Genomic DNA, 142,141 nt, shown 5'->3' on the forward strand with positions numbered 1-142,141 from the left:
GGCTAAGTAGTGCTGATGAGATTTGCTCAGGTTTAAAAGGCCTTTGGCCTTATCCGTCAGCACTTGCTTCTGAAAGCACTGAAGTTTCACGGCGTGTGGCGGTCATGACTAACCGAATACCCTTAGCGCCATTCGCAATATACAAGATAAACTCGAGCGGTGGCGTTTGCCCCGATGCTTGAAGTGGTTAGCAGGGTTCGTCCATGGAGAGAGTAAGACAGCGAGAGAGAGAGAGGGAGAGAGAGAGAGGAGAGATAAAGAGGGAGAGGGAGAGGGAGAGGGAGAGAGATCACATATATTATGTACATCATGTGAATATGTCTAGATGCGCGCCGTTTGAAGGTGCCCCTGTGACGCCATACAAACGTGTCAGGACGCAATCAAACCATGACGTAGTGAAAAACTTATTCACTACATCATTAAATTGTGTGTACATACATTTATATTTATAGATATATTTATATATATATATATATATATGTATATATATATACATATATATATATATATATACACTTAAAATGCTGCTACAAGTCTTGTCAAATAGTTAGTACTTTTATTAGTCATATTGCATATCGTATTTCTCGTTTCACTAGTTAACACATCTTTCATTCGCTTAGTTTGCTACTCTAGCTGCCAGTTATAACTATGTGATGAGGAATAAGGCTATCAGCACTGTCTCATGACGTTTTTTTATGACACCGTGCCTTGCCTGGACATCATGTCATACGACTGCACAGAGGTGCAGAGAGATTCTAGTCCCTTTAGCCACCACATGATCGTCATCTGATGGCAAACAATCAAATTCCTCAGACGTTGTAATCAACAGAGCCGCCGAATGTGCTCTTCTGCTTCACTACTGTAGGCGCAGCGAGGCTGATGCTTCGTCGCTGATGCACATGTAGCTAACCGCACACATTAAACAAAACAATGGGCAATGAAGGCGTTCCGCCAGAGCGATAGGAAAATCAATTGTTTTTGCGTTAAGCAATTCAATATGTGTTGCACCCAAACTAACCCACGTAGCGTAAAGGGGGATAATTTGAGCCCGTTGGTAAGCTGATCAAATCCATACATCTTCAGTTCCAGGACTCCATTGTTTCCGAGCGGCTGCCTGGTGGTACGTTTGATAAGCTCGGCCTTACCTGTTTTGACGCGAACGGCGGCGGACGGGTGACGAGTGTACTCTGAACATTAATATGATTTTTAGCCCATTTATGTCGATATTTCCGCGAATGTGTGCTGTGTTCCATTGACTTTGGTATTGAAGATATCATTCGTTTGCTGACTCACATGTATTTGGCCATGTCTGCTGCTGAAATCGTCTTAGATTTCGCGCGGCTGAGCTTCAGAGTAAATCGTGAGTCATGCTGTTTTATTTGTCATGTAGTGGGCCAGCTTGTTCCAACACAGATGTGGGTAAGATAATCATGGACAACTTAACCCACTACAGAGGCGGCACACCAGAGCCTGCGTGTCTTGCTCGTGCCAGCGCCTTCAACAAGCACATGGCGAAAACAATTTTTTTTTTAACTTGGGAGAGGCATGGGAGAGCACACATTTTCGCCGGAGGACAGTTATAACGCTGATGGGACGGGCGTAATCACAGTGCAGACGCCAAAAGTAGTAGTGGTGAAAACGGGATCGAGGTAGGTGGGCTCCGTCACTTCCACGGAAAGAGGAGAGCTGAGCACACTGGTTTTATTCAGCCACCGCCGTCGGGAATTCTGTCCCATCACTGATCATGTCCCCTGGAGTGAACTTCAAGAACCACTTCCTGCGAGGCGTACCTACCGACACTGTAGGATGTGCAACGAAGGGGATGGGTAAACGAGGATATATTCCTCAAGTACCTCAACCAGGGGCGCAGCCAGAACATTGGCAAGGGGGGCACAGGGTCGACAAAGGGCCCCTGAAAAAGTTAGTAAAAGTTAGTAGTTAGTAAAGTAGTGAAGTAGTAGTAAAAGTAGTTAGTAAAAGCCCCCCCAAGTCAGATATGGCCCATTTGTTTTTGAGAGCACGTTTTTGTCTGATCACACACACACACACACACACACACACACACACACACACACACACACACACACACACACACACACACACACACACACACACAACACACACACACACACACACACACACACACACACACACACACACACACACACACACACACACACACACACACACACACACACACACACACACACACACACACACACACACACACACACACACACACACACACACACACACACACACACACACACACACACACACACACACACACACACACACACACACACACACACACACATATATATATATATATATATATATATATATATATATATAAGAGATCATCTTACTGATAAGAGATTATCGTAACGACTTTTGAGATCACACCCATATGGGTGCGGGTCCTTTCTGTGACCTTAATGTGACTTAATGCCAGCCCTTCAGGCCCTTCAGTCACCCCATCGGGCCCTTGATCTTTGGTCTCGAAAGACCCTTCCGCCCCTCTTCGGGCCGCCTCAAAAGCCGCTCCAACTCGGGTTCATTTTCCGCCGCAGGACCCCTGCCCGGCACTGAGGCCCCTGACCGACACAGGAGCCCCTCATTATGTCAGACTCCGAACATTGAAAATTGCGGACCCCGGCCTCCTTTCTGCTTGGGAAATGGGTCTCAAGGGCTTAGAAGGACATGGAGCCGATTGTTCGGTGTTCGTGGTCTCTGACCGACTTACGAAGCCGCATTGTCTCAAGGGTCCCTAAAACGGTGCAAGGGAACCTCTGACTGATATTTCAGGTCACGACCCTACGGACCACGATTATTTTTATGACCTACAGCCAGTCCCCCAAGCCCTTATGTTCTCCAACCGGGCCCTTGATCGTCTGCTCCGGTGGGGCCGCCTGGGCCCCTATTGGGGCCTCATAGAACACTTCTCCTGGTCGGCTCGGGCCCTTGCGAGCATGGGGCCCTCTATTAGGCGCTGTAGGCCTCTGACAGATACATGGCCCCAGGCCGGTGTAAATCATTGGTCCCGGCTTTATAGCTGATTGGGAAGTGGGTCCTACCGGTACGGAACCGACTTTGTGGTACGATGGTTCCTAACCGACAGATAGGCTAATATCGGCTTAGGGGGTCCCTGATTGGCGCAAAGAGCCCCCTGAACGGTATTTGAGGGTCCGTCTTTGCCAGGCGGGGCCCCCTTAATAAGACTCCAACCAACCCCCTATGCCTTTAGACCCTGCAATTGGGCCCTCGATCGTCGGACCGGGTGGGCCCTCTATGCTCTGCGGGCCTCCTCGAACACTGCCTCTGGCCGACTCGGGCCCCTTGATAACACAGATCTCCTGTCGGGAGCTGTGGGGCCCAAGCAATGTAAATCGCTGGCCCCAGCTTTGTCCCTGCTTGAGAAATGGCCCTTAGGTCCATGCCGTTACGCAACCGCCTGTGCGTTACTAGTGGTGCCTGGCCGAACTATAGGCCAGAAATATAGGCCTCAGTGGGCCCCTGATCAGCGCACAAAGCCCTCTGGCTGGAATTGGGGTGCCCGGCGCTGCGGACCGGGCCCCTGAATGAGACATCCGACTGGTTTTCAGGCCCTTTGGGCCCCCAAATCGGGCCCTCAATCGTAGGTTTCGAGGAGCTTGAAGGGCGCTCGGAACCTGTGCCCCCTCCCCCTGCCTGTGCTAATGACTTCACCAAATTTGAAAAATTCGCTCGGTGTTCGGCAGAGTAACACGTCCTCCTCATCCTGGACAGCCACGCCTCTCACGTCTTACTTTGGACAATTGAGCTCCCGCAGGAAGCGGGCGCCACAGGCGCAAGACCAGGCAACGTCCTGCAAGGTGTGGGAACCTCCGTTGCATGACCATGTAGCACCCTGCAGGGAGCGGGCGCCTCCGGTACAGGACCATGTAGCACCCTTCAACAGACTGAGCAGGGGTCCGCTAGAGCCGTGCTCAACGCACCAGTCACCTGCGTTGCAGTGGAAGCCATATTACCCATATCAAGGGTTCCACCACGAAAGAGTGGAACACCAATCGTAATCGTAAGTCGTAATCGTAAGCGAAGATGATCGATGGTACTGACGTGGACTCCCAAAAAGCAACGACTCCACCAAGAAAACAAAAACAAAGAAAAAAATGAGAGCAAGCCGCAATGCGGGAAAACAAGGGACAAGGCCGAAAAGCGAAGCGGAAGTCGACGAAGACGTCTTTCAACCATGAAAGTGATGAAGATGAGGATGTGCATAACATGTCATCGTGTAAAGGCCAGGACAATCGATGCCTTCTCATAGATGACAAATTCTGCCGACCTGGCCACACTACGAGGAATATATTACCCCACCCACGGGGCCAGATGTACAGTCAGACGCAGCCATGGAAAGCTAGAATTTGCGTTCATTATATAGAAAGTTACACGTATCACTGCTATCCTGACATTTGCGTGAAATTTTACATTTTCATCGTGTATAGTCAAAAGCTGAAACATTTCCACTGATATTATCACAGGCCATCAAAATGCAAAAAATGACTAACCACACGTTACTTTACTCTACAGAGCCAGCCGGTGACATGCCATCTAGGTCACCTTTTCTATATACACAAAAAGCGTTATGCATCATAAACACCAGGTGTCTCGAAGAGAACTATGCCACCAGTGCCATACTACTACTTTCAGTTATAGCAAAAGGTATATTTTTCAACAAAGATATTCTAGTGACTTTGGTATGAACTGCTCTCTTCATTATATTTGTCGGATTTGCGTGGAGCATTTCTACTGCTCTGCATGTTAAGCCAATCAAATATCATAGCGATAAAATGTGTCGTGTTGATTCAGGGTCCGTGATACTACATGCTCATAATGGTGGTCCGTCGGCTTTATCACATCCTAATGCGCTTGACGAAATCGTTCGCAGGTTTACGCACTGAACGATGGAGGTCGCTCAAATCTCCTATCTTTGTTGCCGCCGGGCTCTCCGGGACTATCTGCGGCTGTCTTCATAGACATGGTTCTCCAGGTAACCTCACAGAAATAAGCCCGGATGCGACAGATCAGGGGATGAGCCACCCGTTCCAGGTCCAGTCGGCGAATGACCACGTTGTCACCGAAGTCATCCTGAAGAACATGAACTCGCTCAATGTACCTATATCCTCCGTCCAGCGGCCCATAAATGCGCTCAGGACGGTTACCCGTATACAAGGGAACGAAAATACGAGTCTGAAAATCAAACGGATATCATTTAGAGCTCTTAAAGGACACCAAGTCGGCAAGGACAACACCATGTGAATTCATTCATCAAGCTCGACATATATTCAGATTCACGTCCAGATCGATATTTGCCCGAGAGAAGACCTTTGATCAGTCGAAAAAAAAACCTGCACGGAGATGCAACGCGACCCCCTGGCCGCATCGATAACAAGTAAGACTGATACGTAACTTCTCATAAGTCTTGCTCCTAAGGCCGATTGACGGCATTGTAGTGGGCCTATGGTCATCATTTAAAAAGACTCGTTCAAATTTCGAGGATCTTGTGTAAATATAGATACTGACCTCAACACGACGAGCGGAATAAATGCCACAGCCAGACCTGTTACAGGACCAATAGCTGGACAAAGCTGGGAACGGCGGTCTGAATATGAATCTGAATATGTTGCAAACTTATGTATGTAAAACGTATGTCGAGTGGTAGCACTTCTTGGCAGAATACTGGATCAGCCCCTGGTTCAGTGGCAGGGGCAGATACCTACGCGTATACTCACCGCTGCCGCGTGATGCGTGTGCTGTGCATGCCGATGAAAAATGATAAGCTTAAATATAAACGGAACAGCGCACATATTATTCATTGCGTGCAATGTGCTATTTTCACGAGGATCCACGCAGCAACAAGCTTATGCTGAACCGCAGGGTTGCCTCAATCTCGCTGAAGAAAACACTTTCACCACGCCACGACACGGCGCCACGTTCCGAGTTCTTATTAAGCTTTGAATTGTATTTTGTGGTTCGCCATAACATACCAATTTTATAAGTGACCTGCAGAATTATATCTGCAGAAATAGTGAGCTTTGTGGCTGACATAATAAATTGCTTTGAGTTTTGGACCGTAGTCAAGAGTGTACACTGAGTTTGGTGGATGTAAATCCGCCTGATTTACATCCTTCCGTGGAAAATATCTTGATTTTGTGCGTATAAACGTTAAGTTTAATCCCACCGAAATTATGGGGGCGTTACACCCATTCTGACAGCCCAAGGGGACGCGTCTATCTCACCTCCCCGTCCTGTTGATGCGCCTGTTATACCCCCGTCGCAGGGGCAGGCGCAAAAAGTACTTTGTCCTTCTCACTTTTGTCCCCATTTGGTAGTATACCGACTGCGACGAGGGGTGCGCACCGCTGCAAAACCGGCATTTTCGCACGACACCGTCCCGACCCTACACAGCTGTCTCAGCGGATTTGGGCGTGCGGGTGGAGGGAGTATCTTCGTCATTGTTCAAGTCGAATGCACTCGCTGTTGGGCGGCGTGAGTAGGGATTTTGTTGTGTGCATTGGTGAGTAGTGGTTTTGCATTTTGCTCGTGAATTTGCGTCGACTTTTATGCCGATGGACCCTGCTCCGTGTATTCAGAGAGTGAAGACTGGAGCACTTTGGCTCTTCCTGCTTCAGTGCATTGCCTGAGCCTAATATTTATTTTTGCAAGTACTGCAGGGACCAGCGCCAAGCCCAAGCATCTGCGCTCATTTAGCAGTCTATCTCTTGCATTTTGGCCTTCAGCATAACCGTTGTAGGCCTTTGTGTCATACCATTGGGTGCACTGTATGGAATAAGCCATCTTCCTTTAAAAGTGATTTTGCTTCAAAAGATTTGCTCAAATACGACTTTGGTTTTGCTGATCTGACTGATAGTTCACATGCAGGAAGGTTTGAAATGTATAGGTATGACTGCATATGCAATAAAGGGTGCTGTCAAAATATCACATCCCTAGTATGTGACTGACTGGATTAGGTTATCCATTCATTCAGGCAACATACCTTGTCCCACCAGGTTTGCTCTCAAACACAAATTTTCCATGTTTTCCTATTAGAAAAACACATTTTAAGTCAGGCCATCCCCAGATTGTAGTTTGATTCCCCCAATCACAACTGCAATGGATCAGGTTTGCTTTCTCTCAGCAGAATAGTTGAGTAGAAGCTCGGTCAAGTGATTGCGCATTCCCAGTGTGACAGATCTGATACGTTATGGGAATGCCTTACATCTAGCCTTTTATGGTATCATTAATTTTCATGCCATGAAATATAAAATATGACTATTATTGGCAAGAAAGTAATGTTTCTTACTCTCCTGAACATGTACCTAAAATAATAAACACACCGCCCATCAGGCTGATTGTTCACCAATCACGAGTTTTTGTAATTTCTAGTCAACTTAAAATGTGTCACAATGCAACCAATCATGTCATTTCCTGACAGATAGAAATCACCTATTAATTGAAACAGGCCTCCTAGCTATGGCCTTCACAAACATGCTTAAGCTGTCCTTTATTATAATGGATTTTATGTGTGCTGGATATCCAATTCAGACAGGTATAAAAATATCCACTGATTGCTTCAGAAAGGTCACAAGAGGTAACTTTTTAATGGACATTTCAGTGGATCTTCAAGTCAAAGCCCTAAGATTGGCATCCACACCATGTGCAACACTGCTTATGGTACTGATTGGAAGCACTGATCAGTGCATATGTTAGCACTGATTCATCATGTTGAATCCAGCTGCAGAGATTTAATGGCTGGCATTCCTGTGACTCAGATGGTAAGCTTCGGGCTGGCCTGACTCATTGTTTTTTGGGGTTCCTGGACTGTGTAGGGCAAACTAAGTGCTTTGTCAACCAAGGTATGTTGGAGAAATGCTGACATCTGGCATGAGAGAACCAGGCAAGGTATGATGGATCAGGTTTGCATGGAATGGTTGGATCATATCATGGCATGGCACACAAAGGTACCTAAGCATCAGTTGTACTGTGTGGCAGAAGAGGGCCTTTGGTAAAAGTTATGTTAAACTGGAATGACTAAAACTCACTGGCTGTCTCAGAATGCAAAACTTGACTTAGAATGTGCTATAAACACAAACCATCCTTGTGAGACATATATTAGTAATTCCTTAAGCATTTACTGGGTGTGTTTTAATCTGGATCAACATGTTTTGTCACTCAGATAGTATGGAAGTATATGGTTGACAGTGCTATGCAATGTATAACACATGATAATTGTGTTATGCACAATTACATGCCATGCCAAATACCAGTAACTTCAAACTTATACCAATGGGCTCTTGTAATCAATCTGTATGTGCAAACAAATGATGGTGCTGTATTGAGATATTGTTTTTAGGTTTGAATCCCTGCTAACATAATTATTTTTTACAGGTACACTTAAAAACCTAATCCACTGGTAAAGGACTCACAAAATGTAAGTAGAATGATGTTGCATTGGTTTTCTGTGACTGATATAATGCATTTGTATGTAGCTGTTGAGTGTTTGTTCTTTCACAACCCAATGCACATGTTCATTTATTGTAGAAAACTGGCATTAATATGAAATCCTTGCATACTGTTTTTGTATATGCTCACCCTGTGACTACAGTTGCTGCAAACTTTGTGCATTGGTGTGGTACCAGGTATTGCAAAACATTCGTTGCTTGGGGCTAGTTGGAAATGACGTGTTTGTTGGGATGTGTACATGAAAAGGAAAGTGGAAATCGTAAACATGCAGATAAAAATTCCCCATATTATGGCAGTTTACAAGGACTGCTTTTTGCAAATGATGCAGAGTGAAGATTTGCACATCTGGCTCTGATGGCTGGCATGAATTTTGTGATATCATTTGGTGCTTTGATAAGTGGGCAACCCGTGGGTATTTCCCCTCGGAAGTGGTGTCAGTTGCATGGGTGCACGGAATATGTGGTACGGTAACAACACTGAGGACACATTTTCCCCATGTACGAAGTCTAAGCTGCTGATGAGACACTGGCAGCACGTGCATGGTTTTAAACGGTTCATGCGTTAATATGGACCGGTTTAAGTATGGCCGCGTTGGACCTGCGGTCAGCACATTTGTCAGCCCCAACCACGGCCCATTATTTGCCCTACGTCCGGCCACGAGACCACAAAGTCACGTGGTCTATGACGTCACGCGCCGGCTGACGATACCGGGGCCGCGTTCGATCTGCCGTCAGCGTGTTTGTCAGCTGGAATGCGTGACGTCATGCATGCTGACGGAGCACTCGATGTATGGACCGATGGGAAAGTTTTTAAACTTCACTTTCCTTTCTTCCTTTACCCTTCACTTCAGACCAGACACCAGCTCTTGCTTACCGTGCGACCATGACACACTGGCTATAAAGTGTTGTTTGAAAGTATGGCTCGTGGTGCGGAGTTACCATCATCTATCCCAGCTGTAAGTTGAATGCTTCCTCCCATTTCCAATTTGTTTCAGTTTCTTTCCCTTCATTTTAAGTGGTCACCTACACTGCTATAATTTTACTGCAACCACACACCACACGAATATCACTGTGATGCACCATTGCATGGTTGCTCTTCGCAGCGTAATTCCCTCCATATCTATCTTCGTCGCATTTCCCCAAAATTAGAGACAAGTGCCCCCACCCCACCTAACGTGCCCGCCAACGCAACGCAAGAGCAAGGGCGCCTTCGATCTGTCGTCAGTACGTTTGTCAGCACCAATCACGGCCCTGTATTCGCCCTGCGTCACGTGGCGGGACCAGGGGGGTGTCGTCCGTATCGTTTAGCATTATCAAAAAGTGGCAACATCGAGCTTGCGTGGGAATAGAGGTGATTTGGAAGCAAAGCCTACATGACGTGTATACCATATTTGATGACGTCAGTGGCACGGAAGCCTCTCAGTTAGCCAGCTGACTGCTACACAACCCATTAGTTTGAATGGTGAGTATGTTTTGGGGGCGTGCGGCTGGCGCTTCCCGGTTGGATTCTGAATGAATGGTCCATGGTTTTGTCATGCAAACACAATTCTGGAGGGGAAATTGAATATCGGAACAGTTTAACCTCATCGGAATTTTGCATTCTTCCGTGGGGTGTACATAACTAGGGGTTAAACGTCATGCGGCGTTTCTAGCGCATCGCGTATCGCAGTTGTTTGGCGCTTCATGTCGGAGGTTTGCGATCAGTTGCCATGACTACGTCTTGCACGAGAGATCTCTTGTGCAGTTTGTCTTGTACGATTGGTAGCATTTAAAATGCTCGGTCTGTGAATATTTTATTATGCATATGCGTACAACCCTTAGGTAGAAAACACTTGACTGTAGCATCATAAGGCCAATAACACAGGGTTTTACTGTACTTACCTTACTGTACTCACATCACTGTGATAAGAGGAGTGGGAGCTATTACAAATCAGTATTGCAAATGGTCATATAATCATACCTATAGACAGAGCAAATTATGCAAATTGAGCTGTTCAAATCTGTCACCAGGCACAAAAGGCACAGACAAGCCTAAGGCTACCTAGCGACAAGCCGGCCTTGGGACAAGCTTGGTCATGGAATACAGCACACCACAAACGCCTGACATATAACCCCGAGTTATATCATCATACATGCAAAAATCGTACATTTTGATAAGGCTTAACTATTCCAGGACTCGCTATTCATTCCAGAAATGTGTGCCAGTAGCGAAATGACGGATAACTTCTTCTCAGTCCAACGGGGAACCGCCAGCCGCACGCCACCAAAACATACCCACGATTCAAACTAATGGGTTGTGTAGCAGTCCGCTGACTAGCTAAGAGGCCTCCGTGCCACTGACGTCATCCAATATGGCATACTTGACGTCATGCAGGCTTTGCTTCCAAACTATCTCTATTCTCGCGCAAGCTCGATGTTGACACTTTTTTGGACCGGACGGTTCTACCTCGTTAGATAGCCTTGGGCGTGACCATAAAGTCACATGGTCTGCGACGCCACGCGCCGGCTGACGATGATTGCAGGATTTTTTTTTGTCAGCCCGTCAGCATGGAGGCAAAGCGCCACCAGATTAAAAAATCACTCTGACCGAAGCGAGAGTTTGATTTAGTAGCTCTTGCTTGAGCGAAGGCTGCGTTCGATCTGTCGTCAGTACGGTTGTCAGTGTGGTTGTCCGCCCGTCAGCACGGAGAGAAGCGCTACCATGTCAGAAAATCACGGAAGCGGTAGTTTAATTTGGTAACTTTTGCGGTGGCGAGTACGTTAGGTGGGGTGGGAGCACTAGTCTCTTATTTGAGGGAAATGCAACGTAACATAGATAAGGAGCAATTGCAATGCCAAAAGCAGCCATGAAAATGTGATTGACAGCGGTTGGTGTGGTGTGTGGTTGCGTTGTCTAGTAAATTAAAAGTGCTACAAGTAAACATCTAAAATGAGAGGGAAGAAATTGAAATGAACTAGAAATTGGAAGAAGCACTCAACATACGGATGGGATAGATGATGGTAATACCGGAACAGAAACCATACTTCCAAACACCACTTTATACGTAGTGTAGGTAGTGTGTCATGGTTGGCGGTAAGCCAGAGTTAGTAGAGTTAGAGTTAGTCTGAAGTAAAAGGTAAATGAAGGAAGAAAAGTGAAGTTAAGAGACTTTCCCGTCAGCCCACACATCGAACGCCCCGGCAGCAAGCGTGACGTCACGCATTCAGCTGACAATGGTACTGACGACAGATCGAACGAGGCCCAAGACAAACTACCGCTTCTGTCATAGTAATTTTTTAATGTGGTGATGTAATGCTTTCTGTAATGCTTTCTGGTAATGCTTTCTGTCCATGCTGACGGGCTGACAAAAACCTTGCGTCATCACCAACCGGCGTATGACGTCACATGCCACGTGACTTTGTGGTCACGTGGCGTGACGTAGGATCAATCCTGGGTCGTGATTGATGCTATCGATCGTGCTGACGACAGATTAAACGCGGCCCAGGATTTTTTGGCCCCGTTCGATCTGTCGTCAGCGCGATTGTCAGCTAGAATGCGTGACGTCATGCGTGCTGAGGATGCGTTCGATTCGTGGGCTGACGGGAAAGTTGTTTACCATACTTTCCCTTTTCCTTTACCTTTTGTTTCAGACTGCACACTAACTCTGGCTTACCGCTGACGCACTACGTACAAAGTGGTGTTTGGAAGTGGGACTTTTGCTCGGGTATTACCACCATCTCTCCCATCCATATATGGAGTGTTTATTCCCATTTCCAATTAATTTCAATTTCTTTCCTCTCATTTTAAATGTTTTCTTATAACGCTATTAATTTGCTGGGCAACACAATCATATACCACACCAGTCAGTCGCTCACCTTTTCATGGCTACACTTGACATTTGAATTCCCTCCTTATTTATCTCACATCGCATTCTCTCCCAAATATGGCTACATTTGGCAAAATAATGCGCATAAGTGCCTCCACCTTACCTAACGTAATTACCGACGCAAGAGCTAGCAAATCAAACTCGCTTCAGAGTGATGTTTTAATCTGGTAGCGCTTCTTCTCCATGCTGACGGGCTAACAAAAATCCTTGGATCATCGTCAGCCGGCGCGTGACTTGACAGGCCACGTGACTTTATGGTCACGTGGCGTGACGTAGGGCGAATATTGGGCCGTAATTGATGCTGACAAACGTGCTGACGACAGATCGAACTTGGCCGCCGTCAGCCTGTCAGCATGGGGAGAAAGCACTGCCAGATTGAAAATCATTCTGACAAGGAAGTGGGAGTTTGATTTGGTAGCTCTTGCGTCAGCGAGTGCGTAAGGTGGAGTGCGCGTTTTGGGCTCTTGTCTCTAACTGGGAGGGGGCTGGGAGGGGAATGCGACGTAAGATAGATGAGGAGGGAATTGAAATGTCAAATGCAGCTATGGAAAGGTGAGTGACAGTTATCGCCATGATGTGCAGCTGCGTTCCCCAGTAAATCAGTAGCGTTAATTAAACACTTAAAATGAGGGGGAATAAGTTGAAATGTTTTCGGAATGGGAAAAAGCACTGAACATACGGAAGGGATGGATGATGGTAATACCGGAACAGAAGCCACACTTCCAAACACCGCTTAATAGGTAGTATGTCATGGTCGGCAGTAAGCCAGGGTGTGTGGTGTGAAGTAAAAAGTAAAGGAAGAAGGGAAAGGAAAGTCAAAAAACTTTCCCGCGGCCCACACATCGAACGCTCCGTCAGCACACGTGGCGTTATACATTCCAGCTGACAATCAAGCTGACGACGGATCGAACGGGGCCTATATGAAATACCAGTGACGTATGCGGAATGTTGCAGTTGCGGGGCGACAGCTGAATTCTTCCTGAAAAAGCGATGTAGTGCGCCGGGGGCGCGCGCAGCTTCCTGCACGGCGTAAAAGCACATAGAATGTTTCCACTTCTACTAACTTTACATGGCTACATCCATTCATATTGAACTGTATTTTTTCACAATCGTATCAACGCATGTGAAAAATTTATAAAGGGACACCTTCCCGATTCGTTGCCCCACCTCAGCACGCCCCCGTAGAAAGCAATGGGGTCCCTGTGCGGCCTCATCACTCGCCTCTTTTCTCCCGCCCATAGCTCGGAATGGCCAGTGTTGGCCGGAAGATTTCTAGTTCCGACCGAACAAAACAGTCGGTCGTGTTGAAAACGAAGCAGTTGTCGAATGCGAATATATTTACAGTCCAGAACGCTATTCACACATTGGGTAAAGGTGACAATCATGCTAACCCAGCATGACAACGCTGGTAACGTCGGTAACGACAAAGGGTGAGAGTGTTGCGTGCCTCACAGTAGCAACGCATAAATGGAAATGGAAAATCTGCTTTCCCTTAAACACGGGTATGCCATGACGGGTAAACACGGGTCCTCAAGTGCTGCATTTTGGCGCATATGCACCCATACCGTGCGTCTCGTCCTACCACTGTGGACGGCGCGTGTGTGGCGAGCTGCACTCCTGTTTATACGGCCTGCGTGCGCACTGGGTACGGGACTGTCGTGTGGAGCGCGCGGCGCGCCTCTGTCACGCGCAGTGACGCGGTTAGTGACAGTTATAAATCTTTTCAACCAACCAGAATATTCGGTGTGGTTAGCGGCGTCAAAATTGATGTCGAGCTACTGTTCAGCCGCATTTCGACACATTGCTGATACTATTCAGCCGCATTTCGTCACATTCCTGATACTGTTCAGCCGCATTTCGTCACATTCCTGATCTCCTCAGGAAACAATCCTAGCTACGGCTTCTTGACGATCCCCTCATCAGGACGAGCCAGCATGGGCAGGAGGAAGACCTCCGGGTGAGCCCAGTAGCCATTCCGCTGGATAATTGGCCGAACTGTGCGTTGGGCCGACAGAGCCAAGTTTGTTAACAGCTAGACGCCACGGAATGGACTTTTGGAGGCGTTCTTACATCACGGGTGACTTTTAACATTGAACCAGATCGGCATAGGCTCGCTCATAATAGATTTCACATGTGTCTGTTTGGTTCAAAGTGAAGTGTCGCCGATATAGAAAAAACGGCTCCAAAATGTTCCCCCGCGGCGCCCAGCCACTCAGGCATCTGGCTTTGTCGGTCCAACGCATGGTCAGATCAGTGGCCCTGCTGGACTGAATGCTGTGGCTACTGGGCCCATCCAGGAGCCATTCTTCTGGCTATGCTCGCAGATCAGGACAAGAAGTTCGTCAAGAAGCCGTGGCTGCGACTGCGCACTGCACAGGCCGGGAGTGTGACGAGGTGCGGCCGTACCAGTTGTCTGACATCAACTTAGGCGCCAACATCTGCACCGATCTTACGATCGGTCAAAAAAATGTCATAACCGAGCCGCCGCTGATATCCTCATTGACCTTGACATCCGTCAGCTGAGATTCCCAGTGACCGTGAAACCCGTCAGCGTACACCAGGTGTAGCGCGCTATGATTCTTTTAATTTTACTTCACTTTGCTTTTAAAGTTTTTAAACTGGGGCTGAATTGAGGGATAAATAACATCAAAGCCCACGAAGCGGTCGCCCAGTAGCCTTAATATCCACTCCGCTGTGAGCTCAGTTATGCTACTGCTCCACACCAAATTATTTCTCTATGACTCGAGTCACGGAAGCTTTGTGCCAGAAGTTCTCCACGCAACGCTCGGTTGTATTGTCATTTCACATCGCGTTCGGTGCGGACTGTAGGCCTGGCGGGCCTGCTGTGAGACGCTGCGGCAGCGTCTGACCGCCGGTCACTCGAGGTCACACACCGACCGCTAAGATCTGCTTGTCGAGAGGCCAGCTGGCCACGTGGAGTGGTCTTCCCCTGGACCTGTATGTGCTGCACTCCCGTCTCCCTGCATGTGACCCGATAGTGCTGAGGTTACGAGGATAGGGGAGGGGGAGGCGCAGGAAGTCTGCGTTGCCCTTGAATTCGCTAGGGGCGGTCCAGACACCCTTTTGCGGAGGAGACTGCGGCCGGGCGGCGTCCGCTCTAGCTATCGATTACCAGCCGGCTAGTTGGTGTTGCTGCCGCCAGGCGGCCGTGTGATCAATTGGCCGCTGGCCGCGGTCGCCGCGCCGGCCGGCCGTCTGTGCGTGGGTGCGTGCGTGGCGCGACGCCGGCCTGCAGAGGTAAGCGACAGCATGGCAGGGTCAGCGCCGCCGGGGGCCGGCCCCTGGTGGACGGGGCAGTCGTCCCGGACCTGGCCGCCGAGCCGGGCGGCCGGTGCGGTCTGGCGTGGCCCGGTCACCGGCCCGGGGGTGACGCCCGGCTCCGGCTCCGGCTCCGGCTCCGGCTCCGGCTCCGGCTCCGGCTCCGGCTCCGGTTCCGGTTCCGGCTCCGGTTCCGGTTCCGGCTCCAGCTCCAGCTCCAGCTGCCATGTGCCGGCGGGCGGCACACACCGACATATGTGCCGTAAAGGACCGCCGACGGCACCGCTTTGCCCTCGCTCCCATCCGGGGGGCGGCTCTGTCCTCTTCCTGGGGAGTGCTGAGGGCTCACCGGTCAGCCGCGGCTTTTGCCACAGCCCGGGGAGCGCTGAGTGCTGACCGGCCAGCCGCGGCTCTGGCCTCAGCCCGGGGAGTGCTGACCGGCCAGCCGCGGCTCTGGCCTCAGCCCGGGGAGTGCTGACCGGCCAGCTGCGGCTCTGGCCTCAGCCCGGGGGGTGCTGACCGGCCAGCCGCGGCTCTGGCCTCAGCCCGGGGAGTGGTGACCGGTCAGCCGCGGCTCTGGCCCGATCTTAGCCTCTTCGACGGGTCGGCTGTGTCCATGGCGTTAATCTGGAGCAGTGCCGACCGGGCGGGTGTCACTCGTGTTGTCTAACACTGATCGGCCTGGTTCTTTGATTCGGTGAGACTGCGTGTCCCTCTGTTATGTTCGACCTGACGTACTAATTTGTTTCCGGTCTCTCAGAATGTTTTGAATTTAGGAGCTATGACACCGGCATATTGCCCGTAAGTGAAAACAGACCTGACTGATATTTGATAACCATATAGTTTGATGGGGTGTATGTCGTGGTCGCGTGCGCCGGGGCTGGCGGGTGTGTCCGTCATAGTACACCGCTGCGGGTGAAATCTACCTCCTTACCCTTTCAAGACGGTCGTAGCGCCATCGTAGGACGTGCTTACCGGGGCACCATCTCATCTCACATCCCTGTCGCCGCCGCCTCAGCTGGAATGTAATAGAGGGGCCACCGGACTTCAATTTCGACAGTTACGTCCTGGCAGCAGGGCAGACGGCCAGTTTGAGAAAATAATGAAAGCAAAGCTGCACCTGGTTGACCTGGCTGCGATCTTCCACGCTGACGGCTCGCGCCAGTTGATTGACCTCGGTTGGCCAGCGCCAGCGTGGAGCTGAGCTGGCGCCGCGGCCTCAGCTGACCAGCGCCAGCGTGGAGCTGAGCTGGCGCCGCGGCCTCAGCTGGCCAGCGCCAGCGTGGAGCTGAGCCGACGCCGCGGCCTCGGCTGACCAGCGGCAGCGTGGAGCTGAGCTGGCGCCGCGGCCTCAGCTGACCAGCGGCAGCGTGGAGCTGAGCTGGCGCCGCGGCCTCAGCTGACCAGCAGCAGCGTGGAGCTGAGCTGGCGCCGCGGCCTCAGCTGACCAGTGGCAGCGTAGAGCTGAGCCGACGCCGCGGCCTCAGCTGACCAGCGGCAGCGTGGAGCTGAGCTGGCGCCGCGGCCTCAGGCTGAACAGCGGCAGCGTGGAGCTGAGCTGGCGCCGCGGCCTCAGCTGACCAGCGGGAGCGTGGAGCTGAACCGACGCCGCAGCCTCGGCTGACCAGCGGCAGCGTGGAGCTGAGCTGGCGCCGCGGCCTCGGCTGAACAGCGGTAACCCATAGGATCAGCCGCTTCCGACGCTCTGCTTTGACTCAGCTGCGCTGGCTCATAAGTCATGGGTGCACGTAGCAACGCTGTATGGAGAACGGCGGATATGACTGTGTCGTGCATACACGTACCGAGCGCGGGCGCGGCCGAGCGGGGAGCCCCGGTCCCGGACGGTGCGGCCGGCGCGGCCGAGCGGGGGGCCCCGGTCCCGGACGGTGCGGCCGGCGCGGCCGAGCGGGGGCCCCGGTCCCGGACGGTGCGGCCCGGATTGGTCCCGGACTGAGGACGTATCGAGCGGGGGCCGGCGCTCGGCGGCGGCCGGGTCGCCGCATCGTGTTTGCTCACGTCCGGTCCGGCACGGGGCGGCTACCGGCGGCTGGAACGCTGTAAGCTCGCGGCACAACGGGCCACGGCGCGACGCGGCCCTGCCAGACCTGTGTGCACCTGTGTGGATTTTGCGGAGCGTCGCAACGCCTGGACCAGGTCAGACCAAAGCAGACGAAACCAGAATGCGCCGAACCTAATTTGTGACGGGTTTGCTCACCTAATGTGGAATCCTCGGCGCCTGAGGTCTCTCCTCCGGTCGCGGGAAAGACCGGGTGGGTGACCGGGTCCAGGGGGTCGGGGTCGACGCTGCCCGGGCAGCGACACAGGGCCAGTCTGTTTACCTTAGTCCACCGAGCGAACGGCGGCAGCACGATATGTGGACCGTGTCCGATGTCCGTGCTTGTCTTGGCTCGTTCGACACACAGTGTCAGCACGAGTTGTGGACCGTTGTAGGCACAAGAAGCCGGCAGGATCAAACGGCTGATTCCTTTTTGAAGCGAGTGTCTGGGAGCGTCTGATCTAGGGGTCACATCACTCGACATCATCCGATTCCCTGTCCGCCTAGCATTCGCTAATTGCAGAGGCTTGGCATGGGCTGTTTTGCGACTTCACATTTGATTTGCAGTGCTACGGCGTACACTGGCCGGCTGGGCGCCAGGCTGCTGGTTCTCTGTATAGACGGTACAAGATCGGAGTGTTTGGTTGGTAGACGCCGCGGGAGTGGAGGTGTTTTGCTTTCTCCCATGCGTGGTCGGTTATGTTTTGTCTCCAAAATTTGATCCGCGCGGTCCGAACTTTTTGATTGGAGGACTGATGGGATAAGAGCCCCCACTAAGCGTTGCTGGTAGGACCGTGGTGGTCTTGGCTTTAGGGTGCTCAGCTCTCGACGTAACGGTGTCGAGTTCGAGTCCTCGCCATGCCTTCACCGCATCCCACGTGGTATATCCAATGAATGCATCCCGTCTTCAGATGCCCCTGACAGTCGGTGAGACGCAAGGCCCCAGCCGTTATTGTTAAGCATTACTGGCTGCGTGAGTCTTGACCCCGCCATCCGATCGTGGAATCCCAGATAAGCGACGAAATATTGTCGCGGAAGTCTTACTTGCCGTAATGCTCGGTACTGTTCGTGCTGTCCTCTGACGTCACCCGACCTTTTAGCACGGCAGCGGCCGCCGGCCGTAGGCCACCCCAGTCAGAGACACGTGGAACAGAGGTTGTCTCACGTTGGTCATGTCACAGCTGGGAACGCGCTGTAAAACGCTTTTCGTGCGGCGGCAAGACATGGGCTCGTAATTTCGTGGGGATCTCTGTACTTTTTCCGTCCGTGGCCTTGTTCAACATCGCACCATCATTTATTTCTGAGACGTAAACAAATAATTACTGTCATCTAACGAAGAGAAAGGGTCTTTTTTCGGTATGCTGGATATCTTATACTTATTTCGTGAGCTGTTTTTTTCAGCAAGAAACCCTAAATTTTCATCACGAGTACCGGCGCCCACATAACGCCGTCCACCGCTCCACAAATAGCCAGCAGACTGTTTTCAAGCGTGTCCCTATGCAGCAACACCAGATGGCTTACCGGCAAGGATTGAGACGGCTTCTCTGTTCTTGTGTCCGGCCACCCCGGGATTTAACATCGGGTAGGGGTCCCTGACGCCCGTCCCGAGTGCCGCCCCTCCCCCGGTGACCCCTCTGCAAGGAAGCCCGGCGCGGGTCCGCTGTCACCCGCGGCGAGCGGGCCGGGGTGAAGGGATGTCACCTCCCGGGAGGGTCGTCGGCGGCCTTCCGCCGCCGTAACGGCTGCCGCCGGGCGGCGCTCTCAGCTGGCCGGCGGCGGCGTCCAATCGGCCCGGGCCCGTCACGGCCAGACGCCAGATGAGACAGTGCTGGGAGAGCGCCGCCGCCGCCGGCGGCGGCCGGCGACACGCCACACAGGCCGCTAGCTGGTGGCGGCACACATGGGAAGCACAACCGTTCGGCAGAGCATCGGAACGGGGAGACTGCAACGCGTGATGTCTCCTCCCCGCTTCAGCTGCCAGCGCAGCTTTGTGCTGTCACGCCGCTCATTGGTGACACGGCTCAACTGACCAGCGCGGAGAAGTCGGGTCCCACCTCAGAACCAGCATTCCGCCGCCTCTCGTAATCGCAATTTCGGCTGGTTTCCACTGCGCGCGTCGAATTTTCTTACCAAAAAACGCGATGATGTGGCTGCTGGCACCGCTGGTGCGGAGCCTGGCGCCGCACTGTTGTCGCCCGCTAGTCGTGTGCTGTGCGTGTCGGGAGCCACGGCGACGGCGACGCGACGGCCGGACGCGCCCGGCTCACTTGTGGGGCGTCTGGCGGACGGTGCGGCCGCCCCTGCCGTGGCCCAGTCCCCGGCGTGGTGTGAGGAGGCCGGACCGCCCTGCCGTGGCCCAGTCCCCGTCGTGTTGTGAGGAGGCCGGGCCGCCCTGCCGTGGCCCAGTTCCCGGCGTGTTGTGAGGAGGCCGGACCGCCCTCCCATGGCCCAGTCCCCGGCGTGTTGTGAGGAGGCCGGACCGCCCTGCCGTGGCCCAGTCCCCGGCGTGTTGTGAGGAGGCCGGGCCGCCCTGCCGTGGCCCAGTCCCCGGCGTGTTGTGAGGAGGCCGGGCCGCCCTGCCGTGGCCCAGTCCCCGGCGTGTTGTGAGGAGGCCGGGCCGCCCTCCCGTGGCCCAGTCCCCGGCGTGTTGTGGGGAGATCGGGCCGCCCTGCCGTGGCCCAGTCCCCGGCGTGTTGTGAGGAGGCCGGGCCGCCCTGCCGTGGCCCAGTCCCCGGCGTGTTGTGAGGAGGCCGGGCCGCCCTGCCGTGGCCCAGTCCCCGGCGTGTTGTGAGCAAGCCCCGGTGACGGCGCGCCGCCATGGGACGGGCGGGCCGACGTCGCACCTGGGTTCGGCTGTCGGTGGCAGAGCGGGGCTACAGCTACATACCGCTGCGGTCGGTGCGCTCCCAGAGCGCGCAGGCAGACGTCTCGTGGTCCGCGGCCGGACAGGTGGGCTGGCAGGCGTCGCTCGCTGTAGTCCAACATCACACGCTACTGGCCAACTGCGTATGTTTGCTGCCGTTCGTGCTGGCTGGTGTGTGTCTGACACAGACGTACACTAGCCGACATGGACCGCGGCAGACGTGAAGGCTTGGCCCTCTTAGCCTGGTGGCTGTCTCACAGCCCTGTAAACTGCCGGGACGAGCGGCTGGTCGACCCGAAGGACATTGTTACGGTTCGTTTTGCTGGAATTATTTAGGCTAGCGATTCCTGATCCAGTGCCTAAAGAATGACTGATTCATGTCGTAAATGACACGTCTTCAACATTCAAGGCAGTGTTCGAGGGAGTCAGTGGGCTCACTACAGTTGCTTTTCTGACACGTCTGGTCTGACAGCGTCTTTGCGTCATAAAGGTGTTCCATTACGTAATCAGGCGATGACATGTTTGGGGGCATATTTACTAAATAGGGACTTGTCGTCTAGAGGAGTCATTAGCACTTAAAGGCAAATCAGCTGTAGAAATGAGCTTATTTCATCATATCTGATGCTGGCATCAATATCTTCAAATGTGGGACATTCCCTTCAAGCCTCATTATTTCGCGTATGCCATTGCCCGCCTGCTGAACCGCATGGCCGGTTTTGAGAAGGAACGCCATCCTTTGCGGGAGGAGATTACTCTGTTCCTGGAGGCTGACGCGATCACCAGAGTTACGGCTTCTCGTCACAGAGCCGCATTGGAAGTTTTATCTGGAGGGCCACTTCCAGCCGGCGGTGGAGAATAACTTTTGGAGATATCGGGCACGGAGAGACCACCTTTTGTTAGGCGGTCGGGTGGTCGCCCAGGGCTGGCCTCCGGTATCGTGAGTCTCCGGGGCCCGTCTTTCCTGGCATGGTGCGCTGCGGCCACGCCGGCGTATGTCGCCGTCAGCTGTCGCCACACATGTCGTCCCGTTCGACGGGCTAAGCTTATCTATGTCCCACCTCGCCGGAGCGCTAAGGCTTGGCTGTGAAGTTATGCTCTTGCGCTGCATTGGCCTGGGCATAGGAGCTGGAGCCCGCGGTCCAGTGGCTTTGAGCTCGCGTCGCGGGATTTGCTCGTGGTCTGGCGCGACCGGTATGGACTAGTCTGAATCCGGCAACACCGGTATGGACTAAACTGAATCTGGTAACGCCGGTGTGGACCAGTCTGCATCTGGCACCAGCGGGAAAGGTCAGCCGGACGCCGACGGCCCCGTCGTTACGTTATACGGTGCGGTAAGTCTCCCACATTGCCGTCTGACTAAAAGGCCGGGGTTGAAGTCATTGCTGCATTACGTGGCCAGCCCCTAAAAGGCCGGGGGTGAAGTCATCGAATCATGCATAGCGTGGTCAGCCCCTTTAATCAGAACTGCTTGCGCAGTATATACATGCGGGCCACGCAGGTTCGCGCGCTGTCACACTGCCAAGCGCAGCATATGAATACTTAACTTCCATATCTGTGCCTTATATAGATCCTTAGTATATTAATATCAATATATTAATAGCCCGCTGTTTCTCGGACTCTTCCCATTTTACATGAAGCCATCGCAAGGTAAAGCTAAACTTGCCTGTTTCGGGAAACGTGCTTGCAGAGGCTCATGTAAAACTTGTGCGAGTGCAGCTGGCTTTGACGAAACCAGGTAACGATTTGATGATTGGCGAGCTTGTGACTTACGGAACATGCTCAGCGAAACATATTTTCTGAGCGCAGTTGTCCGCGCAAATGCTTGAACGCGAGCTTTGAAGCAATAAGGTGGCGCTTTTTAACCGGTGGTGCGCTGCTCTCGAAGTGAGCTTCTTCTAACTGCGTTCTCTGCCTGCCAGCTAAACCCTTTCCGGCAGTAGCCAGTCGCTATGCCGTACCTTAACTTGGTTTAGACCCTAATTCCCGACCCAGTTCCAAGTAACCCGATTTATGGAGGCGCGCACGCAGAACCTGCTGTTTCGGATATTGTGGAGAAATGCGTCGCACAGTTTCTGTGCGATGCCTGATACTGTACTTGCCCATGCTTGAATTTATCCTGGGTTGTTAACTTTGGAGACGAACGACCTTCTCCTGTCAGGCGTTTCCGCCTGTTTGCACGCCGTTCGGCGGAGTACTTTGATCTTACTGCTCGGAGGGAGTAATCCATTTAAGTTCCGCCGTGCGCAGATAACTTCAGTTGGCAGGCGTTCGGCGTATCTGGCGCGGCGCAGAGCTGCAGAGTCAGGCGCAGCTGGCAGCTCGACGGGACGCTGCTCGCTCGCCGCCGGCGCTCGCCGCCCGCCGCCGCCCGTGGCGGCCGGGGCTGATGGCTGGTCTCAGGGCCGGGGCTGATGGCTGGTCCTGCAGGGTCGGGGCTGATCGGCGGTCCGGCGGGGCCGGGCTGGTGAGTGATCCTGCAAGGTCGGTGATGTGCGCTCCCACAGGGTCGGGGCTGATGGGCGGTCCCGCGGGATCGGGACATCGGGACTGGTGGGCGGTCCCGCAGGGTTGGGGTGTCGGTGGGCGGGCGGCTCGGCGTCCCTCATTGCAGCTGCCGCTGCCGTCCTGTCCTACGCCCCTACAAAAGCCCTTACCATGAATGAATCGTCTGCAGCCTTTGATGGCTGTTATTTTGATCAATTGGTGTTCAAATGAGGCTAATTGCCCATAGGCACCGGACCCCGTCTGGCTTCGACGTGGCCACCCTTCATAAAACTGAGTCTTAAACGTCGTGTCTGGCACCGCTTCCGCATTACCCACATCTCGCCGTGAGTTATAAGGCTACACAGTGATGATGGTGAGCCTGTGGAGAGGACCGCCCGCTGAATGGACACCAGACGGCCGGTGACAGCGCCGTCCTGGGCTGAGGGGACACCAGACGGCCGGTGACAGCGCCGTCCTGGGCTGAGGGGACACCAGACGGCCGGTGGCAGCGCCGTCCTGGGCTGAGGGGACACCAGACGGCCGGTGACAGCGCCGTCCTGGGCTGAGGGGACACCAGACGGCCGGTGACAGCGCCGTCCTGGGCTGAGGGGACACCAGACGGCCGGTGACAGTGCCGTCCTGGGCTGAGGGGACACCAGACTGCCGGTGACAGCGCCGTCCGGCGCTGAGGGGACACCAGACGGCCGGTGACAGCGCCGTCCGGGGCTGAGGGGACACCAGATGGCCGGTGACAGCGCCGTCCTGGGCTGAGGGGACACCAGACGGCCGGTGACAGCGCCGTCCTGGGCTGAGGGGACACCAGACGGCCGGTGGCAGCGCCGTCCGTGGCCGAGGGACACCAGACGGCCAGTTGCAGCGCCGTCGGGGGCTGAGGGGACACCAGACGGCCGGTGACAGCGCCTTCCAGGGCTGAGGGGACACCAGACGGCCGGTGGCAGCGCCGTCCTGGGCTGAGGGGACACCAGACGGCCAGTGACAGCGCCTTCCAGGGCTGAGGGGACACCAGACGGCCGGTGGCAGCGCCGTCCTGGGCTGAGGGGACACCAGACGGCCAGCGACAGCGCCTTCCAGGGCTGAGGGGACACCAGACGGCCGGTGGCAGCGCCGTCCTGGGCTGTGGGGACACCAGACGGCCAGTGACAGCGCCTTCCAGGGCTGAGGGGACACCAGACGGCCGGTGGCAGCGCTGTCCTGGGCTGAGGGGACACCAGACGGCCAGTGACAGCACCTTCCAGGGCTGAGGGGACACCAGACGGCCAGTGGCAGCGCCGTCCTGGGCTGAGGGGACACCAGACGGCCAGTGACAGCGCTTTCCAGGGCTGAGGGGACACCAGACGGCCACTTGCAGCGCCGTCCGGCGCTTACCCCAGATCCGGCCATTGACTAGTCAGGGCAAGACCGCAAGTGCTTATTTTCACCTGCTGTTTCCGTTTTACAAAGAGTTATCACAAGGTAAAGCTAAATGAGTCCATGTTGGCTCTCCTGCCTGCAGAGGCTAATGTAAAAATTGTGTAAATGCAGCTGGCTTCGACGAAACCAGCTATCAATTGGTGAGCTTATAATGATGACGAGACAAGTCCAGGCAGACCAGACCAGACCAGACCAGACCAAACCGCATCCAAGTCTGCTCTATTCTGGGCCACGGCCCGAGAGTGCTTCTCGGATCTGCTCTGGTCCGAGCCCGCCGCCCGAGAGGGTTACTGGGATCTGCTCTGGTCCAAGCCCACCGCGCAAAATAGTTACTCGGATATGGTTTGGACCGGGCCCGCCGCCCGAGAGTGTTACTCGGATAGGGTCTGGTGCGAGCCCACCGCGCGAAATAACTACTCGGATATGGTCTGGTCCGAGCCCACCGCGCGAAATAACTACTCGAATATGGTCTGGTCCAAGCCCGCCCCCCGAGAGGGTTACTCGGATGTGGTATGGTCCGAGCCCGCCGCCCGAGAGGGTTACTCGGATATGGTCTGGTCCGAGCCTACCGCGCGAAATAACTACTCGGATATGGTCTGGTCCGAGCCCGCCGCCCGAGAGGGTTACTCGGATGTGGTATGGTCCGAGCCTACCGCGCGAAATAACCACTCGGGTATAGTCTGGTCTGAGCCCGCTGCCCGAGAGGGTTACTCGGATCTGCTCCGGTCCGAGCCCACCGCGCGAAATAATTGCTCGGGTATGGTTTAGTCCGAGCCCGCCACCCGAGAGGGTTACGCGGATGTGGTCTGGTCTGGTGCTAGCTGGCTTCCCGGAGGGTCCGTGGATGATGTGTGTGATGCTGCGATGTGAGCGCTCATGGAAAGCTCTATGGAAAGCCCCAGTCATCCTTGTTGAAGTGTCATTTTCCAAGTTTTGTGAGGTCCTCATTTTAAGTTGTATTTAGTGTGAGTGTTTGTAAGCTGCAAAGTCACAGGGCTGGTTTTATGAATCTAGCGATGAAATATTGATGACACGTTCTTTTCAAGATTGGACATATCTCTGACGTTTCACGTCAGACAAATTGCTGCGTAGGCTGCCATTTTTCACTTCATCCCTTACATAGGTCGTCATTTACCCTGAAACGCCGGGAGCATCCGCGCGATGCGGAGTGTCCGCCGCCCTTCGCGCTGGCGCGTGGGCCTGACCTGGCTGGTGCTGGCCGGCCGGCCGAGTTCCATTTCAGCCCCGACCGAGTGACGACCCGCCGGCTGCCGGTCGTTAACCGCCCCCCTCCCCCTCCCCCTCCCCCCGGTCGGCTGCGACACCGCTGGACGGCTGGCCCCCGCGGCATTCAGCCGGCCAGCGGCGGCGTCGCTGGCGTCAGACTTCGGAGCGGAATCCGCTGTGCACTGCTCCGTTTCTGGCTGCAGTCGGGGCTAGCGGGAGCAGCGACAAGGCAGCCTGCCGTCGCTGTAAAGCTGCTGACAGCTGGGTTACCAAGGGCGCCGCTACCGCGTCTTGACTTGGCTGTTTCGCTGTCAGCTGCAGTGTGTGCCACAGATCATGTCCTGGAGGGACTCCCATGGCGGCAGGACGCTGTGTGGTCCCCTCGCTGCCACATTTCGGCCGTCGCACCGTGGCCCCTTCGGTCCCCACCTCTCAGCTGCCGTACCGTGGCCTCTGCGGCGCTCCGCCGTCCTGGCCGCCGCCTGTCGTACGGCGGCTTTTAGCCCTGCCAGTGGCGCCACCTGGCGTCCGCTGCGCCGCTGCGCACCGGCCGCCGATGGCGGTCATCCCTTCACACACTGACTTAGACACTGCATGCCATTAGCGTGTTTTCGCTGGGTAGAAGCGCGTCCGTGTCGTGCTGATTTGAGTGGGAACGGGTCGAGGCGTACCTAGCACAAAGCGGTGGTGGTCCGTGATTCTGAGCGCCGCATGGTATTTCGTGAACCGCTCCCAACGTTTTAGGCCACTTGCCGCTATTGCTCGCCGGCCCACTGCATCGGTGTCGTGTACCGTTCTTTCACCGTACCGTACTTTCATCGGTCCGTTTCGAAAGCGGAGACTCCGAAAGCTGGATCTACGGAAGTTTGAATGCTTGCCAATTATGGTTGACGCAAAACCAAAGACGTGCTCGCAAAAAGGCATAACAAATGTCCAGAAAATAGATATCCAGCAAAGCGCACCTGAGCTATTCGCAATCTGACCTTATCGACGTCCGTTCATGGCCGTGCAGTAGTAGAACGTATCGCCCTTACCGTCATAGCAGTCCGTTTGGTAGCTGCGGGCCGTCGCTCCGCGCGTGCCCAGCGGCTCGGCGCCCTGCTGCAGGTGCTGAGCTTGTCACACCGGGCTGGCGTCGTGCGCCTGATGACGAGTCTCCAGCTACGTCTCGGCCTGCGGTGGCGGTTTGGTGGTGTGCGCCTTATGCCCGGTGGTGGGCGCGCACGGTTTCTCGGTTTTCGTATGCAGGCGGCAACGGCAGTCCCTAAATCCGTGGGATCTGCGGCTTTAGAGCGCCGACTCCCCGAGGAATATTTCGGCCGACGGCGGGGCGCGTGCGCCAAGGAGCGGCAGTTCCGCAACGAAAGCTAATTAAGGCTATGTTCTCTTGGCTAATCGCTGAAATCGGATGGAGCGTGTAATTGAATTAGTTCGTCTAATTGGCCGAGGTGTCGGACGGTGTCGAGCGTCAGCATATTTCCGGGATGGTGGCCGTGCGCAGTGGCACGTCTCTGGCCGACCAGCGACCGTGGTCGGGCCGCTTCCATCTCGTCCCGGGTGTCGACCGCCGGCCGCGGGCGTCTGGCGACGACTCGCGGGCGCTGCTGCCTCCTGTGGGTCAGCGTACGGTGACCTCTAAGCTGGCCCAACACTCTGCCGCTCTCTGGGGCTGGTCGAGCGAAGTGACGGGCCTATGAAGGCGACACGGAAGCCGGCGGCCCCGATCTGGACCGTCGCCCCCCTCCCGCGATGGTGACTGTGTCGACCCCGGGGGCGCCGCGGTTGGACTGCGCGCCCCGCCCGGCCGGCCGCCCTGCACCGGTCGATGGACCGAACAGCAGGCCGGCGTAATTAGATGTCCGATGGTGTTATGTATTGTTGGCGGCCGTCGGCGGCCGCGACGCATATTGCGCGCCAGTGCGCGGCTGGCGCGGGGCTTGTCAGATGGACGCGGTTGGAGCCGGGCTCATCGCTCGTCGCCCACCGCTTACCGCTCGCCGTTCGTCTCGTGCCGGCCGCGGCGGTCTCGTATCCGGGGAAGATGTGACCGGCCGGTGATCTGACATCACACCGGGCCGCTGCTGTGATCGCCGTCTCCTGTGGCTGTTGACGCCGCGTGCCTCGCCGGTTGGCCCAGTGACCGGCCGCCGACACGGTCGCGTGCTCGAGACCGGCCGCGTCCTTCGCGCCAGGGATTCCTGACGTCGGTCGTCGGTCTGTGTGGAGCGCTCTGGTGGTGCTCTCTGTTAGTTATTTGTAAAAGCGTCTCCGCTTGCGCTTTGCCCTTTTCTTTGCGCTTTGATGGTGCGCTATCTGATTTGGCCGGTATCAGCCGTAGTTTTTCACACCATCTGCACATTCATTATCCGCCTCATATCCGTAGAATACAGGCGCGTGTGTAGCACGCTGCATCCCGCCTTTCTTCGCTGTCAGGCGCCTTGTCCGTCAGCCTTGGCCAGCTGGTTCAGAATACATCGCTGATTATGACGTGCACGACTGTGCTGTTGCGCGCCCACTGCCGCCCGGTAATGAGGGCGTCCCGCGTGACTTATTACCGCCGGCAGCGTGGGCAGGACCCGAGCGCGCCGCTGGCGTCGTGTGTGGAACTGCAGGCGCGGCGCCAGCGGGTAACCTCGCGACCCAGCCGCGGTAGGGAACCCGACGGAGATTATGCAAACGGACGCTGTGGCTTTGTAGCGAGGGGCGGTCCGGGCGATCGCTCCGCGTGATGGTCCTGAGTCAGCTGACGGGCGTGCGGCTCCGGCGGCGGCTGGGATGGCCGGCGCTCGGCCGTCCGGCTGGGGCTGGGGTGGCCGGCGCTCGGCCGTCCGGCTGGGGCTGGGGTGGCCGGCGCTCGGCCGTCCGGTTGGGGCTGCGGTGGCCGGCGCTCGGCCGTCCGGTTGGGGCTGGGGTGGCCGGCGCTCGGCCGTCCGGCTGGGGCTGTGGTGGCCGGCGCTCGGCCGTCCGGCGAGGCTGGCGTGGCCGGCGCTCGGCCGTGCGGTGGGGCTGGAGCAGCCGGCGCTCGGCCGTCCGGCTGGGACTGTGATGGCCGGCGCTCGGCTGTCCGGCGAGGCTGGCGTAGCCGGCGTTCGGCCGTGCGGTGGGGCTGGAGCAGCCGGCGCTCGGTCGTCCGGCCCGAGCCGGTGGGGCTGTGGAGGACGCCGTTTGTGCCAGTTGAGCCTCGGCTGAATTATTGACGGCCGTTTGGTGAGACTGCCACCGCCCGGACGGCCGATCGCTGACTGCTCTGTCGGCTGACGTCACGGCGCTGGGGCCGATGGTGCGTGGTAACACGTGCTGACAGCGCATGCCCTGGGCCGACGGCGCACGCGCTGCTCCACGCATGCTGCGGCACAGTGACCGACCGCCAGTACCGCAACTCATTGTGCCCGCTCTCCAGTTAGAACGGTTAATGAGGGATACGGCAGGCGGGAATTTTTATCACGGGGATGGACCGGAGATTTGACGTAGTCTGAAACCCGGCCGGTCTTTGAACCCCGGCCGGAAGTTTTCAACCCACAGGCACATATCCTAAGAAGTTGTGTGGTTAAAATTTCGAGACGTTTGCTTGCAGGCTGTGAGAACAGGCGTATTTCTCCTGAAACACTGCAGTGGTTCCCTATTTGAGCTTATATATTGTTAATGGTGGAGGAGTCAACGGACAGCCGTGGCGGCAGAGGTGCGAGCTGGTGTGCGTGCGTATGCCGCCAGTCAGTGCGCGCTCGAATGTAGACTGTGGGTCCGCCGATTTGTTGACGTTTTAAATAATGTATGTCGGATTTCAACACTAGGAGTATATAAGGGCATGCAACCGACTGCATGGGTAGGTGAATGTACCGTCTACAGGTCACTCAGGCAGCCCAACGCTGTCCGGCTGACAGCATCGCCAGCAGCCGACCGGAGGGCGGCCGGTGCCGCCTGCTAGCGATCCGATTGTCCGGGCCTCACACCTCGTCTGCAGCTCGCTGCTCGCCTCGTCTGCAACTCGCTGCTCGCCTCGTCCGCAGCTCGCTGCTCGCGTTGGGTGCCTGGAGTGTAGTGGTTAACGCGTCTACGTTAACCACTGCGCGTCTGGGAAACCAGGGGTACGGGGTTCGATTCCCCGCGGTGCCCACCCTTCCTGCCATGATAAGAGGCCGGCGACGCCATATAGCCTTAGCAGCTGAGTGCGTCGTAAAGCCCCAACGACACACACACACACACACACACACGCAGCTCGCTGCTCGCCTCGTCGGCACTCGCTGCTCGCCTGGTCTGCAGCTCGCAGCTCGCAGCTCGCCTCGTCTGCACCTCGGAGCTCCCCTCGTGTGAAGCTCGCTGGTCGCCCGTCCGCAGCTCGCTCGCGTCACACCACATGAGGCATCCTACTGGGGAGATAGGACGTCGAGCTGTCTCCAATTAATCGGGGATCGTATTAGTAGTTAAATTGACCTTGTTGTGCATAACGCCCTTTAGTCCCGTGACCAAGTTGGTGAATATGGAGGGTGAGGGATGGTGGTATGAATCCCCTGAAAATATTTGCATAATTACATTCATGTGTGCCACTCGGTAATCGCTCTACTTGCCTGCCATCGGACTCAATCACATTATTTCCGTCTTGAAAATGGGCTTTTTATCACCTCTGATTCGCCTCTTTGCGTTCTCACTGTTCATAAGTTTTCTGATTGTTCCACTGATGGGATTTGATCATTAAAATCGTTCCACACTTCCTCCTTACCGTGCTGGTTCAAAGCTTGAAAATACACCTGCTGATGGTTTCTTTCGTCTGTAACCGCCCAATTTTGAAACCATAGTTTCACCCTGAAACAACATTGGCATCATAAAGCTATCTCGCTCAGTAAGCGCATAGCCATCTACAATCCAGTTCCTGTGCGAAGCATCATTAATTTTCAACCTTCGCTTCCGAACCTTGGCACCGACTTGGTTACATTCAGTCGCCTGTCACGGCATTGCCGAATGTTTCGGCAAAGCTAGTAACTCACTTATGCTTGGAACCTTCCACAAAACTATACATGACTGGTCCATGGTGCGGCTTTGGCCGGCACCGGCCACCGCCCTTTATCCGTGGCAGCCAGCAGTTTGTTCGACCGCCCTTGTCTCGGGCGGCCGCGGCCGGCGTTCTGGTCACCGCAGTCTGGCCGTGGTCTCGGCTCGGCTGCTGATGGACGGTGGGTCGCAGTACGGCGACCGGTGCAGCGGCGGTGGCCGCCCGACCGTGGCCGGCGCTCGGCCGCGGCCTGCGCTGACGCCACCGAGCCGGCGAAGCCGTACGCCGCGGTGGCGCAGAACTGTGCTGTCCCGCGGCGACAGCTTTTCGTCATCCCTCCTCTCTCGCCGGGACCGGCCGGTCAGCTAGGGCGCGGATATTCGGGCCGGCCGTATAAAGCCCGCCGCCGCTGCCGGGCTCACGGCCGGGTTACCGGCGTTGCCACGGCGCGCTGCCGCCCGCCGGGCTGCCGTCGCCCGCAATCCACCAGGCTGCTGCTCCTCCTGAGGCCGGGCCCCGGACACTGCGCCGGCGGCCCGCCCCGCGCCACCGGCCTGCTCCGGGTGCGTGACCTGACGCACCGCGAGCGCGCTGCGGTGTCGGGTGGTGGCGGCCCGGTTACGGCGTGGCTATCGATTGCCATGCGGGGCCGGCAGCGGCCGCCACCTGGGCGTGTTGTGCCACCGGCGGCCGTTGCCCCGGTGACGCCGGCCGCTCCAGACTCCGGCGTGCACAGGCGCGCTCGCCGCGCCTCGTTCGCCGCCGCGTCGGCACGCGCGCCAGGCCGGCACCGGTGGGGCTTCCTGTGACCTCGGCACGGCCGCTACGTGAGCGGTGCTGGCGGCTGGGATGGCGTACGGCGGCCGCTGTCGACTCCGGTTCCGGCGGTAGCCGCCGGGGCCGCCGCTCGCTCGCCGCTCGCCGGCCGCCCCGCACCGCGGCCAGGGCTGGCCGCCGTGCCTGGACGTCGGCAGAGTTGGCTCGCTGGCGGACGCCGACGTCTGCTGCCGATGGGTGCCGCTGTGGGGCGACATATGTCAGCCACGCTCACGGAAGTGTGGGCATTTGTGATGAATCTAGCCGGAAATTAAAGGATTACGTTGACGGGAATGGGCATCAGCATTTCTGATTGAGTGTCTGTCGTATCCGGTAGTTGAAATGTTCTACATCAACCAGTGGTCTGCGCGGCAGTTTCTGCTGGAGTCGTTCGTAATCGGCACGCAGTCGTGCGCGATTCGGGCATCTGGTGACGTGATGCATTGTGCATGGTGGCCGCGGTTTTTCGGGAAGTATCCCGTTTTTGTGTTTACGTTACATACATTTTCAGCAGGAAATGCTATTCATGTTTTATGCCAGTGTTCCCAACGAGGTAGCGTCGCTGGCTACCCCCCTGCCAAGCTCACCAGCACGGCTTCTCCACCCCTCTGCAGGGGTGGCGTGCGGTACCGCGCATGCCGCTGTGGAGGCCCTCCCTGACCGATGCGTGCTGTTTGTCCGCCAGGGCGAGATATGCGGGCGGGCCGCGCGCCAGCCGGGATGTCGCAGCATGGCTGACCTGCTCAGCTACGGCGACGACGACATCAGTCGGCTGTTCCCCAAGTGTCGCGTCCAGGGCCGCCCGGCGTCCGGCTGGCCCGACGATGTGAACGCCAACCGCGACCTGATCGACCTGACCGAGTCGCCGCGCGCCGCCGCCACTCGCCGCCGGCCCGACCGCAACGGCAACGCCACTGCCATGGACGAGCTGCCCGGCGAAGACTCGGACTCGCGCGCCGGCCGGCCGGGCGCGCGCGACTCGCGCATCGAGCTGGCCGGCGGCCGCGAGCTGTTCTGCCAGAGCCGCAGCAGGCCGGGCAAGCGGCGCCCGGCGGCGGGCGGCCGAGGCGAGCGACGCCCGCCGGCCGGCCCGCCGCCGGCAGAGCCGGCCGGCGCGCTCCACCTGGCCATCCTCGGCTTCCAGCCGATCCGCGAGACGGCACTGGTCGGCATGGCCGGCGATGGTCTCTCAGTGGGAGAGACGCCCGTCCAGGGCCGCGTCGTGTTCGACGACATTGACTGCGCCCCGGCGCCGGCGCCGCCGCGTCAGCAGAACGGCCGAGCCTCTGGCGGCCCGGCCGAGGACGCCGTAGTCGGCTGCGAGGCCGCGCGCGTGATCGGCGCCGTGCCGATCGCCGAGTACGAGGGCTCGCCGCGCCGGTATGGGCCGCGGCCCGGCCAGCGGCCCGGCTTCCCGCAGCGCGTCCGCCACGGCGAGCCGGACCCGGAGCCGGCCGCCGCCGGCTGGCCCGAGCGCCGGGTGGTGGAGGAGGCCGAGCCGGCCGCGCCGCGGCGCCAGTACTTCTGGCCGGCGGAGGTGCGCCAGCTGACGCAGGGCGAGGGGCCGGCGCCGGCCGGCTTCGCGGAGGAGCCGGCGCTGGACGCGCTGCCGCCTCTGGACGGCGTGGCAGCCACGCGCGCCGCGAACTTTGCGCCGCCGCCGGCCGAGCCGGACGCCTGTGAAAGCGCGGCGTCGGCGGCCGCGTGCGCGCTGTCGCTGGACGGAGCGGCGGCCGGTGGCGAGCCGAGCCGGAACTTCACGCTGTCGCCAGAGACGACCGAGTGCGACTCTGGCGAGGTCGAGTCGGAGCTGTCGGAGGGTAGCCTGCCGTCGAGCGGCCGCGTCTGCCCGGCCATGCCCGTGCTGGAGGACGGCCTGTCGGACGGCGAGCGCACCGCGTCCGAGGACGAGGACGAGCCGCCGCCTCCACCTCCGCCGCCGCCCCCGCCTCCGCCGCCTCCCCCGTCCCCGCCCCCGCCTCCGCCGCCGCTGATGCCGCCGGTCGACGCCACAGCTGCGCTCATCCGGCACCACCTCAGTCAGCTGGAGGCAGAAAGGAGAGCTCCTCCGCCTCCGCCGCCGCCGCCGTCACCGCCGGCACTACCACCGCCGCCGCCGCCACCACCACGTTCGCCACCTCCCCCTCCGCCTTCTCCACCTCCTCCGCCTCCACCTCCTCCGCCTCCACCTCCTCCTCCACCTCCGCCTCCGCCTCCACCTCCACCTCCACCGCCACCGACATGCCGCTGCCGCCGCTGCCGGCGTCGGCAAAACACCGACAGGCCAGCATCACCCCGACGCGACAGAGAGGAGCTGGAGCATCGCAGCAGCAGCGCAGCAGCAGCTAGCACGCAGCTAGCATCAGCAGCAGCACAGCAGCAGCAGCAGCAGCACAACGACAAGCAACAACAACAGGCAAACACACAACACAACGAGACCAAAACACACAACACAGCAACAACAACACAACAACCAGCAGCAGCAGCAGCAGCAGGCAAGCCAGCAAGCAGCAGCAGCAGCAGCAGCAGCCGAGCAGCAGCCGCAGCAGCAGCAGGAGAACAGCAGCAGCAGCAGCAGCAGCAGCAGCAGCAGCAGCAGCAGCAGCAGCAGCAGCAGCAGCAGCAGCAGCAGCAGCAGCAGCAGCAGCAGCAGCAGCAGCAGCAGCAGCAGCAGCAGCAAAGGGCCCGTTACGGCAGTGGCGGTCTGGATCTTCGGTCGCTGGACCCGCTTGGTAGGTAACACGGCTGCGCTCAGATGCGACGCAGCAGTCTGTATCGTGTGACGGTCGCGGCTACCTGCTTTGGTGAAGCGTGCCCCGTCGTGTGCTGATGCTAGTCGGCGAGACTTGTGCTTCGGGACACGTCATTTAGATCGATCATTTGTGTGAAATTCATGTAAAGCTATGCTGAAATCCGATCAGGTGTTGATTTCAGTAAATCGGTGCTGTAAACATCTTTGGGTGTATCGTGAGATGGCTGTTGGTTTGAAATTCTCCCACCGAACTGCGGCGGTCGATTCAACGTCTCGCAACGCGAATCCAAGGGACGCCGTGAATGTTCAGGGCGGATGGGACCGTGACTTGCACTGCGTTAGCATGCACTGATTGCTGGTTCCTGATCGAACTGGGTGTGTGACAGCCAATGCGACGAGTAGAAGCCAGCACACATTGCCATTGCGTTGGCAACGGCTCGGGCGCCGCGCGCCGCAGGCCCTTGCTCTGCGCGGCAGCTCCCCTCGCAGGCCAGCTGGACACTGCTCCACCTCAGCCTGTTGTTTCTATTTTCCTGTTGCTGCGCCGTTATTGTCAACGGTGGCTGAATCCCGATCGCGGCTGGCGGCCCAAGTCGGCCCCTTATTCTCCAGTTATGTATTCCGTAAACACGCCGACAGAATTTGGCCGCCGGCCGCGCCGCCTTTTCATCTCGCATTGTGCCTCTGTTTGTTTTTGATTGGCCGTCGTGCTCGAGGGCGGCCAATTGGGGCGCGCCGGAGATGAAGTTTGCGCAGCGGGCGCCGAGTGCGGCCGGGCCGGGCCTGCCGGCGGTGGCTGCTCATCCCCAGGGGTCCGCCGCCGCCGCCGCGCCCGGCCATTGTGCGGCCGACGAGGGACGCCGCCCCTCTGCAGCCGGCGTATCGGCGCTCCCGCCGACCGCCTCCGCCTCATCTACTGATGGCCCAGCGATCAGCGCCAACCGGGCGACATGGCTCCGTGGAACGCCCCGCTCCGTTGCCACATGGCGTCGGGGATCGCCCCTCTCCGTCGCCTCATGGCGCCGTGGGTCGTCCTGCTTCGTCGCCACACGGTGCCGTGGATCGCCCCGCTCCGTTGCCACACGGTGCCGTGGAACGCCCCGCTCCGCTGCCGCACGGTGTCGTGGAACGCCCCGCTCCGTTGCCACATGGTGCCGTGGAACGCCCCGCTCCGTTGCCACATGGTGCCGTGGAACGCCCCGCTTCCGTTGCCACATGGCGCTGTGGAGCGCGCGGCTGGTCGGGCTCCGTTCCAGCCAGGTGGTCTTGTTTATGATCGGACACCTGGACATCAAGCTAGTTGTGTGGCACGCCTGTTCTGGACGGCTGATGCGGCGGCGGGCAGCGTCACCGCCTCTGTCATTGGTTGGGGCGCTGCCGGGGCTAGCCTCGCGGCCGCGTGTCTGCCCGGTCACCGGGAGCGCCGGCGGGCTCGTGTCGTGCGTCAGACCGGCTGTGAGTCCTGCTCCGTTCGGCCCGACCCGTGCTTCTGGTCAGGGCTGCGGCCGTCTTTGCGGGCCAGCTCGCCCTCCGACGGACGTCGCCCTGGAGGTCGCCGGGGCAGTGGCCGCGCCGGCCAACCGCGCCTGGATCGTGACCTGCCAGCCGGAGCTCGTGCCGGCCGTAACTGTCCAATACATGCGCTCCCGTCTCCCTGGAGGCGTCAGCGGTGTAAGTTCGGCAATGTGCGCCGCAGAGTTGCCCGAATGGGTAGTTTCAAGACGACGCTTTGCGGTGTTTGGCAGTTCCATTTCAGTGTGGAGTTGTTTATTGCACTCCAAACGCGCGAGATATTTGCAATGTTGTGTGGTACGAGTGTCGTTTTATGGTAACAGATGTCATCAAGTAACCTGCTGTATAACATAAACATTCGGTAAAACAGATAATGAGGAACAAACTATATTGTTAAGAACAATGTGGACTTATGCTACATAGAGGAAGTATGGCGTGGCTTTTATCTGGCACTATTTTGTGTCCTATTTCGTAGGTCAATTTCCGCCTGATATAAACTAGTCATTTATTGGCATTTTCCCCCAGCAGTGGCATTATTGTCTTCACCTCCGAGCCGTGTCTGACGTCTGCCCGTCGCTCAGAGCTGTGACCGTGGCCCGTGTTCGACAGGCTCGGCCGGCTGCTCGCCGCCGCCGCCGGCGCCGCGCGCCACTGGCTCGCCGCCGGTCGGGCCGCCGGCCGCCTCTCCGGCGCACGCGGCGGCGCCGGAGTCGGTGCAGGCCGCCATCCAGGACATCCGACAGGCTATCCGACGGACGCGCGCGCTGCCCGTCAGAACGTCACCGGCGGCCGAGGAGGAGGCCGCCAGGCAGGAGCGCCCCGTCTGGATACCCAGGTGACGTAGTGGTCCGGCCCGTCTGGATACCCAGGTGACCGGTGGTCCGGCCCGTCTGGATACACAGGTGACACCGTGGTCCGGCCCGTCTGGATGCCCAGGTGACACAGTGGTCCTACCCGTCTGGATACCTAGATGACACAGAGGCCCGGCCCGTCTGGATACCGAGATGACACAGTGGCCCGGCCTGTCTGTATACCCAGGTGACACGGTGGTTCGGTCTGTTTGGATACCCAGGTGACAAAGTGGCCCGGCGGATACCCAGGTGACCATGGTCCGGCCCGTCTGGATACCCAGGTGACACGGTGTTGACCCAGTGATCGGGCCCACCTGGATCATTAAATAACCCAGCGATCTGGCCCATCTGGACAATCAGTGGACCTGGTGGTCTGGCCCATCTGACTGCCCAGGTATCGTATTGATCTGGCCCGTCAGAATGCCCAGCTAGTCTGTTGATATAACCGGAAAGTAACGGAGCAAGCGTCGGCCAGCCGTCGCTACAGCATCTGAGCGGTGCTGAAAAGGCCATATCCAGGTGGCGCTGAGATCAGCTCCGTCACCGGAGGGGCACCGATCTCCGCCTGGGACTGACAGCCGCCAACTGTCCATGTCTGCATGACATGACAGACGCGCCAGCCCTGCGGAGATACGCGGACACATGCCGGACGGTCGCGGCCTGCGGCAGCCTGACGGATCCGCCTCAGTCAGCCGGGAATGAAGGCTGCTGCCTGCAGTGCTGGTGTCTCGTTAGGCTTGATGCGTCCTCATTGCTGTTAAAGATGGCGTGTGTTGGGGTATCCGCCATCCTCGAGACCTTGGACAGACCTGATTTTACCTGAGCTTGAGGCGATGCTGGAGACGCAGCGGCGACCTCCTCATGCGGCGCCTTTGATGTTGGGCGCCATCATGGATCACATCGATTGGAAAGCTTTATTGGCTCTATAATGATGCTATTCATGGCTTCACGAGGTCGTAGAGCGTAATAGGGTGATATATCTGACTTGTGTTGGATGCTCCGGTACGAACGATGAGGCGAAGATTTGATTTATGCACGGGCCGATAGGTGGCAGTGTCAGTGCGCGTCCGCTGTTCATTTTCGGCTGCATCGATGAAAGTAACCGCGGATGACACCTTTAATTATGGATGCTGAGTGGGGCGTGCCCAGTTAAGCGCATCTCTCTGCACGAGAACCGGTCTAATTTTCGTAGTGAGCTCCAATTTTACGTTCTCCTGAAACTGGCTCAAATATCTGATGGACTAATATGTCAAGCTGGGTTGCAACGCTAAGGCAGGTTTTATTTGTACAGTTTTCTCTCTGTACTAGATGTTTCCTCCTGCCGCGCCTTGTCCACAGCCAGGAATTTGGTATGCCCCAGCTTCCCATAAAAGTACCCTTCGTCATACTGATGTCGACGTGCCAAGCACGTGCATGCCCATGGGTGTGGCCGTTCATCCGGAGATGGGATCCCAGGACCTCCGTGCCACTCGTTATCATGTCTGTCTAGGGTGCAGGCTGGTCTAGAGACACACCACCCTTGTGTCTGCTACGATGCGATCTGTGCAGGAGCTGTTTAGTGCCTGGGAGAGGGCAGACAGCCAAAACGAAAGGATGCATCATTGTACATACCTTATAAACATTGAACAGGGACCGGTCCTTTGGCACCGATTATTCTAACTCGTTCATTGCGACGTGTATTGCCGAACCTAGTAGCGGTGAGTGGCTCACGGCGAATAGTAAAGCAAGCATGCCAGAGGGAGGTGTGCTTTAGGTATTAAAGCATACCAGAGGGAGGTGTGCTTTAGGTATTATAATGCCAGAGGGAGGTGTGCTTTAGGTATTGTAGCATGCCAGAGGGAGGTGTGCTTTAGGTATTATAATGCTAGAGGGAGGTGTGCTTTAGGTATTGTAATGCCAGAGGGAGGTGTGCTTTAGGTATTATAGCATGCCAGAGGGAGGTGTGCTTTAGGTATTATAATGCCAGAGGGAGGTGTGCTTTAGGTATTATAGCATGCCAGAGGGAGGTGTGCTTTAGGTATTATAATGCCAGAGGGAGGTGTGCTTTAGGTATTATAATGACAGAGGGAGGTGTGCTTTAGGTATTATAATGTGCACGTTCACGGCGATGAGGAGTTTACGCGATGCCGTAGGAAAGTCATAAGTTTGAGCTGTCGATACAACTTTTGCGCATATTTCGTCATGAAAAAGGGGTCTGAATAACAACACAAAATCTCCGGATGACCGGTTCTCTGCGATCACTTTCACTTAACGCTTCTGGTTGACTTCACTGTTTGTGAACAAGAACCATTTGGTCATTCGGTCCTCGCTCCAAACGGCATTGACTCGAACAGTGCCGTTACAGTGTTGGAAGTCATGACAACCTCTGCACACGAACTCTGCACACTGCGCATTCGTGTCTGCGCGCGGACACTGGATTCACTGATGGCACTCGTGCCCCACCATGGCGGCCCCCCGCAGCTCTGCCTCGTGCGTCCGTGGCCGACTGGTCTGCGCTGTCCTCGCGTGTGTATAGCTGACGTCCCGTCACCACCCGGTCCGCAGACGCTCCGGCTACCAGAAGCTGTCAACGCAGTGTGACGACCCGCCGCCGGCGCCGCGCCACGAGAACGGTCAGTCCCGCCTCCCGCCCGCCGGTGGTGACCTAGCCCCGGTCACCGGGAGGGTCGGCCTCATTCGGGCCGTGGCCGGGGTCACTCCTGATGTGCGGTCAGCTGTCTGGCCTGCTGCTGGCAGACCGGCCGCTGGCGTAAGCCCGCCGGCAGGGGCTGTGTGGGGAGGCCGTTGCTGGCCGGTGGTGGGGTCTGCGTGTCAGGCTGACGTGCAATGCTTCGGAGCGGCGGCGCGCCGTGCAAGGTATGGCTGGGGGACAGTCGAAGCAGGTGGATGGCCTGGAGGTGCCGGGACTGCGCACAGTTATGGAGAGCTATGGGCGGCAACCATCGAGGCAGGTTGTTGGCCTGGAGGTGCCGGGACTGCGCACAGTTATGGGGAGCTATGGGCGGCAACCATCGAGGCAGGTGGTTGGCCTGGAGGTGCCGGGACTGCGCACAGGTGTGGGGAGCTATGGGCGACAACCATCGAGGTAGGTGGTTGGCCTGGGGGTGCCGGGACTGCGCACAGTTATGGAGAGCTATGGGCGGCAACCATCGAAGCAGGTGGTTGGCCTGGAGGTGCCGGGACTACGCACAGTTATGGAGAGCTGTGGGCGAGGCTACGCGTTTCGTCTCCTCGCCTGCACCCTGGGACTGAAGCCGTGTTCTGTGATTCGGTCCGCTGCCTGCCGGGAGACCGCGGTGCGTGAGGCAGCTCTCATCGATTGGGCTGAGAATTAGCGACGTGGACAGCGACCGCAGCCACACGCGCCGTGAGGAAATTGACTGGTTATTTATACTGAAGCTACTCGTCATGGCCCGGCTTCTCCCCATCGCTCAGCGTCGCGTCCGCCCGCAGCGAGCTGGTGTCGCGGCTTGTCGGTGCGGCGGCCGGACTCCCCCCCCCCCCCCCCGAAAGATTGATCCCGGTCTCACGGGGCCGGCCGCCCGCCGTCACCATATTGGCTGCGCCGTCCTGATTTCATTTGTCATGTGACCATCTCCGGTCGGATTCGCGGCCGAGCCGCATCGCTCCTCGGGGAGGATGTGTGGGGGGCAGGGAAAATTTCCCATCTCGGATGTCCCGGCAGCGTATGGGGTGGTACGGTGCGCCACTATTACAGCCCAGGATGGCTATAGAAAGCTTCACCAAGGCTAAATGTCAGCTATACATCGGACGCGATGGGACTAAAAACGGAGAGGCGCGGCGTTTTCATCAGCAGATGCTCCTAAGAGACCGTTGTTTGACCCATGCGCATTAATTGCAACCCCCCAGGGATGCCTGCTCAAGCGAAGGCGTGTTGTTTGTTTCTTTAAAAATTACATTGGCTCAGAGTACACCTGATAACAAGCGGATTTAGTTCACTTGCCTTATGTTACGCTTTATTGTCGGTGACAGGTATTTGTACAGCGATTTTTAATCCTCATTGATCAGAACACTGAGCGAGTGAAATAAGAACAGGTAGTCTGGCGTATTGGTTGATCGATGCTGGTGTACTTCAGCCCCACTAGTGTGCCACCTACCTGATGTTTCTTTTGTTCTTAACAAGACCCGGGACTAAATGGAAGGCTAAGTTTTGCTGCGTTTTTTCCGTTTTCGACATCCATCGTGTGCTGGGCAATAACAAGAGCGATGTTGCATGCAGGCGTTCATAACAATTGCGGAAACATGTTCCCGCCCGACACCATTCGCCCGCGCCGTGCCCGTTGCTCATGCTTTCCATCGAAACACTCCTGGAGAGGTCTGAACGGATCAAAAGTGTGCTTGAAGCGGTTGATGCGAATGCGTGTATCCACATGGTAGCCAAAGACGAACGTTCGCTCGATTCCGCCCGTGTTTTTACCGTCCGGCACCCATTGTTGACCAGGAGGCTGCCTTCTACTCTCCCTCATATTCCCCTCCCTCCCTCTCCCGCTCTCTCATTAACCAGGCCGAGCGGGCAGACAAAAGGGCGTCGTGAACTCGGACAGGAAGCGGGGTCACTTCCGGTCAAGACGGGGGGGGGGGGGGAGGCGGTAGTCTCCATTGGAGGCGCGGCGGGGTACGAAGTGGCCACGAGAAGCTGCCGAGGGCGCGGCGATCGCGGCCAGCGCCCCGGAACCGGCAGCATATCCGCATCACGCCTGCCTGAGACGCCCGACACCGAACACGCTACAGTGGCGAGGCCGAGGTCGCGGAGCCGGAGCCGGAGCCGGAGCCGGCCGACCGCCGCCTCTCCTCTGTCTGTGCCGGGACGCGGGACGGTCCGGAGGCCCTGCGGTCCGACCACCGTCTTCGCTCTGTCTGTGCCGGGACGCGGAGCGGTCCGGAAGTCCTGCAGTCCGGACGCCATCCTCTGGTTGTCCAGGCGAGTACTGTGGGCAGCCAGAGAGGCACACGGCCCCACCCGGGAGGACAGCCGTAGTGGCGGCGGCGCCGGTGTCGGGGCGGCGGCCGTCCCTCGCGGAGCGCCGGCGCAGCGCGTGGGCAGCGCCAGTGGCTGGTGCCATCGCCGGGGCCGGCCGACCCTCTCCGTTCGATGCCGGCGAGGAGACGTCGCCGGCTGCCAGTGAGGCAGGGCCAGGCTGCGTGCGAGGCAAGGCCGGGCCGACCGCACCGACAGCCAACATGATCTACGGCCTGTACATCCGGTACGACCCCGTGTCGGACGGTAGGTACCGGCTCGGCGGTGGGGCTGCCGGTCGTGGCGTGCCTTTCTGGAATAAAGGCGCGCTAATTGCTGGGTAAGCTCTTGTCCAGGACGGGAGGAAGTGATTGTAAGAATGGTGATGAAGTTGGGTCCGTCGCTGAGGGGCTTCTCCACATCCGTACTAGCACCAAACGTTTCGCGTTATTCTGCCCTGCGGTATGTGTTCTAATAATGTGTTGGAACTCTGTTTACCGGAAAAAGGCTTGCATTCTTTGTCCTAAACAAAGACTTTCGGGCAACACGTTTCCCCATATTCAAGACATTAGCGTTAAGACATCGTGTTAAAACAAACTGAGCTATGCCACCCTGAACTATGTAGCTTAGGCTTCTTGGCGCTTTCCGTGTTATTTTTTCGTTTCGCGCCACCCTTGGGGATCATGGCCCATTGTGCTGTACCTTGAAACCGTTCATTAAAGTTCAGGTTTGTATGGCTTGTAGAATAATCAGCCGCCTTTATTGGCACTGCCCCTGCACGCGCGAAGCAGATTGACGTCATTGTAACGGCTATTCCTCGACAGAACGCTATCGAAATCGCTTATCATTCCATTTGCCGTTGTGTTCAACGTCGGGCCAATTACCGGGCGGCTGGTGCTGGTCCGTGGCGGTAAGCGCGGCGGCGGCCGTGTCATCGCCTGCTGTCGGAGCCAGCCGCTGGCCAGGCTTCACGTGCCACCGGGGCGGCGCAGCGCTGCTGCCGGCTTGAACGGGCGGCCGGCGCGAAGGACATGGTCACCGTTTGGTCAGCTGGAGTTGTTTAGGCTGGCGCCGCCCTGTTAAGTGTCTGAAAATAAGGTAGGGTTCATATTGCACGTGACATATCCCCATCTTGTGTCCTTGATTTGGCCTTTATTTTTGTTGTTCATTCTCTGTGGCAGATGAGACTGTTTGCTGCCCAAATTGCTAAAGCATTCTAAACATGCCACATTGTCATTACTTTGCTCGGCAGATCGCTAAAGGTGATACGTTCGCAGGCTTGCGCAAGTTTCCCTGCCCGATTTTCTGAAAGGCGAGTTGCAAGTCGTTTTCGCCTTCGACAGCTGCTGACCTCTGGTGGCCCGGACCGCCACACTCAGGCTGGCGGCCGGCGTTTCTGTTTGATATACATTGGGGGTGCCTGCCGGTGTCCCAGGGCCAGGATTAAAGGCCCCGTATTATCTCTCCGGCACATGACTTCTGGCACTGGAGCGACCGGCGGATCAGACCGGGCGTCGGGGAGGCCGGCTGATCAGGCTGGGTGTCGGAGAGGCCGGTGGATCAGGCCGGACGCCGGAGGGGCTGGTGGATCAGGCCGGGCGCCGGAGAGGCCGGCGGATCAGGCCGGGCGTCGAAGAGGCCGGTGGATCAGGCCGGGCGTCGAAGAGGCCGGCGGATCAGGCCGGGCGTCGGAGAGGCCGGCGGATCAGGCCGGGCGTCGGAGAGGCCGGTGGATCAGGCCGGGCGTCGGAGAGGCCGGAGCATCAGGCCGGACGCCGGGGAGGCCGGCGGGTCGTACCGGGCGCCGGGGAGGCCGGCGGGTCATACCGGGCGCCGGGGAGGCCGGCGGGTCATACCGGGCGCCGGGGAGGCCGGCGGGTCATACCGGACGCCGGGGAGGCTAGGCCTCGCCAGCCGCCCAGCAGCGGATTCACCGCTGATTGGCTCAACAGGCGTGAGGGGCCCTACACCGATACTGCCGAATGGCTCCCCGTGAACGGGCCGGCGGGCCCGTCCAGGCCCGCCCGGCTGGCCTGGACGTTTTCGGTCGCTGCGTGAGCCAACGAGCTGGGTCAGGACTGCTTAACGGCTGTGCTTCAACTGGTACCCCGTTCAATACTGCTCATACCTTCCGTGCTTCCGATGTGGGAAAATTTGTCGGAGTCAGTGCCGCTGAAACCTTCGTGTGAGTGAATCAGCTGAGTCAGCGCCGCTTACAGTCTCCCCGGGAGCGCAGCCGGCGCCATGTGCTGTCAGTTTCTCGTGGGGGCGTTATTGAGGACCAATACCGCTGACACTCGCGATATGGGAGAACTATCATCTGTGAGACTGGGCTTCGATCGTGGCGTCTGGTGCTGCCGGCGGGGTGAGAACGGCGCCCAGTGACTGAGCTGCGAGAACAGCTCCCCATCCGCAACATAGGCACTGAGGTCGTTGCGGCAGATGCCTGTGACGCGTGATGTCAGGTATCTGCGCCACGATCGGGCGGAAACTGTGAGCTTGTAGCTGTTTGTGTGTGACATGCGATGTTACTGGTGTGCGTGTGGAAGACTACCATTGATTAGCTTCTAGGAAGGCATGCTGCCAGTGAAGAACTGTCCTCATATTTGTATGTGTGTGAGTGCGTCGGTGTGCGTGCGTGCGTGCGTGCGTGCGTGCACACGCGTGTGTGTGCGTACGTGCATGTGTGTGTGTGTGTGTGTGCGCGTGTGCGTGCGTGCGTGCGTGCGTGTGTGCGTGCTTGCGTGCGTGCGTGCGTGCGTGCGTCCCCTGGTGTGACGGCGTCTGACGCGGCCGCCGCCCGTCCGCAGAGGAGGCGGACACGGATCAGGAGACGGACCGACTGCTGGGCCAGCAGCGCACGGTCGGCGCCGACCCGGCTGGCCTGGACAAGGTGCGTACAGAGCCGCGGCCGCCCTCCCACGGCTCAGCGGCGCTCCGGTGCCATGTGAACCCCGCTTCGGTTAGCTCTCTCCGCTCTCCTCGTACTTTTGTGTCGGCCGGAAATAATACAGGGATTCTTTTCGTGTGGATCTTGGAAACACACCAAGTTAAACTTAAATTTGACCTAAACAGATAGGTTCTTCTCCCATATTCACTTAAACACGCATTTCTTTGCGCGCGTAATCCCTCCGTAGGACTGCCTGCAGTTCACCAGTCGATATGGTTTACTTGTGGCGCACCATTTTTCCGACCTTTTCATTTCGGCCCGAATGGCAATACTCGCCGTGGGTAATTTGTCAGAAGTTGGACGGCCGTCCCCAGCGGGCGGGGAAGCTCACCGGCTCTGCTGCGAAGCCGGGGCCTGCCAGCCGGGCGGCGGTGGCGCTGTTTTTGTGCCGCGCTGTGTAATGGCCGGCGGGTCTGATTGGACGGCTGTCGGGACGGCCGGGAGCCATCGGGGAACCTGCCGGCCGTGCGGGGCCGGGGTCCCGCCGGGGCCCCGCGGCCTCCGTCCCGGCTCAGACGGCAGGCCCGGCTGAGTCCGCCGCGTGCGTTGCAGGCCGTTGTCGGCGCCGGGCGCGGCGAACCCGCGCGTGTGAGTAGTGTGAGCGCGAGTGGTGCGGGGCGGTGGAGGCAGGCCCGCGTGAGCGCGGTGCCGTTCGCTGGCCGGCCGCAGGTGTCGCGCCGGCGGACAGGTGGCCGGCTCCCAGCGGCGGCGCCAGTGTGCGCCGCCCGGCCGCCGGCGCAGCATGGGGCTCGGCGAGCCGCCGGCGCGCCGGCCCGCGGTGAGTGCTGGCCCGCGCTGGCCTGTGCTGGCCCGCCCGGCCGGCGGTGGCGGCCACGCTCGGTGTCCGGCCGGCTCGGTGGGGGTCTGTCGTGCCAGGGGCGGGGTTTTCCGGCTGGTGTTGGTGATCAGGAGTCTCCTGGCTGTAATCGTTTGGGTGGCCGAGTTCGGCGTGCGTGTTTGGTTTGTATGGCTGCTGCTGTCCGGTGGCGGGTGGAGCCCACGCGGGGCGGCGCTGCCGCGTGCGGCCCGTGCCAGCCGTGACGCGACGGCTGCTCGGCGGCCGTGCGTGTTCATAATGGCCGTATCGTCAGCTGTCCCGCCAGCCGATGGTAAATCCGACGCGCAGTCCAGAGACGTCGTGACAGACGGCCGCAGAGGCGACGCCGTGACAGACAGCCGCGGAGGAGACGCCGTGACAGACAGCCGCGGAGGAGACGCCGTGACAGACAGCCGCGGAAGAGACGTGGTGACAGACAGCCGCGGAGGCGACGCCGTGACAGACAGCCGCGGAGGCGACGCCGTGACAGACAGCCGCGGAGGCAGCGCCGTGACAGACAGCCGCGGAGGCGACGCCGTGACAGACAGCCGCGGAGGCGACGCCGTGACAGACAGCCGCAGAGGCGATGCCGTGACAGACAGCCGCGGAGGAGACGCCGTGACAGACAGCCGCGGAGGCGACGCCGTGACAGACAACCGCAGAGGCGATGCCGTGACAGACAGTCGCGGAGGAGACGCCGTGACAGACAGCCGCGGAGGAGACGCCGTGACAGACGGCCGCGGAGGCGACGCCGTGACAGACAGCCGCGGAAGAGACGCCGTGACAGACAGCCGCGGAGGCGGCGCCGTGACAGACAGCCGCGGAGGCGGCGCCGTGACAGACAGCCGCGGAGGTGGCGCCGTGACAGACAGCCGCGGAAGAGACGCCGTGACAGACGGCCGCGGAGGCGACGCCGTGACAGACGGCCGCGGAGGCGGCGCCGTGACAGACGGCCGCGGAGGCGGCGCCGTGACAGACGGCCGCGGAGGCGGCGCCGTGACAGACAGCCGCGGAGGCGGCGCCGTGACAGACAGGCGCGGAAGAGACGCCGTGACAGACGGCCGCGGAGACGACGCCGTGACAGACAGCCGCGGAGGAGACGCCGTGACAGACAGCCGCGGAGGCGACGCCGTGACAGACAGCCGCGGAGGCGACGCCGTGACAGACAGCCGCGGAGGCGACGCCGTGACAGACAGCCGCGGAGGCGACGCCGTGACAGACAGCCGCGGAGGAGACGCCGTGACAGACGGCCGCGAAGGCGGCGCCGTGACAGACGGCCGCGGAAGAGACGCCGTGACAGACGGCCGCGGAAGAGACGCCGTGACAGACAGCCGCGGAGGCGACGCCGTGACAGACGGCCGCGGAGGCGACGCCGTGACAGACGGCCGCGGAAGAGACGCCGTGACAGACAGCCGCGGAGGCGACGCCGTGACGGACGGCCGCGGAAGAGACGCCGTGTGCGGCGGGCTCCAAATCGGAGGGCTATCGTCTGTAAAGCAGATGTGTACGGCTTGTTTGCACCCAGCCGAGAACCGTCGGCACGTTTGTGCGTGATTGCGGCTGGTGGGTAGAATCACGTTACTCGCGGAGGAGTGACTCGGCCGTGTTTGATGCCGGGGCTCCATTAATCGTGCTCAGTCGTGCCTGTCATTGACTTTCACTGCGGTCTGGGTGGCGGGAGTTGAACCCGGACAGGCAATCCGCGACCATGCTGCTAAAAAACAGGTCTGAGTCAGGCAGCTTGCCTCCTGCAAGTCTGTGACAGGAGGGGATGGCTGACGCCCTGGCTCAAGAACAGTGTATAAAGTCTCTCCTTAAGCTGAGTATCGAGGTACGTGACGCCACCACTCTCAGCGTGGCGCAAGGCTCAGTCGCGGGGCGCACGTCTGCAGCGGCTCCAGGGCCACGTGAGGCAAGGCTCCAGGGCCACGTGATGCTCGGCTCCAGGGCCACGTGACGCTCGGCTCCAGGGCCACTCAGGGCGCTCGGCTCCAGGGCCACGTGACGCTCGGCTCCAGAGCCACTCAGGGCGCTCGGCTCAGGGCCACGTGAGCTCGGCCAGCCACGTGACGCTCGGCTCCAGAGCCACGTGACGCTCGGCTCCAGAGCCACGTGACGCCGGCTCCAGGGCCACGGACGCTCGGCTCCAGGGCCACGTGACGCTCGGCTCCAGGGCCACTCGGCGCTCGGCTCCAGAGCCACGTGACGCTCGGCTCCAGAGCCACGTGACGCTCGGCTCCAGGGCCACGTGACGCTCGGCTCCAGGGCCACGTGACGCTCGGCTCCAGAGCCACGTGACGCTCGGCTCCAGGGCCACGTGACGCTCGGCTCCAGAGCCACGTGACGCTCGGCTCCAGAGCCACGTGACGCCCGGCTCCAGAGCCACGTGACGCTCGGCTCCAGGGCCACGTGACGCTCGGCTCCAGAGCCACTCAGGGCGCTCGGCTCCAGGGCCACGTGACGCTCGGCTCCAGAGCCACGTGACGCTCGGCTCCAGAGCCACGTGACGCTCGGCTCCAGGGCCACGTGACGCTCGGCTCCAGGGCCACGTGACGCTCGCTCCAGAGCCACTCGGCGCTCGGCTCCAGGGCCACGTGACGCTCGGTCCAGGCCACGTGACGCTGGCTCCAGGGCCACGTGACGCTCGGCTCCAGGGCCACGGCGCTCGGCTCCAGGGCCACGTGACGCTCGGCTCCAGGGCCACGTGACGCTCGGCTCCAGGGCCACGTGACGCTCGGCTCCAGGGCCTCGCGGCGCTCGGCTCCAGGGCCACGTGACGCTCGGCTCCAGGGCCACGTGACGCTTGGCTCCAGGGCCACGTGACGCTTGGCTCCAGAGCCACGTGACGCTTGGCTCCAGGGCCACGTGACGCCCGGCTCCAGGCCCACGTGACGCTCGGTTCCAGAGCCACGTGACGCTCGGCTCCAGGGCCACGTGACGCTTGGCTCCAGAGCCACGTGACGCTTGGCTCCAGGGCCACTCAGGGCGCTCGGCTCCAGGCCCACGTGACGCTCGGTTCCAGAGCCACTCAGGACGCTCAGTGTTGGGGACTGTGCTCGGCTATTGCCGGCAGAGTTGTGCCGCGTGCGTGCGGGAGCTATGCGGGCAGTGCGCCGTGTTGTGTGGCGCCTCGCTGACGGTGTCGATCGATGCCCGCTGTCAGCCGGTGCTGTTGGCCTGTTTGCGCGCGGTGATCCACAGCCGGTCCGAGTGAGGGCCGCACGCGTCACCCCCGCGCCGTACATGCGGGCCGAACTGCGTGGCGCGGCTCCACTGTCAGAGGCGTCACCCCCCAGACCGTGTCCCGCCTATCGCGCAGGCACCCTGACCTCCCCAGGGACCTCCTCCCCACTGACTTCCCCAGGGACCTCCTCCCCACTGACCGCCTCAGCGACCACCTCCCCATTGACAGCCCCAGGGACCTCCATCCCACTGATCTTCCCAGAGACCTCCTCCCCACTGACCTCCCCGGGAACCTCCTCCCTATTGACCTCCCAAGGGACAAGGGACTATTGACCTCCCCACTGATCTTCCCAGGGACCTCCTCCGCACTGACATCCCTGGGGACCTCCCCCCACCGACCTCCCTAGGGACCTCCTCCCCACTGACGGCCGGAGGGACCGTCCACCCCTCCGCAGTGCAGGAGGGGCGGCCGCTGACCGACGCCGGCATGCCGTTCGCACGCAGAGCTGGCGGAAGTCGCGGCCGCGCATCCCCAAGTCCCACACGACGGGCGAGCTGGCTCCCGCATCACCGAGCGTGGCCGACGCTCGGCTGAAGGTGACGCCCCCCCCCCCCCGTACTCTCACTCCCCCGCTCTCGCTGTGTGTATGTGCCCCCTCCCCCCCCCCACTCCCGCATGGTACCGCCCTGCATGGTACCTTATCACTGCCACCGTGTACTCCAGCGCTGGGCTGGACACGGATGTTACCCCCCCCCCCCTCCCCCCCCCCACCCGCCGCCATCACCGCCAACCGTACACTTCAGCGCTGTGATGAACACGGATGTCACCCCCCCCCCCTCCTCCCACCCCACCCGCCGCCATCACCGCCGGCCGCGTACTCCAGCGCTGTGATGAACACGGATGTCACCCCCCCCCCCCCCCTCCTCCCACCCCACCCGCCGCCATCACCGCCGGCCGCGTACTCCAGCGCTGTGCTGGACTCGGATGTCACCCCCCCCCCCCTCCTCCCACCCCACCCGCCGCCATCACCGCCGGCCGCGTACTCCAGCGCTGTGCTGGACTCGGATGATGACACAGCACCGCCGAGCACGTCTGCATGCCATGCCGTGCACGCCGGCTTTGCCGCTCGCTCGGGAGGACGCGTCGGTGTTCCGCCTGCAGGTGGCGGCGCTCATGGCGTGCATGGTCTTGCCGCTGGAACCCACCCGTTAGGAGCAGACCCGCTGTATGGACCTGTTTCTGTTTGGACCGCGGGCAGCTGTCGCAGCCGGTCTGACGGCGTGTGCTGCGTTCTCTGTCGTCGCGCTCTCCGTCCCGCGCTATGGCATGCAGTTGCAGTGTTGTGGTCGTGTAGCGTCCCGTCACGGTGGCCGCTGCTCGCCTAGCGGCTGCAGTGTGATCTTCTTTGCAAGCTTTTTTTATACATAACATCGTCAACCGAACGGCCACCCAGCTCTTTGTGTAGGGGTTGCCACTGGCAACTGAGAACCACAAACGAGTGACGGCCCTAAAACCCCACTCAGCGTCGCGAGGGATGGTACTCGTTACGCCCGTCACAGCAATGAAGTGACCATGTCCTGGCTGTGCTGTGCCGCCCACTGATCGTGCGTCCGTCTTCCAGGAGAGAGATGCCGTCAGAAAGAGGGGCAAGTCGAAGGAAGGTACGTGAAGATGCCTGGCGGCCTGGGCCTACCCGACTGCGTATGTCTGGAATTTATTGCCGCCGTTCTGTTGACAGACGTTAGACCATATCGTCGAGAGGTGTGCAGCCCGAACCTCTCGCGTTGGGTACTGTGAAAGGCTAGGGAATGGTGGTCAGTGCTGGTTTATTCGAACATGTTATTTCCAGATGTTCAGTTATGATCAGTATCTTTTGTTTAGAACGAATTTTATGCTCACGTCTGCGAACCCGAAGCTGGTTAAGCGCAATGATAATGTTGACTTGTGTGCCGGGCGAAGGAACAGGCATCACGCCACCGCCGTCAGGCGCCCAAACTAACGACAACTGTACCGTCTGACTCTGGGGCAAGATTGCATTGTGGTACTGAATGATTTTACGCTTGTTTGGACTGTTTTGAAAACTTAATATCTTGTTTTGTCGGCCGTAAGGGTGCGGAGCGAATGGCTTGCGTAGGAGTTCGATTATGGATTTGATGTATGTGTTATAGTGCGGTTGTAGGCATGAATTCTGCGTGCTTCTTGCCCCCCTAAGTCAGTTAAGCATTCCAAATAATCACGTTATTGTTTCGTGTAGCTTCACAGGTGTGCGCACCAGATGCGTTAACCGCTCAAAATTACGCGTAAGCATTAACGCAATGTATAAAATATAATAACGCCATACGTAATAACGCGACGGTACATCTGACACTTGATAACGCACACTGTAAATGCATAACGCTGGCTGTCGTTCTCTGCTGCCGCGGGGTCCGTTCGGCCTTCCTTTACGCTGCTGGTAAGTGACGACGAGGTGGTCCCTTTTTGTCTCCTTTTTGTCTCCGTATTATACGGCGGCACGATACGCCAGGAGCCAACCAAGCTCCGAATGACCCCGAATAGAAGGTCTTGGTTCTAGATGCAGGATAAGAGAAACGCTGCCAATGAAGCCCGCAATGGTTTACAACGCGGCGCTGGTGAATGTCTTGGGTCAATAAGCATGTCGTCACAAACTGTCGAGAGCATCTGCCATCCTCCTCAAAAGCCATCAGCTACTTGTGCACCATCTGCAATCAACGAACACCGGAGCTGGCACGACACCCCAGAGTGTGACCACTTAGCCTGTGCTGTCGCCTCGACCCCCCAGCCTGCCGCGCCCCGGCCAGCGTATTTACAGCCCAGTCTGACCCCGTCGCCAAGCCCTGGCCAGCGTGTCTACAGCCCAGTCTGACCCCGTCGCCATGCCCCGGCCAGCGTGTCTACAGCCCAGTCTGGCCCCGTCGCCACGCCCCGGCCAGCGTGTCTACAGCCCAGTCTGACCCCGTCGCCACGCCCCGGCCAGCGTGTCTACAGCCCAGAATGACCCCGTCGCCAAGCCCTGGTCAGCGTGTCTACAGCCCAGTCTGACCCCGTGCCGCGCCGCAGTGTACATCCACGAACCGGCAGTACTGATCGAGGGCGTGCTGTTCCGGGCGCGCTACCTCGGCTCCACGCAGCTCGTCTGCGACGGCCAGCCCACCAAGGCGACGCGAATGCTGCAGGCCGAGGAGGCCGTCTCCCGCATCAAGGTGGGCAGACCGGGCTGCCGGCGCGTGCGCGCGCACGGCCACTCCTCGCTGCCCGCCGCTCCTTCCCTCTCTGTGCGGCGCCGGCCCGCTCCGCCGGCTGCCGTGTGCCTGCTATGTGCTGGACCCGCGCTCTTCGCCGTGCTGAGGGGTCGCTGCTGAGGACCAGACCAGGGGCGGGACGAAGAAGGGGGGGGGGGGGGGAATCGAGCAGACCGGCGGCGGTGGAACGACGCTCGCGCGCCGGCCGGCCTCAGCCGTCCCGCGTCGGCGCAGGTGTTCGTCGCCGTCACGGCGGCCCGGCGGACGGACTGAGTCATCGACTCACATTTCCGGCAGCCTGGTGTACACGGCGCGACTGGGGAGGGCCCCTCTTCTTTGGGTTCTCCGCGTGCCGCCGCCGACTGCATGCCCCCGCACCGCTTCCACTGTCTGGGAGGACGTTGAGGCGTAGGCAATGGCTTGTGTGCGGCCGGATGGCTTGCCGGACGCATGGTGTGGGTTTGCACCGCCCCAGTCGTCGCTTGGGAGCCGTGGCGGGCCGCAACCCGACCGGCCACCACCGGCCCTCTGCCATTTCAAGGGCCTCGCAGTTGAATCACGGCTCATCGGACGCTGGCTGATTGGCCCCGGCAGCCGTCTGCTAGCCTCCGCCACCGAACAAATGCCGGGGTTCTGCCGCCCCGGTGCGTCACCGATCACAGCGGCGGGGCAGGGCAGGGGTGGCCGGGCGGGAACGCCGCCCCGCCCCGCCGGCCTGGCAGATCTTTGCTGGGGGACTTGATCGGGGCAGGGGCGAACACTGACAGGCAGATGACCTGTAGCGCGTGGTCTGCGCCTCAGGCCCGGCGAAAGGGATCTGACGCGGAAGGGGCGCCACTACTTGCTTCCAAACCGCGTGAACACTGGCACCACTGCCTTGGCTTGGTGGCGTGGACGCTAGCACCACTTGCTTGGCGTGGTGGCGTGGACGCTGGCACCATTTGCTTGGCGTGGTGGCGTGGACGCCGGCACCGCCTGCTTGGTGTGGTGGCGCGGACGCTGGCACCACTTGCTTGGCGTGGTGGCGTGGACGGTGGCACCTCTCGCTTGGCGTGATGGCGTGAAATGTGAACGCTGACATCAGCTGTCGAGATGGGAGGCTGGCGGTGGCGGCCCCGGCAGCGCTGGAGTGGGTGTTGTCGGCGGCCGCTGGTCGTGGACGGACCGGGGCCGGCGCCCTCGGCTGCTGCGCTGGCTTGGCGCCTGGACGGCCGCTTGCTGTTGGTCTGCTGCACTCTGCTCGGGCCGTGCCTGCTTGCCAACTTCGTTACACCCTCCCAGCCCTCTGCCGTCCGCCCCCGCCCCCGATCCTCGCCCCAGAGCCCCACCTGCGCTTGCGTCGGTGCCTGCCCGCTCTTCGGTTAGCTGACGTCACGGCATTTCAAATCGCTTGCATGGTTGTCTCGCCGGCACTGAGGCGGCAGCGACCGCCCGTCAGTCGCTCTAGTGCAGACGTTACGCTGGCCACTGCGTGCAACAGCACGCCGCGCCGGTGTGATTTTTCTTTCCGGTGGGTCACAGTGTGAGCGGTTGTGCAGAATAGCCGTGCGGGCCTTGTACTCGTGACCTGAGAATTTCAGGTCTCTGTAGTGTCTCCCTTGTAACAATACTTGATCATTTCTTGCTATGCCTGACGGCGTTTGCGTTGAGCTTGCCTAATAAGCGTCGTGAGAGTATCTGGCTGTGTCAAGCCGGCCGTTGGTTTTGCTTCACGCCAAACATAACGGGCGTCCATGACGTCGTATTTGTTCGGAGACTCCAGCCGTGTCGTTTACCAGTCTCTGTAGTGCGGCACGCGGCGAGCCGTCGAGCAATGTGTGCTGGCCGACGCGCGTGGCGGCACACCGACCGGCCGTGTCTGCCGCAGACGGCCGACGCCGAGACGCAGTCGCTGCCCTCGCTATCCTCGTCCTCGCCGCGCCTGCGTCCGCCCATCGCCTCCCTCTCCTGCGACATGGCGGCCGCGCTGGCCGGCGGCCGGCGCGTGCCTTCGCCGCCGCCTTCGCCGCCGCCGCCGCCGCCGCCGCCGGCCGCGCACTCGACGCCGGTGACGCCGGCCACACCGCCGTCGCCGGCGCCCGGGCGCGGACGGCGGCCGGCCGGCGGCGCCGCCTCCCCGGCCGGCAGCCTGCCGTCGCCGGCCGGGCGCCAACTCTCGGTGCGCTGTTCGCCGCCGGCCGGCCGGCCCGGATCGCCGCTCTACCAGGAGCTGGAGCCGGGCCGAGCCGTCTCGCCGCCGGCGGCGCCCGGCTCCCTCTTCCACCTGCGCTACCTGGGCGCCATGGAGCTGGACGAGCGGCCCGGCGACAGGCGCCGCCGCCGCCCCAAGAAGGACATGGTCCAGGAGGCCATCGCCAAGATCCGGGTAAGGCGGTCTCGCCGGCCGGCAGAGCGGACTGACGCGCCGATCCGCCGGCGGAGCGCCCCCTGGCGGAGCGCGGCGGCGGCTCGGCCGGGGCTGCCCTCCGTCAGCGGGCAGCCGCACCAGGCGGCCTCCTCCGCTGGAAGGGCCGGGGGGCCGGCTGGAGCGCTCAGTCCACGCGGCTGGACGCGCCCGGTGGCGCCGGGGCACCGGCGCCGATTGGCGGCTCACGCCCACGTGATCGCTGGGGCCGTACCAGCCCAATGTCACGTGCTCTGTATGATGAGACGGGCAGCCGTCGTTCGGCGGCCAGTCCGGTGCCCTTCGGCTCTGTGGTTTTGGCTGGCGGCAGGCATGCAGTGTCGCAAATTTATGACGGGCTGCTGATGACCTGGGGCGGGATCGAGCACCGGCCATCAATTCTTCTGTGGAGCTTCTCCAGGTTATCACGCCCTCGTAATGGGATTTGGAATCGCTCCATTCAACGCAACGGGGGGTCGCCACTTCGTGTTTTTGTTGTAGCTGAGTTTAAGGTGATGAAATATCTCGGAGAGCAGGTTGTGGGCCCCGAGAACTTCCCATAGAATATCTGATGGATCTGTCGCGCGATATGGATGAACCCCATAGGTTATGGGTGACGCTGGTGAATATCAATCCCTGGACGGACAGCGATGGTGGGGGAAGCTCATACATTTCGAAAAGAGCTCATAGCACTTCGCTTCAGAACGCCACTCGATAAGTCTTGCTTTGGGCCCCAGTAACAGTGGGATTGAAGGACTTGCATTTCATTCTAGGGTGTTCAGCCTACTTTGTGTAGCGAGGTGAGGCGCTAGGCCTTGCCACTTTGGAAATACTGAGTCCGGTATAGATAATTTTGCACGTGTCGCGTTGCAGTGTTAACCGCCTCGTTTTCTCCATGTTCGGAAATATTTGTCAACCCCCGCCGTCATGTTCTCATCCTTAGCACTAGTAGTTTCCCCGTAGATCATGAAGGTGCTTATCTGCTCTTTTGCGCTTGAGTCATCTTTGTGTCCCACTACCGCAGCACTATAAAGGACCGCCGATCTTCTACTTATGGACCTTATCATGACGTTCGCTTTCCTTTTGGGACGCAGCCAAGGCTTGTCGTAGGCGAAACGTGATGCTCGGTTGTGACTAGCCGGCTTCCCGTGAACGCCAGTATTTCCGAAAGGCTTGATGAAAGCGAGCTTTACCTCACTACAGTCATGCCTGTGTGCCAGTGACAGAATGTTCCATTGTGGTAGACATTTGCCCATGGTTTTTCGATTCGTTTCCTCAAAAAGCACTGATCCTCGTGCAGTAACTCATGCACTCGTGGCGCAGCTTAGCGAAACGTTGCCAGAGTAAGTGCTAGTATTTGTAGGTATGGTTGAATACAGGTGACTGATCTGGTGATGGGGCTGCTCGGGGATTAAATGTTGGTCTTGGTAGCTTGAAGGGTACTGGCGGTAGTCTCGAACGAAGTGATACCGACAGCGCACTACCACTGAAAGCCGCTGAAAGTCCCGTTCTCTACCGCGTGTGTTGGCTACCGGTGAGTGTGTGTCAGCCACCGGCCAGCGTGTGTCGGCCACCGGCCAGGGTGCCGCTGTCGGTCTCTAACGGTGCTCGTTTGTGTCTCGTCCCGGCTGCGTCTGCAGGCGCTGGTAAGTCCTCCGTCTTCAGCGGCGTGCGTCGCTGCCGGGTGGTCGGCGCGGGCTCGGCAGCGGCGGCCCGCTAGTGGCGTGTCGTCCGGCTTCTTCTGCACGAGCGGCACTGAGACGACGCTTTCCCGCACGCACACCTTGTGTGGTCCCTGTTGTACTGGTGCTCCGTTACGTCGTGTGACGGAAATATCCGTCACTTCGCCGTGAACAATGCCTGTTTTTCGGGACGGTAGTTTCCCGACTGTTAATGTCCTGAAGTGTCGGCAATGAGAACATTGCCCCTGTCATTTAGAAGAGCATGCAGCCTTCGCCTACGAGTCGCTTACACCTATAGCCGAGATTCCGTTGCATCTTAGAACTCAATCTGCTTGCCTCTCAACCGGACAGCGTGTGAGTGTGCTGCGCGAGTGTTAGCAGACGTCACCCGGACGGCGCCTCGCTCGACCCCCGGTACGATTGCGCCACGCCGCGCGACACGTATGCCGCGGGTCCGGCGTACACGAGCTCTTCCTCTACGTGCACGTCGCGTGTGCGCCCCGTCCGCGGCACAGTGTGACCTGCACCACGTGACCGCACCACACCAGCCGCCGGCTGTTGCGGCCGGACCGGCGGCGCGGTGCCGGGCCGTGACTGGCGCCGGTTGGCGGCGACCGCCGAGGACCGCTGCCAGGACCGATGCCACGCTCGCTCCGACCGCCGTGGCGGCACGGGGCGCACTTGCCAGCCGGGGCCGCTGGACTGTGGGGAGGGGGGGGGGGGGACGGCGGTGGCGGCGAGTCTCCGCGACCTGAGCGCGGGGCGGCGCCACCGGTGTGGACCGGGGCGGCCGCTCTCTGACCGGCGCCACCGGTGTGGACCGGGGCGGCCGCTCTCTGACCGGCGCCACCAGTGTGGACCGGGGCGGCCGCTCTCTGACCGGCGCCACCGGTGTGGACCGGGGCGGCCGCTCTCTGACCGCGCCGCCGGTGACCGCTCTCTGACCGCGCCGCCGGTGACCGCTCTCTGACCGGCGCCACCGGTGTGGACCGGGGCGGCCGCTCTCTGACCGCGCCGCCGGTGACCGCTCTCTGACCGTGCCGCCGGTGACCGCTCTCTGACCGGCGCCACCGGTGTGGACCGGGGCGGCCGCTCTCTGACCGCGCCGCCGGTGACCGCTCTCTGACCGGCGCCACCGGTGTGGACCGGGGCGGCCGCTCTCTGACCGCGCCGCCGGTGACCGCTCTCTGACCGTGCCGCCGGTGACCGCTCTCTGACCGGCGCCACCGGTGTGGACCGGGGCGGCCGCTCTCTGACCGCGCCGCCGGTGACCGCTCTCTGACCGGCGCCACCGGTGTGGACCGGGGCGGCCGCTCTCTGACCGTGCCGCCGGTGACCGCTCTCTGACCGGCGCCGCCAGTGTGGACCGGGCCGGCCGCTCTCTGACCGCGCCGCCCTCTTCAGGTCCCGGACGGCGAGACTCAGCCCAGCACGGACGTCGACCTCTTCATATCAACTGAGAAGATCATGGTGCTCAACACGGACCTCAAGGTTAGCCGGCCGGCCGGGGGTCAACTGCGACCCCAAGGTCACGTGACGCTGTCACCCGTCTTTCAGCACTTTCAGCCGTGCGCCGAACAGATGTCGTCATCGCGCATGGGAACACCACCTCATCTTACTGCTTTGTGTAATGTGATGTTTTCTGCTCATCAGCTGCCACTTTTGTTGCAGATTTCAGAGCTCAGGTCAGATCGTTGTTTTGCAGCGGCTCAAGTCCGTCGGTCGGAGACGGCGTTCAGTTTTCGCACGGTATGAAAACGTCTCATTTTGCATTGCGCATATTAGATCGAATCATGTCTTCCTGGGCGTCCCCGGAAGCAGCACACCCAGCCAGTCGACGCCTTCCTGGAATATGGCACGGTGGTACCTACCTGTCATGAGTGCTGTAAGGGCGTAGCAGCTTCGGCCGCCTCGCGCGTGGCGTGGACCGACTGTCTGTGCCGGTGACGGGAGGACCCGCGCCCGGCTTCGTGGACCAGCGCCATGGAGACCGATCCCGGCGGGACGGCGAGCCATCCGAGCACTCAGCCCATGGAGTGCAGCCAAGCCTCCCTGACCGTCGCAAGTACCGCCGGCCTGCCGGCGACCTTACTGCCAGCTCGGAGCATCCCCGACCCGGCGGTCACACCTGCCGGCCGGAGTGGGGCACCGGCGGCCGGAGTCGGACGCTGGCGGCAAGTGGGACGCCAGCGGCCGGAGTGGAACGCCGGCGGTTGGAGTGGGACGCCGATGGCCGGAGTGCGGCACCGGTGGCCGGAGTGGGACGTCGGCGGCCGGAGTGGGGCACCAGCGGTCGGAGTGGGACGCTGCCGGCCAGAGTGGGACGCCGGCGGCCGGAGTGGGACGCTGCCGGCCGGAGTGGGGCACCGGTGGTCGGGGTCGGACGCTGGCGGCGAGTGGGACGCCAGCGGCCAGAGTAGAACGCCGGCGGCCGGAGTCGGACGCCGGCGGCCGGGGTGGGACGCTGCCGGCCGGAGTGGGACGCTGGCGGCGGGCCGTCAGCGGTGTCACATCGCACCGCCGGGCAGTGTTCGCGTTTTGGTCGCGTCGCCGGTGAGACCGCGAGCCATGGCCAGTTTTCGTCCTCCTGCGAACTTCTCGGGCTGATGGCGGCTGCCCCCGGGTTCTCTCCCGAGGGCATCACCTTGTGATCTCCCGGTGGGCAGGACCGCCCCGGCCGACGCTGGCTGCGCCATCCTTGAGCCCAAGCGAGTGTCACTCTGTCATGTCACCGATAAGAGCCGGGTCGGCCAAAAATAGCGGCGTCGGCGGCGCTGCCTCGGCGCAAGATTGGACTGGATCGGACCGGCGGCCGCTCCCGGCTGAGTTACGTCCACGAGATGTCACTATATTGGAGCGCGGCCCGGCCGGCCCGGCTGGGCGTGAGTCATCCCCCGACCTCGGAGCCATCAGCCGGCCATCCCCGGCACCCGATCATCGACGACCAGTGGCGCCCGCGTCCATTGAAATTCACCAGTATGACCGGGCGCAGTGCCTCGGCCAGAATGGAGGTCGGCGTCAGGACGGCCCGTTACCCCCCTCCCCCCATCGGCGGAACGGGCGCTCCTTCCCCTCGCAATGTGGCTGAGCGGTCCGGCCGAGAGGGTACTGGGCTGGAGCTGGCGCGCCGGTGCTGGTGACGGCGGGTGCTGAGGCGGGCCCGCTTCCTCCGGCAGGAGATCATGATGGACCACGCGCTGCGGACCATCTCGTACATCGCCGACATCGGCGAGCTGGTGGTGCTGATGGCGCGGCGCCGCGTCACGGCCGACATCACCAGCGAGCCGCACACCCTGCCCAAGATGATCTGCCACGTGTTCGAGAGTGACGAGGTGAGGCCCCGCCCGAGATGATCCGCCACGTGTTCGAGTAACGAGGTGAGACCCCTCCCGAAATTATCTGCCACGTGTTCGCGAGCGACGAGGTGAGGCCCTGCCCGAAATTATTTGTCATGTGCTTGAGGGGCGAGGCGAGACGCCACCGCCTGATGCTCAGTCGATAGTGAACACACGCAGGGAGGTATGGAGGGGGACCCGGTGCGGTCCCAGGTCGGTGGTCCAGCCAGTGGCACGTGTCGTGTGTGGCACGCGCTTGGTCCCCTTACGGAGCCATGGCGTGTCAGGGATGGACCCGGCGCTAGGCGATGTAATTTACGGCGCGCCAGAGCGCTCCATCGTGCGCAATGCGTGCTGGCATACCCTACAATTTATGCGGACTCAGGACCTGTACCAGCGCCGGTAACTCCGTCCGTGACTGTGGCGATGGTCGTTCGGGTGCTCATGAATGACCGTATGGCTCACCGCGGCGGGCGACGCGTCTCGTGTCCGCGCTGCTGCGCTAATTTGAGGCGGGCCTGATCGAGAGCCAGTCGTAAACTGGCCGGAGATGTGCTCCAGGGCCGGAAGCTGGGCGACTGCGCGCCGCCTACGGTGACATTTCGCCGCATTTGCAGGCGCAATTCATCGCTCAGTCGATCGGGCAGGCCTTCCAGGTAGCTTACATGGAGTTCCTCAAGGCGAACGGCATTGAGGACCACAGTTTCGTGAAAGAGATGGATTATCAGGAGGTTCTTAACTCACAAGAAATATTTGGAGAGGAGCTGAAAATGTTTGCGAAAAAAGAGTTGCAGAAAGAGGTGAGACTTCACAAGACTGTATCATACGTTTTTCTCGAGGCGGTGCTAGGCTTGGAGCGATGCCGCAACACAGGTCTTGACATTCAGCTGAGTAAGTTTTAACGTGATGAATAAAATGGTGCGCTTTAATTCTGCAGGAGCGGTGCGATATACAGTCTGCCTTCTACGATACCGATATTTCGAATGTTGCTGCTGTATGGTGTTGGTACGATACAAGATTCGGAGATGGCCGTGCCGTGCGCCACCGCCGCGACCCGTGACGTCACGTTATGCTGAGGCGCCGGTCGCTCCCGCCGCCAGGTGGTGGTGCCCAAGCAGAAGGGCGAGATCCTGGGCGTGGTGATCGTCGAGTCGGGCTGGGGCTCGCTGGTCCCGACGGTGGTGATCGCCAACCTGGCGCCGGCCGGCGCCGCCGCCCGCTGCGGCCTACTCAACATTGGCGACCAGATCATTGCCATCAACGGCGTCAGCCTGGTGGGCCTGCCACTGGCCAGCTGCCAGACCTACGTCAAGAACGCCAAGCAGGCGACCGTGGTGAAGCTGACGGTGGTGCCGTGCCCGCCGGTGGTGGAGGTGCGCATCCGGCGGCCCGACACCAAGTACCAGCTGGGCTTCAGCGTGCAGAACGGCGTCATCTGCAGCCTGCTGCGCGGCGGCATTGCCGAGCGCGGGGGCGTGCGCGTCGGGCACCGCATAATCGAGATCAACAGCCAGAGCGTGGTGGCCGTGCCGCATGAGCGGATCGTCAGCCTGCTGGCCACCTCCGTCGGCGAGGTGAGGAGTCCGACGGCAGAGGGCCCCACTGGGCGGCCGTGTCGGTGGTGCGCCGCGTGTGCAGGCGGCGGAGGTTGAATGCGCCCTTGGGCAAGTGTGTACTGAAGTGTATGCATCTCAGTCCAAGTGCTTGTCACCGGTTGACCACTATGCCGACACAGCGCTCCGTTCAGTTAGACGCGGGTTGGTGAACTCACCGAAATGTCGCTCCAGTACTGCACGTATACACCGAAAGTTCGGGGCGCACGCGCGTAAGTCGGTCTCGCGGGATTGTCAAGCTTTACGATACCACCTCATGACCTGTCGATTCCGAGGTTCGTGAACTGACCTGTCTCGGTGCCTGTTCCAGATCCACATGAAAACCATGCCAACATCGCTGTTTCGGCTGTTGACGGGCCAAGAGTCACCCGTGTACATCTGAGCGCGTCTTCGTACGTTCCTACGCGCCGCTAGTCAGCCGTCGGACTTGCGCCTCGTATATCATGGGCCGTTGCGTGTGTCGGCCCGTTGCGGGCGCGACCGGCGGCCGGCGGGTTGGCCGGGTTGTGATAGCGCCGGCGGCCGCCCGGCGCGCGCCAGGTGCCATACCGGACCGGGCCGCCGCCCCGCGCTGCGACCGTCCGGCGCGCACCAGGTGCCATACCAGGCCAGGCCGGGCTGCCGCCCTCCCCGCTCCGTGCCGCGGCCGCCGTCGGCCGGCGCCGGCAGGGACGCGGCTGCGGCCGGACCCCCGCCGGCCGTTTATTTTGTGTGATCAGCTTATGGGAAGTGTTGTGAATACTCGTCGCGGCGCGGACGTCGGCGTTCAATGCTGGCGACCGGGCGACGCCTCGCCGCGTCAGCCAGTATCGATGCGGGCAAAGTAAATACATTGGAAGTGAAAGTACAAGGCGTTGTACTTTGTTATGTCTGGGCTTGGAAGCACGAAGTCATCGATTTAGCAACGCTCGTTGAGGCTTCGCCGACGGCGACAGCATGGCGGAGATCAGTCTCGTAACCTGGCGCCGGGCCTGTTACAGCACCAGATGGCGCTGAGGCCGCGGTAGGTGTCATGGTATTCGGTGCCATGCGCCGCGAAAGGTGGGGCGCCCGTGTGACAACACTGATGTGTAACACACGACATAGTCCACAGAACACCCAACATCCAACAGAATTCCAGGCATCTTGAATCTTGGAAAAAAGTCCGGTTGACCAAGCGCCCAAACCACCCAAGCATGGACAATTTGTATGTTGCCATATTCGGCAAGCGGCTTCGTTTGTGACAGGCCGCTCAAGTCTTCCCTGGACACGGTACTGTCCGTGCCACACACTGCGCTGGCGTATCATTCGGTGAAAGATGGGATAAACTGTTATATCAAAGCGGGGGCTGACGCAGGAAGTTCTGTTCGATGACGACAGATGTAGCTCGAGGCGCGCCGCGGCGGGCCTTTGGTCCTCGGCGGGCGAACGGCATCGGCTCGGTGCCTGTTGTCGGGTCCGCTCGAACAGTCATTGCGCGGCTGACTGTCTCGTAGCACCGCTCAGACACCACAGCGCCATCTCGTGACCATCCCAGGTACCAATATTTGCCAGTCACGGCCGCACGATGGATGGCTTCAGCACGGACAGTTCGTCGCCGATCCATTTCCTGGCTCGATGCAACCGAAATAGGAGACGTCGACAATCTTCGCCCTAGCACCAACACCACCATGCAGCAGGCATCCTGATATAACGTTAGGACGCAATCGACACAGGTCGCCGAAAAACAACACAACCCACGTCAATAATAGGTCTCAGCGCGCCAACGGCAGAACACCTGGCATGGTCACTGCTTGCACCAAGAACTGCTTGATGCATGGGATGCCAAAACAGCATCTACCCTGCTGTACAGGCGACCACATGCCTCATTTGCTACTCGCAGAAGGGCCACACCTGCGTGTCCGGACGCACGCCGTACCAAACCGCATACATCTGGGCTCCACTACAGGGGACGCGCCCCCAGCTTCACCAGGAACACGCGGACAAACGTCGTGAGGAACGGAACGGTTTCAAGATCTCCATGACCTCGCTCGCCGCCACTACAGAGGTCCGCCGAGAGCTACGTCAGATCCCGACAGAGACCCACTGGAAATTGATTCAGACTACGACAGAGGCCTGCCGAGAGCTACTTCGGATCCTGACAGAGACCCACCGGGAACTGCCTCAGACCCCGACAGAGGCCCGCCGAGAGCTACTTCAGACCCCGACAGAGGCCCGCCCAGAGCTACTTCAGAACCCGACAGAGGCCCGCCCAGAGCTACTTCAGACCCCGACGGAAGTCTGCCGAAAGCTACTTCAGACCCCGACGGAAGCCTGCCGGGAGCTGCTTCAGACCCCGACAGAGGCCTGCCGAGAGCTGTTTCAGACCACGACAGAGGCCAGCCGAGAACTATTTCGAGCTCCGACAGAGGCCTGCCTGGTGCGGCAACCACCCACCGGACGCTCATCTCTGCCGCCCACACAAACGCCGCCTGGTGACAACCGTGTATTTACTGTCCCTCAGGCATGGAGTGAATGATGTCGGAATCACCGGCGTCGGTAATCGTCATACCGCAGACACGGAAGTATTTGCCGCAGGCTGTGCCCAGCTCGATGTTGTTGCCGTTGTAGTGATGCACGCCCGTCTTCGCCAACATGGCGTAGTACTCGATCTCGGATTTCCTGCCAACGCACGGCTGGGTGAAAACAAGCAATGCCATCAATCTTTCCAAGGGGACGAAGCAGACCGAATTCGCGAGCGGTGTGCATGAACCAAAGTGCATCCACTGCTAATCAGGCATGGGGCGAAGACAGGCGTCTGACTTCGAAGCTGGAGCTGAAGCCGACGAGCCCATCAAGCCCAGTCATGGCCGAGCCTTCACATGCCCCCCCCCCCCCCCCAAGCCGAAGCCCGTGGCTTTGAGGTTTGAAACTGCAAAAACGAAGTCGCAGTCGGCGGCCTCCTTTGAAGACGCGAGACCGAACCCGAAGCCAGCGGCCTCCCACCTGATAATATTGTCGGCGTTGGGTGCAAACTGAGGAAACGGTACGCAAGACCCCAATGAGGTGCACGTTATTTTCCCGCATCGAAACCATTTTCATGCCTGTAGTGCTAGCATTACGGACATATTTTTGTGGGCCGATCGTCCCCCGTCGTGTGCTAGCACGCACATTACGCCTCAGTTGTCTCCATCCGTCTTCACTTGCTAACAGGTCCTAAGAATGGCTAACTGGTTTAGGCTTTCTACAACGCATGACCGGCAGCCTCGAAGATTGTGGTTTATTGGGCTCACAGGACAGCCACGATTCTCCACGAAATACAATCAAAACTGCAGCAAAACCTGCATTATGTCAAAACCAGAGCCACAACACAAAAAGATCCACAGCTGTATACAGCTGTCCGAATGATTACGCAAGCTCCAGCCAATGAAATGACAAAAAGCCAATGCTGAGCCCAGAATCTCATTTTCATTGGGGCCAAACAACGCCCTCAGCTGCTGAAGCTATCTAGCACTGCCTGCCTCTTACCCTGGCAGGAAGGGCGGGCACGGCAGGGGATCGGGCCCCATACCTCTTGTTCCCCAGAGCAGCAGTGGTTAAGGCAAACAAATTAACCATCACACTGTCGGCACTCCGAGGCAGTCATAAAATTTTATGAACATTAAGCCAAAAAAGAGACCATTCAAGGAGTCCCTAGTTCCATGAAACCAAAGCCAGCTTCGCCAACATGCCTATTCTCAATTTAACTTTGCTGCTCAGCACACCCATTGATCTTTTTGTTCCATGTGCATTAATCTTATTCATGAAAAATATGGTGAAAAGGTTGGAAGTGACAAGTATGCAATGCAACAAAATGCAACTGCTGCTCAGCAAATGTACAGCAATGCATCATTCATGCATCAATTACTTTTCCTCTTATATTTACACAGCAGCAGCATGGAATCAGACACGAAAATCATGACATCTTCACTTGTGTTGAGAGGTGAGAAAGCCTTCCTGTCAAAAATATCAATTTAAGTGCCCAAAACTGAGCAAAATATGATCTGCATTGAGAGAAGGCTTTCCCAACTTGGGGCCAAATGAGACTACTCCATAGCCATTCAGCTCCTGTCGGAGATTGAATGTCTACTTCTCAGCCTCACCTAAGGGCAGGGGTATTGCTGGCAATGATAACAAGCTTAGCTTTTCCCAGGCGCAGCATCTTCAGTGTCTGTTTGTATCCAAACACGTATTTGCCAGACTTCATCACCAGCGCAAGTCGCGAGTTAATCGACTCCAGCGCCTTTTTCTGTGGAAGGAGGGAAACATACCGCCATGCACTGGCCCATTGTGGAGTGGTGAAATCATTGGCAACCAATGTGATAAGCTCACCATATATGTATACGTCTTGTACAACAGCAACCCCATACACATGCCTATGCAATAGGAATGTAACATGAGGAGATGCTGCCAGGTGACACTAATGATTCAGTACCTACCAAATCAGTAGTGGAACAGCAAAAGCAAAATGTTAAATAATGCATAACTGATACATCATCCTGGAGTATACTCATACAATATACCTCATAGTGTCATTGGTGCCTTACAGCATGCATCTGCTGAGGCTATACAACATTGCCTGCCTCTCACCCTGGCAGGAAGAATGGGCACTGCTGGGAGTTAAATCATGCACCTTGAGTTTCCCAGACAAGCAGCTTTATCACCATCAATGCCCCTATCATAATTCTACAAATGGAATTGAGCAAATATATTATGCTGCCATGCAAAATTCAAATAAAACCAGCCCTACTACTGCAATATATTCAACAAAAAACTTTTTATGTTGTATAAACATGACATAACTCAACATGACACTCACATGACACATGACATGACACTCACTGATACTTCTGCTCAGAAGCCTTTGGTTGGCCCACCCCATGATAGAACCATCCCACCATTACCAAAATCCCAATCCTGATGTTAGAGTGATGGTGACTGAACTCTAAGGCAGCACAGACAGTTGGAGGCTATTTTTGTGTCATTCAAGGTGTTGGTGGAAGTGGTGTTGTTCTATACTAGGGTGGGCCAATGGGAGGTTTTTGAGCAATACATCAGTGAGTATCACATAGCAATTTCACTGAGCCCTGACAAGGTGACAACACATATTGCAATTGGTTAAAAAAGTAACATACCTGCTTCTTTGGGGGAACCATTGTTGCACTTCACTGTCACCTGAAAGCAAACAATTCTGTTAGAATTGTGTTCAGTGGGCCATAGTAACAGTTTTCAGTGGGCCTCATCACTAATACATCTTCACATGCAGTTATAACCAGCCACCTGGTCATTAACAGCAGACAAGACCACACATTTTTGACATTTGATAACAATCCAGACAATTGTGTGCAATTGTGTGATTGGGGCTTTACGACGCACTCAGCTGCTGAGGCTATATGGCGTCGCCCGCCCCTCACCCTGGCAGGAAGGGCGGGCACCGCGGGGAATCAAACCCTGTACCTCTGGTTTCCCAGATGTGCAGTGGTTAACATGGATGTGTTGACCTGTTAACAGGTTGACCCAGACAATTATGACCAATCCTGTGCCATCCAAACCCAGGGCCTAATATTTTCTGGCTGCCATATGATCAATGACAGCTAATGTTGCAATTACTCATGATGTCTGTTGCAATGTGTGTTAATTATGTTGCACAAAGGTAATTTCAGGAAAAAACACAAATTTCAGCAGTGCTAAGACTGACCTGTATTCCTCACACATATGCACCAGGTTCATCGCACACATGTGCACCAGATTCAGCACACACATGTGCATCAGATTCAGCAACCACATGCATACCAGATTTAGCACACCAGATTTGTCACTCAGATGTACACCAGATTCAGCACCCACATGTGGACAAGATCTGGCACACATGCACCATGTTCAGCTAACCTGCATCATGTTTGGCACACCTGACCAACTTCTACACACATGTACCAGTTTCTATACATGTGTACCATGTTCCATACACACATGCACCATGTTTGCTTCACTGTTGTCAACTACACTCAAGGCATCCCAACCACAAAGGGATTGTTTGGCACGGTCAGATTATGGGATGAACTGTGGCAAAGAGGACAGCTTGTTTACACCATGTGCCACCTTTGATGACCCACATTCACACATAGCATGTGCACCACAAAAATAGTAAAATCCCTGGTTAAGAGGCACACACCAACTGACTTTCTAGTTTCTAGTTTCTAGTTAGTTTTCTGTCCTTGCTAGTTTGAAGAGGCTGGCAAGTGCAAAAAACTGTACTGAACTGAAGAACATTGTGAATAAGTTCCAGAGTGCAACATGCAGCATATCTTGCATCACACCATGCACATACCATCTATATATGGTCATATGCCATGAGCAGAGCTAAAAACCTATTTGCTTTGTTGAAAGAAGACACCCTTGTATCATAAGGGAGCTTATCTAATGCCCACATGACACACAGCATAAGGCTGGAATGGAAAGCATACACATGCCAAACAAGTCCAGCATAGTGGCAGCATTACTGCAAAAAATTTCAGTGGACATACTCTGGAAATCCTAATCCTAGAGTTGGACATATGGTCACCACAATATTCAGCTAATATTCGCTGCTTCAGGGGCTTATGATGTTGATAGAATTTTAGGTGAAGACATTCAAAATTGTTTTCTCTCGAACATGAATTTGAATTCAATCCATCACGTCAGCTATGTGCAACATTGTCCAGTCCCACGCCACCTCGTCCAGCCTGGACCAATCTCTTAAATCCCGCCAGGTCCTCTCCCATGCCATTCTGTCCAGCCCGGACCAGTCTCTTTGATCCTGCCAGGTCCCCCTAGGCCCAATCCTCCCACATCTCACCCTGTTCAGACCAGTCTCTCTGATCCTGCCAGGTCCCCCTAGGCTCATTATGCTCCATCAACCACTGTCTGAGTTTGGTCTGGCTTCTGTCCATCACGTCTGCTTTCATTCCATCACCTCCCAGGCCCATCTCATCCCGTCCGGTTCACCGGACCTTCCAGAGCATTCCAGTCCCAACCAGGTCTCATCACATTTCATCCAGGCCCATTTGACCATGTCTGATTCCCCTTATACTCTGTTCAGCTCCATTCTGTTCTGTCCTGTGCAGTCAGTCCCTGGCAGAACTGCTAGCAGGCCAGCAGTAATTTTGTGATGTTACAACCAGCTGATGTTTCTAACCCCCCTACCTTTGCATCAGCAACTGCATGCAGCACTGCAGCCCAGGGGGACAGTCCGGGTGTGATGTGAAGGTAAAACAAAATAAAATAGATGTGAGGTAAAATGCTTCTATGCCATTATCTAGCACATATACCTAACTGAAAATGGTAAGTGTTCAAAATTGCCTCGTGGATCTGATAATACCAATATTGTATGCATCTCATACTAGATTACATTGACTGAGGCAGTGTCATGAAGTGTGAGACCTACATCTGTGATGCCAAATAGTCTTGTAACATTCAAAGCAATTACATTGGAGACATTCACAATGAGTATCAAATGAAACTGACTGCAGACCTACACGCCCAAAGTCTTTGGAAGCATGCAGACTCAAAATCATACACAAAACATGGGGTACAGGATCTTGTGATGATTATTTGGTTTTTACAGCATGTCATCATTTAAGCCATTTAGCACCCACCCAATGATAATCCATATATCATATTTTAATTATCTTGTGCCACATGATAAGTGTGTTGTCAACTGGTAAAAAGCAGCATCACTGGTGCACTCACACTAAAGGCTGGGTAAGGATGATGTCAAAATCAGCACATCCTAAATTTGAGCATATTTCTGATTTCATAGCATATGTCTCAACCAATTAGCATACAGAGGTGCACTGGCAAAAAATATGGTCACCCATCTGCTTCAAGGCGCCTGCGTGAAACATGGGCATACTCCAAAGACAACCAGTCCCCCGCGTCTATCACCTTGATGACAACTGTTAACCATCAGCAACAAGGAGAAAACCAATGTTCTTTGCAAATTCTTCACCACGTTTTGACAAAGGAACTTGTGCATTGCCTGTGGTGCTTTGCAACTTTGATGGACAGCTTCTGGAAGACATGGAAATCTCACCCAGACTGCAGCACAGAAACCAATGGTTCATTATGCTCACATGCTCCAATTTACCTGAGCATGCCATACCAGAGATCATTAACATCCAGAAGACTCTAAGGCCACCCAGATGCTGGCTTCCAGCTGCATATATGCTGTCACTGCTGTACAACACCATGGTATACCATGTTTTTGGAGTTACAACAATACACTGCATGCAGAGCTGGGCACTGGCCATATCCTGATTTACTGAGAGACAGACATGGTTATAATGTTTCCAATCACTTCATGGCAGCATGCCATGGTTGGTAGAGTTCCTGACAAGACAACTATTGGGTCCAGCCTGTAAAATGCATCTACTGCACTAAGTGACCACACTATATTGGTGCACTGAACCTTACGCTCACATGCTCATGGATGACACATTGCAGTGACTTTTCGTGATCACTTCAGGTAAAACTATATTGAGGAAGTTTTGCATAAAATATCCTTTCCATCATAATCCCTTGAAAAGTTCTAGAATTGGTAGCATATGCATACTGAAATTTTGAGTGTCATTTCAACCTCAATTAAACAGCTTTAATACAGGCTTAATTTACACTAATCTGACTGTCTGGTTACCTGAACAGTGGCTGAGACTAAGCACCATTTCCAATCCATAATCACCACAAAGATCCAGACTGCTGAGCACCATACTAGTCTTGGTTCCACCAATCATGTTGTTACCAAAGGTATTATAATAATCACACTCATCCACAACACATGAGTACTGCTTATGCATAAACTCCTAAGCAGAAAGTGCAAAGTAAACGTGGGAATGACGTGCATCCCGTACCATCCTTGGAAGTCTATGCCGCACGCCACTACATCTACCTAAGTGACATGTTTCGGCAACCCGCAAACCCTGATGTAAAGCATCTATTGATGCACCAATCGACAGGATTTCATTTCAGTTCTTGCGCGCCATAGCTCACAGGAAATTTTGACTGCGACCTATATGGTGTCGAACGAGACTTTAAACATCCTCAGCTTCGCTACGGGCATGACGGGCAGGTCCTGTAAAAATAAGCAGGCCTCTGTCCACTTACTTAAATTTTCCCCAGTATTCATAACCAACACACAGTTAAACAGCACTATGACGTCTAGGTATTCGGAAAAACGTCCCCCAAGGGGCTCTCACCCTCCAACCCAACCGAGCAGTCACCGGAAAAGACGGACGGAGAGAAGGACAAGAATCTCCATCACACCTCTATGATGTGGACGGAAGTACTTGTTTTGGCTTTGAGTACTCTAAAGCTTTGTTTTGAGTACTAGTATTTTTTAATATTATGTTTTATCTAAAAACTTAGTCCTGAATTTAAAGTGACCTTGATCCTCAGATACAACGGTTCATTTCTCCCCAAAAATTGCGGGTCCAATGCGAAGTACAACAATCATGCAGTAATCTAATGATATGGGTTGCATATACAGTTAGATGTGTAACATACCCCGTAATTGCTTTACTTGAAATTGTTTCCCTTTTTACCATGGCTGTGCGTATACACCCTCCAAAACGTAGGGCGGTTACGCACCGGGCTTATACACCTTGCAAAACGGAGGGCGGTTACGCACCAGGCTTATACACCTTCCAAAACGGAGGGCGGTTACGCACCGGGCTTATACACCCTCCAAAAATCTTTCAGATGGTTGTACGTGTCAGGCGTACGTGCATTGGCAGCCTTGGAGGCAAGGAAGTGCAAAAATGCAGAATCCCGTGCGAGAAGTTGGTTTTATGCGTGATAAACATCAGACGATCACTGTGGTATTGTAGCGCAGCGAATTACGGCAGTGTTTCAACATGTTCCGCTGCGCCGTTTGGAAATATAACCGACTCACAAGTTGATTGCGACGCGCCAAGCCACGTGTATGGGGTTGTGCCTGAAATTATGGTGTGTTCGAAGATTTTGGGTGGTATGCACGAAAGCTTAAGAGGTGTATTGTACACGGTGCTGTTTGTGTGTGCGGAAGCCATTTGTTAACTTGGTGGTAATGTTAAAGGCACAGGTTTTACTCCGTGATTTTAGTGTAAGGCGGCATTGAACCGCTAGTTGCAGGGAGTTAAGAATGCCATATGACCAACGTAGTCGGTGCGCCCCAAAGCTCAAATCATCGCAGGGAGTTGAGTGCTTTGCTTGCTGTCTTGCACTATGCTTGATCGTGTGCGTTGTGTTTCTGTAGCTGCATTTTTTAGGACATATATGAACCTGGTGGTGCAAAATATACTGCATTATTGTTACTATGTGTCATAAAGATGATGCATGTCTTCAATTAATCCAGATGCTGCTCAGATAACTAGCCTCTTTTTTGATTTTTTGTTTGAAATAATTTTGAGGCATGAGATATGAGCAGTACAACTGACAGCTGGCAAACACAATGGTGTGAATATTGATGCATAGGATTAGGTTGCAATCTCATCTGATCACATATTATGGTTGTTTTGGGGACTGAATCCCATGTCTCATCAATTTTTCATCATCACATCATTGTTGTTAGGTATATGAGTGCATGTAAGCACATTATGTGATGGATATATAATTACCATGAAAGTGATGAGATATGACATTTTTTGTAGCTGTTCCATTGCATGCTTTGTGGTCCAAGCTTCATAACTTGCTGTATGAGTCTGATTATATCAAGGGTATCATAAAGGGTATCTCTTCCCTTGAAACCTGATGACAACTATAGCACTCCACTTTTTTGCTTAGATATACCAGGGACCTGCAGTGAAATTGTCAGAGACAGGTACCCAAGAGGGAGATGTGGAAAGAGGGCTGTCTGCAGTCCTTACAGTGAGAAGAACTGTCACAAGACTGTGCTGCTGTGAATAGACATTGGACATGCATTGGTACCCTAAGCCACCAAGGGTGAGAACTGTGTATGCTGTATAGGAAATAAATGTTGTGACTAGGTCTTTTACATATGTCCCATTGTCATTGATGTTTAGAATAAGGACATTGTATTGCTGTCCCTGGTATTTGGAAAATCATGCTGGAGTGTGTTATGCATGGATAGATGCAGGCAGGCTGTGCACTAGGCATTGTCTAATTGTTACAAAAAAGTTTGCTTTCCTCTTTTGCAGACAAATTGAAATTTCTACCTCTGAAAATGATTAAATCTGCATTTCAAACAAGACATGAGCAGAGCAGTAGCTTTTATGCAGCAGCTTCAAAATTGATTTCCTTACCTGCACATGGCTCTTGAATGTTTTTCAAAGGTCATAGTAAGTTGTAACAAATGACAGGTTTTGATCTCTTCAGGCAATAAGATGACCTGATGCAAGATTATAAGTAATTATTTTGGATTCCTGTGGATAAGCAATCTGGAAATATGCATGGCATGACTAGCATACTGTGTGTCATTTTGGCCTCATATGACCTCATCTTGACATCCTACCTACATCTTGACTATGTATTGACCAGAAAAAATTGTAGCTGACATGTAGGCTGCATAACACAATCAAAATGAACGTGAAAATATTTTGAATCAGATTGCATGAATACAGCAAATTATCACGGTAACCTTTGGAATAACCTTGACCTGACCCATTGTGGCATTTACATGTTCATGACACAGCATCCTCATTTACCCAAAGAGCATATGCTTTTTGAGGAAATGAAACACTCCAATTGACCGAGCCCCTGCAAACATTTATGGGGGTCTGCAGACCTATGCCCTGACCTTGACCTTTCATGTCAGCATGATTTCTAATTGTTTCTTTAAGATGCGCCCGTGGACTCTTTCGGTTTGCATATATATTTCCAACTTAGGCAATTAATTCTTGAAAAAGCTTTGTTAGAGTTTTGTCTCCTGACTTTCCATCCCGGGGCGCTCGGCTGGGACGCCAGCTAATCAATTATTGATAAACCTTGCAGCTGATATTATGGCCTACTCGGAGAAGAAATAGTCTTGTCATAGTCTTGTTGGATGGGAAGGTGTATGATTAAACCAAGGCTGTCGCCTCTAATGTGTTCTTTTGTGTATATTGCTTGCATCTTGAGAAAATGCTAACATGAATCATGAAAAAAGGAAACAGTTCTTGATTTGCATCACCCAACTTATGTATGGCGCGACCGAAACAAAGCAGGGCTATTTCGTCTCTCCCAGCAAACTGACGAGCAGGTGCATCTCGGGACCCGAAGCCGGTAGAGAATGGCCCATTTCAATCACCCGTTATGCAACATAGCAGCATCTCGGCGCCAGCTCTGCACCGAAGGTACGAGAGCCGCACCTGTGCCATGAAGCAGCAGGTTAGTACCTTCCAAATTTTGCCTTTTCTCAGCCAATGGCTGCTGACACCAAAGCGTAGTCGGTGAAGGAAACAAGGACAGTTTCTTATCGCTGAATCTGTGGTGGCGACGTAGAAATGATGTTGCCTACGTCCTCCTTCATCTCTGGCGGCAAGCAGGCGTGATTCGGCGCAGTATTTTCGGTGTCATGTAAACCACAGATGAACACAACGTCATCAAATCGTTTACAGTTCATGCATTGGTACATGTCGCAGCACGTCGACAGGTACTGCGCTTTTTCCCCATGCTGCACAGTCTCGCATCGTCGTCGCAACGGGAAACCCACTATAGGGTACGTGGGAACTGGACAAAAGGGAAACAGCGGCATCAGAGGCCGAGCCCGAGGATTGCCTTGCCCTGCAGTTTTTAGTATCATAATTGTAAAACCTGCATACCACTTGAATAATCTCACACAATTATATCCCGTGGCACAGACGGCGGTGGCATGGATAGCACGCCCCCCCCCCCCCTCCCTTAGGATCTCCAAGGGCTCGCTCAGAGCCCTTGGTATCGACGATTGAGGGCCCATTATGAATGCCCAAGGGTCTGACTGGGGGTCGCATTAAGGTGCCTGACCCTGCTGGTTGGGCTTACAAATACCAGTCAGAGGGCTCTTTGTATCGATTGCAGGGGGCCCCTGCGTCGATAAGAGCCAATCGGTCGGTCGGGCACTACCAGAACCAAACATCCGGCTCCTCGGCAGTCTAGGTCTGAAGACCCATTTCTGAAGCAACGGCAAAGCCGGGGTTCCCATGTCGCCCAGGGTCCCGAGGTGCCTGACAAGGTCCCGCGATGGGAAGGTGCCCCGAGGCCGTCAAGAGCCGTGTTCGAGGGGATCCGAAGACCTTGGGACCAAAGCTCAAGGGCCTGGGCGGAAGACAGAAGGGCCAAAGTGCTGGCTGTAGGTTACGACTCTCCGCTGGTAGCGCCGTAGCCTCAAATATCAGTCAGAACGTCTCTTCCACCGATTGGAGACCCCTAGGGCGATGTGGGCCCCTATTTCAGCAAGACATTACCAACACCGAACAGCTGTTTTCGTGCTGGTGTTGTTTCGTGCTCTAAGAGCCCGCTTCACAAGCATGGATGAGGCCGAGCCCGAGGATTGCATTGGTCTGGACACCTGCGACAACGAGAAGCCCTTGTGGCGGTCAGTGTCCCACAGTGCCCAACAGTAGCTGCTCTTAGGCTTGCAGCCACAACAGCTCGCCAAATCATCTGTCGTCTGAATGCATCGCGTCTATCTGGGTGCCAATGTTGTGGTTACCAGAAAACGACTGCTTCATCGTAGGTTGACAATCTGGACACAACAGACATCTATTGTATATAAATGTCATATTCTGTTCATATCATATATTGCATAGGTGTACAAAATGTAATACATAAAAGGCATATGTAAATTATAATTTATAAAACGCATATGTAAAGCATAATGTATAAAACGCATATGTATAATAAACGGAAATGACAGCTAAAGCCACGCGTCCACCGCCAGTGGTCAAACGTGTCGCAACAAGTCAGGGACAACGACATGACACCACATCCGAACGTAACGACATCATGTTTGGCGCCAAAAGAAAGTAACTGTTCATCGACCCACTATAACGTAACTCTGTACAGCTACGCATAATTAGCCAATGCGCTGCCCCCAAACACAAGTGCACCCATGCTGCCATGGCATTCACAGATCCATGACGACCTACCGACGGCTAGGGCAGGTCGTCGTACCGCATCTGATATGGCCAGCTTAAAACTATGTAGCAATTCTCTTAAGTCCAAAAGAAGATGGCTGAACTACTTGCCACTCAAGGCAGCCTATGCTCTGGGGGAAACTACCGTTACTTGCACATTGAACAGATACATGCACCTATACCGATAACATAACCAACAGAGCAGCGCGTGCTGAACCGCATTTCACACACACACACACACACACACACACCACATTGCACGGAGGCACCAATCAGGTGGTCCTCCCCACAACCACACAACCAATCACGTTCTTCATCGAACTGGTCCACCCAAGCCAGGAGCACCTTCCACGCAGATCGGGTGAAGCGATGTCCCAGAGAAAGCGGTACATCTGGATTCGCTTTCAGCCTGCCGAGGTGGATGATATCCCAGGCCCGTACGTCCCCTTCACCGAACGGGCCTTCATTTGATGAGTTCTTGAGAATCCAGCGTAGCATGGCTGCAACAAGGGCCAGTAAGATGTCTTTTGCACTATGGAACGCGCGAGATGATAGCAGAAGTGAACGTTACGGTGGAAGAGATGACCCAAGATTAAAACATACGAATCCAGTAACCCATGTAAAATTGTGCAACTAGATTTCCTCGCCGCGTTGCAGCATTAGTTTCTGATTCCTTGCAGGCAGCAGTGCACTGACATGCAGCGTGCGCGGGGTTCTGTTTCAATAGCTTTCACCTCAATATGGGCTGCCCTCGGGAATGAAACGGGAGAATTATCATCGACGACATGTGGGACCTCGGACCTGTGCATACTTTTAGTACATGGTGCCCAAAGTATCACGAAAAGTGCGGCTGTGTTTCATCTCAACGCCGGTTACAATGCACTCCGTTGCGACCTCTATGCTCTTCTCGGCTCAATCTTTCTCGTTTAAAGTCAAAGCGTATCGCACACATAGGAATTGTGTCATTGGCCGTTTCCCGTCGAATTATTGGGCCTTCGTGCCGGACGGTGTCGGGATGACATGACAATTTGCAAATGCCTTCACCAGGTGCTTCGTCGCACTTTTCTGTCCGCTTGACGTCCCGGAGAATAAATCCTTATACGCTGAAGAAGGCGCAGCTCTGTTTTAAGCTCGCAGACGAGTGCCGGTCAACTCGAAGCCACAGACTGGCTCACACTGTTGGTATTACACTCACTGCTGACAAGCAGAGAGAGAAAGAGAGGGGGAGGGAGGGAGAGAAAGGGAGGGAGGGAGGAAAGCAGGGAGGGAGGGAGAGAGAGAGAGAGAGAGAGAGAGAGAGAGAGAGAGAGAGAGAGAGAGAGAGAGAGAGAGAGAGAGAGAGAGAGAGAGAGAGAGAGAATGTGAAAGAGCGATAGAGAGCAATAGAGCGATAGAGAGCGATAACGCGATAGAGAGCGATAAAGCGATAGAGCGAGGGCGAGAGAGCGAGAGAGCGAAAGAGAGGTGTAAACCATCACTTGACATGTAATATCCCAATTGTAAGTCGTCGCATGGCAGCTTTCGCAAGTACGATGAGCCATCAACAGCGAAACTGCGTAACTTACCATTCTGCTTTTCGTGGAAAAGCGGATCTGGGAAGGTCTTCAGAGTTCTCTGTTTCAGTTTTGGCAGTCCGATGACGCCGTACTTCCGCGCGGTCGGCCCTTGCTCTTGGTGATCTTGGCAGGTTCCTTCAGATGTTCCAGTTCGGCGACATGCCCCAGTCGCCTCCGCATGCCTCGATCTGTGACATAGACAGAACCAGCACCAAAAGAGACCTGTTCGGAACTGCCAGCGAAAGGGACCTGGCGGCCCTCCTCGGCCTCACTCTGGCTAGAACTTCGTAAGGAGGAAACGGAGCGCGCCTCTGTAGCCACACCCTGCCTGGAGCTATCTGCGGAGGAGACGGGGCGGGTATCTCCAACTGCGCTCTGGCTAGAAGGTCCTGAGGAGCATCTCCAGCCACGCATTGATCTGGAGCAGAGTTTGAAGGCTGTGACTCCAAGACAGGTCCGACATCACGACGGTCCGACATCAAGGGCAAACTGAGTTCGGGGAGGGGCAAACAAGTGGAAAATAACAAACGTATCCCCCAAAACATACGGTAACAAGCAGGGGCGGGTCCAGAGAGCGAGACCACGGGGCTATGCCCCCCTCCCCCCCCCCCCCGGGCCACGAAAGGGCCCGTTGGCTGCGGGGGACCGACAACCGGCCGAACAGGTGCAGTTTTTTTTTAACACAACGCAACAAAACTGGGTATCTCTGGACTTTCAGGCGACCAAGAACAGTTGTAAGCGAAAGTGAAGGGCCTTTGAGAAGTCCCAAAAATTACTCAATGATTGGAAAAGTTGTGAACCGGAAATTTTAAGCTCCATTACACCGGTTAGAGCCCCATGCTGTTTCCGGAAACCTATATGTCACTTGCAGGTTCGTTTCGGTCGTTTAGGAGTATTCCGCATTGTGTTTCATTTCTTTGCATTTGCTCCGAGGGCCCTGTGCTGTTGTTGGGCCCCTTCCCTTTAGCGTGCCGAGGAACTCTTGTCAATCACGGGCCCTTCCACGGATTATTTCCATTCGCCAGAAAGGCTCTGTGAGCGGTAGCCAGAGTCCCATACCTTAACCTGCCGGGGTATTCTCGGTTGCCCAGCGGCCCTTTACGTGAGTGTCGGTTAACCTACCGATACACTTGCGATATGCCCATGGGTGCTCTACATTGGTCTAAGGCGTTTCCAATTCTCTGTCACTTGCTTAGGGCCCTACACTCATATTGGGAGTCCCATCTAATGGCCTGCTTGGGCACACTCAGTCGTTTGGGGGCGGCCGTCTACACCAGGTTTTTGATACTTCTTTTCTGAATGGGGGCCTACGCTTCTGTGGGGGGAGGGGGAGGGCTATCTGATAACCTGCTCGGGTGCATTCGATCGTTCGGGGGGGGGGGGGGGGGCTCTATATTGGGCCTTAGGCACATGTTATTTGAATGGGGCCCTACGCAATTGTCGGGGGCCCCCTGTGTTCGCCTCCTCGCCCACACTGGATTGCTGGTGGGCCCTGCACATCGGTTCTCAGTGTTTGCATTTAAGGCCCTCTGCCCGTATCGGGGTTGTCTGGTAACCTGTTCAGGTACACCCATCTTTCGGGACCCTCCGCATGGAGTTTTAGGTATTTCTTTTTTGAATGGAGGGCCTTAAGCTCCTGTCGGGGCCCCAATCTGATAAGATACTCGGGCCCATTCGATCGTAGGGGACCTCCACGTCTGGTTTGGTGTACTTCCTTTTCCAATGGAGCGTCCTCCGCTCTTTTTGGGGCCCTATCCGTTAACCTGCTCTGGCGCACTTGGTTATTCGGGGCCTTCTACATCGTGCCGTGGGTAATTCACATTTGAACGGAAGGCCCTACGCTCTTGCCGGACCCCCATCTGTTAACCTGCTCGTACACACTCGAATATCCGGGGGCCCTCCACATTGTGTATTGGGTACTTCCTATCTGAATGGAGGGACCTACGCACTTGTCGGCGACCCCATCTGTTTGCCGGTTTGGCCACGTTGGGTTGTTCGAGGGCCCTAAATATTGGGTCTTGGTGTTGGAATTTAGAGCCCTACACTCCTGTCTGGGTCATTTGATAATCTGCTCGGGTATAATCCATTTTTCGGGGGTCCTCCACACTGGGTTTTGAGTACTTCTTATTTGAATTAAGTGCCCTGCGCTCTTGTCGGGCTCCTTCTGATGCGCTACTCGGGCACATTGCATCATTCTGGGGCCACTTACTTGAGATCTTCAGTGCTTCCCATTCGAATGGAGGGCCTTACGCTCTTGTTGGAAGCCCTTGTTGAATTTGTTAACCTGCTCGGGCACACTCGAGCATTCGGGGGCCCTCTACATTGGGTCTCGGGTGTTTCCTTTTTTAATGGAGGGCGCTACGCTTTTGACTGGGCCCTATATGTTTGCTTGGTCTGATAGTCTGGATCATTCAAGGGTCCTCTGCATCGGGTCTTGAATACGTCCTATTTGAATGGAAGGTCCTACGCTCTTTTTTGGAGCCTTATCTGTTCACCTGCTCGGGCACACTCGATTAATTAGGGGCCTTCTACATTAGGTCTTGAATACTTCCTATTTGAATTGAGGGCCCCAAGCTCTTGACGGGGGCCCTATTTGCTGACCTGTTCTGGCGCACTCGATCGTTCAGAGCCCTACACATTGCGTCCTGAGTATTTCTTATTTGAATGGATGGCCCTATGTTCTTAGCGGGCCCTATTTATTCAGCTGCTCGGCACAGGACCACGTCCCATGGACCACGCCAAGGGAACCTAAAGGCTCCGAAGGGGCTCATAACCGGCTGGACGGACGCAGTTTCCTTACAACAAACACACAACAAAATCGGGTGCATTTAGGCCCACAGATGACCAAGAACCATTGCTAGCAAAAGTAAAAAGTTCATAAGTAAACGAAGTTCATGCTTCGCTGATTGAGTGTTGCTTGGGGAAAATTTTGGGGCCCATTACGCTGTCTAAAGGCATTACGCTGTTGGCTGCCTGTCTCTATATGTCCACTTGCTGCGTCAATGTGATCGCTAAGGAGCTTTCCACGTTACCCTTGACCTCTTCCCATTTTTTCGTAGGGCCCAATGTGCTGTTGGGACGCTACCCGCCTCCATGCTTGCGCACTGTTGATCAATCGGGTTTTCCTCCACGGATTCTACCCATCCACCCGAAAGGCTACATACACTTTTTCGGGGGCCGCATATTCCAGGGTACATTCAGTTTCTCAGGGGTCCTTCATATATATATATATATATATATATATATATATATATATATATATATATATACGTATATATACTGCTCAGGTTCTCTCTCTCTCTCCTCTCTCTCTCTCTCTCTCTCTCTCTCTCTCTCTCTCTCTCTCTCTCTCTCTCTCTCTCTCTCTCTCTCTCTCTCTCTCTCTCTCTCTCTCTCTCTCTCTCTCTCTCTCTCTCTCTCTCTCTCTCTCTCTCTCTCTCTCTCTCTCTCTCTCTCTCTCTCTCTCTCTCTCTCAGGCACTTTCTACTTGCTTAAAGGGCCTTGCTAGGGCTCTTATAAGGTAAGGCACGGAGACGCTCGATGCTCAGGGGCCCTCTACTTTGTTCGAGGGCCCTTTTCCTGTCGTCTCATTTGCGGCTGACTTTTCATTCCCATCGAGACTCGTGTCATCAATCTGCCCGTACATTCTTGATTGCACAGGGGTATTAATTTATAGTCCTGAATAATTTCCCTTTCCTCGGAGGGTCCTGTGCTATGACCGGGGCTTCATAGGTCAGCCTGTCGAGGCACTACCGATCGTTTAGGTGCCCACCACGCTGGTCTTGGGCTCAGTTTTTGCTTGCTCTGAGGACCATACACTTGTTGACGGGAGCCACTGCGTTGGTCTCCTGCGGCACCCATGACTGCTCAGGTTCCCTCCCTATTGACCTTGGTGCCTTCGCCTTTGAGCAGCAGTCGAATACGCACCGATGAATTTTTACGCGCAATTGCCAAACGTAATTATACATGCCTCTGCCGTCGCATGCGTCATTTCCACTGGCTATTCAGCGTGTCACACTCAGTTTACGGTGAACCTTCGCGGGATCCTCAAAATCTCTTTAGGGTGTGGACTCTCTCCCCCTAGCATTAGAAACTACGGTGCTGTCCGATCTGAAAACCCCTATTTAGAATTCATTCCGCTTAGAAAGGAAGCGAGTTGGCATCATCACGCCACGCCGATAGACCATGAAGCCACCCACTTAACAGCAGGCGTCGTCGAGATTCCAACCCGGGCTTACCGCGCGAGAGACCAGTACTCCAACCATCCATCCACTGGAGATGCGGGCCCGGCGGCCGGATATTCGTGGCGAGAATAGAAATGGTTCAGAGTGAGTTGATGGATTTCGCGATTGTTGCATACACGCTCAGTGCAAAATGATGGGAGTTTATTGGCTGGGCAGGCTTTCAGGCACAATGCGATACACGTGGCTAGGCGCGCCGCAATCCACTCGTGAGTTGGTTATATTTCCAAACGGCGCAGTGGAACATGCTGAAACACTGCCGTAATTCGCTGCGCTACAGTACCAGAACTCCTCCCTTCTTGGCAAAAACTAGCTTAACGGTACATACTATAAGTAGATGCGCTCTGGCGTGCTCTGGTTGCGTACCGGACGAGCAGGCGGCGGAACCTGATCGGTTGTTTCCGTCGTTCGCGCGCCACTGGGCTGCGGGAGGCTGGTTTCAGCTTCCGCGAATGAAGCGGACGTCCCTGGCTGGTTGACTGCTTCCGCGGACGGAGCGAACGTCGCTGGCTTGCTGTCAGTGGGCTGTGGTGCCGTCACGATCCTGGGCGCAGCCACGAACGGCTGTGAGGTTAGGCTACCGGGTGCGAAGTGCTTCTCTGTTTCGAGCAGTCCATCCTCTCCAGACGTATAACGGGGACGGATCTGATCTGATCGAAGTGACGACGGAACTGATGGCCATCTTGCAACAGAACCTGGCAAGACGGTCGCAGACATCCGGCACGGTTCCTGGGAGCCACTTATAGGCCGAACCAGTCACTTCTGTGATGAAGACTGGGTCTCCCGTACGGAACAATCTGTTGACAGAACCACTCGCTGTGCTGCTGCGGTACTGCCTTTCCTCCGACGGGTGAAGCTGCGTCAGGCGCGTTCTTGGAGCGCGTTTGAACAGCACCTCTGCTCGGGCTTTCCCTGTTGCTGTATGTGGCGTATTCCTGTACTGGAACAACCACCTCTGGAGCTCCGTGAGCAGAGGAGTGAGGCGTTGCTTCCTGATTCCGGTTTTCACGAGCTTCACCATGTTTTCCGCTTCACCATTAGATATAGGGTGAAGCGGAGGGGTGAAGACATGGCGGACGCCGTTGGCGTTTGTGAAGTCGCCAAACTCTTTATGGTGAAACAGCCACCGTTGTCGCTCACGATCACTACGGGGATCCCATGTGTGGCGAAGGTAATCCGTACGTGGTCTACGGTCGTTCTTGTGCTGATGTCGTTGGTTATCCAGACGTCTGGCCATTTGCTATACGCATCCACCACGACCAGGAGCATCTTGCCTTCTACAGGGCCAGCGTAGTCAACATGAACGCTGTCCCACGGAGCGTCTGGGTACCTCCATGGTTGAGAGGGCACTTTAGGCGCTGCTTTCTGGTGTAGCTGGCATGCATCACAGACTTCGGTGAGTTCGGCCATGTCTGAGTCCATCCCAGGCCACCAGACCTGACTGCGGGGACGACATCTCATAGAGCAAATGCCGGGATGCCCTTCATGAAGGAGCTTGAGTGCCTTTTGGCGGCACCGTGGTGGCATCACCACTCGGCATTCCCAGAGCAAGCAACCGCCCTGGATACTCAGTTCGGCGTTTCGGCACTGGTACGGCAGGAGAGCTCGCGACACCTCTGACGACTCCATCCGTACCGGGTGAAGTGCAGAACTCCAAAGAAAACGGCATTCCTTCTGGTCCATTCTCGAACAACATCCACAGTTACCAGTCCATCAACAGCTTCAAGCATCTAGGATGACTTCCATGAGCGGAGCTACTGCAGCCTCTGCCACCGTTTCAGAGGTTGGCAGGCGGCTGAGAGCGTCTGCTGCTGCATGCTGTTCTGCATTGCCGGAGACGTGTACCAGCTGATACTGGTAGACGTCCAGCGTGACCTTCCATCTCACCATGCATGGTAAGACGGCTTCTGGCAGGTTCTTTATTTTCCTGAGGAGCCCCAGGAGCGGCTTGTGGTCGGTTCTGAGCGTGAAGGGTCTTCCATACACGAAGCTGTGGAACCGCTTGACGGCGAAGACCAGAGCCAGACCTTCACGGTCGATCTGACTTTAGTTCGTTTCAGCTTGCTTCAGAGTGCGGGAGGCGAAGGCGATTGGGCGTTCTCCTTCTGTTATCATCTGAGACAACACAGCTCCTAGGCTGTTGTCGTTCAGCATACCGAGATACGTCCTCAGTTGTTCGACGTTTTCAGGATGTGGGGCGTCTCGCACAGCTGCTACCTTTTGTTCTGTTGGGTGCAGACCTTGTCAATCTGCACCCCGAGGTAGGAGACCTCTGGCAGGAACCACCGGCACTTTCTTGGGTCGATTCTCAGGTTCTCCTAATCCAGTCGTCTCCGTACTTCCTCCAGGTTAGCGAGACGTGCAGCGTCGTTCGGACCTGTGACACAAAAGTCATCAAGAAACACCATGGTGTTTGGGATGCCAGCGAGCAGGGTTTCGATGTGGCGCTGGAGAACAGCAGGACCAATGCTAACTCCATACACCAGTCTGGTCGCTTTAAAAAGACCTTTGTGCGTGTTGACCACTGTGTAGACTTGGCTTGACTCTGACAATGGAATCTGCAAGTATGCCTATTCCAGGTCGATTATTGTGAACTTCTGACCTCCAGCAAGTTGGGTGAGAAGCTCCTCCACTTTGGGCAGTGGATATTGCTCCAAGTGACTGGCTCTGTTTACGGTTGGGTTGTATCTACCGCAGTCTTACTTTGCCATCTGGCTTCAACACTGTCACCAGGGGTGCAGCCCACTGTGCTGACTTGCAGGGCTTCAGGATTCTGGCTTCGATTTGACGATCTAGCTCCTCTTCCACCAATGGTTGCAGAGCCAGGGGCACCGATCGTGGTCTGCAGAACACCGCTTTGACGTTCAAATTTATCTCCAGGTGGGCTTCAGTGTTGGCTTTCCCCAACTCGGGCTTTGTCAGATTTGGGAACTTTTTCAGTATCTCTTGTGCTGTTTTCTCCAGTGAGGCCTTCACATGGAAGATTGCATGCCAGTTGAGTTTCACCTTGGAGAGCCAATTTATACCCAGTAGGGACTTGCTGGATCCACATGATATGATCCGGGGTAGCTGGACTCTTGTGTCACTTTCTTGCACAATCACCTTGACTTCACCATCACAGAGATGGGCTCACCAATGTAGGTTTCCGGTCTCTGTCCGGATTCCTTCCAATTTCCTGTTTGGCCACAGCTTGCAGAACAGCTGTTCCCACATCACTGACACTGCTGGACCAGTATTGATTTCCCACTGCACTGGCCTTCCATCCACTTGCACTGTTATCTTGATTGGATGGTTTTCACTTGCTGTTGTCTCCTGTATAGACTTGCTGATCTTCAGGAGGTACTCCTCAGGTGGGCTTTCATGCTGGGCTTGCAGATGGTGTGGTTGGTCCATCTGTTTTACTATGGTAAAACCATGCTGACCTTTGTTACAACATGCTGTTTGACTGTGACCACAATTTCCACAATGAAAGCAGTCCTGCTTTTTAAAGGAGCACTCCCACTGGCCATGCTTTGGGCTGTAGCATCTTGCACATCTTCCGCATTTGAAACACTGTGACTAGGCTGGTTGCTTTGGTGCATTTTTTTGCACCAGGTTTGGGGTGGGCTTTTGCTTTTTCACTACGTTTTGTGCCTGGACATTTGCCTGTGGCACAGCCAATCTGTTTGAATGGCATGCTTCAATGGTACAGGCTTGGGCTCTGGCTTGCTCCAAGCCTCTTGCAAATGAGTGCAATCCCTTGAGTGTCATTTTCTGTTGCAGGGCCTTTTCCCTCACCCTGTAATCTCTGACTCCCATGATCACCTGCTGGCAGATTTCCCAGGCAGAATCGGTGAAATCACAAGTACTGGCAAGATGCCCGAGACCAGCCACAAATGTGTCAGTGGACTCACCTTCCGGTCAGGGTGTACTTTCCTACCTAACGTTAGAAAAAATCATTGTACACCATTCGTCGTGTTTAAGGCAGGACATATCGTAAATAATCACAAAACAGGTAGAATCATGCTCCTACCTTCGAATTTCAATAACTTCGATGGCGGGCTCCCGAGCGCCGCGCGCACCGCACCGCCTGAACTCCCCAGCGCCGTTTCTGCGTTGCCGTTGCGTAAATACAATATTTCTGCTTACCAAGAACTCTACAAAATGTACGGGACCAGGGTAAACCATTCGTCGTGTTTAAGGCAAGACATATCGTAAGTAATCACAAAACATGTAGATTCATGATCTTACCTTCAATTTTTTATAATTACGATGGCGAGCTCCCGAGCGCCGCATACACACAGCACCCGCGACACCGGCGACATTACTACGCGGGTCACAACATTACCGCGCATCAAGCAGCATCAAGAACCATGAAAATGTACCAATGGGCCAAGGTAACAAGAATCCATGAAATTTGATCCGGTTAGGTTAGGTTAGGTTAGGTTAGGCTAGTTTAGGATATGTTCTGGACTATTCTGGCCTGTGTGTCTCATAAATGTACCTAAACTCGATAAGAAACGATTTTGGTTGCTTTATTATTGTTACCTTGGTCCCGTACATGTTTTATGGTTCTTGGTAAGCAGAAATATTGTGCTTTCGTAACAACGCAGAAATGGCGCTTGGGAGTCGAGGCGGTGCGGTGCGGTGCGGTGCGTGCGGCGCTTGGGAGCTCGCCATCGTATTTATTAAAATTCGAGGGTAGGAGCATGATTCTATATATTTTGAAATTATTTACGATATGTTCCGCCTTAAACATGACGAATGGTTTACCTTGGTCCCGTACATTTTGTAGAATTCTTAGTAAGCAGAAATATTGTATTTACGCAACGGCAACGCAGAAACGGCGCTGGGGAGTCCAGGCGTTGCGGTGCGCGCGGCGCTCGGGAGCCCGCCATCAATGTTATTGAAATTCGAAGGTAGGAGCATGATTCTACCTGTTTTGAGATTATTTACGATATGTGCCGCCTCCGTGGTCTTGGGGAAAGATGCTGGACTCGTAATCCAGCGGCACTGGGTACGAGTCCCAGAGTGGGCACATTGTTTGACCCGACTGAAACGGAAAGGCCAGCTGGCAACTGGCCAACGAGGCTCAACCCAGACCCGAGGCGGCCGTGTCGCAGCATTGTACGGCACGTAAAACCCTCCGCATTCCTGTCCGGCGAAAGGGCGGAGGCAAAATTATCTGTTGAACTGGACGGCACGCTTGGGTGGTGGGTTCGGGGTACACGCAACAAGCTATGCTTAGCAGATACTCTGAATCCGAAGTCACCCATACAAACCATTTGGGATAAATTTATTAAAAAAAACAAAAACACGACTGAATGGTGTGCAATGATTTTTTCTAATGTTAGGTAGGAAAGTACACCTGCACCCACCTTCCATTTGCATCATTTGGTGGAACACATCCACTCGTCATCTATATTTTTCTGTGGAACAAAATATGACCCCAGCTGCCTGCACGTCTTTTTGTGGACATAACCCGGTTTACATGGGCAGCCGAGGATAATTCGAATTAAGATCGGAACGGATCATGCGACGTTAACCCTCTCGGCGAGGGGCGTTTACATGGGCGAAACCGGCTTTACGTCGGATTAACGGTCGATAGTTCGATCCCGCTTAGTTCGAACCAAGGAACGGGTTATGGGCGAAAACTGCGCTTTTGAGGCGAACTGAACAAAACAAGAAGAAAAAGCCGGTACTCTGCGTATGGATGGCGAATGTCACGAGCCATGGTGGGCGCGAGACAGCTTTGAGGGCGAGGAGGAAGATGGACTCCGTTGGAAAAATGATCTGTGCGGGACTCATAGGCTTTGTAGCTACAGCACAAGCCAAAGCACTTGAAACACAGGAGTTGCGCAGTCAGCACTGCCAAATCTGTCACATAAGCAGTGTTATATGCAAATTTTTACTAGCAGGAAACTGGCTAGCATGAAATCAGTATTTTCTTGTATTGGCCAATGACACTCACAAACTTACCACACTCATCAGTATGCCACCCAGCATTATGTCATCTACTTTGCGCAGCCCAAGAAACACATTACCTAATCCCGCACCAATGCATTTATGAGCAGCCTGCAACAGTGAGCTAAGCTACAGAAATGACTCATGAATGCTACATAGTTAGTGGCAAAAATTGTGTAACTATGTTGTCTTTCCCCATCCAATGCATCATCAGTACCTGAGGGCAGCATTGCCACTTAGACTTGGCATGGACTGGCAAGTCAGAATGCAGCTATTTGCTTTCTTGACATACTAGGGTTGAAATACTGCTTTGATATCCTTGCAGTCAACAGCATTGGCTGATATGGACTGATGGCTAGGTGGCACAAACAGCCGTGTTCGCACAGTCCAAAGATCATAACGTGAACCAGCCCCAGAGCTGTCATGACAAAAGCAATCTGGCTCAAAATTCATAACAAATGATTAATTATAGCAACAGCTCAATTATCCACCTCATGGTTTGCAAAGATACATGTCACAAAAAAAAACCAAGGCAACATATTTACTCACCAGTACAAAAACAGGTAATGATGTGCACTGCAGATGTTCTCTGCACATCATGTGGCATTAGGTTAGGTTTACTTAGTTTATGCACTGTTTTCTTCCACATGAAATGCACAAACCTGGATTTGACAGAGTACTGATGACAGCTAGTTTCATCCAGTGCTCACATTTGCTTTCTTGACATTTTGGAACCATCACTGGGCAATTTTGGTCCCATCATTAAAAATAGTTCACATTCTGCACTGACTGCAATGATCTATTGCCTATATTTGTTGATCCTTTGCATCATGCAGGAATTATTGAGTTACCTATCTCACACACATTAAACTGACAAGCAACAAACAGCCTAATTGCATCAAAAACAAATATTCCAGCCCCCGCTTCCTTGCCAGTTGGTCTACCAGTGTGACGTAACTTCATATTTCCTTGACAAGCCAGTCACCAATATCCAGCACATCCCTCCTGCCAATAGGTGGTCAACCAAATGTTCAAGTCACAGGAGGAATGTCTGCAAAATCAATCCTGGGGCATTTATGTATTCACCTAATGAAAGAAACTATTGGTACTCCCTGCAAGAATTGTTGAACAGTTGAATTACCTACCTCGTGGCCTGCAGACACCCATCACAAAAAAGCACCAAGGTGACATATTTAATCACCAGCACAAAAACAGGTGATGATATGCAACACAGACGTGTTCTCCATGCAGCATGTGCCATCGTGTTAGGTGTTAGTTTATGCACTGTTTTCCTGCACATGGAACACACAAACTTGGATTTAGCAGAGTAATGATGACAACTATTTTCATCCAGTGTTCACATTTGCTTTCTTGCTGTTTTGACCCCATCATCGGGCAATTTCGGTCCTACCGTTATAAAAGTTCACATTCCGAGCTGACTGCAATGATCTATATTTGTTCATCCGTCATATCATGCAGCAATTTTTAAGCTACCTTTCTCACACAAATTAAACTGACAGGCAACCAGCATCCTAATTTAAGGAACATCTGCAAAAACACTCCTGGGGACTTAAGGTATTAACTTAATGAACGAAACTTGGAGGCATTCTCTGCAAGAATTTTGAGCAATCCAAAAATTAAAATGAGAACAAGTCAAAGCTATATAAAATAACCATATTACCTCCATCTGGCTTTTGGAAGCATGGAGCCTGCCCCAGATGTAAACTAATCTAACCTTTAGGCGGAAAGATAGCACCAAACACCGTCGACGCCTGCTGTCTGCATCGATCAAGCGCCTAGCAAGGCTAAATTACGTGAGCATTTCTGTGCTGCTAGCCACTCAAGGCCCTCAGTCATAAGAGTAGTTTTAGCAGCATGATGTCAACTTCACCTTCCTTCTCTTTTCCCTTACCATCTTGGACTTGAACCGTCTCGAGCAATAGCTAAAAACCCGTGGAAAAGCGGTAACACCGCACAAAGCTGAAATGGCTATGAACAGAACTGCGTGCGCCAGGCATTTTTCTTTTTTTTTGTTGGACAATCTGCGGCCTCTCCCGCAACGGGCAGGGGCTGTGGCAGCGTTTCTCACTGATCAAACACTGCAGGGCCAGCAAAATGGGGCAAGTAGCCTTCTTCCGGGCAGGATCTTCTACTTCCATCGCCAGACACATGCTTTCCAGCCGACGGAGCGATTTAGGCCACTGGTCGGAATCCGTCACATCAAACTGCAGGCAATGCCATCCCTTTTCAGGCGGGATTCTAAACTTATGGCGGGCAATTGAGCTTGAAAATAACAAATCAAAATTAATATCCTCGTCGCTAATCTTGCTCCATACACGCTCAGCGAAGAGCGATAGGAGTTTGTCGACTGCAAGGCCATAGCCGGCTGGACAGGTCCTCTGGCACAATCCCATACACGCCGCTTGGCGCGCCGCAATCAACTCGTGAGCTGGTTATATTTCCAAACGGCGCAGCGGAACATGTTGAAACACTGCCGTAATTCGCTTCGCTACAATATCATAGTGATCATTTGACGTTTATCACGCATAGAACCGACTTATCGCACGGGATTCTGCATTTTTGCACTTTCTTGCCTCCAAGACTGCCAATGCGCATGTGCTTGAAACGTACAACAATCTGAAAGATTTTTGGAGGGTGTATAAGCCCGGTGCGTAACCGCCCTCCGTTTTGGAGGGTGTGTAAGCCCGGCGCGTAGCCGCCCTACGTTTTGGAGGGTGTATTCGCACAGCCTTTTACCACACCCTATCCGTCGCAATTAAGTCATTTTTCATTCTTAACAGTGGACGCGATCTGGTTGACGTAACGGATCAGCCGAGCAAATCTATGTTCTCAGCTAATTGCATTTGTGGTATTGCCATAGCAGCAGCAGCAGGGCAAGCAAAAAATCGCCGGGCCTGCACGTAGCCCGAACATGAAGCATACTTGTGTTCAGTTTAGCACGTGCATTTTGCGTGCAGCCTTACTTCTTGCTAATGAAAACCTCCGACACAAATAGGGGCTAGTAACTGGACTCTGATTCGTTGTTTACCGATGATGTAGCGCTCTACTTGTTGATAGCGCGTTTGCTTCTTCTGGATCCATTTGCGACAAATCCGGAGCACAAACTCGCAAATAGCTCATGAATCGCGATGTGCATAGGATGCGTTTGAGCACGCGCTGAGCAGGGTTTTTCGGGCAGTGGAAGCGCCAGATAGCCGGCGTTCGGCCCGTAATTTTGATCAAGTAAACCCCTATAGTCTGATTGCATTAAGTTGTGCATTGGTGTGATCTTAATTTATTTCTTGGTGATCGGTGGTTCTAGAATAGGGAATGTCAGCCGGTGTGCAGGACCAGGTTGGTGCTCTGTGACAAGGGAATATCAATACTTTGTAAGATGTAGATATTCCATACCCATTGTATCAGTGTTATGACCAGAGGCGGTAGCAAAATGTCACCTAAATTATGAGAGTAGCCCTTTGTGACTTAATATCAGCCCTTTTGTCTTAGCTTTCCATCTTCTGTGTAAAGGATTGATACAAGATGTTGGTTTAAGTTGTCCTACAAGGTCCTGATTTATCACTTCCCCCACCCCCAAAGCCTGGCTGTGCTCCTGTTGACAATCTGACAATTGCTGATGATACCATGGTATTCAAGATCTCGATGGGGTGTAGTGCCACTCTAAGCAGATGCCAATCTGTCATTGAAGCAGCCAAAAGCATTTCATCTTTGTCCCTGAAATGCTTTGCAACTACAGATTGGCAACATTCAATACATGTAGACTGTTGTGTTGGCACCCAGTTCTTAATGTCATCCAGGATTCATGAAGAATTCTGATCTTCAGGTCCTGTGAAATGAACTTGTGCATATCTGTTAAATTTATAGAGCATAAGAAATTTGGTCTTTGGTATAGATTGTACAGAACATTGAGATGTTTTTGGATGGGAAAATTCTGAAGCCTGGCTAGGAAAGGGTTCCAGCTTTCAGTCTTTCTGAGCATTGAGTTTTGCTTCAAATATCTAACATACATTATGCTATGGATTTCTACATACATAATTCCAAACAATCATGGCATATGTTTTGAGAATCCGGAGTGCCTAAGTGTGTCATACTAGTCATGCTGCTTGGATCAGTCTCTTTATTATGTTTAAGATTGTTCAGCATTGCTTTATGTATTGCTTGGACTGATCAACATTGGTTTTGAAGTGCATGCCTATCACTGATCAAACAGCTTTTTGAGACACTTTCCTGTGGAAATTATCTAACATTTCCGATTTTGTTTCAGAGGAAGAATCTCCAGGTGCAAGGTAAGCTTGATGTCCTTGCTATGATTATGACTTCTGACCTTGATAATCTGTCCACACAAATGATCCACATACTGCTGTGCAAGATATGAATATTGCAGACCACAGATGGTAGTAAATACTTTTTTGTTCCTTAATGTATGCAAGGAAACCACTATATTGCTGCTATCCATTCCATCCAAGTGCATTTGCCATTGCCCTCAGCCTGGTCCACTTCAAACCTGGACCCATTGCACAAGTTTTTTTCCCAGTGTATCATTGGAGCATTATGATTCACTTATCTGCTGGAGCTATATGATATTGCCCGCCTCTCACCTTGGCAGAAATGGCAGGGGATTTACTGCAGGGGTGTAGGCTGTGAATCTGGTTTTCCTTATGCACAGCTTAACCAGTACACTATTAGCACCCCTTTGACTTTCCCAGGAAATGCATCCAAGGATGGTGGCATAGCAGAGCAGCCAGGCGAACAGTACAATGCCTGGCGACCGCAGGAGCACGGCTACGGCGCCGCCATGTCCAGCATGGCGCCGGCCGACCCGTATCTGTCGAGCTACTACGGCGGCGCGGCGGCCGGCTACCCGCCGTACCAGGCGTTTGGCGACGGCGCCTGGCCCGGCGGCGGCGATCACCTGGCCTTCGTCGGCGGCTACGGCCAGCCGCCAGTCCAGCCGGACAGCTACGGCATGGACGGCATGTTCGCCGGCTTCGGCCAGCCGGCCTTCAACTACGGGCCGTTTCACGGCAGCGGCGGTGGCGACGGCTCGCCGTGGGGTGGCGGCGTCGACCGCAAGTACGATGACTTCTACCGCGGCGACCCGGCCGCCTATGGCACCGACGAGCCGGCCATCAAGCAGGTGGAGCAGGGCATGCAGGGGCTCAGCATGGACAAGGAGGCGGTGTACGGCGGCGAGTCGCCGCCGGGCGAGCCGCAGAAGAAGTCATGGGCCAGCATCGCCAGCCAGCCGGCACGGGCCACCTCGCTGCCCAAGAGCAGGCAGGCGCCAGGTCCGGCGAGCAACGGAGGCGGCGGCGGCGGCGGCGGCGGCGGCGGCGGCGGCGGCGGCGTAGGCGTAAGCGTAGGCGTAAGCGTCGCCAGGGACGCTATCGGTGTGTGGGATGGGAAGAACGGCGTGGCGGCGCCGGCCGTGCGGCCCGCGTGGTCGGCGCCGCGCGGCCGCGGCCCGCCGCCGCCCGGACAGCCCCCGGTGGCCGCCGCGCCGCCGCCACCACCGCCGCCGCCCTCGCACCCCGTGCTCGACGAACTGCGCGACCGCAACGAGTACAACCCCAGGGAGTTTGACCTGAGTGCGCCCAACGCGCGCTTCTTCGTGATCAAGTCGTACTCCGAGGACGACATCCACCGGTCGATTAAGTACGAGATCTGGTGCAGCACCGAGCACGGCAACAAGCGGCTGGACGCGGCCAGCCGCGAACGCGACGGCAAGGGCCCCATCTACCTGCTGTTCTCGGTCAACGGCAGCGGACACTTCTGCGGCATGGCGCAGATGCTCTCGCCGCTGGACTTCAGTGCGTCGTCGTCCGTCTGGGCGCAGGACAAGTGGAAGGGACAGTTTAAAGTGAAGTGGATTTACGTGAAGGACGTGCCCAACTCGCAGCTGCGACACATCCGGCTGGAGAACAACGAGAACAAGCCGGTGACGAACTCGCGCGACACGCAGGAGGTGCCGGCCGACAAGGGCCGCCAGGTGCTCAAGATCATGCACTCGTACGGCCACCGCACCTCCATCTTCGACGACTTCGTGCACTACGAACAGCGCCAGGAGGAGGAGGAGGGCCGCCGGCCTCCGCAGGCTAGCAAGGTGAGGCTGTGGTGACGGGCGGTGACCGACCAGCGGCGGCCACCTCAGCGCCGCACGGGACACTCGGACCCGTGCGGCGCCGAGCCTGATGGATGTGGTGGCTGAGGTGTGGTGAGTGCCGGTGGACAATTCGTCCGGGGCACGCCCTTTTCCAGCAACGTTGGGCTAGGAGAGGCGTGGTGAGGAGGCTAAGGAATGAGTTTGATTTCCGAAAGACGACTAGCACAGTTAGTGTTGCGTTGTGGCTTACTTAGTTTTTGTTGGTAATGGCTAAAGAATCATATTTACCCGCAGATCTTTGAAAGCGTAGAAATGTGCGTCATATTGACGTGATGTATGGGGGTCTTCAGCGCTTGCTCCCATCGTCGGGGATGACGTCACGTAGTCAGGAACACTGTGACGCACGTTAAATCGCGCCACATGAAAAATAACTGGTTGTTAACCTGACGTAATAGCCAAATCTGGCTGAAGCGTCGCTGAGCAGCCAACCGACGGTCATTTCGATATGTGCCTTTCCAGTAGCATGCTGTTTATAATGCACTAGTTCTGTGAAGCTGTCACTGTAACTGTAGGCGGCGAAAAACCAGCTGTTTGGCCTTCAGCAGCAATCCTGTTTTGCTCCACTGTGTTGCGGTCGCAGACAAGGTAACGTAAAAATTACAATATTTCAATTAGGAATTTCTGGAGGGGGAGGGGGGGGGGGGGAGAAGACCGATTTTTGGAACCAGCCTTCGGTTCTTTCAATGGAAACGAAATAAATGCCATTGACAGACCCAATCAATCCCTTGAGTCGTGACGGACCATTTTCTTCCCGAATAGGTGCTTGTATTACTATGCTAAATGATAAGAGTAATCTTGCCGGTTGCTCATGTTGTGCGAATTATTGCGCATTCGGACCGACGTTACTCGCATTAGTGCACTAGAGCCCTACTGGGTTTGGGCTCCCGCGTTACCTGCTTTATATCCTGTAAACGGACATCCCAACGATCTGTTGGGTAAATGTTACACACAGCATGATCTGAAACGACATGGTGATGCACCTGCACGTGTAAGGTCGCATTTCACCTTGTCAGAGAATCGCCAATCTCTGAGCACGTTTTGCCATTTATAGCGGAAAGGCATGCGACGAGTCAGTTTTAACTCGTTGGACGGGACCAGAACATGTCCACGGAGCATGAACGCAGTAGCCGTGATAGCGCGAAGTAGCCGTGTCAAGCTACAGGAGCCGACGTGCTGTTGTGTGTGTGTGTGTGTGTGTGTGTGTGTGTGTGTGTGTGTGTGTGTGTGTGTGTGTGTGTGTGTGTGTGTGTGTGTGTGCGTGTGCGTGTGCGTGTGCGTGTGCGTGTGTGTGTGCGTGTGCGTGTGCGTGCGCGTGCGCGTGTGCGTGTGCGTGTGTGGATTGGCAGGCTGAGGACGGTGGTCACTCGGAAGCCATGCATCAGTAGTTTACTGTACCACAACCCACCATTGGGCTGCAGCTGTGTCCGGCCCCATTAGTGTCACCGGGGTGGTGGGGTCTGCAGTTTGGCAAGGCAGCAAATTAGGTCCAGCAATAACAGCCGTGAAGGTTCTGTTGGCTACATGCTTTCTCGTTGAACGCTACGCACCATACATTCGCCGAGGTTTCGATGTTTTGTCACCATTTTCTGGCGGAGGTTGGGTCGTAACATAACGTGTGCATACGGACCGTGGTTCCATTAAAGCTTTAAGCCTGTGCTACCTAGTCTTACACTGGTAATAGGAAAATACGTCTAATGTTTTGAGTAAAGGTTAATGCATGAATGGCCGCACTAGGCGTCGTCCCTGAGGAAGGGCCATTGCCAATTGAGCGTTCCGTATAAAGCAGAGGGGGGCGTAGTTTTTAATATGACGGTGATAGTCGTCTGCGGATAGGCGTGTGGTCGATCAGCTTCGTGTTTCCCGAGTGGATACTCCTTCTTCAACTTAAACGACCTTATCTGACAATGTTGGAAACTAAAACGTTTCATAGTTTATTTATATTTTACTTGTATTGCTCGTATTTTTGACGAGAATAACGTCCAGCGTTGTGATGGCTCTCGCTGGAGCGGAGAGGGCTGGTGCGCAAATGACTGGCGGGGAACTCGATCGCGCATTGCAGTGTATCGCTTGATGCGCATTCGAACTATTTTGTTAGTTAGACATTGGAACAGTTGTCCTTGTGATTGCAAACGTCCTGCAGGCACGCTGGTCTGTTCTCTGCGGCAGCCGGTGTTTGGCCGTACATGCCACCCGGCTTGCGATAGCAGTCGCTGCGTGACGTGTACTGCTGGTCTTGTTATCATTGATCCCTGATAAAGTATGGGAAGTCATTTCACCATGTCCTCTAGTCGTGCAGGCCCACCTTTCACTGCACGTTATCTTCAAGGCGAGTGTTTAGACTCAGGCTGAAGTGCTGGGGCGCACGGAGTCGTCGAAGCCACACCATCATTTGCGGCACATCCGTGGTGGCCCTTAAAGTTGCAATGCGTGCATCACTTGGCTGCCGTGTTCAGCATGTCTGTTTGGCTACCGGTTCCATCCCCTGACTGTGGCTCCTGAGCGTGCTCCTGACCTGCGCCTGGTCGATCTGTGCGGGCGGCATGCCCTATCGGTGAGTGTGACCCACAAGCGTCCCGTTCTGTTGCAGGCGGACGAGGAGGGCCGGGCGCAGCGGCCGGACCGAGGGCGCGGGAACGGCCGCTCGCGTCGCACCTGACGCCCCCTGGCGGCGGCCCGGCTCCGGCCGGACGGAGCAGACTGACGTGTCCGGCTCCGGCGGCACGCGGGGGCCGTCCAGGCCGGGGCGCAACAGAACGACGGGGGGGGGGGGGGGGGGGCATCGCTGTGGCATTCAGAGTATGCACTGGCGCGCAACGGCATTCATTACGCGCGGTTTCCTACGATGGTGCGCGGCCCGCGGGGCTGCAAACGTTCGTGGACTCCAACAAATTGGCGCGAGTTGCGAACGCCTGCGTGTGTGTGCGCGCGTGTGAGACGATGCTTGGTGCTATGTGACCGGCGGACATTCTCTGTGGAAACCGTCTACACCCGCTAACGCATTGCTTGCATACTTCTGCGTCAATGTAAACAACTTCCGCAGGGCGGTACTTGCAAAATGACGTGGAATGACGTGGATCGTTAGCATACTGGTGTTACGTTTCCGAAACCCACTGAAATGACCTGTCACATGAGCATCATCGCTGTTCACGTACATTAAACATTCGTTTGCTATCAGCTCCGACCAGATTTCGTCTATCCTGATATGGAGAAAACCTTTTTGTGTTTTTGGAAGGGTCAACCAATTCGTCATCAATTACGACATTTCTAGAATTGGTTCCCAGATGTCTGAGTTTTCTGTGACGCGTCGCCTCCTGGTGCGAAAGAGCTGTGAATGATTTCCGGCGCTAAACGGGGTGAAGACCAATGTTCTGGTGGCCACGCCAGCACGGGTAGCCTCCACGCTGCACGTCCCGTGCGTTCTGCTTTTGCAAGGAAGCTGTGTATGATTTACAGCGTTCGCCGGACTGGAGACCAACGCACTGGCGGTCGCGTTTTTGTAAGTCGCTCCACGTCTTATTTTCCGCACACCCGTGCGCGCCACGTGAGGGTGGCGTCAAGGGCTCAGCGCGGCCTAAGTTTCCGCAGACGGCACTTATGTCGCTCTCCATACCGGTATGTCACGAAATATAACTGGACACGACACCGAGCCCTTCATTTGAATGCCACGCCGAGCACGCCAGTGTGCGCGTACCTACGCGAGAGAAGTGTTTTTCAAGCGATTAGCTGGAGCTTGGTTATATTTTGAAGTGGTTCTCAGGAACATTTGTGTCAGTTGCTCACTGCCCTTCTCACGAAGAAAGTGGTTACCATGACTAACTTGTACGAACCATAAATATTGTAAACTAGCGCCTCGGAAGGTGCGTGACGGCACTTGGCAAGGTCAGTGACAAATGGTACCAATTTGGATCAGGAGTATGCTCTCAAAAAGCTTGGCCCAGTGAGCCTGGGTCGCAAAAAATAAACTCATCTTCGATTTGGACGGCGTTTATTTTTGCTTCCGGATCGAGTGGCACATTTATTCGTGGTTTGTTTTTCAACTTCACCCTTTGTTTTGCATCAGCGTGTTGTCCAAGGTGGTGCGGTTCTCAAGTTAAGAGGACCGAGCCGCACTTGGGATGTGGGCGTGTGCGTAGGAGGGGAGGGGGGGGGGGGACTCAGTATTTTTCCAGCTCGGCACACGTTGAATAAGCTCGGGCCTCAGCTCTTTGATGGCTGTGAGGGCTCCCCGTTCGCCTTAACTTGCGCTCGGGCAGAGGAGTCGATTTGAACCCCATCGAAGGTTTTTTTCCGGGATGGTTTCCGGACAGCGCGGCGTAGCCGCGCCATATTTTGCACAGCTGTAGACAATTGAAAAGCAGATCGTTCGATGTCAAAATTAGCTATATCTTGTAAGGTCGCTGACCCACGGCGCGTCAAAGTCAGGCCATGGACTCGGCGAAGTCAATTTCCAGGAAATCGTTCAATCTGATGCAGCAACGAAGTGTTAGACGGAGCCATACACCTCTGAGAGAAAGCTCAAAGCAGTCTTGCATGATTCAGTTCACCGGAACCTTAAGATCAAACAAGGTCACTGGTATTAAACAAGCATGTGACTAATTTCCAGGGAATCGTTCAATCTGATGCAGCAACGAAGTGTTAGACGGAGCCATACCTTTCTGAGAGGAAACTCAAAGCAGTCTTGTATGATTCTGTTCACCGGAACCTAAAGGACAAACAAAGTTTCTGACCTTAAATGAGCATGTGACCCTTTGCTTAGATCAGGCGCCTATCTTCTGGGGGCGCCTTGAACGGCAACCTGACGTTTGCCTTGTTTGACCTTATTTGGCCCGAAAGTCATGACCTAGGAACCTCAAACTTTGAGCCACGTGCGTTCACGCACAGGTCAACACACCCTGTTAATGTGGTGTCTCTAGCTCTCCTAATTTCTGAAATCTCAGAGGGGGATTAAATTAACCCGCCACCCGAACGAAGGTCATCCAACCGGTCACCCGGGCGTGTGTTAAAAAGCCTGCCTTTAGCCCGGCGACAGGGGTGGAACTTCGTCGAAGGAAGTGACAAAATCTTGTTTCTCGCGACTTCCCTTTTTAATGTTTGTAGCACGCCTGACGCATCATTAGATTAAAAGGCAGTCAAAAAGACCACACATGTCTGCCACCGCGATGCGAAATTACTCACACGTCTAGCACCACCGCTGGCCAACTAGAGCAACCGCCCGCCCCCCTCCACCTCTTTTCTCCGGTCGTCTGGAATATCCGGTTGGTTCATGGACCCACCGCACTTTTTCAGTCGCAAACCAGTACCTGACGTTGCTTTTGTTGATGTCGTAGGTATTACGCCACAACAGACACCATACCTTCAGATCCGTCATTGCTGTATGACACCTCCGTATGCAAGTAGGCACTTTCCGAACGGGGAAATGTCATCCGACCACGGCACCGGCCAGCTTTCTATGTGCGGGTACAGGTACTATTCTATGCTGGGTAAGGGTCCATAATCCCGAGGAATTTGGAAATCTTTCAGCGCCTCTTTCAAATAAGAGCTTGATTTAGATAAGAAGACGCGAATCCTAAAATCACATTCTTAGGCCCACCTCAAAGTCCTGATTAAAACCGTGACGTGGTGCGTTTCCGAACAGACATGCGTTCACGGCAATGCGATAAAGCACTTATTACGACGCAGCTGTGACGAGACTGAGAAGAATGAACGGGGCGCACGCCTCGCGGTAGTTGTCAAAGTGTGGAGAATTGGGAGGGGGCGGTGCGCGACTGTTGTGTGTCGACAGGTAATGCTGTTTTTCTTGTCCATTTGGTTGGTGATTTGTGCTATAGACTGGAGCGGCCAATGCATGGGGCTCAAATTCATCTGATTGCACCAGCAATGTCGGACATTCGTGTGATTATGTAATAAGGTCGGTCATCTTGCGGGCACGCTTGCTGTAACTTTCTTTAGAGAAACAACTAATCATCACTCATGTGTACAGGATACTGCTGCCAACATCAGTTATGACCATGCAAGTGTGACCAACTTGTTTAACAGGAATGCACCAGTGAATCAGTGGGAGTAACTGGCAACTTTTTCCATTGTGGAACATATTTCTTTGATCACGAGAAATATGTGCACATTGCCTAAATTTGTTAAGGTAGATATTTAGAATATTTAACTATCTATGTGCTGTCCTGCTCAGCATGCAACACATGTTTTCCCAAGATACTGCACAATAATTACAACAATATTGGCATTTGCCACACCTTGAGTGCCTGGGTGCTCTAGTAGTGATGCCATGCATAATATTTTTAAAGCTCTGGATAACATGTTAGTTTCAGTGGAGTTGCTCCTGTCTGGAAAATTGTTGTAGAAAATTGCCCCAAAAACCTCTAAGTCTGGCCTAACCATTACCATAACCAAGTTAAATGACTGTGTGAGGTCAAAGGAGGTAACCATTATGTAATAGCAGAACATCATATGCTGTATTGGCTTTGTTCAGAGTGTTCACATTGATTAATGCTGAATTACTCTAGTATGTCCATCTTTGATCAAGTGGATCCATTAATAAATTTCAGTATCCTTAGCTACTGAAATTATAATAATTGTCTTAGCCCATCTGATATCAGCAATGCATAGTTTTCACACACCAAGCTTCAATCTGTGGCAGTGCATGTGGAGTAGCCATTTGATTCCAGCTGGTCTGTTAAGTGATGTTAAATAGTCCTAGGTTAGAGGAATCTCAGCATGTGGATGTGTAAACTGCAGGAAAAGTTTCTCAGGTGTAAACTGAAGCCCTAAATGCTGGCGGATTATGATGTGCGGAATGCTGGGGATGCTCAGTAATGAACATTGGTATTTACATTTAATCCATTAGTTGGAAACAATGTTTTGCTTATTTGTGGTTTCCTGTATTGAAAAATACAATCCAAGCACACAGGAATGTGGGAGACAGCTCATTGCTGAAGATGCTTTGCAGTGTGTGATGGCCTGGACTATAATAGATTGCTGTATGCTGGAATGCCTGGAACTGCTTCTAGAATATATGATGTCCAAAATATTTACCTGATGTTAAATAACCAATGCTGAAAGCAAAAAATAAATATGTAAATGTGTCCCACAATCTAGCCCAGGGTGGGAAATTTATTTTTTTTTGCTGGTGGCAGAGTACAAAAATTTTTGTGGTCTGAGTACAAACTTGCCTGCAAGCAAAGGTCTGTCTAATGTGGAATGAGTGTCTGCACAATGGGCCTTGCTTGAAGTACATCACATACTGCCTTTAATGGGTCAACATTCTCCCAATATTTTTCTGGCAAAAATTAGTGTCAGCATGCAATTTTGCATTTCTGTGGAACAGAGCACTTCTTGTGAGTGAGGGCACCACACTGATCCCATCCATATTCCTGTAGTGCTATTTGCTCACCTACACATGCAAAGATCGATTAATGGTTCATGTTAATAAGAGATACAGTTAGAGAGGTTAACAACAAAACTTTATACATATGCATTCACAGGTGCATCATACAAAGCTCAGTTACTTATCATTACCTATCTACATGCAAACTTACACAATATCAAAATGATAAATCAGGTGCATCCTCTGCTTACTGACAAACTGAATTGCGGACACCCACTGTGCATCACACCCTGGTTTTTTAATGAGTCTTAGGCAGATGCAACTGTTTATGAAAGCCTTATGTATGTGACATCACTAACATGTTGTCCTTTTGGCCTTTACATAATTAATATAAACATACCAAAAGTGTTCCTCTTCCTATCCTTCTCTTTCTGCTCTTCTCCTCTTTCAGCTCCTCACCTTCTCTTTCTGTCACTTTTCTCCTTCCACTCCTCCTCCACTTCTGCTCCTCCTCTCTGCCTGCACCTCCTGTTATCCCTCTCCCCTTCTCCAAGTTCCCTATGATCTTATGTAGGGACAATTTTAATACTGTCACTGCAAGACCTTATGCCTGACAGCAAGGAACATGGCAGCATTGCCACCTGTCAGGTTACAGCAATTATAACCACAGGCTGAAAAGAGGCCAGCCTCATATTTGATCCCACATGGGAAACCCAAGCCTAGCATTAATGTTGTATATAGATACCTTAGTACCTACATACCTACCCACCATGCTGTAGGTAGAGCAGGTTATACCAAGGTGATTCTGCACCAGCCTGCAGTGGTAAACATTTATAGATCAGTCCCCTGGTATTTATTTACCTTTTTTGGAATTACTTAATAGCGGTCCAAAACTAAATCCCAAGTAACTTTAGAGGTGTGGATACATGCTGTGTGAAAATTGAAGACAACCAATTCCACTTTGCCTCACTGAATACCTCAAACTCGCAGCTACGATGCACATAATCCCAAGCAGCTTCACTCACCCTCCGCCCCCCTCACTCCCACCACATCAAGACAAACAACTAAACCATGCACAGGAGTTCTGGCGCATTCACAGACATTGTGATGGCATTCTAGCACTCGTCAATGGGCAACCAAGTACAAGTACCACTGGTTGGTCCTGAAATGACTGAAGTACAAGTACCACGGGTCGGTCCTGAAATGAAAGTTGCTATTTTCCACCTACAAATACATATTATCTTCTGGTGGCGCAAGACAACGCCGAGATAATGCAGTACCTGTACTACAAATCTATAGATATTTCTCATTCTAAGGCATATCATGCCATTTCAACACCCTCTGAGGAGGGCCCGTATCTGGGCGATACCAAAACACGTAAATTTTTCAATTAAATTTGGCTAACTTTGCTAAAAACTTGCTGTTCTCCGGCTTGTACTCCAGCTTGTTCTCCCCGGGTCTCCCCATAGGCCCCATTGTGAGAAGGGCAACCAAGTACTGCGATTTTTTCCCACCGGGTTATGGACCATCTCTATCTTACAAGTATAGGTACTGGTTGAGCCTGGAGACGTGATACCGTTGTTAAATAAGTAAGATATCCTCGAATCTTCAAAGACCGGCATTTGCCGATTTCTGAAAAAGTGGTTGATGTGCTATCATTTATACAATAGTAATAAGTTCTGGAATGCTGCATGCCACAAACTCCCATTTTGGGAACGTAATTCCCGATGACATTTAAGAACCCAAAAGAAGCCGTTACCACCAAAAGTGCCGCCCACGAACGTGATATTTGGGTGCCATTTAATGTCATGATTCTATCTCAAAAGTGCCGATATGTGGTGTGTTTGAATGCTATGATTTTGAGTTTAATTGCAAGTTAGATGGTGATTGGTGGCTGGTATGGCAAGAGCAGGAATGAAACAAGCGCTTTGAAAAGGATGTGCAATGCTGCAACCTTTGGAATTTTCCCACCAAACTGTTTGCAAGATGCACGTCCTTTGGTAAAATCGCTAACATGTTATCTTAATATGAGGTAAGTTTAGAGCATAGTTGGCATGCTGGACTTCTTGCTCGGCGAGTCTTTGAATGACCTAGTTGAAAAAGATGTGCCAGCGGTGATTTTGGCGCTGCTAGTGATTTCTGGTCGAACGAATATTGTTGTAGGTGTCTGTTGCGACGCGGACTTTCACTGCTCGAAAATGCACTCGTCAGTTGCAGGAGGCTGGGCTGCCGCTGGTTTCGGGTACGGGAGGCGATGGGTTCGTCGCGTAGTGGGAGCCAGAGCCGTGATATGTTTGTCCGTTTCTTGAAAGGTATCGGTAGGTGTGTTTGTCGTGGAAAATGCGGTCTTACTTACTCAGGTGCGCCATATATTTTCCCCACAGGTAATGGCATGCGAGGTATGTGGCAGCGGTAGGTACTTAAAACAAGCACATTTCATATTTCAGTTTATTTCATTCCCACAGAAGTAACTCACATGAGTTGTCATCACCATTCAGGAGTTGCATAGGCTTGCACAAGTGCATCTGACCCATGTAATACAATGATGAAGGACATTGACATGAACGCCCTGGACTGGCCAGCTCCTGCAGGATTGCAGATGCTTGTCTCCATTTCTTGGTGCTCCATATGTTTGGTCCCTGGAAATCAAATAAAAGTTACAACTCACTTTATGAAAGCAAAGTTCATGCACCCTCCTGGCTATCAAGACAGCAAAACTGTCTGCCTTGGTACTTATACTCAGGCTCATACATTTGCAATGGTGTCTGCTTTGTGGGGCAACTGCAGTAGTTTGTCTGGAGTACAACAATTGTCATTCTTACCAGTCAAGAGCCTGGAGTACAAAATTTCCTGGTGTGACATCCACCAGAAAATGGAGGTTTTTCCCACACTGATCTAGCCTTTCAATGTTTGCCACCTAGATGCAGGCAATTTTGGCAGCAGTATTTAATGGATATGCAACACATGGATATGTGCTATTTTTGTCAATTTGTAGTATCTGGTGACATCAAAATTGAAGGGGCAAATTTCATACACTTCATCACAACTCAATAATTATACCCTTCCACATTTTATGGTTTTGCACCATGTACAGGAGTCAAAATTTTGCAGTATAGGCATGTACTATTCCCATCCACCCACCTCACTCACCCCCTGCCAGGCAGAGAAGATAGCAGTGACAGTCTCTTCCCACCCAAAGATAGTTGCAGTGCAGGGTGAAGCTGGCAAGCTTGTTGACCTGTTGCCATTACACCTGTTGACTGTTGTATATTAATGCTTCAATTGGTTTTTTAGGTAGTCATTGAAATGCACCTTATAAGTGCCCACAGGATGTGGAGTGTATCTGATAATGCTGCTTCTCTTCTTCCACAGGACAATGAGTCTTTCATCCCTGCATCTCCAGGTGAGATATGTATGCTTTCCTTTGATTTGAGGATAATGCTAAAATGTTGTGCACTTTGGAAAGATTGGATACATTGCAATATGTGCTTTAGCAATTGGATGGGGTATATTAGCCCTTTTAATAGCCTATCCCTCCTCTAAAAGCACAAACAAATCAATAAGTTTGACACACAAGTACCAGCACCTCAATGTGATTTCACTCCTGCCACCAGTCATTCCATGTCCCTGCATCTAGGTTCATGAAGCCTCAGATACATGTGTGGGATTATTTTTTCTTCAGATTAGCTTTGATTTGGTTCAGAGGAGATATGGGGACAAAGCAAGGCCCCTAGCTTGGAGCTCAACCCGACGCCAAGACAATGACGTGAAGCTGGTGGCCTTGAAGTTATGATTTGCGAGGCCGAAGCCAAAGCCATTTGCGCGGCCTTGTTTAAAGCGTGAAGCTGAATCCGCAACCGAGGGCAGCTGGCTTTTACTTTTTAACTGTGTTTCAGTCTCAGCCTAAAAAAGCTGTGCAATATGATAAAATGACAAGAGGTATGACATAAGATCGAAACTGTCTCGAAATGCTGTAGTACTACAGAGGAATAACATGATAAAAGATCGCACGCGTACGTTCGTGTACCAAACTTCGCACGGGAAAAGTTAATGCGCAAAAGGTGGTTAGAAACGATCGTGTGCGGTTCAAGCTCGTATCACAAGAGATCGCAGGCGTAAGTTCGTAGGATCGCAGGCGGAAGTTCGCAGGACGTGCATGCATTGCATGTGTGCTTGAAAGTTGATCGGGTAAAATCTCAAATGGGATTGTATTCGAAAGATCGAAGGACAAAGGGCTGTGCGACGCAAGCTCGTAAGCAAGACATGACATGCGATACAGAACTGCATGACAGTGAATCGTGAACAAAATTGCATCAGCAAACGAGCATTGGGCCATAGCTGGCCAAACAGACTGAGACGGGCCGACCAGACGGGCGCGCAGCTAGCAGTAGGCGGCGCACCGGTGCTGGGAAGAACAGTGACGTCACAGGACAATCCGAGCGCTGCGCCGCCAGGCCGTGACGTCACATCGCACCACCGCGGTGCCGATGAGCCGTCACTCTGCGGACATCGCAGGGTGACACTTCCTGCCCGCTGACGGGCCGGCAGAAGGGACGTCGTATCCTGTCCTGCCGAAATGTTTTGGAGTGGGGTCTGCTGGCTGCGCCGACCTCGCCCGTGTTTAGTAAAGATTAGTGCCTCCATGACGGGCAAGCTGGCGTGGTAGCGTTGAGCCTCCGACGGGTGTATGTTTTGGTGGGGCGTGTCGAGCACTTTCGTTTGTTCTGAGCACAGTATGCGTTTTTGAATATTACATTTCGTTCTCACAGCATGCATACGATTCTCGTCCTGTTACTTGCGACATCACATGATTCAACTAACATTACTCTGAACTGACACTGCCTTTGTCGTGGCAGACGTGTGACATCCACGACATGCAAATGCTGTAATGGACGACAGCGCTGACCGCGGGCGCGCACAGGTCAGGGCTGGCGTTAGCTGGCGTGTAACGCACACATCGATTGCAGCTGGCGGCGCCTGTTGCCAATGCCGTCACCACACTGCAGGGAGCGGGCAAGCTGGTGCCGTGGGCGTCCAAACATGGATCGCGCTCCACCCGCCTCACATCGGACCTTGAGGAAAGCATGATGAATGTAAGCAGGCGTTTCAAGTAATGCTGAGAGGATGTCGTGTTTGATTGTGTGTCAGGGGCATGACCTTAGCTGTGGGTGGTGAACGGGCCGGCCCGGGCCTCCTGGGCCTGACGATACTACACTGTGCCACTGAATGGTACACCTATTCACGCACACCCGGTGTGCCGCTGCTGCCACTAGCCGCTGCTCCGTGTGCGGCAGGCGCTGGCCAACTGTACGGAGCTGCGCCTGTTCGGGCTGCGGCCCGAGCGTGTCACCAGCCCGCTGCTGGCGCGGCCGCCGCTGCCCCAGCACTGGCGCCAGTCGCACGTGTCGGGCGCCTCCTTCGGGGAGAACCAGCGCGGCGCGGCGCCGCACCGGCCGCCGCTGCTGCTGCGGGCCGCGGTGCTGCCGCCGCCGCCGCGGCGCGGCTTCAAGACGCAACGCGCCATCGCGGCCGAGCGGCTGCGGACGCCCTCGCTGGCCGACAGGCTGCACGACAGCCTGCTGCTGAGCCGGCGCGCCGAACCGACGCCGCCGGCGCCTGCCAGCCGCCGCCGCCCTGCCCGGCCTTGACCAGCAAGCCGCAGCCGCAGCAGGCAGCAAGCTGAAAGGTAGTGGTGATGCGCCGCGTTCTGTGCAGTGCGGGGCCTGGAGGTGTTGTAGGTTTGTAGGTCGTTGTAGGCCCTACACCATACAGGAACTGTCATACGGCTTCAAGTGGCAGGTGTAGTCTGTGCACCATGTTTGACATACGCTAAGTAGAATTTGACAGTATTTTTAGAGCTTTCAAAATTGCAGTTTGTGCTTTTGGAATCGTGGACACAGACTGCCAACTTTTTCTGCACAATCCCGGACCCCAAACCAACAAAACAATGCTGCGTGTCGGTTTTGTAGTTTTATGGGCCCGCGTCGGGTCCACAGATCCACAGATCTGGCTGACAAGTCGTCTCCTGTGTGGCCGTGTCTGGACCCGGTGTGGCGGTACATGACCCCTCCACTCGACCACTCACAGAGCTGGCCGACGAGTCGTCCCCTGTGTGGCCGTGTCTGGACCCGGTGTGGGGGTACATGACCCCTTTCCCGGCCATTCACAGATCTGGCTGACAAGTCGTCTCCTGTGTGGCCGTGTCTGGACCCGGTGTGGCGGTACATGACCTCTCCCCCCGACCATCCGCAGAGCTGGCTGACAAGTCGTCATCCCCCGACGAGCAGCAGCGGCTGAAGCTGGCCTTCGCCGAGGGATACATGTCGGGCGGCTCGCAGCGGCGCAATACCACCTGGACTGGCCGCTTCCTCTACGGCTTCTACAACGTGCTGCGCGTCGCCGTCGTCGTGCTGCTCGTCTACGTGATCGTCGGTCAGTGCCCCGGCAGCGCCGACGGGCGGCGGGCGTACAGTTCAGAGCAGGCCATCGATGCGTGTCGAGGTGGTGCTGTTCGAGGCGGCGTTAGTGCAGTGCTTGCACATGGCAGGCACTGAATCGTCTGCGACAGCGTGCGCTGATCTTTGTGTTTGCCTCATGATGAAGAACGATGAGAAGGCTTCCGAATGTTATTAACTAAGAGGGGGGGGGGGGGGGGGGGGCGGATGGACAGTTAATCCGGCACACTCGGTTATTGCACGTAAAATTGACTGGTGACGGTTGTTTGGTCACTCTGTGAGCCGGTCGAGTTTGGTTGTTACGTTGGCCTGACGCCACTGACGAGTTGTGGTCACCCTGTTACAGCGGGTCCAGGAAACAACATGTTCCGCATGCAGTTCACCACGAACGAGGTGATGCCGGAGGAGGTGGACGTCACTTTCGCCGACGTCAGAGGCGTGAGTTCCCGTCAGGGCGCTGACCCGAGCCCGCTGTAAGCCAAGCTGACTCCCTGCGAAGCCAGCGGTCCTGCAAGCCGAGTATACTGGTGTGAGCGGGTGATACGGGGGTGAGCCGGTGATACTGCCGTGAGCGGGTTTTACGGGCGCGAGCCGGTGATACTGGCGTGAGCCGGTGATACTGGCGTGAGCGGGTGATACGGGTGTGAGCCGGTGATACTGGCATGAGCCGGTGATACAGGCGTGAGCCGGTGATACTGCCGTGAGCGGGTTATACGGGCGCGAGCTGGTGATACTGGCGTGAGCCGGCGATACAGGCGTGAGCCGGTGATACTGCCGTGAGCGGGTTATACGGGCGCGGGCCGGTGATACAGGCGTGAGCCGGTGATACTGCCGTGAGCGGGTTATACGGGCGCGAGCCGGTGATACTGGCGTGAGCTGGTGATACTGCCGTGAGCGGGTTATACGGGCGCGAGCCGGTGATACTGGCGTGAGCCGGTGATACTGGCGTGAGCGGGTGATACGGGTGTGAGCCGGTGATACTGGCGTGAGCCTGTGATACAGGCGTGAGCGGGTGATACTGGCGTGAGCCGGTAACACGGCCTGCTGAGGCTGGCATTGCCGTCATTGCTTGAATGCAATGACGCAACGCTGGCAGAGGGCGTCCACCAGTCCTGATCTCAGGTGTGTTCATGTCCGACTGAGCCGGTATTCGTGACGGGTTACACCGCTGCCTCGCCGGAGCCGGAGCCCCCAGCCGGCCGGCCTGCTGCTGCCGCTGGCCGCCGGGCGTCTAGCCCCCTATCCTCGGCAGGCGGATGAGGCCAAGCAGGAGCTACAGGACATCGTGGCGTACCTGCGCGATCCAGAGCGTTTCTCGTCGCTGGGCGGCAAGCTGCCCAAGGGCGTGCTGCTGGCCGGGCCGCCGGGCACCGGCAAGACGCTGCTAGCGCGGGCCGTGGCCGGCGAGGCCGACGTGCCGTTCTTCCACGCCGCTGGATCAGAGTTCGACGAGATCTTCGTCGGCCAGGGCGCCCGCCGCGTCCGCGACCTGTTCAGTATGTACGGGGCAGGAACGCCCTGCAGCTGGGGAGGGAATGATTAGGGTTGAGTAGCCGTTGGGTCCCTATTCACCTATGGATAATTGACTGGACGTGAAATCATTAATGGTGTAGTGATGTTACGTAATTATGGGCATCTCGCCGTCTGTCTCAGTCGGCGTGCCTCCGGTGGATTTCTCCCCTGATGGTGCGGTCGGGCAGCGTGCATGCAGTTTTTATTTGTGTACAGCCCGGGTGACGTTCATTGTTGCCAGTCAGTGTTCTCCTGCCTATGTATGCACAATGACAGATGACACCTGCCGAATCTTTGCTGGTATCCTTCATTGGCTGTTGCCATGGCATGGGTCCCGATGTAAATTTGCGGTACTGTGTTCCATTTGAATGAAGTGAATGCACCTTAGTCCCAGTGAATTACGTCCGTCTCCAAACGCACACTCGGCAACCGTGCGCACCTTCCGTCCCCGGCGGTGGTCGCTAGACCTCTCCATGTGCGGGGAGCGCGGAGGCGGTTGTCGCCAAACCTCTCCCCTGTGCAGGGAATGCGAAGGCGCGTGCGCCGTGCGTGCTCTTCATCGACGAGATCGACTCGGTGGGTGGTAAGCGGAGCGCCTCGCGCCACCACCCTTACGCCAACCAGACCATCAACCAGCTGCTGTCCGAGATGGACGGCTTCCACAGCAACGAGGGCGTTATCGTGCTGGGCGCCACCAACCGGCGCGATCATCTGGACGCGGCGCTGCTGCGGCCCGGCCGGTTCGACGTCGAGGTCCAGGTGAGCAGTCTGGGCAGGGTCCAGGTGAGCGGCCCAAGTGAGCAGCTGGGGCAGGGTCCAGGTGAGGAGCTGGGGCAGGGTCCAGGTGAGCAGTCAGGGCAGGGTCTAGGTGAGTAGTCAGGGCAGGGCTTAGGTGAGCAGCTGGGGCAGGGTCGAGGAGCGCAGCCCATGTGAGCAGCTGGGGCACGGTCCAGGTGAACAGCCAGGGCAGAGTTCATGTGACGAGCCGGGCAGGGTCAAGGTGAGCAGTCAGGGCAAGGTCCAGGTGAGCAGCCAGGACAGGGTTTAGGTGAGCTGCTGGGGCAGGGTCGAGGTGAGGAGCTGGGGCAGGGTCCAGGTGAGCGATTGGGGCAGGGTTCAGGTGGGGAGTCAGGGCAGGGTTCAGGTGAGGTGCTGGGGCAGGGTCCAGGCGCGCAGTCAGGGCAGGGTCCAGGTGAGCGGCTAGGGCAGGGTCCAGATGAGCAGCCAGGGCAGGGTCTAAGTGAGCAGCGAGGGCAGGGTTCAGGTGAGTCGCCAGGGCAGCATCCAGGTGAGCAGCTTGGCTGGCAGGGCGGGTAGGGAGGTACAAGGACTAATGTGGGTTCAGGGGTGGGACGATATATGTGTACTATATGAACAGAACAGGTGTGTGGGCCTAGCAGCCACAGCATCAAGCACGATGTCCAGCTGATTGCTCGGCGTGCGCGGCTGGCCGTTGACCGGCCGCAGCGCGCCGCCACCGCCGCCGCCGCGCCGCGCCGCGCCGCGCCTCAGCCGTGAACCACACCGGTGACTCCCGCTCGGCAGGTGAGCGCCCCCGACCTGCAGGGCCGCAAGGACATCCTCCGACTGTACCTGGACAAGGTCACGCTGGGAACGGACGTGGACGTGGACAACCTGGCGCGCGGCACCATCGGGTTTACAGGTGCGGCGGCCGACCGGGCGCCAGCCGCGGCCGGGCCACAGTCGTCTGGTCGCACTCCAGTGCACGGTAGCTGGCGATCATTTGCTGCGTTAGTCATTTACAGCCATTGTCCAGTCATTTACGGCCATTCATACGTTATGCGGGGATTTGATGGCCTCATGACGTTGCCTGGCATTCCCCTGTCTTCGGTCGTATTGTTATGTCCCGTATTCTTGCCACTGGCATAGCTGAGATTTCGCCAAGAGGTAGCCAAATTTGGGACATAGGCTGCTTTTGGCTGGGAGAACTTCTTAGGCTTGGGGTCCCATTTTATTGCCCGGAGGGCCGTTTTTGTTTGTTTTATAAGCTCAGCGGACGCCTTGAAGCTGCCAAAACGTATTGGGGCCCTCGGCTCCATGCGAGGCCTCACCACCTCCAGGGCCATGCCCCCCCCCCCACCCTGGCTGTGCCACCGGTTTTCCCTGCGACTTCTCCCCCCCCCCCCCCCAGTGTTGGGTCCTGGGATGGCCGTCGTGACACCGTCGTCGTCCTCTGTGGTATCGTCACCATCTCGTGGCATCTCTGTGACGGCGTCTCCGGTGCGCAGGAGCCGACCTTGAGAACATGGTGAACCAGGCGGCGCTGCGGGCGGCCATCCTGCAGGCCTCCAGCGTCTGCATGAAACACCTGGACTGGGCGCGCGACAAGGTCATCATGGGTACGTGCCGGGGCCCAGGGTAGAGCTGCTGAAATGCTGGCAGGTGCTGAATGTTCGTTCGGGTAGGGTGTCAGTTACAGTACAACCCCGAGTCCCGCTGTCGCTGGGTTTGACGTGGAGAAGCTGCTCAGTGTGTGATGGGGCGGGTTCGGAGCGCCGTGACCATAGCAGACCCATCGGTGTATTGCGGCGTAGGCGATTCTGGTGAGTGGCGATGCATAGTTTACACCAAGCCACCGGCATGGTCGGGACAGGCTGCCTGAGATGAGCCTAAGATAGTGTGGACGTCCAGTCAGGTGTTGTCAGTGTCATTGAGTGCGCGGCTGCCACGTCCTGTGTCAGGTCCCTCCCTGGTGCGGCGTGCCCTCTCGCCCCTGACCCCAGCCCTGGGTCGCAGGCGCCGAACGCAAGTCCCGCATCCCGGACGAGGAGACGAACCTGACGACGGCCTACCACGAGGGCGGCCACACGCTGGTGGCACACTTCACCAAGCACGCCGACCCCGTGCACAAGGTCACCATCATGCCGCGCTCGCAGAGCCTTGGACACGTGAGTCTGCCGCGGCTGCTGGGTCAGCACCGGACATACTGACCGGGTCACGGCGGGAGCCGGGGACGCGGATCGGCCTCGGCTCTGCCCCTGTACACCAGTACACCATCCCGCCGCGCTCATGGCTCCGCGGTCACGTTGATGACGGACGAGACCGGTGGCTGACAGGACACTGGGCTGGGCGGCAGCCAGAGTATCGTAACCCGCTGACGGCGACCACCCGACATGGGCGTGTTCGAATCAGGCCCGCGCTACTGACGTCACACACCTGGCATGTGACGTCACTCCGTCGTCCCGCCGCAGACGAGTCAGATCCCGAGCAAGGACCAGTTCCAGAGCACGCGCGCCCAGATCCTGGCCAAGATGGACGTGCTGATGGGCGGCCGTGCTGCCGAGGAGATCATCCTCGGCCCGGACCACATCACCACCGGCGCCAGCAATGACCTGGAGGTGGGTGGCCGACTCCGGGGCCGCCAGACGCGACCGGCGGCGGTGACTCGCCAGCCGGGCTTCGACGCCTGCCGGTGTTAAACGTCACCTGCTGTCAGGCGGGCAGAAACTCACGGAGCCAACGTGTGGCGGAGTATGCTATTGTTAATCTGTCGTCTAGGTATTCCTTTTGTAGCGGATTAACCGAAAGCACTGGTTCGACACTGATACGGCGGTGATATGGCAGCCGGCGCTGGTGTATTTATGTTGTGCCTGACACCGTGACAGTTGCTGGCGTGATGTACGCGAGTCCCGGCTGGCACCAGGGCGCGTGAGGCTCTCAGGCGGCGATGGTAACAGTCCCGCCGTGTGGCTGACACACCAGGGCGCGTGGGGCTCTCAGGCGGCGGCGGTAACAGTCCCGCCGTGTGGCTGACACACCAGGGCGCGTGAGGCTCTCAGGCGGCGGCGGTAACAGTCCCGCCGTGTGGCTGACACACCAGGGCGCGTGAGGCTCTCAGGCGGCGGCGGTAACAGTCCCGCCGTGTGGCTGACACACCAGGGCGCGTGAGGCTCTCAGGCGGCGGCGGTAACAGTCCCGCCGTGTGGCTGACGCTGACGCCGCGGCCGGCCTCCACAGCGCGCGACGATGCTGGCCACCAGCATGGTGAAGCAGCTGGGCATGAGCGAGCGGGTGGGCCTGCGCACCATCACCGACCAGCCGGACGCAGAGCTGGGCTCGTCCACCTCCGTCAGCGACAGCACCGTCCAGCTCATCGACGGCGAGATCAAGCGCCTGCTACACGTGCGTGTCGGGCATAGGGCGGGGGATTCCAGTCCGCGACCAGGCCGGGGACGGAGGAACGCTGCTGTGCACAGGCGAGGGTCTGTCGAAAGACGGCACAGCCGTGCTGATGTTGGGTGGAGTGGTTGCCCTGCTTGAATGGAGCGGTGGTTCCCAGCAGCCGCATGCGAAGCGGTTACATGCCTTTCGATCACATGCCTTGGGTACGCGCCCCGCACCCCTGTACAGTGTCGGTGTTTGTGGCATTCGTCGGTCCGGTGGTAGTATGCTGCTCATTTTGCTTTAAGTCCCAAACGTGAGCCGGCTGTATGGGATGTGATGTTTTCATCACATATCTGGCATTTGTATCACATGCCTAAGATTCACTGATGCCATACAATGTTGTCTTATTTTTCTGCTGTTACGATGGAGCGCAGGTTATGGTTTCTACTCGTGCTTAGTTGGAAATCACTTCTAGTCCACTTTCTGTCTGGGGAGCTTACAAACGAAATGACTCCCCGTTGTTGCGTGGGATTGTCATGGGATGTCACTTCTCGGAACGGCACCGTTGCGGGACGGCATTGCCCGGTAGGGGCCACCGAATGGTGTCCTCCACCGGGTATGGTAATTCTTCCCGTCTGAAGCCGGCTCAATAGTTCGGAAAATAATTGCCAGTTAAATATAATAAATTGGAAATGAATTTAAGTGTCATTCAAATGTTTGGTCTTCCCAGGAATCCTACGATCGTGCCAAGAACCTGTTGAAGACACACAACAAAGAGCTGAAGCTGGTGGCCGAAGCATTGCTCAAGTATGAAACGCTTGATGCCGAGGATATCAAAACGATCGTAAAAGGCGGAAACTTTGTGAAACCAGAAGACGCGCCAACTAAATTTGAGTGACCAGTGTCGTAGGTGCCATTGTGTAGATGGCGTGCGTTTGTGCTGTTCTGTCATATTTCGGTGGGCTCCGGTTTGCGAATCCATTACCGTCACTTATGTTGGGTTCGTAAGCGCGTTTTCGTCCGGCGTAACTAGGCACCTTATAGACCTTGTGATTTCGTAATAGTCCGTGTTCTGACGAGATGCCTTTCTCACTGATGGCCTTGCAAATGTTGCAACAATTGCCACCAGGCATACATACATACATATATGTATATATATATATATATATATATATATATATATATATATATATATATATATATATATATATATATATATATATGTATATGATATGCGGCAATTCATGAAACCTGGCCAGATGTCCTTACAAAAGGTGGGCCTACCTTTGACAAATGAATGCCCGTTGAAGCCTGCGAAAACATGAGAAATACAGGTATTCTTTTCTGAGCATTCTCATTTTCCATTTTGCAAGGTCTGCGCACGACTTGGAACTATTCGTGGTTCCATTGTAACATCAAGTGCATCTGCGCTATATGTTGTTGAAATATGTTATACCATATTGAAGCATGTAATAAACAAAACCTTGGAATGCATCGTATCCCTGATTGTGTGCACCAGCGCCGAAAGTACCCTTATCACCATTTTATGTATGAGTTTTGGTGATGACAGTTTCAGAGATGCAGTGGCTCGTCTCATGAGTCATATGCTGCATCACCGTTTCCTTGGATTCCTTTCCTCGGACTGCGCCAGTTCCTCAAATAGCTGATGAAATGGAGTGAGGCAAAACACGTCTGCGGGCCCATTGTCATCGTCATGAAGTTTGGCGCCGCCGGAGTTTATTGTCAGCTCTAGTAGTCTCGGGAAAGGCAGTATTTTGGCGCTTTGGACTAGCTTTGCCGCCAAAAGTACAGATATGGCGCGCATATTTCAAAACTGCGTGGTGCGAATGCCGGGAATGCCACATGTAACTCGCCTTGCTAGCTCCCTGAAATCACATAAACGTGGCGCCAATTTACCAAGTGGCATATTTCCCGTTCGTCTGGTACGCCTGAGGTGATTTGCACTTCCTCTACAGATTCTGGTACGCATTGGTGCATGTATGGTGCGGTGCGGAGCCTGCGCGGGAAGTTAACATGATCAAAAATTGCCTCAATTTTTTTTAGGTGTAGACGTCAATCTGATTTAAAGTTTTCATTCAAGTAATTACCGTGGTTTGGTGACGAATCCTGTGCAAACAATGATGGCTGCAAAGGGAGAATTGTGCTGGTTCTTTGAGGGAATCAATTATTGTACACCATTTGTCGTGTTTAAGGCAGAACATATAATAAATAATCTTAAAACAGGTAGATTTATGCTCCTACCTCCAAATTTTAATCTTTAGGATAGCGAGCTTCGAGTGCCCCGCACACCCCACTGCCTCGACTCCCCAGCGCCGTTTCTGCATTGCTGTTGCATAATAACAATATTTCTGCTTATCAGGAACCATAGAGGATTACAGGACCAAGGTAACAATAATAATGCAGTGAAAAGCGTTTCTCGTCACATCTAGGTACGTTTATGAAACTGACAGGCCAGAATAGTCCAGAACATAGCATAAACTTAACTAGCCTAACCTAACCTAACCTAACCTAACCTAACCTAACCTAACTAACCTAGCCTTACCCCCACCCCATCCTCTTCAACCCAGTGTCCCATCGGCATCCATGTTCCATGCCATATATATGTACCGTATTAAGAAGTTTTGTCTAGCCGCCATATTCTCATTTTGCTTTTCATTCCCAGGCAAAAACGTAATTTCCCTACCATGTTGACCAATCTACAAACAGTACGGAAGACTGCTTGGATACGCAAGAGACACATTTTATTGAATTCTTGTTACCTTGGCCTCATACATTTTTATAATGCTTGACACGCAGTAATGTTGTGATAATGCAGTAATGTTGCGACCACACATAGAAATGGCGCCCCCGTCATGGTTGCTGGGTTTTGCATTCAGATGGCTATCGTAGTTATTTAAGTTCCAAGGTTAGAGCTTAGATGACCTGTTTTACTATTAATTACAATATGTTCTGCCTTAAAAATGACTATTGATGTACAATGCTCTTTCTTAACATGAGGCAGCAATGTATACCCTGACCAGGGAATCTGTGCCATTAAGGAAAATTTTCAGTCCTTTGAAATCAGTCAACCCCTGTGCAGTGACTTATGTTGTGATTACACTGTGTGACAAGGTACTACTGGTCCCCAAAGTGCCTGTTAAATGGGTATTGACCAGACCTTGTCAGCCTAGGCTATATTTATAAAAGATTAAATGAGCTTGTTGAGGATTGGTTTAAACATTCCTGGGCTGCTCAGGCTTCCAATGTCTTGACCATGTAGATGGTGGATGTGGGGTTTGGTGTCTTCAGTGTGAGATAGTGTGTAAATGTTTCTAAATGTTTGTGCAAAGATGAATAGCAGGTAACACTTCAGGTGGCCCACTTTTCCACATACTGCATGCACAAATAACCCATGCATAATGTGATCATTTTAGGTTGCTGAGGTTAAACTCACATATTTGTTTGGGCCAAAGTTGCCAAGAATAATATCACAACTGAAGCATGCATGATTTTAACTGCAGAAGTGCAGAACACAACAATAATGATTACACCTCACTGACCACTTCAGTACAGTACTGATGCAGAAAATTCAGTAGGTTGCCAAAAATATGTCAAGAAATGTATTGCAAGGTTTTGTCAATTAACAGTGATGAAGCTGGCGGGTGAGTTTATTAGGTATGAATTTAGGCAGCAAGTATTTCTCAGCAACATTTTGGATCTGGGCCAGCAGTTCCAAAGCTTATGGGGTGGACATTATCCAGTAGGGCCAATGCTACCAGCTGAATGATTCAAATGGGGACAGTGTTTTCAAACCTGTGGGCTGGATATTGCTGCAGTAAACTTCTATCTCTGGATATAAATATTCTGTAGTTTTGTTGAATATGTCTAAATAACAGCATAAGTCACCAGCATCAGCTGCAAATGCAGATGATTATGCTTCTTTCACAGCTACATGCCATTACAGGCATATCCAATTATCCTCTCATCTGTCAAATGATCTTCTGGCCACTCCCACTGTCTGGCATTAAATGCCATTCTTGCTGACAATACATTACAACCAGTTAGCAATGCCCACTACCCAAATACATCATATCAAACTTCCTGATATCTCAGTTAGTTGCTGCCTGCTGCTACCTGACACCTGGCCAAAGCTGCCACATTGTGGGTGCTGCAGTGCTGATGGTGCTGCTTCATCACATCTCACTGTGTCATCTCTGCTCCCCTGGTCAGTTGATGGTTACACCATGCTGTGGTGCTGGTGGTGCTGTTCCATTGCATGGTTCACAGTGTCTGCTCCCCTGTCAGGTGATGGTGGCTGCTCCGTCGGCGCCATGCTGTGGTGAGCCGCTGACGGCGCTGCTCCGTCGGCTGCAGGACCACGCGCCGCCTCCAGACGTGGCCGCGCTGCGCGCCTGCTACGAGCAGCAGTGGGCGCAGCTGGTGGAGCTGGTGTCGCGCGCGGCCGGCACTGGCGAGAGCAACTCGGTGCTGCTGGTCGGGCCGCGCGGCGTGGGAAAAACGGCCGTGAGTCAGTCGCCCATCGATCCTCCAGTACATACCACGTGCATCATGTGCTGACATGTGCCATGTCCTGCCTGAGGGTCCCTTAGGTGACAATGAACCACCCGATTGATGAGTCAAGAGGACAGCATTGATAAGCATCAGCAAACATGTCTACCCAAGCGCCCACCTGGACGTAATGCAATCGGCCCAGCAGCATGAGTGGGCTCCGCACTTTTAGTGTTTGTGAGAGTTCACAGTGACGACGTGTGTGGCCACATCGCGATGAACGCTGCCTGTTTGACATGAGTGTATGACTGGTCGGAATTCGGGTTAAATAGCTGAACCCATGATACTGCTGGTTTTGCAGTACTTATGCGGGTCTCCTCCGTCCCTGGCCGCTGCGTCATGCAGTGCCCGCCTGACCGCCCGCCTAACCGTCCGCCTGACCGCTGACCTGGCGCTGGCCTGACCGCCCGTCTGACCGCCCGCCTGAACGTCCGCCTGACCGCTGACCTGACGCTGACCTGACGCTGACCTGACGCTGACCTGACCGTCCGCCTGACCGCTGACCTGGCGCTGGCTTGACCGCCCGTCTGACCTCCCGCCTGACCGCTGACCTGACGCTGACCTGACGCTGACCTGACCGCCCGCCGGACCGCCCGCCTGATCTCCACCTGACCGCCCGCCTGACCGCCGGCCTGATCTCCACCTGACCGTCCGCCTGACCGCCGGCCTGATCTCCACCTGACCGCCCGCCTGACCGTCCGCCTGATCTCCACCTGATCGCCCGCCTGACCGCCCGCCTGACCGCCCGTCTGACCGCCCGCCTGATCTCCACCTGACCGCCCGCCTGACCGCCCTCCTGACCGCTGACCTGACGCTGGCCTGACCGTTCGGCTGACCACCCCTGCCGTCGTCGCCAGCTGCTGGAGGCCGCCCTGACGGAGTCGGCGGCCGGCCGGGACGGCCGCTCGGCCGTGGTGCGGCTGCACGGCCTGCTGCAGACCGACGACCGTGCCGCCATCCGGGAGATCACCGACCAGCTGCGGCTGCAGGCCGCCGTCGGAGACCGCGTGTTCGCCAGCTTCGCCGGTCGGTCGGGGCATGTGGGTTCTCCGGCGCCGCTGAGCTGGGAGCGGGGTGTGGGCTCACCGGCGCAGCTGGACAGGGAGCGGGGTGTGGGCTCACCGGCGCCGCCGGGCTGGGAGCGGGGTGTGGGCCCACCGGCGCCGCTGGGTTGGGAGCGGGGTGGGGACTCACCGGCGCAGCTGGACAGGGAGCGGGGTTGCTGTCATCGGTTCGTGGGCCGGTGTATTTTCGTAGAGTGGGACACGTACTGGTATTGAAATGTTTCGAAATTATGCGGGTGCTGCACGTCCTTGCTGTCGCACCTGTCTTTTAAAAGCCCTCGTACAAGACCATTTGAGAAATAAGCTGTCGCCACAATGTTTAATCCGCTCAGAAAAGCCGAGGCTACGGACATCAACACAGATATGATCTAATTCTCTCGATACCGTACACATTTTAAATAGAATGGGCCATATGAGATGATTTATGTTTGCCAGTTCGAAAGTGTGGTTAATCATTAGAATGTCGTAAACGTCCGTCGAACGCTCACCCAGACTCGTTTCCGAGCTAACGCTGTGCACTGGGGTGGTTTCAGAAAACCTAGCCTTTCTCCTGCAGTCGTTACGGGATGGAAGCAAAGAGGAGTCGAAAACAGTGATATTTGTTCTGGAAGAGTTCGACTTATTCTGTCAGCACAAGAACCAGACGCTGCTGTACAACCTGTTTGACGTCGCACAGTCCGCCCAGGTTTGTCCCAGTAGTGGCGCCTCTCCTCCCATTGTCGCCGGGATCCCTATTACATACCGTGGGGTGTCGCCATTTTTTGGCGTTGGGAAAAAGTGCAGTGTCTGAACTTGCGCTGATATAGATCCTTGTGGTCTGCAATGGGTAAACCATAACATGGGGCAATCTAGTAAATTAAAGCAAAATCAGAATATATTGAACTGTCGGTTTCAGCATTCTGACACCTTGGGTTTTTCTGCTTGACGTCGTAGCTCAGCACTTGCTGCTGGCTTGTCAGCCTGTACAAAGAAATGGCCATTGATCATGAATTTGCGTTCCGGTCGTCGACACAAGCCACCTCCTATTACCAGCGGCACGGTGAGACGGTTCCGCCGGCGCTATGGCCGCCGTCTGCCGTCCGAGTGAATCACGTCTCCGACAGGCTCCGATCTGCGTGCTGGGCCTGACGGCCCGGCTGGACGTGCTGGAGCTCCTGGAGAAGCGCGTCAAATCGCGCTTCTCGCACCGCCAGCTGCACCTGTTCGGCGCCGGCCGTCTGGCCGACTGGCTGGCCGTGGTTCGCTCCTACCTGCTTCTGGCGGCGGCCGGCGGCGGGCGCTCGGCCGCTGCCGCCTGGGACGACCGCGTGCGCCGCCTGCTGGAGCAGCGGCCGGTGGCGGCGGCGCTGCGCAGCCTGCACGAGCGCACCCGCAGCGTCCGCGACCTCAAGCTGTACCTGGTGAGACGGCGCTGGGGTGGCGCGCGCCGCGGGCGGAACTGCGCCCGGCTGGTGCTCGGGCGGCAGCCGTACGGGCCGATCGCTGCAGAATAGCTGCTCCTTTAGCTTCAGCCGCTTTCTGTGGTGCCGCCACGGCTGATAGAAATGTTTCGTTTGTCTGCCACGCTCACTTCTTGGCGCACATGTTTCGTGTGCGTAGCGTGTATTGTGGGATGTGTATATGGAACAGTGGTTGTATGTCCGAGTCTGAAACGGGACGGATTCTGTGCCGTGGCTGCCGACAGCGTCTGGTGCTACTTCGTCTCTGGCCGGACCGGACCGAGCTGCAGGCGGACGACTTCACGCTGGCGTTGGCGGCCCAGCGCCACGACAGTCGCGCTCTCCTGCTGCAGGGACTCTCTGTGCTCGAGCTCTGTCTGGTACGCCTCACCGGCCACGCTGCGGACTCCGCGTGCCCGAGCTGTAGCTTACCCGTAACATATGAGAACTCTAGTGCTGTGAGAGCTGCATTGAGCTCCACGTAGGCTTGAGTGGGGATCTGACGTGTCACAACTGTAGGTGACTGGGCTAAGCTTGTTTAAATGTTTGTTCATTCGCTGTGCGGGGATTACACACTCATTATTGACCTCTCCATTGGCTTCGTAAACCAGACAGTCTAGTGCTGATGGATCCACTCCCACGCTCTCACCCTGACCGCCGGGACCTCCTCCTATGCTCTCACCCTGACCGCCGGGACCTCCCCCGCAACGCTATCACCCTGACCGCCGGGGCCTCTTCCTACGCCCTCAGCCCGACCGCCGGGGCCTCCCCTACAACGCTATCACCCTGACCGCGGGGCCTCTTCCTAAGTCCTCACCCTGACCGCCGGGGCCTCCCCTACAACGCTATCACCCTCACCGCCGGGGCCTCTTCTTACGCCCTCACCCTGACCACCGGGGCCTCCCCCACAACGCTATCACCCTCACCACCGGGGCCTCTTCCTACGCCCTCACCCTGACTGTCGGGACCTCCCCTACAGCGCTATCACCCTGGCCGCCGGGACCTCTTCCTACGTCCTCACCCTGACCGCCGGGGCCTCCCCTACAACGCTATCACCCTGACCGCCGGGGCCTCTTCCTACGCTCTCACCCTGACCGCCGGGGCCTCTCCTACAACGCTCGTCCCTGAACGCTGGGTCCTCCCGCGCTCTCACCCTGAGTGCCGGGGCCTCTTCTCATGCTCTCGCCTGGACCGACGGGCCTCCCACGCCCTTCCCTTGACTGCAGGGGCCTCCCACGCTCTCAGCCTGGCCGCCGTGGCCTCCCCCGCAGGTGGTCGCCATGCGACATATGACGCAGGTCTACGACGAGCCGTTCAACTTCGAGATGGTGGTGCGCGAGTACGGCAAGTTTGCCAGCCGCCGCTCCGTCTTCCAGTCGTTTACGCGCCCCGTACTGCGGAAGGCCTACGAGAACCTTCAGGTGAATCTCTTGGATCACTCGCGGGTCACCGAACCCAGCAGCTGTCAACCCCGCTCCATAAGCATATAATCATCAACCGCTCGCTCACTAACTGTGGACCCTTTGAGTTGCAAAATGAGCTAAGTGAGTCACGTTAGAAAATACCAATGATTAGTTATGTGGATCTCACTCTTTGTAAAATTCTTTTACGACTTACCGTCGTTGTACGAAGGAAGAAGCCTTTACAGGATTCAGGTGGGAATTCAGGTGAGCGTGACTTTCAAATCCTCGGCAGTGCCCTTGGAGCTACAGGTCTTGGGTTTGAGCCCCTGCCACGCCATCGCCGCACCCCGCATGACACCCTTATAAAGGCGTTCGTGTCGAAGCGACCCTGGTAGTCGGTAAGGTGTAACGTGTGGTAAGCCCCAGTTGTTTGTATGGCTCCTCCGGTGGTAACAATGAAAATTGTAGCGGCATTATTAGTCTGCCGTCCTCACTTCTTCAACTGCACTGTGACACTTAAATCCTTTATAGTTTTTTTTGTGTGCAGTATTCATCTGTTCGGAAGTAAGTCTTGGTATGTCACGTTTACATTTGTTTCGCGATCAAAAGAAACCAGCGCTCGCGAATACGAGTGCCCAATTAAAGTAAGGGAACCAATGTCATGTCTTGTTTAACAAAACTTGTATCCAGTCTTGCAGGGCGCCAATGGCGATCCGTAAAACTAGCATGCCCTTAACGGTCACCGGTGGGCGTGTCCTGATTCCCCGCGGCCGCGCCGCTTCCTCCCCCAGTGTCTGGAGCTGATCCGACCGGTCGACGGTGGCGCCTCTCGCGGCCACCAGCAGTACCAGCTGTTTTGGCTGGCCGTCACGGCGCAGCAAGTGGACGAGGTGGTGAAGAGGCCGGGCGCCGTGCCGACGGAGCTAGCGCAGTGGGCCGACAGTGGCGTCATCTGAGATGACAGACTGGGCCCTCGTCTGACGGACAGACTGTCCTTGTGTGACGGGCAGACTGGCGGCTCTGTCGCCTGGCGCACGGGACTGGTCCGAAGGGGTCCGCGCCCACTGAAGGCCAGCCCTGAGTCCCGGCTGACGTGGTGTTGAGTGAAGACCAGCCGCCCGACTGTCTTGTTACCTTGGGCCGGCTGGTGCTGTGATACGCCTGCTGATCGACCCCAAAGGGTAAATGTCGCAAGGCCGCGGTCACACTTCTGCAAATGATCCGGGCGGGGACGCAGAAATGGGGGTATTCACGTCATTCAGAACTAGTTGAACGTTATGCCGCACAAGTTGTTGCCATTGGAACGGTCTTTAGCTGCATTTTCGTGGTTTCCGCGAAGTTGGTTCCGCGATTGTCTTATGCCATGTCGTGCTTTTTATAAGTAAATGAATCCCGAGTAGATTGCCGCTTTTCAAAATGACGGCACAATGCACCAGAAGAGAGGAGGTAGTGATGTTCAAATGTTCTGCGCGGGCGCCCTGAGTATGCATTTCGTAGCGTTTATGTCAGAGATGCTATACACTATTGTTTTTCACCTGAGTCATCTATTCGCTCGGTACACGCAGATCACACTGGCATTCTGCTGGCTGAAGGTCGTCGAACCAAAGGTCGTTCTGACCTTTGATCCTATGTTCTTTCCGTTGCAAAATCTGGACGCCAGATTCCTGAGGGACGCTCTGTGTGCCCCCGGGTTCGTATCAAGTGTGTTGCGCTGAACTTGCTGGCGGGATGGTGATGACGGGAGGCGGTCACCAGAGAGGTTACATCTTGTTGGAGATGACAGGAGCGTGTGAGGTGTACGGCCCACATCAGCCTGCCTCTCGTTCAGAAGCCCAGCGTCATTCGGAGGACACGTCCGGGAATAACTGACACGCCGTTCCTCTCAAAATCAGCCTGAGACATGCGGCCACAGTTGGGTGTCGGGGGGGGGGGGGGGGGGGGGGGGGGGGCTGCGCTGCGCCTGCCAGCAGCGCCATAAATGGCGGCGAGCCCACTTGTCTCCGAGCCCATGCGCTGGCCCGGCGAGCCCACTTGTCTCCGGGCCCATGCGCTGGCCCGGCGAGCCCACTTGTCTCCGGGCCCACGCGCTGGCCCGGCGAGCCCACTTGTCTCCGGGCCCATGCACTGGCCCGGCGAGCCCACTTGTCTCCGGGCCCATGCGCTGGCCCCGGCCCACGCGCTGGGCCAGACAGGCCGAGCCGCACCAGCGCCGGTCGGGTTCATGGCGTGACAGGAGCAGACTGCCTGTCGGCGGGAGCCGAGCTCTATTAGCGGTAGGCGATTTTAACCTGGCTCTAATTCAACGCAAGCCTATTCCGTTTATGGGCACGGGAACCATCGTGGGGTGCCACCACTAAAGGAGGGTCGGAGACCCGTCCGTGCTCGCACGCGTCATTTTACGGTGGGAAGCTGGGGAGGCGCCCCACCGCAGCACGACGTATTTACGCCTACCGGATGTAACGATAGGACGGCACGAGTTATGGTCTCGGCAGGATGCCCTCCGATTTATAAGCACGTCGCCTGTAGTTACACACGGCCTACTGCTATCCGCTACGCCGAAAGGTAAGACGGACGCCGGGGCTACTTGACCACACTGCACCAGCGTAGCGTAACGTAGCAGAGCAGCGCAGTGTGAGGCGCGGACGGCTATACAGCACCTGCCTTGTCAATCACCGACCCGGACGTACGTCGGCGAAGAGGAAGTTCCCACAGGCAATGACGTAATCTGCCGTTGGCGTGGGAACGGGCCTGTGGGTGTGCGGCGCAGCCGGTCGGGCCCCGCAGCCGTTTGTGGTCTGCAATGGTGGCCATCACGGCAGGTGGGACCAGCAGGCGGCAGTAACTAACCACGGCTGTGGCTGTCCAGTAATTGCGAGCTGCTATATTGTTATCCAAGTCCGGGCCATCCTTGCACCCAGTGCCCGCCGGCGGGATGTCTTGATCAGCCGACAGTGGTCAAACTGGGCAAGCGATTGCTCCGCTGTTAAGATGAAGGTGGTCTCAATGGTCCCCCTCGCTAAGACCGGCAGTCGCTGGGCACCCTTGCGTGATAATGCAACGATCGTGAGTGTGATCGTTAAAATGATGAATTGCAGAATGCTGCTGTCGCACTGCATCGGCATGGCTTGCATCCACACGGTATGATAGCCTACGTGCAGGTGAGCGACCACTGAGCCGCACTGTTTCGGCAGCTACTTAGTCCCTGCTAAGGACCTGCTGACCATCCCCGGCTCATCAAACTCGCCACTCTAGCCGCATCGTAGACGTACTAAAATCCCGTGCCATTCTTACTACTGGTGGCACCAGCCGGCAGTCCTGAGTCCGACCACCTCGTTGTCTCGGAAACGTCCAGTCCCTTCCCAGTAAATGTGATGCCCCTGACCGTCTCATGTCCCCTGGTGTCGCTGTAACCCAGCGGTAGGACTTTCGTCAAAAGCGATTTGCGTTACATTAGCTTTAAGTGAACTATTAACGTGCAACGTGCATCAAAACCGTGCCAGCAGAGATGTAATGTTTCTCTTCAGTTGAACCGGAGGACTTCAGCCCCCTCCCCTTCCCCCCCCCCCCCCACAGACTTGAGCTCCATCCTACAACTTTGAAAGAAAGATGGGCCAAATCAAGGATAAACCCGTTTCTTGCCAAATAATGGGGGTAAGTTTCATATTTTCGCGGTTCAGCCGGTTCACGGTTCACCCCCTCAACTCAATTTGCGAAACGACGCCTATGCACACATGTTCCAAAACCAGACTGGAACACTCTGAAAAGCATGGACAGTTCCCACAATGAACAACATAAACTGCATGAGGGTCATCACCCCTCCTAGGATGACTGGCGCTTTTCGGATAAGTTGACGGGTCCGAGATGGCATGCCAGCAGCACCAGCCGGAGCACCAGCCGGAGCTCCAGGGTCCAGGGGCGGCAGCGGACCGGCCGGGGGGTTCCCGCCTGCACCGACCCGTCGCCGCCCTGACCGCGGCGGCGCTGATTTATCGGCGAGCGACGGGCGGCGACTCTTTCATCATCCGCTCGGCGGAGCTGTGGCGGCCGGCCGAGTTAGCGGGCGGCGGGCGGTCAGCGGCGGCGGGCGGCGACTCTTTCATTACCCGCTCGGCGGAGCTGTAGCGGCCGGCTGAGTTAGCGGGCGGCGGGCGGTCAGCGGCGGCGGGCGGCACGGTCTGAGAGACGGCCGACGCCCATTACACGCTCGTTATCGGGCAGACGCGGCAACCCCCCGCACGTGGCAGTCGGCCCGCCGACGCACCGAACAGAGGAGCGACAGGCAGCGCGCCGACGCACCGACAGAGGAGCGACAGGCAGCGCGCCGACACACCGACAGAGGAGCGACAGGCAGCGCGCCGACACACCGACAGAGGAGCGACAGGCAGCGCGCCGACACACCGACAGAAGAGCGACAGGCAGCGCGCCGACGCACCGACAGAAGAGCGACAGGCAGCGCGCCGACACACCGACAGAGGAGCGACAGGCAGCGCGCCGACACACCGACAGAGGAGCGACAGGCAGCGCGCCGACACACAGACAGAGGAGCGACAGGCAGCGCGCCGACGCAGCGACAGAGGAGCGACAGGCAGCGCGCCGACGCACCGACAGAGGAGCGACAGGCAGCGCGCCGACACACCGGCAGGGAGCGACAGGCAGCGCGCCGGCACACCGACAGAGGAGCGACAGGCAGCGCGCCGGCACACCGACAGAAAGTAGCGCGACGACGCAGAGAAACATGAGCGGTAGTTGGCTACTGCAGCGAGGTGGTCCCATAGCCCTTGCTGGCTTGCAATCGTTGCAGTGTATTGCTTATTTCGAAATGTGTGCTAAATGTTGGGAAATGTATTCAAAGCCACGACAATGAGCGATGGCAGAGGACGGTTGTGACGACGCTTTTAGCATCATTATCGATACATTGTGCACAGAAAGGTACGTCCAGTCTGCACAAAGCGTTATTTGTGTGACCTCTCTTCACTGTTAAACGCTACCTTCCAGCATGCCACGCAAACAACGGCTGGTAGCAATCTATAGACTGAGCGGCTCCGCCTGGAGGCAGCCTTATTTCTTCATATTTACAACTGGAAATCTCCTCACAACTCACGTGTCTGAAAACAGAAGGATGCGTTAAATAAGCAGTGCATGAGAGGGACGCTGGCTGCCCGATTGTATCGAACACTCCTGGCACTGTGTCATGTAGTGACAGAGGTAGAGCAGATACTCTAAACCCGCTGGCTGCCCGATTGTATCGAACACTCCTGGCACTGTGTCATGTAGTGACAGAGGTAGAGCAGATACTCTAAACCCGCTGGCTGCCCGATTGTATCGAACACTCCTGGCACTGTGTCATGTAGTGACAGAGGTAAAGCAGATACTCTAAACCCGTAACACGTTTTACCCCTGACACCATGTAAATACGTTGCACGTAATGCTTTCTGATTTTCCGCGAATATTTTTGGTATGTTCCGAAAATAGTTGTAGGTTTGTAGCGAAGGGGGTTTGCCAATAAAACGGATTATTATCTAAAAACGCTGTATCCAGTGTCTTACTCATGCGTCTTTGAGCTACTATGGCATGCGTTCCATCTTAACTAACAATAGTGTTGCTGACTTGTTAACTGGCAGGGGTGGGAAAAAGTCTGTGTTATTTCGTACAATGTTTCTGGACGCTGGCCGCGCGTCTGGCTGGGTCTTTCAGACCTCCTACCAGCTAGGCTTTCTGTAACCTCCAATGACGCACAAGGGCTGACAGTTCGTACATTTTGAGGTACGAACTCATTTCTTCTGTAGTACGGAAGCGGCACAGGTTGTGTTGGGCTGGATTTCCCTTGCTGTGTGCCCAGTCGCAGCCTTTTCTTAAAAAGAGATCTATTAAAAAAGGTGGCTCTTACCTCATGCCGACATGAGAGCGCATTGGCTTGGTTGTGCCGTGGTCGGTACTCATTAACTACATCATGGAGACCTTCAACATTTCCTTTATTCCATTATTTCAAAACATTTGTGCGGCGACAAATATATCAGTTATGAAGGACCCCGCGGAGAGACTCAGCTGGAAGCAGCATTTCTTTCACTGGCAGCTCCCACCTACTGCACCGCCTCGCTCGACTCATGAACGATCTCCGTTCCTTTCTTTACAGCTATGCGTTTCAGTTGTCTGACTGCGGTCCCATACTGTTTGAGCCCGCTCTGCGCCACATGGGTAGCTGTTGTGACACGTGGCGCGCGGATGGCCTCAACGGACGCCGAGGCTGAGGTCCGACACAAGGTCCCGGAAATCGTCCTGTAGACAAGGAGCGGGGGAGGAGCGACCCAGGAGAGGGGGGGGGGGGGGGAGGACGCCCAGCCCACTACTGCCTCTGAGCAGCCGCTAATTGTAGGCTGGCCACGACAGAGATTTATTAGCGGGGCCTAGGTCCATCGATTCGTCATCATTGAAGCCCACCACTTCAACGGCCTGCCGCCTGTGTTTACTTTGCTCGGCCCAGAAGGCATCGGAGCTGGCCGCCCAACCCTCCAGCTCAAATGACACCGGATAATTTGTATCCTTGTTGTTAATTAACGAGAACCTGACGAGGCGAACTCCGGCAAATATAATCATGGTAATAAGCAGAACTAAGTACTTTGGCATCGTAATTTTCAGGTAGTTTTCTTATGGTGATAAATAGTGAAACATATTGAATTCTGTCCAAATTACGCAGCACAAACGAAAACAAACCAGCGCTCGGAAATTCATTGCGGTCCTTAGGTGTGGTGCCTTACACCCGAACGTATGACGCGCAAATGATGGTCAATGGCACAGCAAAGAACCATTAGGTCGGAGGTCACAGCAAACGAGTTTCTCAGTCACCAGTTCAGACAAAATTGAGGAGCCACTGCCAAGCCTCGCGGGATTTCATGGAATTCCATCACGTTTGCCTTCTCTCCAAACTTGTTCTCATTCTGATGTACAGTTTCTTTAGGCATCAAAAGTGCATGGGAGCACATTCGCCTTGCGCCTATCGCCGTCATCATCGTTTCAGAAACGGCTAACATCACACAAAAACAACGGTCCGAAGTGGCTCACGGTACGCAAATGCGTGACGTCGACTCTTGCCTGGAGCTAACCTCTCGCCTGGTGGATATATCCGTAAACCACCGCTCTGAGATACGCAATGCTTGAAAATTTCAAAATTCCCCACGCCTTGCGTGTTGTCACCGAAGGTCAGGTGCTATATTGACGTAGCAGTTGGATATGCAGCACTTTGGCCACATGTTCTTATGATGCGCGCTTGTAAGAGGTGTTAAGTCGGCAACAATTTTGCCTTTTAAGAACGACACTGCAAGTTTACGCAACCAACCTACAGACCTAAACACCCATCAAACCTGAGCCCAACCTTCTATGTTACATGCTTCCGTGTCACCTGTGTTATTCCAGCGTCCCAGGTGGCCTCAGACCGGGTGACGGCGGCGTGCGGGCGTCACCCGACTGCGACGGGGCCCGACCTGCGGGTTGTCCCTGGCGTCCCGCAGTCGTGTGACCGTCCCCTGCTTGAGCAGCCAGCCGGCGTCCGACGTGCGGGCGCCAGCTCTGCGCCGGCGTCCCCGCAGGTGGTGGGGATGTGGCGGCCCTTTGATCGCCGGAGGGCCCGGTCACCAATATGGGCGCCCGGTCAGGCCGCGCCGTGATAGGATCGCCGCTGCCGGTCGGATAACATCCCCGATGGACCATCGATAGCGGCGCTGACGTCACAGCCGAGCTGGCGGCCGCCGGCCGACGTGCCCAATTACAAAACAAATATGATAAATCGCAGGGTGAACGACAGCCGGACCGGCGCCGGGTGAGAGTGTCGGCGCCGGGTGAGAGTGTCGGCACCGGGTGAGAGTGTCGGCGCCGGGTGAGAGTGTCGGCGCCGGGTGAGAGTGTCGGCGCCGGGTGAGAGTGTCGGCGCCGGGTGAGAGTGTCGGCACTGGGTGAGAGTGTCGGCACCGGGTGAGAGTGTCGGCGCCGGGTGAGAGTGTCGGCACCGGGTGGGAGTGTCGGCGCCGGGTGAGAGTGTCGGCACCGGGTCAGGGTGTCGGCACCGGGTGAGAGTGTCGGCGCCGGGTGAGGGTGTCGGCGCCGGGTGAGAGTGTCGGCACCGAGTGAGAGTGTCGGCACCGGGTGAGAGTGTCGGCACCGGGTCAGAGTGTCGGCACCGGGTCAGAGTGTCGGCACCCGGTCAGAGTGTCGGCACTGGGGAAATAATGAAGGAATGCTGGCCGGCGCGCCATGTTTTCGGCCGGCCCTTCTGCCCCCCCCCCCCCACACCCCACCCCATCGAAGGCTGGGCAATCTCGGTCCGGCCCCGAACGAAGATCCATCACCGCGCCAAGATGAATGTCAGCGAGAACAATTAAATCATGAACACCCAACAAATATTTGAGACCCATTTAAGCCGGGCACACTGATTACACCAGAAAATTGTTCCAGTTTTTTTCCCCGCTGCACCTTCGGTAGACAAAAGACGACGGTCGCGGCCGGTCGAGGACAATGAGCTTCCAGGGCGCGGGCAAAAACAGCAGGTAGTTAAACAGTAGTTACAGGAGACTAGCGTTACGGCCTTTTGTTCGACGACTGCGGCGGCGATGAGAGAGGCCCTGATTGATCATGTCGCTTTACAGAAAACCGTGAAAACGTGGCACGAGCGTCTCAGCGGGAGAGAGAGAGAGAGAGAGAGAGAGAGAGAGAGAGAGAGAGAGAGAGAGAGAGAGAGAGAGAGAGAGAGAGAGAGAGAGAGAGAGAGAGAGAGAGAGAGAGAGAGAGAGAGAGAGAGAGAGAGAGAGAGAGAGAGAGAGAGAGAGAGAGAGAGAGAGAGAGAGAGAGAGAGAGAGAGAGGAGAGAGAGAGAGAGAGAGAGAGAGAGAGAGAGGAGAGAGAGAGAGAGAGAGAGAGAGAGAGAGAGAGAGAGAGAGAGAGAGAGAGAGAGAGAGAGAGAGAGAGAGAGAGAGAGAGAGAGAGAGAGAGAGAGAGAGAGAGAGAGAGAGAGAGAGAGAGATAGAGATATATATAATTATATAAATATATATATAATATATATATATATATATATATATATATATATATATATATATATATATATATATATATATATATATATATATATATATATATATATATATATATATATGCAGTTCATGCCTGCTTTCTGGACACGTAAGCAGCCTTGTAGTCATCATATGAACTCAAAGGACTTGCCATGGTGCAAATGCGGGGCGCTATATATATATGTATATATATATATATATATATATATATATATATATATATATATATATATATATATATATATATATATATATATATATAGCGCCCCGCATTTGCACCATGGCAAGTCCTTTGAGTTCATATGATGACTACAAGGCTGCTTACGTGTCCAGAAAGCAGGCATGAACTGCAAGATCTTGCCTTCCTTTGCGTGTCTGCACTTCCTGTGACCGACCGAGACAGTTTCTAGTGTCGTCGTTTGCAGTGTAGTGTACCGCACCTTGCCCGCGACCCCCACCGTTGCGGCGGCACCTCCCCGGGTGTCGGCGCACCGCCAGCCGGACCGTGCTGAGGGGAGGTGTTAGCCAGCGGCGCCGCGCCGCGTGTCCTCATCCCCGCTGTGGCAGGACCCCGCTCGGCGGCACGCTCTCTCGCCCGTAAATAATGACCCTTTCGCGCGCCCGATATTGGCCAGCTCCAATATTAACAACCTAGATAAATATTTGAACTGGGGTGCAGGTGCTATCCCGGGGCGCCTTTAATTGGTGCCAGGCCTGGTTAACACTGAGGGAGAGAAGGAACAATTTTCGGCGCGCCTCTGATCAAATAACCGTCACCACCCCTCGGCGCCGCTTCTTTACGGCCCCCACCCCCCGCGCCCGCCGCGGTTCCTCATCTTTAACCAGCCATAAACATCGGCCCGCTGCGCCCATTATACTCACAGAACACTTTTTTCTCGCGTTTTCTCACTTTTTACTGGTTTCTTATGAATTAATTATAATATCTTAGGGATCGCGCGTTAGTTTTCCGATCATATTTTGTTCGATTCTGTCAGTGAGTGTCGGAATTTATTTGTTCTAGGGGAGAGATATCCGATTTAGTGGCGGTTGTGGACGCAGCGCAGCAGTGTTTTGTCGGGCACGCACCCAAGCGCCTGATATACTGCAAATAACACTGCATTCCGTCGCTCATGGCAGTAATGAGAGCAATGAAGTTGCGACGGCCGCTGCCGGGCTGTTGCAGACGCATAGGATATGAGAGGCCTCAGCGTGCGCAGAAATGGCCTCGCAAAATGTCTGGCTCTACATGTAGAAACGTATGCTAATCGAGCGCTGCGGTACGGGAAAATGGACCCATTATCAACGTTACTCACATAAATAAGACAGTAGTAATAGCCTCATTCTCCGGAAAAAACAGGAGTGTGGACGCTGAGTGTGTAAAACATCCTTGTCTCAATATCAACCAGGAGTGTGTACGCTGAGTGTGTAACCCATCCTCATCTCAGTATCAACCAGGAGTGTGTACGCTGAGTATGTAACGCATTTTTATCTCAGTATCAACCAGGAGTGTGTAACGTGCCTATATCTTCATTCTCCTGGTCTTTATCTGAGGAATGAGGTTATTACTACTGTCTTATAAAAATGTGTATTTTAAAGAGTATGCCCATGGTCGGATGAATATGTATTGTTCACGTTGAACGGCGTTATACTTAAGTAACTAAGAAGCAACGCCATGACTTACTCTCAGATGCAAGACGTAATCGAGTAGGTAACCCATGCTTTAGTATCGGCATGTTGGAAGTATGAATATATATATATATATATATATATATATATATATATATATATATATATATATGCGCACACACACACACACATACACACATGTATGCATATATATATATATATATATATATATATATATATACATACGCTCTCTTGCCCGTAAATAATGACCCTTTCGCGCGCCCGATATTGGCCAGCTCCAATATTAACAACCTAGATAAATATTTGAACTGGGGTGCAGGTGCTATCCCGGGGCGCCTTTAATGGGTGCCAGGCCTGGTTAACACTGAGGGAGAGAAGGAACAATTTTCGGCGCGCCTATATATATATATATATATATATATATATATATATATATATATATATATATATGTGTGTGTGTGTGTGTGTGTGTGTGTGTGTGTGTGTTGCTCAAGTCCTTGGCGTAGGTACACGTAATAAGCCCTTTTGCCCTTGCTCTAGTTTTCTGATTATGGTTATATTCTGTCCTTACATTACATTATCTTGCACCACAATTTGTATCTTCGCAAAGGTCTTAAACAACACATAGTGAATAATTTTCCACCTATATGTACCAATATATATGCATACATATATGCATATTGAGCTTACTGCCTACAGGTTCCTGCTGTAGTTCTTATGCAGTCAGTATATTATCATAAAACATTGAAATAGTTGTGTTCACTTTGCGGTGTTCCGTATCATAGCCCTGCTTTCGAATATTCCGCAAAAGAAAGTTTGCATGACGTGGCGTTTTTCATTCCCTGGCTTTATTACACCATTGTCTATGCCTATGTAGTCGCACCATCCTCAAAGTGTTGGTTAGACGACCGTTGGAAATGTATGAAGCTAACATGCAATGCTTATGTAAATGACTTTACATGCGTAAGTGTAGGAATGCCTCAGGAAGTGGAGTGGAGGGCAGAGCAAGGCCGATTTTGAAGTTGATTCTTTCCATGCATCGCCGTAGGGTTAATGCAAAATTTACCCATAATGTAAGGTCATGACCCCCCCCCCCGGAAACCTGTTTGCACACCCATCTGAACATGGGCAAATTTTGGGACCGTTATTGGTTATAAATACCGATGCTTGCATTCCGTTGCTTTGTGGTCAGGGACGCGGCAACTAGGGGGACCAGGGGACTTTGCTCAGGTCTCAACTGCCTGAATTTTAAGGTTAGTCTTCAGGGCGTTGACTGTATAGAAGTCATGAAAAATGGCTATGCGGCCACCAGCTGGGACAGACCTTAGTTGTGCCAGTTTATTTGTGCACTTCGTGACGGGAAAAAAGTCCCGTCACACTGGCTTTTATCACGTTTTTAGTGCACATAGCTTCACGCGCCAATTTTCGCACCGCAACTCTACGCATGCAAAGCTTCGCACGGAAAGTGCTGTCGCTAAATGTCGTATCCATTATCATTGTGCACAGATTGTCACGCGCAAACATATCCACATATGGAAAACTTCGTCCTCGTAAATATTTGCATCCACGCAGAACATCGTGTACGCAATTCCTTGCATCGCATACATAGGCGTAGGAACGTTTCAAAAAGTGGGGGGGGGAGGAAGCTTAGGGTGTACTTCAGGAACTCTTTCTGGAAAGCGAAAAGCGATCCCAATGACCGGAGGGGGGGGGGGGGGCGGTAGGGATGGAGGCTGTTATCGCTCTTTATTGAAGAGTTATGGCTGCTATGCTAGATATGCATCTCGAGCTGTTTCTCACTGGTGCACAATCTTGCTTATTCGACTCACCTGTCATTTGGCAGATAAGGCTATCCAACTTCCCTCAATTATTCGTCCATTTTAACATTGTCTTTCCTGGGGAGACGAAACTCCACGAGCGGGTAGGCATTTTGAGTCATTGAGGAAGCATCTGCCTCCACAGTGTAGATGCCAAAATACGGCCTGGATATAGGCTGGTGAGAATTTTGAAAGTGGATCGATGGCTCACTGTGCGACAGATTTTTAATGTGCCTTCATTTCGCTGGCTGCTTTTCAGGAGATAACACTTGTCGCAGCATTTTAGGCAGAAACAAATTCGGAAGCTTGAAACTGCTAGAAACAATGTGACAAAATCCATAAAACTGGATATTCTCTTTTAAGAATCAGGCCACATAATGTTCCTTATCTGGGCTCTGCTTTTGTCCGCCGTCGGTGGCCGCTGCCCTGGCCCGGATGTCTCCCACATGGCTGACTGCGAACTGATCGTATGGCTGCTCTGTTGCATACTTTTGGATCAGCGTTACAACTACATGGTGTTTAAAGCATGTGCTGGGCACCTGCAGCAGTATTTTTTCCGAATTGCCTTCCCTCACACCACACCATCATAGAAAAATGGCATCCGGGAAACTGTCTGCCGTAGGTATGAATTGGCCCTACGGACACTTAATCGCCCATCATGCAACGTATACGACTTTATTTGCTTTTGTGTGTGGGCAGGGCGTATCCAGGGCCTTGCCAAGGGGGAACATAAGGTTGACAAAGGCCCATCTTATGGTGAGCCCCCCCCCAAAAATATCCGGATCTAGCTTTTTAGCAGAAACCAGGAGCTACTGTGAGCTGAATTCCGTTTGTATTTTGACGTCGATGAACTGCAGAAATCAGGCGTTGAACGACTGCATGGAGGAAGTCACCGGCGCTCTTAATTAACAATGGTTAGTTGACTCTTTCTTAGCCGATAAACTTCAGAAGTTTTGTTAAAAATTCTTATCTGGGTTATACAGTCATTGAGGACATCGCGGAGGTAGATTGTAGATCGATATGTTTGGTCCAAATTTGAAGATGAAAATTTGATTGTGGATTGGGTGGTCAGCAATGTGTATTAACATGGCCAAGTCATATTTGTCTGAAAACGTTCACCATTCGGTCAGAAGTTATTAGTGATGCAATTTATGTAACTTTTTTTAAAACATACGCGCTCGCAAATCTTAGCAGCGCTCCTCGAAGACCTCGACACCAAGCGTTGCAGTCTCCCTAGTCCGCGGAGCGTTAGCCCAATGGCTAATATTTAGCCGTGGTCCACCGGAGGACGAAAATGATGAAATGATTGCCTTTCAACATTTTAATCGGCTAGTAATGTAAGCCATGTGGCGTAATTTGAGCATGTGCACTCGAAAATCTTAGAAACACAAGCCTCGACCCCAGGCGTGCAGTCTCCGTGGGCCGCGCAGCGTCGGCCTAGCAGCTAATATTAAGTCGTGGCCATCGGGTGAACGAAAGTGACGACGCTTCTGAAAAGCATCCTTGAACACTTCATGACATCAGATCTTATATTTAGAAGGCAGTCTGAGCGCATATCTCACGTGTGCAATTTTTAGACTGATGAAAAGAACGGATTGGCTCTTAAAGCACCGCGAAGTGGGGCTGGAATATGGTGGTTTAACTGGAAGAGTGGAGGTAAAATGCCTATTTCTCGTGTTTTTGCGGCTAATTATCTATCCAGAAGGCAGATAAACACGGCGTCCGCCGTCTGGTGGCCCTTGCAGTGGCCGAAACTTTTCGGTTTTACGGAAGTTGCAACCCAGACCATCCCTGTCCTTGCTCTCTAGGGTGCATGCAGGCATGTTCAAGCCTTTTGATGTAATTTGTTTCAATAAAACATTCTGAAGAAATTAACGTTCTTGGGCAAACGTGGCATGATCTTTCTCGTTTTTTAAGCTCATTTCGACCCACCCTATTCAACAATGATGAGGCCTCCACTCTACTCAACAATAATGATACCTATTATTTCCTTCCGGGCAAGGGGCCTCTTAAGTGGAACACCAGGGGTACAATACCGTTTCCGATCAAGAGTTGAAGGGCCATTCCGTCCCAACGCGAAGTGTCTTCTGGCTATCATTCTGGTGGCACGGGGCGGGATCTCGTGGTCGATCCGGAGGCCATTAGAAGGATATATCATATCACATTATTCCCATCCCTGACACGGCCTTCTGACCCGCGCAGCTAGCCCCAGATCAGCACAGGAGCCCTCATTGACGCAACAAGATTCCTGATCACCGCAGATAGTCCGATAGTTGTCACACAGACTCCAGTTCTGTGTTTTTCTGTTTTCTTCAGAGATTTGAGTTCTCCCTGACTGTAGATTGTAGATGAAATGGGGTTCCTAATTTGTATTAACATGGCTAACCTATGTTCGTCTTAAAATGCTCAAGATCCTGTCAGAGCTGGTAACTGATAGGAAAACTGTGTAATATGGTCTTGAACATGCGCGCTCGCATGTCATAGCAATAACAGCCTCGACGCCCGGCGCTGCAGTCTCCGGGCCGTGCGGCGGCGGCCTTGCGGCTGTAACACTGAGCGATGGCCAACCAGCAAACGAAAAAGATAACGCATCTTAAGGGGGATGGCTGATAAACTAGGTAAATCGGCATGCATGTTTAATGTAGTGCAAAAGTAAGCCAAATGCAACCTTAATCTGAAAAATGTGTGTGTGTGGTGGGGGTGGGGGGCAGTTAACATTGCCGGCCGCCTGTTCCTACGCCCATGATCGCATATTGCGTGTCCGTGCTTTCTAGTGTGCTCATTTCTGACAAGCACACACCTTAGCAGCGTATTTTTGGTGTACGCATTTCTTTCTATCGTATTTATCCATAAATACATCCAGCTTGTCACAATGAGCTTCTTTTTAACGAGATTATTCATATCGTATTGCTTTGCACGCTATTCACCGTATTATATATACCGTATTTCTTGGCATTTCTGTGTTCATACCTCGCATGCACCGGTCTAAAGCGTTGGTGTGCATCTTTCGAATGAAATACCTGGCGTTGGGAACGGAAACATTGGCATCTCGTCTTTACCATCGTGCCGTTGTCCGTTCTACGTGACCCCTCTCTACATAAGCATAGCTTCACCCAAAAAGTTGTGGATTGATGTCCGTTCTCGTATGTTTATTTTTTCTTGCAATGTCAATAATTGGACGTTAATTTCGTGAAAAAAATAAGTTTGCTGCGTGTGCCTAAAACGATTCCAATCAGATAATGATCCTTGTCTACTTTCACTAACTTGGTATGCCCCGGACTACCCCTGACTAAGAACAGCCTAATAAACCATTGCACGTTCTCTCTTGCAGTCCTGTAAATCAATTAGTACGCCGTTAAGACAGCTCGATATTTGCGCAACTGAATATTTTGAGTTTGTGCTCCAGAAACCGCATGGTACATACAAAAGATGCAAGAGTGATTGGAATTGGGGCCTTTATATTTGTGGGCTCCTAAAATAGGGCTTCTGTGGGCTCCTAAAATAGCAGACTACCTGCATAGAAATCCAGTCCTGTTGCACAGTGCATGGGAGATTGTACGCCACCAGAACAAATCCCTCAATTTAATTTGCGGATAAGCTGTTTTCAAAATGGTGCCCGCTCCTGCCAGAAATTCCCCACCCTTATATGACGGACGACAAAAAGAGCCCGACGTTGATAACACAAGCTAAAAAATGACGCTTGAAAAATGACAAAGCGTAGATTGAATTTCAGTTCAAACATTCGGTCCTGACATTTACTTGCACCGTTATTTTGTGTCACAGGACATAAGCAATTAAATCAGCTTTCTTCTATAATTGTCAGAACAGTTGCATTGCTTTCTTCTCACATCCCTCGATCCAATTCGCCAATAATGCAAAATAGCTTGACATCACTAACTTATTCGTGGACATTTGTGCTGTAATGCAGGTAGCCAGGAGGGCCACTAAGGTCAAGCCTTCTTTGTCAGGATGGTTTCACAATATATTGAATAATTTCCCAGGAATTTAGACCAAGTGCGTGGGAGTTTCGACAAATTTGACAGTTGCACGCCTCTTACTGTAAGGGGTGTTCAAATACCTAATAAACATTAGGACATTCATCCGCCAGATGACAGTAATACGCATTCAGATCTAGCGATTTCTCGTCTTGCCCAGGGTCCCCTAACCCTCCTTTCCATTCACGTCCGGCTGCCACATCTAGGATTTCCTGGAGGCAGTAGTTTCCAATCGGTTCACCTGGTCTCGAATAGATTCCATCACTTTTGTTCGGATTAAGGTGATGACGCGAGACCATAGCTTGGCCCCATAGTGCCGTGGGTTGTGAACGCCAGCTAGAAATGCAAAATGCTGCCTCCAATTTGCCCCAAGACATCAAATGCTATCGTCAACAATCAAAACCAAATAGAATGCAGGTAAAAGCAGTCCGTGGGCGTTCCATGTTCCCTTCTTTTTATATTTGATATCGATGGGCTGACATTTCATTGTTATATCCAAACACATACAGCTTCAACTAAGGAATGTCTCGTCTGACCGCACATTACAGCACGGGGTATTATTTCAAGTGGTGTCTCGTCTAAGTCATTACCTGGCTTGCTCCGCAAGAAAGCGGTGTCTGAGTAGAGAGAGTACTTACCAACCGGACTTAATGCTGTCAATGCAAATGTTTCTTTTTTCGGAAATAGTGACCAAATCTTTTCCAAAGATGCACATGAGATCAAAGATTCTGCTGAGCCTGACGTGATGCGAGGCACCTAACGCCACCAACTCAGTAGGACAATCTCAGTTAAAGGGGTAGCTTGGGCGGAAAGATTTTTGGGTGCAACATGATATCGCAACACGGCCACGCAGTCACAAATGCCAGCCAGGTCGTGCGACGACCATTGTTGACCGCTGTTGGCGAATTTAATCATGGAGGACTATTTGTGGGGCGCCGGGGCACGTAGTCCGCCTCCTTGGTGGTCAGGTGTTCAGGCCGGCTGAGCTGCCCGTGCGGGGTCATCAGCGATAAGTCATAACGCATGGCCTAGCCAGTACATACAAATGTTCCTTACTACACGTTGGTAAGATGCACGCACGAATTAAGAAGCCTCGCCCAGTAGATGCATTCCCACAGGGTGCTTCATTTGAACCATCAGTTAAAAAAAGACCGCGGGTCGAATAAAAAAAATCATAAACAGGTCGCTTAATGTTACAAATCTTTGAACATTTAGACATCTGCTGTTTTTATAGTCAGTGCTCGTCCTCCTGGCAAAGCGTCTCCATGACGGTCCCCCGAACACGGACGTGCTTATCCGAACTCCAGTATGGCCCACACCTACTGATCACTTGCAAATGCCGTGTACAGTCGCTGATCACGCGAAGATGAGGCCTGCATCTCTTGTTTCCTGACCACACCGTGTGAAAAACACCTATAGAAATGTCCGATGATGTTTAACAATACCTTTCAGATGTCGGCGCGTGCTTGGACTATCTATATTACCCGTGCTTGCACTTTTCAACTTAGCATTTCAAATCAAACACCCTATTGAAATGCAATGTCATCAACCGCGTTCAAGAAGAAACTGACAACAAGGATTATGCAAGCAAAGATATGCGAACAATGGTCGCATGAATAAGTGCAAAAAAATAAGACCACACCACCTCAATAGGAAAACAAAATAGTCCCAGCTAAACGGGCGGTTTAGGTGGGAAGACTTTAGGGCGCAATGTGCAATTACGTATTAGGAAGAGATGCCAAGAGCTGCGCTCACAAAGGACTGCAACACGAGTAAATGCGTACGCAGAAAAGTGCGTTACGGAGAACTGTTCACACTAGTCTTGCGGACACGAAATTTTACGATACGAGGATTAGCCCGTGCGGCAATCTCTTCAAAGACCTGTCCGGGCGAAGTTTTTCACTTTCCGCAAATGTGTATATATAGATGAGTGGTACTCCCAAATTTCTTACCCAAAGCTTAACGTACGAAGAAATGCGTCAAGGAGTTCCGCCCTGAAACTGGCGCAAACACTCTCAGCGTAAATGCTCGCATCATATCAAGATGCCTTCAAGCGCAAGTAGCCTTAACGCGGTCATTCGCGCACGATCAGGCAATACCGCTCACAAAGCAGCAGTTCAAAAGAAGCACGACAATGTGGGGAGGGGGGATACTGGGCGAAACGAAGTGGTCAAAAGTGATAACGGAAGCATTCATGTGAGGCGTCATGCCGTTGGAAAATGAACGAGAGCAAGACGACAGGGTTTTAATTGTTGCATTAATTTACGGGTGTAGGTAGGCATGTCCGTCTGTCTGTTCGCATTTCTTAACCCAGACACACAGTACGGACCGCTGCAAAGAGTGCGTGGCGTTTGCACCCACGTCGGGCTCAGCCTCCTTGACGATCCACGGCCTGACGGACAATATCGCTCCAGTGTCCGCAGCGCGCGGAACAGCGTGGTACGGACAATGTTTTCGGGTGATCCAAGGATGTTAGACTGCTTGTCATGAGGTACATTTCATATTACTGAGGCGTAGGTCAACGTGACGTGACGGGCGGCGGCACTCGCGATACCAATGGCGGCTTCCCTTCTTTGGAGAAGAAGGGAAGCCGCCATTCTTCTACTACTCTTCTACTCCATCTTACTTCAGAGAAGTAAGCGAGAACCACTTGTAAAGCCTATTGTTTGACTGGGAAAATCACACCTGCAGAAGACACCGAAAGAGTGGCAAAACAGCAGGGAGAGGCAGTGCAGTGGAAATCCATGAGAAATGCCCGTCACCAACCAGGCGTGTAAGGCATGCTGTACACTCGTGGACAGAGCACTGTCTTGCCTTCTCACCGTCTTCCCGCTCTTCCACTCTTCTCTCTCTCTCTCTCTCTCTCTCTCTCTCTCTCTCTCTCTCTCTCTCTCTCTCTCTCTCTCTCTCTCTCTCTCTCTCTCTTTCCCTCTTTCACTTTTTCTCTCTCCGTCTTATTCCTTCCCTTTACCCAAAACTGTGCTCAATGTTGACTCGCATTATTATACTATGTCTCTGCAGCCATATGTCTCTTCTTTTTCTCCGTCTCCTGTTATATTTGTTCCGCTTCTATTACTTGTATTTCTCCACTAGCTTTTCACTTGGTGTTCTAGGCGTGTGTTGTTACCTAAACTTTTTTGAGCCTTCGAAGAAAAACTGCACCATCGAACTCTTGCGATGAGAAAAAAACATTGACTGTGGGAAGACATGCCGTTGTGACAGCCGGTGAGTTGATTATATCCTAGCTTCGTGCATGCACTTGGGAGGTAGGGACATTTCTGTGGTGACACATGTTTACACGTGTGGGTACATTGGCCTATGAGTTCAGCCAATACAAACATATACGTCACGATCAATTGTCTTGCAATACACCCTTCTCATGCACATTGACGCATGCATCACGGCGCAGATCATTTACCTGTTCAGTGTGCCAGTAGATCTGAGGATGAAGTCAACTGTACAAGATAATGTTGGCCACGTGTTAGACCCGTCGGCGAGTCCCAGTGACCAGGGGTGGTACCAGAAGGGGTCAGGGGAAATTTGCCCTCGGCCATTTGCCAAGAAGCTGCACATCCTTTGCCCACATTGGAACTTCAGAAGGTTCCAGATAATCGAGACAGAACGCTCCGTGGAATCAAAAGGGCAGCCTCTAAAGGCACACAGAAGGAAGTACCTGCCTAGTAGCGGGTCCTAGATGGCCAATATCAGATCCTATTAGTCTCCGGGATGCCCCAAATAACACAAAGGAAGCGCCAGGAGATGCGTAGGGGGTCTCACGAAAACATAGAAAGCCGAGCTAGTCCAAGGGGAAGCCTGGCTGGATTACAAAGCCCGGAGGCCCCACCGGCGAGAGAAAGCTGTATTCAGTTACATGGGCTTGTGAGATCCCTTTGAAAGTGGTCGAAATCAAGGGATTAAAAAACGACATAGAACAGGTGTTAGGAAGCCACTGGATCTACTTGGAATCCTGGACAGCGACGCCCCACTCTGCATCTGTCGGTGACCGTAGACATGCGCTGTCGAACGACTGCTGGAGATCCCGGAATGTTGGGATCGCGCCGCCACCGCTGAATCATCCCGCGCGCGTCAGCCGCCGACCGAGCATCGGCATATCTGCCGTCTGTTTCGCACTCTCCAGCGGAATGTAGCGCAGCCGGCTCTGCACCGACCGCCATCGCATTCTGGCCGGCGCTGACAAAGATGCGCGCCGGGGACGATGAATGACTCCCGCCATATTTGCCATACGATGTCGTTTCTGTCGCCAAACCGCGCGTTTGCTTCAGGTCGAGGACGCCGGAGTAGGCACCCCCGCAGCGAGCTGGCCAATTTGAGAGGACACCTGAGAGTAAGTGGCGTGCGCAGACGAATGGTACGCGCTAAGCGATTTCCAACGTACCGCGACGGCATTTACTACATGATGCCGGCAATTTTACAACGATAAATGACTTTGAAGACCTGTTTGCGCATTCCGTGAGTGCGGTGGCATAACCAGGCGTCAAATTCGCCGCCTCCGCCTGTGGGCGGTGCGCTGTGCCGGCGAGAACGCCTGTGTCGTCGTTGTCGCTGGGCTGCGCGCTGGCGCGCGGCCGGGCGGCGCTCCCATGGCTGTGGCCGCCGGTCGGAACACCATCCATCAGCGCCGCTATCACGAATTTAAATGACATCGCGCCGTCGGCCGGCGGCCATTGGCCGAGGCGGTGCGGGGGCGGAGCGTGAAGGAGGTCAGCCGAGGTGGCGCTCCGTTGCCCGGTAACGGCGGAGACGCGGCGTGCCCGCCACACGGGGAAGATGGCCCCCGCCGGCGCCGGCCGCCGGCCGCCGGCCCATCCAATTAGCGGGGAGCGGCGGCGGTCGCGGCCCGGCCGCTCTCTGTTATTAGCGGGCGCGGCGCGGCTGCCGTCGGCGGCCGC

The 142,141-nt window shown here is 54.9% G+C and overlaps 5 protein-coding genes across 6 annotated transcripts; 4 read left to right on the plus strand and 1 right to left on the minus strand.

Moving 5' to 3' along the window:
* The first annotated feature begins 6,435 nt into the window (after positions 1-6,435).
* LOC119100183 (amyloid-beta A4 precursor protein-binding family A member 1) lies at positions 6,436-61,672 on the plus strand. Its single transcript, XM_037223293.1, has 18 exons — positions 6,436-6,556; positions 8,428-8,470; positions 32,196-32,890; positions 32,961-32,973; positions 33,207-33,647; positions 34,128-34,242; positions 36,384-36,609; positions 39,170-39,237; positions 44,414-44,496; positions 49,058-49,150; positions 50,176-50,215; positions 51,633-51,913; positions 54,030-54,179; positions 57,284-57,370; positions 59,056-59,211; positions 59,832-60,014; positions 60,315-60,788; positions 61,138-61,672. Exons 3-18 carry the CDS (start codon positions 32,241-32,243, stop codon positions 61,207-61,209), a joined length of 3,132 nt encoding a protein of 1,043 aa, XP_037079188.1. The 5' UTR covers positions 6,436-6,556; positions 8,428-8,470; positions 32,196-32,240; the 3' UTR covers positions 61,210-61,672.
* A 1,605-nt stretch (positions 61,673-63,277) lies between these two features.
* Positions 63,278-70,092, minus strand: RpL30 (ribosomal protein L30). Of its 2 annotated transcripts, none has more exons than XM_037224794.1 (4): positions 70,055-70,092; positions 65,960-65,999; positions 64,928-65,073; positions 63,278-63,467 (listed from the first exon to the last, which is right to left on the minus strand). In XM_037224794.1, exons 2-4 carry the CDS (start codon positions 65,978-65,980, stop codon positions 63,296-63,298), a joined length of 339 nt encoding a protein of 112 aa, XP_037080689.1. In that variant the 5' UTR covers positions 65,981-65,999; positions 70,055-70,092; the 3' UTR covers positions 63,278-63,295. The 2 variants fall into 2 exon arrangements, with proteins under 2 accessions (XP_037080689.1, XP_037080691.1); XM_037224796.1 differs by lacking the exon at positions 70,055-70,092 and adding an exon at positions 69,963-70,054.
* Positions 70,093-89,587: 19,495 nt separating this feature from the next.
* On the plus strand, positions 89,588-95,549 carry LOC119100184 (YTH domain-containing family protein 3). Its single transcript, XM_037223294.1, has 5 exons — positions 89,588-89,981; positions 90,910-90,931; positions 91,352-91,998; positions 92,143-92,748; positions 95,396-95,549. Exons 1-5 carry the CDS (start codon positions 89,958-89,960, stop codon positions 95,462-95,464), a joined length of 1,368 nt encoding a protein of 455 aa, XP_037079189.1. The 5' UTR covers positions 89,588-89,957; the 3' UTR covers positions 95,465-95,549.
* A 6,595-nt stretch (positions 95,550-102,144) lies between these two features.
* YME1L (ATP-dependent zinc metalloprotease YME1L) lies at positions 102,145-113,730 on the plus strand. The gene is made up of 16 exons (XM_037223296.1): positions 102,145-102,179; positions 103,520-103,550; positions 105,115-105,240; positions 105,442-105,593; positions 105,711-105,733; positions 105,771-105,833; positions 106,400-106,579; positions 106,949-107,040; positions 107,855-108,098; positions 108,638-108,873; positions 109,660-109,777; positions 110,364-110,474; positions 110,872-111,023; positions 111,327-111,473; positions 112,093-112,257; positions 112,970-113,730. The coding sequence occupies exons 1-16, from the start codon at positions 102,175-102,177 to the stop codon at positions 113,135-113,137; spliced, it is 2,013 nt and encodes a 670-aa protein (XP_037079191.1). The 5' UTR covers positions 102,145-102,174; the 3' UTR covers positions 113,138-113,730.
* Positions 113,731-116,667: 2,937 nt separating this feature from the next.
* On the plus strand, positions 116,668-122,115 carry Orc4 (origin recognition complex subunit 4; the record flags this gene model as incomplete). The annotated part of the gene is made up of 8 exons (XM_037223297.1): positions 116,668-116,763; positions 117,666-117,834; positions 118,406-118,557; positions 118,976-119,149; positions 119,192-119,272; positions 119,557-119,691; positions 120,583-120,732; positions 121,506-122,115. Coding segments are annotated over 8 exons (1,122 nt in total), but the record flags the coding sequence as incomplete, so codon positions are not given.
* Between the last annotated feature and the right edge of the window lie 20,026 nt (positions 122,116-142,141).

This window comes from Pollicipes pollicipes, unplaced genomic scaffold (genome assembly GCF_011947565.3).
Source record: "Pollicipes pollicipes isolate AB1234 unplaced genomic scaffold, Ppol_2.1 Scaffold_4881;HRSCAF=5763_pilon_pilon_pilon, whole genome shotgun sequence".
NCBI lineage: Eukaryota > Metazoa > Arthropoda > Thecostraca > Pollicipedomorpha > Pollicipedidae > Pollicipes > Pollicipes pollicipes.

Coding starts and splice junctions, on each gene's coding strand:
- LOC119100183 (XM_037223293.1), top strand. CDS start 32,241: ATGGCTGACCTGCTCAGCTACGGCGACGACGACATCAGTCGGCTGTTC. Junction 33,648..34,127: donor CGCCACCACCACGTTCGCCA/CCTCCCCCTCCG, acceptor CAGCAGCAGCAG/CAGCAGCAGCAGCAGCAGCA. Junction 54,180..57,283: donor AGGCCATCGCCAAGATCCGG/GTAAGGCGGTCT, acceptor CGCCCTCTTCAG/GTCCCGGACGGCGAGACTCA.
- RpL30 (XM_037224794.1), bottom strand. CDS start 65,980: ATGGTTCCCCCAAAGAAGCAG. Junction 65,074..65,959: donor TGGTTCCCCCAAAGAAGCAG/GTATGTTACTTT, acceptor CTCCTTCCACAG/AAAAAGGCGCTGGAGTCGAT. Junction 63,468..64,927: donor AGCAATACCCCTGCCCTTAG/GTGAGGCTGAGA, acceptor GTGCGTTGGCAG/GAAATCCGAGATCGAGTACT.
- LOC119100184 (XM_037223294.1), top strand. CDS start 89,958: ATGTCAGCCGGTGTGCAGGACCAG. Junction 90,932..91,351: donor GAAGAATCTCCAGGTGCAAG/GTAAGCTTGATG, acceptor TGACTTTCCCAG/GAAATGCATCCAAGGATGGT. Junction 91,999..92,142: donor GCGGCGGCGGCGGCGTAGGC/GTAAGCGTAGGC, acceptor CCGGTGGCCGCC/GCGCCGCCGCCACCACCGCC.
- YME1L (XM_037223296.1), top strand. Junction 105,834..106,399: donor AGCAGGCAGCAAGCTGAAAG/GTAGTGGTGATG, acceptor GACCATCCGCAG/AGCTGGCTGACAAGTCGTCA. Junction 112,258..112,969: donor AGATCAAGCGCCTGCTACAC/GTGCGTGTCGGG, acceptor TGGTCTTCCCAG/GAATCCTACGATCGTGCCAA.